We start from the raw sequence: 140,012 nt of genomic DNA on the forward strand, positions 1-140,012 counted from the left end.
GAAACCAAATGAAGAGTACAGGAGAAGATTGGACACAAAGGAAAGGTGAGAAAAAACCATGTGAGGACAAATTAGGACCATCACTTTTTAGAAGGAAAACATTTAGAATTCAGAATGTATCATGAAAAAATTCAAAAATAAAACATACTTGATATACCAGTATTTCTCTACCTCAAAGGAAGAGTTTTCTTTCTCAGAGAGTTTTCATCTCAGGAAACTAGCTGTTGAGTGGATAGTTCAGCATGGCTGCTACTTTGCTGTAGAAGATGATGGTATTGCCCAGTGGTTCTCAGTGGTTGGTTCACACTGAGTGGCAGCAGCAACATCACCTGGGAACTTCCTAGGAATGAAAACTCTTAAGTTTATGTCAGGCCTACTGAACCAGAAACCCTATGAATGGGGCCTGGAATCTATGTTTTAGCAACACTCCAAGTGATTCAGATTCTTGCTTAATTTGAGAACCACCATTATAGCTCCCAGTCCCAGGAGGTAAACTGAGGTACAGGCATTTCCTTGATCCAAAGAAAAAGAAACAGCTTTTGACTCTGCCTCAGGAGTGAGGAAATGGAGGCTGGTGGAAAGCATGAGTATGTAAGAGAAGAAGATGATCAGTCTAAGGCGCATGACTACAAAACCCACCAGCCTGTGAAACAAGTGCTGATAAAAGAGACATTGATGAGAAGCTGTTTACAGCACATACAGTGGTTGATGGTGTTGTCCCAGAAAGAGAGTCTGACCGTTGCCACTGGGTGGGGCGTGACACCACCAGTATCTATCCCAAAACAAGCCAGGCATCAGCAGAGAACATTCCTGAGGGACATAGATCCCATGGTGACCCCAGGACACAAGGAATAAGACAGTGATCACTAATGGCAAAGAAGCAGAAGAGCAGAGTCTTGCACTTCAAATTGGTGATGATGTTCCTCTCTGATACAGAGTTTATCATTTTAAGTGAAATGACAAGGGAATAGGAGAGAGAAGACAAGCTATGAGAATGTTGAGGAGAGAATTCAGCCCAGTAAAAATGATGAAGCTCTAGGAATAAGGAGAATATTGTGGGATGGAGTTCTTGTCCATTCGTGAAACAAATAAAAATAAAGTAGTCACTGTTGAGACATTTCTCACAGCCACTGTCTTCAGGGAAGTCATCTCGTCAGGTAGGAGAAAAGAACCTCTTTATGGGCCAAAATTCCATGACTCAGAAATGAGAACTTCTATTGCTGTAACAGGAGAATGACTAGTCTTAACACAGGAGAAGGCCTTCCTGTCTCTTTCTACACTTATGAATATGCCCCCCTGTTTGAGAAATGTCCCAACACAGTGAGAAGCTCAGGGAGGCCAGTGATTCAGGGTGAGCTAAACTAGAGTGTGCACTGGAAGCCCAGTCTGCCATCACAGGAAACAGCAAAGGCATAGATGCAACATCTCAGAGAGGTTCGGTAATTTCCCAGGTTGCTTAGGAACCACATCTTGAATAAGGAATGAGAACTGGGAAGAGACCTAAAGACATCATGATCTCTGCCTCCATTACTTCAGTCACTCCCCACCCCAGAACAAAATTAGGGAAAGAGGTGGTTCCAAAACACTCGGTTTTCAGGCCTTCATATGAGGAAGAAAGACAAAAATTTGAGACATGGGATGCCACCATGCAGCCACTCGCCCTTGTTCAGCTTAGGGTCAGCAGTACAGAGTCTTACAGTCTCTGCTCTCCCTAAAAGGAAAAAGGCTTGGATGGCGTAGGAAGAGAGGTGCCCTAAGCACGTATACTTCTTTTTCCTGTGATGGCAAAGTTAATGCTGCATTATCCTGGAACCAATTCTGAGCCAAAGACCATGATCTCAAATGAAGGCCATGCCCAGATACTGCCGTCCAATTGAAGAAAGGACACATCATCTGTCCATGGCATCGAGGCCATAACATATTTAAAGGGGGGTTTCTTTTACATGTATATATATCAAGATCTGGCTGGAACCCAAAGAAGCTTCCCTCAGGTGTTCTCCTAGGACGACCATCTGTAAAAGAAACAAGAAAATGTAGTTTTCACAAATAGAGCTCATTTTGACTTCTGCACAGAATTTCAATCCCCCAAGGACTGCTTATCCAAGGAGTAGAAGCAGGACCCCCTCTTCCAGAGCCATAGATAGGGTACAGGGTTGACTCTAGGTGGAAATCCCTATGCTGGCTCTCGGGAACGATGACAAATTTCAGAAACACAATCTGTGGACCTGGCAGTTGGTTAGGGTCCTAACACAGTCAACGTGGCAAAGCCCCTCATCAGATTACCTTTTTCAATAAAATTATATAGAAACTTCAAAGCTACTGAAGACTTCACGTTATCAAATAACAATGAAAGCTGCCTTAAAGTGGCTTAAGATCTGTGAGAGAAGTAAATGCTTTATTACCACTGACTCCATGGAAGCAGTAATGTGCCATGTAGAGACAGCAGGGAAGAATCACACATAGCCATGGTGACATTTTTCTAAAGATACCTCACTTTTGGAGGCCAAGAATCCCAGTATATATTCTCTATTATTTTGGCTAAGGTAGAAGTTCAATATATGAATGATTCATACTTTTATTCAACAATTATTCCATAATCCCATCATTTCTGCATTTGAAAAAGAACTGAAAAATTATACCCAGTTGCTGTAAAAAGTTTCCTCTAAAACATGGTGTTAACTGAATGATGGTGCATTTTTTTTCTAGAATTTACTTTCTTAAATAATGCTATGTATGTTCTCATAAGAATGACATGGAATATAGTGGGGGGTTTTTTATGTTATGTTTCTTGTTTCTGTGTCGCAGTTGTTTTTATTGTGGTAAGATCACTCAACATGAGATCTACCCTCTTAAATTTTTAAGTGTACGATACAGCATTGTTAACTGTAGGTACAATGTTGTACAGCAGATCTCTGGAATTTATTCATCTTGTATAACTGAAACTTCATACCTATTGAAAAATTTGAGTGGGCATAACACCTGCAAATTCAAGTCAGACAGAGCGACTCCTTCCACCTGGTGGCCTCATGCCTAAATTTCAGGACTATAGTCAAGGCACATGAGCAGGCGCTGAACCTAGGGTTTAAGAATGCCCTGAAAATCAGACATGAAGTCCTCACTGGCATGGAAAAATCAGATTTTAAAATACACTTGCATCTGAACAGGAGTGTTACATTCTGACACTGGGGTACAGAGGGAGACATGGGAAAGACTATATAACATTTTAAAAAATATCATTGAAACTGTGAATGTGGACAGAAAAGGCAGAAGGGAGAAGGAGTATCAAAGGGAATTTTTAAAGGTAAAGCAGGCTTGCATATGTTTAGCAGTAGAAGAATCTGTAGGGATGGAGATCTTAAAGATCTAAGAAAGATGAGGAAATTCTGAGAGACTAAAACCCCAAAGAAGATGAAAAGCAGTTGACAAAATTCAACATTCACTCATGTTTTAAAAATATTTTTTAATTAGACAATGATAGATACTTCTTTAAGATGATAAAATATACAAAACTCAGATCAAAAGTCAGCAACTTAATTTGAAAACCCTAGAGACATTTCTAATTAGAACTAGGAGTAAAACCAAGATGCCTACAGTCTCCACTGTTACTTAACATTGTATTAAAAGTATTAGAAATGCAATTATAAATAGGAAAGGAATAGAGGCTAAGAATCAGAAGGAAAATGAGGCAAAATTATCTCTATTTATAGAATATTTTATTAACATAATTGGAAAACCTGAGCAAATGCATGGGAAAACTTCTACAAAAAAATAACAATTGTATTACAAAGTATAAAATTAACATGTAATTCAATAGAATTCATATATACAAATACTAATCAGAATATAAAATGAAAGCTAGCACACTTTTTACAGTAACAAAATAAAATAAAATTCCCAAGGATAAATCTAATAAGAAATGTGCAAAACAGAAATGAGGAAAATTACAAAATACTCCTAAAAGTTACTGAAGTAGACCTGCAGAAAATGGAAAGACATACCACACTTCATGATGAGAAGTCTGAAGATCCAAAAATGTCAATTCTCCCTAAGTTTACTTATAAATTTAAGATGCAATAAATAAATATGCCATCAGGTTTTTTCTGGAACTAGACAGATTAATTATAAAGGTTTTGGTTAAAAATGAATAGCCAGGAAAACCCTAAAAAAATAAGAACAATATGTGGGAAGCTACCTTCAAGATATGAAAACATTATGTAGCTTCTATAATTAAAGCAGTGTGGTATTGGCTTATGAATAGACTTACAGACCAATAGAACAGAATGGAAAACACAGAAATAACTCAAGTGCCTATGAAACTTTGTATGTAATGAAGGCAACAGCTCAAGTCATCAGGGAAAAGAAGGACTTTTTTTATAAATGGTGATAGAACAACTGGATAGCCATATGGAAAAAGATAAAGTTGGATCCATTCCTCACACCATACACTGGTACAATTTCTAAAAAGATCAGACATTCAAATGTAAAAAAATAAAATCATGCAAACATTATGAAAAAATTAGTGAATTTCTTTATAACCTAAGAGGAGAGAAAATATTTCTAACTATGATAAAAATACCAGAAGCAATAACAGATTAAAATCTTTAATTTAAAATTTTAGTATCATAAGGAAAGTCAAAAGACACGTCACAAATAGGAAGGAAAAATATATGCAACTTATACCTCAGACAAAAAGCTAATATAGTTAATATACAGTCCTCCTAAAAATTGGGAAGATAATAATGCAATAGAAAAGTGGGGTAAAGTTGTGAAAAGATAGTCCATATAAGAACTAATACCAACAGCCATTAAATACCTGAAAACATCTCTAATGTTTCTAATTATTAGAGAAATGCAAATTATAACAATACTTAAAAAATATTTCTCACTTATCAGTTTGGAAAAATTGAAAAATTTTGAGCATATACTATGTTGGAGGGAGTGTAGGAAAGTAGGACCTTCCATATATTTTAGGGGAAAGTAATTGTCAGTCCTCCCCCCGGAATCTGCAGATTTCATGCAATCCCAGTCAAAATCTCAGCAGATTCTTTTGTAGGAATTTACGAGCCAATTCTGAAATTCATATGGAAACTAAAAGAACCTAAAATAGCCAAAACACATAGCCTCATCCACCAGAGGGCAGACAGCAGAAGCAAAAACTACAATCCTGCAGCCTGTGGAACAAAAACCACATTCACAGAAAGAGAGACAAGATGAAAAGGCAGAGGGCTATGTACCAGATGAAGGAACAAGATAAAACCCCAGAAAAACAACTAAATGAAACGGAGATAGGCCACCTTCCAGAAAAAGAATTCAGAATAATGATAGTGAAGATGATCCAGGACCTTGGAAAAAGGATGGAGGCAAAGATCGAGAAGATGCAAGAAATGTTTAACAAAGATTTAGAAGAATTAAAGAACAAACAAACAGAAGTGAACAATACAATAACTGAAATGAAAACTACACTAGAAGGAATCAATAGCAGAATAACTGAGGCAGAAGAATGGATAAGTGACCTGGAAGACAGAGTGGGGAATTCACTGCTGTGGAACAGAATAAAGAATGAAAAGAAAATGAAGACAGCTTAAGGGACCTCTGGGACAACATTAAAAACAACAACATTCACATTATAGGGGTCCCAGAGGAGAAGAGAGAGAGAGAAAGGACCAGAGAAAATATTTGAAGAGATTATAGTCGAAAACTTCCCTAACATGGGAAAGGAAATAGCCACCCAAGTCCAGGAAGTGCAGAGAGTCCCATACAGGATAAACCGAAGAGAAACACGCTGAGACACATTGTAATCAAATTGGCAAAAATTAAAGAAAAATTATTGAAAGCAAGGGAAAAATGACAACATACAAGGGAACTCCCATAAGGTTAACAGCTGATTTCTCAGCAGAAACTCTACAAGCCAGAAGGGAGTGGCATGATATACTTAAAGTGATGAAAGGGAAGAACCTACAACCGAGATTACTCTACTGGCAAGGATCTCATTCAGATTCGATGGAGAAATCAAAAGCTTTACAGACAAGCAAAAGCTAAGAGAATTCAGCACCACCAAACCAGCTCTACAACAAATGCTAAAGGAACTTCTCTAAGTGGGAAGCATAAGTGAAGGAAAGGACCTACAAAAACAAACCCAAAACAATTAAGAAAATGGTCATAGGAACATACATATCGATAATTACCTTAAATGTGAATGGATTAAATGCTCCAACCAAAACACACAGTCTTGGTGAATGGATACAAAAACAAAACCCATCTATATGCTGTCTACAAGAGACCCACTTCAGACCTAGGGACACATTCAGACTGGAAGTGAGGGGATGGAAAAAAATATTCCATGCAAATGGAAATCAAAAGAAAGCTGAAGGGCTTCCCTGGTGGCGCAGTGGTTGGGAGTCCGCCTGCCGATGCGGGGGATATGGGTTTGTGCCCTGGTCCGGGAGGATCCCACATGCTGCGGAGCGGCTGGGCCCATGAGCCATGGCCACTGGGCCTGCGCGTCCAGAGCCTGTGCTCCGCAACGGGAGAGGCCACAGCAGTAAGAGGCACGCGTACCACCAAAATAAAAAAAAAAAAAGAAAGCTGGAGTAGCAATACTCATATCAGATAAAATAGACTTTAAAGAATGTTACAAGAGACAAGGATGGACACTACATAATGATCAAGGGATCAATCCAAGAAGAAGATATAACAATTATAAATATATATGCACCCAACATAGGAGCACCTCAATATATAAGGCAACTGCTAACAGCTCTAAAAGAAGAAATCAACAGTAACACAATAATAGTGGGGGACTTTAACACCTCACTTACACCAATGGACAGATCATCCAAAATGAAAATAATAAGGAAACAGAAGCTTTAAATGACACAATAGACCAGATAGATTTAATTGATATTTATAGGACATTCCATCCAAAAACAGCAGATTACACTTTCTTCTCAAGTGCACAGGGAACATTCTCCAGGATAGATCACATCTTGGGTCACAAATCAAGCCTCAGTAAATTTAAGAAAAATGAAATCATATCAAGCCTCTTTTCTGACCACAACACTATGAGATTAGAAATGAAGTACAGGGAAAAAAACATAAAAAACACAAACACATGGAGGCTAAACAATACGTTACTAAATAACCAAGAGATCACTGAAGAAATCAAAGAGGAAATCAAAAAATACCTAGACACAAATGGCAATGAAAACATGATGATCCAAAACCTATGGGATGCAGCAAAAGCAGTTCTAAGAGGGAAGTTTATAGCTATACAAGCCTCCCTCAAGAAACAAGAAAAATCTCCAATAAACAATCTAACCTTACACCTAAAGGAACTAGGGAAAGAAGAACAAGAAAAACCCAAAGTTAGTAGAAGGAAAGAAATCATAAAGATCAGAGCAGAAATAAATGAAATAGAAACAAAGAAAACAATAGCAAAGATCAATAAAACTAAAAGGTGGTTCTTTGAGAAGATAAACAAAATTGATAAACCATTAGCCAGACTCATCAAGAAAAAGAGGGAGAGGACTCAAATCAATAAAATTAGAAATGAAAAAGGACAGGTTACAACAGACACCGCAGAAATACGAAGCATCCTAAGAGACTACTACAAGCAACTGTATGCCAATAAAATGGACAACCTGGAAGAAATGGACAAATTCTCAGAAAGGTATACCTTCCAAGACTGAACCAGGAAGAAATAGAAAATATGAACAGAATATCACAAGTAATGAAATTTAAACTGTGATTAAAAATCTTCCAGCAAACAAAAGTCCAGAACTAGATGGCTTCACAGATGAATTCTGTCAAACATTTAGAGAAGAGCTAACAGCCATCCTTTTCAAACTCTCCCAAAAAATTTTGGAGGAAGAAACACTCCCAAACTCATTCTGAGGCCACCATCACCCAGATACCAAAACCAGACAAAGATACTACAAAAAAAGAAAATTACAGACCAGTATCACGGATGAATATAGACGGAAAAATCCTCAACAATATACTAGCAAACAGAATCCAACAACACATTAAAAGGGTCATACACCATGGTCAAGTGGGATTTATCCCAGGGATGCAAGGATTCTTCAATATACGCAAGTCAACCAATGTGATTCACCATATTAACAAATTGAAGAATAAAAACCATATGATCATCTCAATAGATGCAGAAAAAGCTCTTGACAAAATTCAACACCCATTTATGATAAAAACTCTCCAGAAAGTGGGCATAGAGGGAACCTACCTCAACATAATAAAGGCCATATACGAGAAACCCACAGCAAACATCATTCTCAATGGTGAAAAGCTGAAAGCATTTCCTCTAAGACCAGGAACAAGACAAGGTTGCACACTCTCACTACTATTATTCAACATAGCTTTGGAAGTCCTAGCCGTGGCAATCAGAGAAGAAAAAGAAATAAAAGGAATACAAATAGGAAAAGAAGAAGTAAAAGTGTCACTGTTTGCAGATGACGTGATACTATACACAGAGAATCCTAAAGATGCCACCAGAAAACTACTAGAGCTAACCAATGAATTTGGTAAAGTAGCAGGATCCAAAATTAATGCACAGAAATCTCTTGCATTCCTATACACTAACGGTGAAAAATCTGAAAGAGAAATTGAGGAAACACTCCCATTTACCATTGCAACAAAAGGAATAAAATACCTAGGAATAAACCTACCTAGGGAGACAAAAGAAAATGTCTATGATCCTGTCTTAAGCAAAACATTTTTGGATATAAGAACAAAGCTACAGTTCATAAAAGAAAAAAGTGATAAATTGGGCTTCACTAAAATTAAGATCTTTTGTGAAGAGAATGAAAAGACAAGCCATGGACTATTTGAAAATCTCATATTTGGTAAAGGACTTGAATTTAAAATATATAAAGAACCTTGCAATCTCAATGATAAAAAATAAACAAGCTACTTTTTAAAAAATGGGCAAAAATGTTGGATTGACATTTCACCAAAGAAGATTTATGGATAACAAATGACCACGTGGAAAGATGCTCATCATCATTAGTCATTAGGGAAATGCAGATTAAACCACACTGAGATACCATTACACACCTGTTAAAATGTGTTCAATTAAAAAGTGGACCATACCAAGTATTGGTGAAGACGTGGAGGAACTGAAAATCTCAAACACTATTTGTCGGAGTGTTAAGATGGCACAGTCACTTTGGAAAACAATTCGGCATTTTTAAAAAAAATTAAACATATACCTATCGTATGATTTCACCATTCCACACCTATGTGTTACTCAAGAGAAATGAAAGAATATGTTCATACAAAGACTTGTACGTGAATGTTCATAATAGTTTTTTTTGTAATAGCCCCAAACTGGAAACAACCGAAGTGGCCATCAACAGGGTAAAGGATAAACAAATGGTATTAGTGTATCCGTATATACTAGTAGTAGTAACAGTAGTAACAGTAGTAGTAGTAGTAGTAGTAGTAGTATATCCATTCACTCAATGGATACACTACTGAGCAACAACAAATAATTATTAATAGATGTAACAACATGGAATAATCTCAAAATACTTGAACCAAGTGATAGAAACCAGACAAAAATGAATACATACTGTACAGTCTCGTTTATGTAAAATCTTGAGAATGAAAACGAAAGAAAGCAGTGGTTACCTAGGAAGAGTGGGGCGAATGTAAGAGTTCTCAAGGGAACAAGATTGTTGTGATGGTTTCATGAGTGTATACATATGTCAAAATTTATCAAAATTACAGTTTAAACATTTTTAGTTAATTGTATATTAATTATATCTCCTTAAAACCCTTTTTAAAACATAAAAAATACATAAACAAATGCATGTTTACTAAATTGAAAATGCTTGCAATCCTGGCACCTTCATGCCTCAAGTGTTCTGCCCCTGCAAAGCATCAACCAAATAGAGGTAGAGATAATATAAGTGTAGGGTGAAGCCAGAATAAGGGGACCAAAATTTTGACAGAGCCAAAGTCACCATGGATTTGCTACGTCTTCTTTCTCACTCATACCCCTTCACATTCCTCTTCCTCTAGCTTCAGGAAGAAGAGTAAAAGATCTCTTAAAACGCAGCACTAACCATAAAAGGCAAAGTTGATAAATCAAACTTAATGAAAGATAGGAATATCTGCTGTCAAAAGATACCATTAAGAATAAGTGAGACATGGTCTGGAAGAAAATAAAGAGAGATGGAGATAGAGGTAGAGGTAGAGAAAAAGATATGTGTGTATACATGTATATATTACCTGTATATACATATATGTTTTACATACATGTACATATACATACACGCATGCATGTATATGGACTTATATGTAGAATTTTTTAAGTTCCTCCAAAGGAATAAGAAAACAACTAACAATCCTGTTTTTCAAATGGGAAAAATACTTGAATAATTACAAAAGAAGATATAGAAATAGCCAATAAACATATTAAAATGTGCTCAACATCATTACCCATCAGGAAAATGAAAATTAAAACAAAAAGGCATTCTGCTACAACACCAGAATGGATAAAATAAAAATATTAAGTGTTAATGAGGATGCAGAGAAACTGAAACTCTTGGACATTGTTGATAGCAGTGTAAACTGACCTAAATATTTTTGAAAACAGTTTGAGAGTATTTACAAAATCTAAATATATGCCTACTCTATTATCCAGAAAATCCACATCTAAAAGAAATATTTACCTACTTTAATCAAAATACATGTTCAAAAATGTTTATAGAAACGTTATTAATAATAGGGAAAAACTTGAGACTATCTGTTCATTAACAGACTAAATAATTGTATATTCATATAATGGAATACTACACAGCCTTAAAAAATAACGATCTATCCAATGCAACAGTATAGATGAATATCACAGACTTCATGCTGGGGAAAAGAAGCCAGAAACAATAGAGCACATGTTTAGATGAAGTTCAAATATTAATCTATGATAATAAAGGAATAGTGGATAGCTCTTGGGGTGGGGGAAAGTTGTTGAGGGCAGGTCGTTTTTACTGGAAAAGAGAAAGAGGACACCTTCTAATGTGGATGGAAATGTTTTACATCTTTATCTAGGTTGTGGTTATATATAGATATGCAAAAGTTCAATAATCTATACACTAAGATTTGTGCACTTTACTACATGAAAGTTAGACTACAAATTTTTTTAAAGGTTTCTGTTTTCTTTCATTACCTACGTTGTACTGCCTACCCAATATACCAAACCACTCCTAAATTCTAGGTCCCCTGAATTCAAGGATCTATTCAGTCTCATCTAAAGTACAGTCCTTCTCTGTATGCTTATTCCTTTCATTTAAGCAACATTGAACAGAATCAAAGGGCAAAACTAAACATTTATCCAAACTTCCCTTATTTCCTAATAGAAGAACTTTCCTAAGGAAAAATTGATAAGTAAAGATATTTCCCTAGCACTTCACTTGTCATTGTTCTCAAAGAAATTTTACCACTAATGGTGAGTTTAGACCAAAGATTTTCTCTTTTGATTTTTGATATACAGCTATATTTTCCATTACATAATACTGTGTATTTATAAACTTATCCTGAGTTCAACATCCCTTTCCCATATGCCTCATTATTAGAATGTCCTGGAAATGGGCAGTGCCTGGAAATTCAATAGCAATTGCCCCTCCTAATAAGCAGTAGCTTGGTGCTGCCCTGATAACTAAATGTGAACCCACAACCATCTGTTTGCTCTGTTACATCCTCCAGACCAGTGTCATCCAATAGAAATAGAATGCAAGCCACCTATATGATTGGAAACTTTCCGGTAGATACGTTAAGAAACTAAACAGATAAATTCATTTTAATTATATATTTTATTTAACATAATAGATCAAAATGTGATTTCAGTATGTCGTCATTATAAAAAGTTATCAAGGAGCTTATTTACATTAGTTTTCATCTTAATTCTTCAAAGATCCAGTGTGTATTTTACACTTAACATTGCACACTTACACTATGTTTCAATTCGATGATCACATTTCAAGTGCTTGATACCATGTATGGCTAGTGACTACTGTATTGGATAGTTCAGCTCCCAAGTACCTGGGCCACAGCCAAGGTAACCCTTGAAATGAAACTCCAAATTCTGACTCATTAGTCTTGGAATAATATATACCTCCACCCCATACCTTTATAGCCCATAAAATTATATTTCTCTCACCTGGAAGTTCTAATTCACTAAACTATGTCCCTAGGGCTCCATCCACCAGGCCAAAGGTCACCATACTTGCATCTGTCTGAAACCTAACATACTTCCCACTTAACACACTACAAAATCCATCAGAACTGATCTTGTCATTTTGCCAAGACCAACTCAACAAAAATTTTCACCTACTCTCTTAAAAAATGTGATATATCAAAATTATCCTGTAAAAAGCATGAAATTACTATGAATATATTCATAAATTCAATGTGCTAGGTCAACAAACATGTGAAATAGAATCTTCCAAGAAAGACATGAGGCAAGAAAACATGGCATAAGGGAAAACAAACTGGATTGGGGTTCAAGCTGGGATTTCAGTCCCAGCTTTGGCACCAGGTAGTCTTATGTTCTTGGGCAACATACAAACATTTCTCAGTCTCCAAAGTGTGATGTATTATATAAAGGCACTGGATTAAATGATTCCTAAGTCCCATTCAATAGTACCAACTATTTTTGTAAAATAAAGAAGAAAGAGTTGGGAAATGAGGGTGAAGGAGGATAAATCTACTTGGGAAAGAGTTAAAATCTCCTCTACATATAGCATAGAAAGGAAGCACTGGAGCTTGGAGTCCACACCAAATAATAACAACAACAATAGTAATAGTAATAATAATAATAAACACTCCAGTAAAAAATTCTTGGATCCTGTTTCTCAATTTCTAATATTTCTTCAAGAGAAGGTTATTCTGCCCAAGGTTTTCTTCAGGGCAAATTTGACATCCTTATTCCTCAGGCTATAGATTAATGGGTTGAACATGGGCACAACAATGGTATAGAATAGGGAGGACACTTTCCCCTGGTCAAGAGGTGAAATAGAAGGTGATTTGAGGTACATAAAAGCTCCTGACCCAAAGAAAAGAGAAACTGCAATTATGTGGGAACTGCAAGTACTGAAGGCTTTGGACCTTCCCTCAGTGGAGCTAATGTGGAAAATGCTGAAAAGAATGAAAACCATAAGAGAGAAAAATGGCAACAAAAGGCACCCCAATGCCAATAGTCACAGCAATAAAGACAACTAGTACGTTTATGTAAGAGCTATTGCAGGAGAGCTCAAGGAAGGGAATGATGTCACACATACAGTGATTGACAAGGTTGTCAGCACAAAAGGTCAGAAATACCATATTTCCTATATGAGCCACAGCCCCAAAAAACCCCATCCCATAGACCGCCAGCAAAAGGAATAAACACACCTGAGGAGACATAGTGACCGTGTACACCAGTGGTTTATAGATGGCAACATAGCGGTCATATGCCATTGCTGACAGGATGAAGGATTCAGAAAAGACAAAAAAAGAAAAAGAAAAAGAGCTGAGTCATACACCTTGCATAGGAAGTGATGTTCTTCTTTGGGACAAAACTTGTCAGCATTTTGGGGATGATGGCAGTAGAGAAACTAAAATCTGTGAAGGACAAGTTGAAGAGGAAAAAATACATGTGAATATGAAGGTGAGAATTCAGTCCAATCAAAGTTATCAATCCCAGGTTCCCCACTAACTATGGTGACCATGTAGAAACCTAGAAACAAGAAGAAGAGCGGATCTGGAGTCTTGGCTGGTTTGTTAAGCTTGCGAGGATAAACTCTGTCACAGAGAAGATGTTATCTGCAGCCATTCTCCTCTAGGAGAATCTGTGAGGGAAAACGAAGAGTTCAGAAAAAAAGAGGGAGAAGAAAAAACCCTTCTTGAGGGCTTCCCTGGTGGCATAGTGGTTGAGAGTCCACCTGCCGATGCAGGGGACGCGGGTTCGTGACCCTGTCCGGGAAGATCCCACATGCCACGGAACGGCTGGGCCCGTGAGCCATGGCCGCTGAGCCTGCGCGTCTGGAGCCTGTGCTCCGCAACGGGAGAGGCCGCAGCAGTGAGAGGCCCGCGTACCGCAAAAAAAAAAAACCAAACAACAACAAAAAAACCAACCCTTCTTGAGAATGGCATTTGAACAGAGAGATTTTTGAACTTCAGGAAGATGGCATTTCATCATACCTGTGTCTCTTTTCAGGGTCCCCAAGTACCTTGAACCATCCTAGTAACCTGTGGGTGAAATTTACCTCCAGAGTAAGGGTCCCTTTCTGTGCACTTCCTCCATGCTACAGCCCTTGGTCAAGTATGTAAGCCCTTCTCTAGGGTGACTCTTGAGACGTGGAAGCCACTCAGCTGAGCCTGGACCTTCCACCTTGGGGCCAGAACTCAGCAGAGCAAGAAGATGAGGCTGTGTGCCCAGGGTCTTTGGCTGGAATGGCCATGGAATTATTATGTGACAGTAATAATGGAGTCATAATGTAAAGTTATTAATTAACTTTAAGAAAAAGAAAAGGAACACTTACTGAGCACTAAGTATGGGATAGGCATTGATCTAAATGCTGTGTGTCATTGTGATTATCCCCATGTGACAGATGAGGACACTGGGTTTAAGTGACTTGCACAAGTCCCAGTGCTTCTAAGTTGCAGCAGAAGGTGAACTCAGGTGGTCTGGCTCAGAGTTTGAGCTTGTAACCGCGCTGCCACAGCACAGACCAGGTCAGGCAGGCACTCACCCTCCTGTTTGGAGTCACAGTGCTGTGCTCTACTGGCTCTCATCCATCTCCTTCATGGAGACTCAAATGCCCTGGTGAAAAGAAGGTGAAAACTTGGAGCTCAGAGTCCTCTGCTTCTGCTTCTCTACTTCAAGGAACAAAACCTCTAGTTTATCTTGATTCTCTTGCTGAGCAGAAGAACAAGATCTCTGATTGTGGCTTTGCCCCAAGCCTCTGTGCAGCTTCCAGGGATGAAACAGCATCCTTTCCTAATGCACAGGAGACGATAAAGAGTTTTATTCCGGATCAGAGATCTCAGTTGACCTAGTTACAAGAGACTCCCTCAGGATCACTGCTTCAGAGACCACCTTCCCTAAGGAAGAAGAAATGTTTATTTACATCTTTGATAATGCTTGACACGGCTTTTAATGGCCTAGTCCTTTACAGAGTTTACATTTTTAAAGCACATGTAAGGGCAAAGCGATGTGGGAAAAATAATTCTTGCTACTTTGTTTTGAGCACTTACCGTGTACCAAGCACTGTATCTGACCCAGGACCCTCATACGAAGGATCCAAAGCAATACACAAATAATTTCATCTCATTAATTCCTCACAACAACCTGTTAATAGGCTAGACCTGTTAATCCTCACTTTAAAAGGAGACACGCACACAGCTTGTAGGTTCCAGAATCTTAAGTCAGACTCTGGTCTGTCCAACTCCAAACTTCATAGGGGCCAGGGACGTTGCTGGGCTGCTTTTTTTTTTTTTTTTTTTTTTTTTTTTTTTTTTTTTGCGGTACGCGGGCCTCTCCCTGCTGCGGCCTCTCCCGTTGCGGAGCACAGGCTCCGGACGCGCAGGCTCAGTGGCCATGGCTCACGGGCCCAGCCGCTCCGCGGCATGTGGGATCTTCCCGGACCGGGGCACGAACCCGCGTCCCCTGCATCGGCAGGCGGACTCCCAACCACCGCGCCACCAGGGAAGCCCTGGGCTTCTTAAAGATACTTAATGTGTGTTACTGATGGCACCCGGTTTGTCTCTAGACATCAGTCCTGGCTACTGTAAATTGCACACGTTCTCAAATAGTTCTCAGGAAGGAACTTCATTCAAATAGGGACTAAAGAGGCAACTTGTACTCTGCACCTCTTACCAGGGGCTTTTATATATTAAGGACGACAGATTTCATAGCCAAGAAATAAATTTTGATGTGGGGAAATTTGAGGTTTGGTGTGCTGGTGGATTAGAGAGGGTTTTGGTCCTGGGTTAATGGCAGAAGTCCTCCTACAGAGGTTATGAAATCAAAATATAAAGGCAGAAGTCTGTCTCCTTCAAGCAAGTCTAACTAAAATCACTGCACTCAGGCCTGTGTATGTTTATGAGTTTGTGTACATATATCAGTGATTACCTACTTACCCTCAGCTAAGACTCCGCAGTGATGGTGCCTCATCTTTTTGATATACATTTAGACTTTTCCATGTCCCAAAGTAACCCTAATGAATCTCAGTCCCACTGCACAAAAGTTAAAAATTAAGAAAGATAATTCATTAAAATTAAATTAAAATAGGCTCTCCTTGAGTTCCAAGTATAAAGAAGACTTTCGGGGGTTCTCAGAAAGCTCTTAGGGGATTTTGTTACTTCAGAGACAGTTGCTAGGGCAACCCCATTTCCAAATGCATCTTAAGCAGGGTTTCTCTAAAGCCGTGTTACCTGATGCCTTGCTCCAGTACAAGCAGAAAGCAAAAGCAAAAGCAAAAAAATTTAAAAAATAACCTGTTTTGTTTTTCTATTTGTATAGTACTGTCACCTTTCCAAAACTTGAATCTCTGAGAAATGACTTTCTTCTATTTATTTCTAACTTAAATTATATATTATACATAAAACATTACAGGGCATGTGAAGATTTACATATGATAAAATGTCTTTGCGAATACGTCTCATGCATGTGCATTAGCTGTCAGACTTCTGGTAGTCCATCGGAGTTGTACAAGTATGGTCCCAAACCAATCTCTACCTATCATAGGATTCCCAGCTTCGATAAGAAGCACAAACCTGACCAGAGAGAAAGGATGGCATCTGAGAGGGCTTCATGTGAAATAGTCTCCATTAGCTCCTGAGAAAGTAGATAGAATTAAATTCATCTTTCAGTAGTCATATGGGCCTGTATAATAGTTAATGTTAAATTGTTTTTAATAAATGTATTTGACAACGTAATATGTGAGGTTCAAGGATGCAAGAAAACATGATGCATACCAGAAAGAAGCTTACAGTCTAATAGTGCCATCGCCCTTATAAGCTCTTCTTCCTATGTCTGTCCCTTGGTATTTTATATTTCCCAGGGTTCAGTTCTTAACCTTTCATACTGTTTTGTTTTCTTAAATTCTCTGTGAGCTCATTTGTTTCATGGCTTCAACAGTCCCTCCATGTAAATGGCTCTCAAATTTGTGTCTTTAGTTTTCAATTCTCTATTAAGTTCCTTTCCTGTGTATCCAGACTTTTTCTGGATATTTCCAAACTCACTGAGAACAAGGATGAACACATTTTCCTTTCTCCAAAAGTAGCTGTCTTTTCAACCGCTCCATTATTTATCTGGGTATCACCAATGGTTAGGAAGTAGAAAGTAGAATTCATAAGGCTAGATTCTAAGTCCTGGTTTTCTAGGACAGTCCCAATTTGTGCTTATTGTCCCAGAAAAATTAGTAGTTTTCTTCCACTCTGAAATATATCCTAGTTGAATGAGAAGTAATCAGAGCATGAATTTTGGAATCTGGTAGACCTCAGCACAAACCCTGGTTCTACTACCTAGTAGCTATGTGATCTTGAGAAATTTGTTTAGCCTTTCTATGAGTTTCCAAATTTTTATCTTAAAATTAGTAAAATAACCACAACTCAAAGTGTTGTTGTTTTTGTTTTTTGTTTTTGCGGTATGCGGGCCTCTCACTGTTGTGGCCTCTCCCGTTGCGGAGCACAGGCTCCGGACGCGCAGGCTCAGTGGCCATGGCTCACGGGCCCAGCTGCTCTGTGGCATGTGGGATCTTCCCGGACCGGGGCACAAACCCGTGTCCCCTGCATCGGCAGGCGGACTCTCAACCACTGTGCCACCAGGGAAGCCCCTCTTTTAGAAGTTTTAAAGTCTTTGCTTTTACTCGTAGATCTATTATCTATTTTAAGTTAAAACTTTTAATATAAAAATTTTAAAACATATACAAAGTAAAGAGACTAGTTTCCTAAACATCCATGTACCCAACACCCAACTCAACAGTCCTCAAGATTTCTTACTTCATTTATCATCTCTATCTCCACCAATCAAGTATAAAATGTTTTAGCCGTTGTATCATCAAATGTTTTTTGTTTCCTCCCTTCCTTCTGGGACTCTAATTACACCATTGTTAGACCACTGGATATTCTGCAGTTTATTGAGTTTGTTCATTTTCCTCTGTGAGGTTTATTTTAATAGTTTCTATTTCTCTATCATTGATCTTTTAGCTTCAATGTCTAGTCTGCTATTAAGTTCATTCAGTAAATCTCTATTTCATATTTTTTATCTCTAAAAGTACTATTTCATTCTTTTTTGTATCTTCCATTTTTCTTTTCATTATATTCACATTTTCATTTAAATCCTTGCATAACTTAATAATAGCTGTTTTAAAATTTTTGTCTTAATTTCATCAGATGTGATATTTCTATTTATATGTATTTTCTCCTGCATTTCTTACACACTTTCCTGCTTATCTGAATGTCTAGTAATTTTGATAGGATGCTGTACATTGTTGGCTCTCTTAATTGTTTTTTGTTTCTTTAAAATATTTTAAAGTTTGTTTTGGCAGCCAGTTAAACTACTCATAGATTGTCTTGGTGTTTTTGAGGTTTATTTAAGTTTTATTAGTACATATGAAGTATAGCTTTTATTCTAGAACTAATTTAGCCCTAATGTTAAGACATAAACCTTGGCTCTCTAGGGAATGCTACAGGTGTTCAAGGAGATCTCCTCACTGGCTGGATGGAACACAAACATCACACAGTCCTGTATAAGGTCTGATAATTATTTAACTTAACTTTCCAAAGATTTAGACTTTGCCCAGCTTCATCGAGTTTTATGTTAGAAATGCATAGCTTATGCATTTGTCAAAGCTTAGACAAAGACACAAGGACCCATATACAAATTCCTGGAGTTCTTTCTCTGTGGCTTCAATATACTTTACTACCCATTCCACCTACTTCAGTCTCCCAAAACTCTAGTCTGCTTCTTCTCAACTCACAAAACAATGCTGTGCTCTGTTGGCATATATCTTCTTTGGGCTATGATATGGAAAGTCTCTCCTGACAAAGAGTCAGGGTGAATATAGGACTCACCTCATATGTTCCTCTTCTGTCTTAGATCATAATTCAGCATCACCTCTTGTCCAATGTCTAAAAACAATTATTTTATATACTTTGTCCAGTTTTTAAATATTTACAGTGGATGGCTTATGGAAAGAACACAATTCAGTCCATAGCACATGCCCACAATGAATGAATCCTATTACATTCTATCAAAATGAGCTAAAACACATTTTTAAATGATACAAGGTATGAAAGAGTAACAAAACTCAGAATTAGAAAAAGTCAATAATTACACAATAACTCAGGAAATTACTAGAAATAAAAGAAAAAATGATGTAGGAAATTAAACTGAATTAGAAATAATAGAAGAGCAACTAAACACAACACATAATACTTCAAGAAATTAGAAGGTGAGAAAAATAGATGAAAAGAAGAAGAAAAAATAAACTAAGAGAATGAATGGGAAGTAACAGATGCAGACACAAGGCAAAGAAGATCTTATCTATGGTGATTAGGAGCCACAATGGAGAAACCCAAAGCAAGGGAACAGAACAAATAATAAAAAATATAATTCAAGAAAATTTTCCCAGTTAAATATACATATTTATATATATATTTGATATATTGAAAAGGAACAGCACACCTAAGAAAATTGTTGAAGAATGAATATGGAAACATATCCTAGTAAAATTATTAAGAACCACGTAATACAAATTTTTGAGTACTTTTTCAAAAGACCTGGAAACAATAACCCAGAAGCAATGAACCCTTATAGCACCTAATCTTTGGCCTTCAAATGCCATTTCAGCACTAAAAGTAACCAAGTTTCTTGGAGAAATTGTTAATTCCTGGTCTGAAGAGAGAAATTTATGAGAGGAGCTTAGAACATCTTGTCCTATCAGATAGTAATTAATATTAGAGGCTAATAGCACTGTGTCCAAAAGACTAACGAGACAAACTGAAGAGAATACCACAGGCCAAAGGTAAAAAAATTTGAGCAACAAAAGGATAATAATTGCAATGGACTGGAAAACATAAAACATGATTAAATTAGTGAGAGTATAAAGATACTAAAGAAAAATAACAAATCATCTTTGGAGGATAATAAGAAACCAAATTATTATTTTGAAAATTAGAAAATGAAGGTGATGTGTTTTTATCTGAACTGTGCTGGTGGACACACAAATCGATGCATGTGATAAAATTGTATTGAAGTAAATGGACACACACACAAATGAGTATAAATAACACTGGAGAAATGTGAGTAAGATCAGTGGATTATCTATGGCAACATGCAATATCCCGCATGTGATTGTACTATAATTTTGCAAAATGTTACCATTGGGGAAACTGCATAAAGGGTACACAGGATCTCTCTGTATTATTTCTTGTACCTCCATGTGAATCTACAATTAACTCAAAAGAAAAAGTTTAATTTAAAATCTGCATTAGCAACGTTTTCACAGATGATATATTACTGAATGCATTCTTGAGAAGTACATATTCTTATAAACATATTTCCCTTATGAATGAGAATATATGGGTGAAGGGTTCTCATAAGTCTACCATCTTGTGCCCCTCAACCTCCTGCCATTCTTTACTGTCAGTCTACAGGTAGAGGAGCAGGGTGACAAATTTAGCTACTGTTATTACTATTATAGGAATCAAATGAGACAGTGTATTTGAAAGTACTTACATTAAAAGCAGGTAACAAAATGTTTTTTTAAAAAGTACATATATGCTCATACACATGTAAATACATATATGCATTGAAAAAATCTAAAATGACACTCATGATGACTGTCTCCAAGGAGCAAGAAAATGGTATTTTAGTTTTGCTTATTTGTATTTCTGATTTTCTACAGTGCACTTATACTGCCTTGGTAAATTTTTTGCATGCAACTGAAATTGGCAATAAAATCTATCCTCTATGTCCAAAAATTCAATAAATTAAGTTTACTGAACAATAATAAAGTGCTACACATAAAAACCTACAGCAGAGCAGCATAGTTTTGTGAAAACAAAACAGACTGGTGGTCAGAAGTCCTAGGTTTTAGACCCAATTCTGTGTCTTGCTAGTTTTATGACTTTGGGTAATTTAACTTTTAGAGCTTCAGTTTTCTAGAAAAGAGGAAAATAATATAGCATTCCTCATTTTTTTTTTTCTTTGCGGTACGCGGACCTCACACTGTTGTGGCCTCTCCCGTTGCGGAGCACAGGCTCCGGACGCGCAGGCTCAGCAGCCATGGCTCACGGGCCCAGCCGCTCCGTGGCATATGGGATCTTCCCGGACCGGAGCACGAACCCGTGTCCCCTGCATCGGCAGGCGGACTCCCAACCACTGCGCCAGCAGGGAAGCCCGCTTACAGTTTTTTGAATGACTAGAGAAGGTGTGAGGATGCCCCTGAAGTGACTTCACAATAGATATGACCTACTGCTCAAGACGCTCCAGTTGCCACTGTGACCATTGCCACCACAAGGAATGCCCCTCATACTCACAAAGTTGGTAAACAATAACTGAACCCTGGGATTGAGCCTCACCTGGAAACTTGTTAGAGATGCAAACTTGGGGTTCCTGCTCCACACCTACAGAATTACTAGGTGGGCCCAGCAATGTCTGTTGTAACCGGCCTCCTGGGGATTCTGATGCGCACTAAGGAATGAGAGCCACCTCTCTCCCACCCTTCAAACCTCACACAGGAGCATTTAATTAGTGGGAACTAATTCACATCCATGGCTACAAGGGAAACTGGGATATGTAATTTTTAGCTTTTTAACCTGACCAGAAGGAGGGTAGAATAGATATTGAGAGAACCATTCTCAACTGTCTACCTATTATTTCCTGACCTTTTTCCAGCAAGAGATAAGATCTCTACCACTACAGATCCCCTCTAATTAGAAGAAAATGCAGGAAAATATGTTTGTTTTCCAAAGGTGAGAATCTATAAAGCCAAATAAACTGGTGAGTTTGATTCTATCAAAAATTAGCAGTTTTGTTCAGCAGAGGACTCCACGGAAAGAGTAAATAGCAATATAACAAATTGGAAGACGATATCTAACTAGCATATATTAGAAACTTCAACATCAACAGAAAGAATGGGCAAAGTATACAGAACAATTGACAGAAGAGAAAGCCTGAAGTGCCTCTGAGCAGATGAAGAGATGCTCAACCCAGTGACTAATCAGAGAAGTGCAAATAAAACAACAAGGTATCTCTTGACATCCACCACTGGGTAAGGAATAGGTAAATTGAAGTGGAGACTTTGCAACAGTTCGAAGCAAAAGATTAACTATAGGCCATATAGCCTAGAGCTATAGTGCTATATGAGCAAAGTAAGAAAGATAATGAGACATAAAACTTAATGTTACTTATGTATGTTTAACTTACATGCACACAAACCAGAAGAAAAACACAGAGAGAAAACATAATTCATAAAATACACATTAAGCAGGTTAGAATGGTTACCCAGAGAGATAAGATGCATGGAAAGAGGGAATGGGAAAAAGGAAAACAGAAATCAAAATTCCTTCTCCTGGGCCCACCCCCAGCTGCGTAGCAGTCAACTCTCCCAGGAGGCCCTGGATCAGAGCTCCCACTGAACTGCTGGGTAGAGGGACAGGCCAGCCCACCCTTAATATCGTGTGGCCTGAGGAAAGACTTTCTAAATATTTAGAAGTTAAAAATAGCATTCACGGGCTTCCCTGGTGGCGCAGTGGTTGAGAGTCCTCCTGCTGATGGAGGGGACACGGGTTCGTGCCCCGGTCCGGGAAGATCCCACGTACTGCGGAGCAGCTGGGCCCGTGAGCCATGGCCGCTGAGCCTGCGCGTCCGGAGCCTGTGCTCCGCAACGGGAGAGGCCACAGCAGCGAGAGGCCCGCGTACCGGGGCCTTTTTTTAAAGGCATCTTCACACTCAATATCTATCAATGCTCACAATCTTGTGAGATCATCTATAGACCATTTACAGATAAAAGAAATGGGGCTAAGTCACTTGTCCAAAGTGTGGGATAAACAAAGAACACCAAATGAGAACAAGCAAAGTCTATCTATCCAGAGCTTGCTCTAGCGAGGCATCCAGCCACCATCACTGCCTTTGGCAGACGTAAGCAGAAAGGGAGTGGGAAAGCTTACTAGTGAAGAAAGGGGAAGGCTTCGTGTGTGCTCTGATTGGAGGTTATTGGCACGGGGAAGATGGAGGGGGAGCTAACTATAAGCAGGGCATCCTTTGTGATTGGTTTGGGAGCATATTTGGCTTTTCCTGATTGGCCCCAAGTTGGAAGCAGGGGTTAAAAAAAAAAAATAGGGAAGCTGGCAGGCAGTGAGCAAGTCCTGTTCATTCTGGGCTGATTAGTGCAGACACTGTGGTTTGGCTTCCTGGGCTGGTTGCTGCTGGGGTTTTGAGTAGGAGTTCTATTTTTACGCATGGTCTAGCCTTCGTGTGTTTGTATATTCAGTTTCTCAAAAGTCACACAGTGAAAAACTGGTACTATCATCACTGGTCTTTTGACTGCAGCTTTGAAAGTTCATGCCCTTTCCACTTCTGTTCCCTGCCCTGCATTCCAGAGCTTTTCAGAAATCCAGTGTAGTTTAAACCACTTGGAAAAAGTCCAGGGTGTGGGTGGGGAAGGATAGCCTTAGGCATCAGTAAATGCAGAGCAGTTTTGGCATGGGAACCACAGCCCTTCATTGGGAAAAAGAATAAATGAAGGTGTAACAATCCCAGAGAGAGCCTTGGGGCTCCATTCTCATTCCAAACCACAAAATGAGGGCCTCCATCTGATACAGTTAAGCAATTTCCACACCAATTACTTAGGGTCCCTAGCCCCATAGGACCCCTTTCCCCATCACCATACTGAAAACTTCTCATTTGCAAGACTTTGGCACAAAGAAAGGGGGCTCCACCAGCTCAGGGACGGCTCAGAGTAGGCAGCCTGGCACCAGTCCCAGCTAAAGCTGGATCCTCCTCCAGCTAAGATGGGCTCAAAGCCAACAAGGCCAAGCCTCCCTCTAATTACCAGGGGCCTGGTCAGGTATTTAGAGAAGCATCTCCTGCTTCTAGTATAGATAACTGCTCAGAGCCATCTGCCTAAAGTGATTGGGTCCCCACCCTGCCTATCCTGGGGTCTCCCCGTGCTCAGGAGTATCTTGTACACACAGCTGCAGAGCACATGCTCTTGGAAGCCCTGGTGCCTGACACAGAGTCACATTCATAGCTGTGGGTTTCCCCCTGCCGTTAGTGCCCCTCGCCCAGGGTTCCCCTCCACTGTGTTACTTTCACTACAAGGTGCAGCAGAGGGTCTCCACCACCTTATTCTTCTGTTTGCATGGGATCTAAAATAAGGCAGCTCCAAGTGTGAATCATATGCTGACCAAGTTTCATTATTGGAACTGGCCTGAAAGAAATGAAACAAGCACATGAAGGATGTGTGTTCTCAGTTTGGACTTTGAGAAGTAGACAAGTCCAAATATGGTAAGGATAATGAGAGGCCTGTGCCACAGGAGCTGGGGTACAGAAATGTCTGTGGGACCCCCAAAGCTGACAATGATTAAACGATATCTCATAAGACGTTTGCTGTAGATGTGTTCCACGCTTATTTCACTTTTGTCGTCCCCTGGCCTTTAGGACAGTCATGCTGGAACCCTCTGGCCTTGTCTCCAGATGCATCACAGAGCAGCAAGGTCACAGTCATTTGTTCAGTGTTGAGGGGAAGCAGAAGCCTTGTGAGGGCTGCAGGCTGGTGGGTGGACATCAAATTGGGACCCAAGGAAAGGAACAGGGAAGTCTCCAGGACAGAGTCTGGGCCACTGCGTCCAATCACCTCTCCCCACCCTGAGAATCAAGCTCACTCCCAAATTTGTACCTTCTGGGTTTATTTTTGGAAAAATGGCTTTTCTCCCTTTCTTCCTTCTCCTACAGAAGATTCACCAAGTCCACAGCAGTGACCAAGAAGCACACGAAAGAGCAAATATTTCTGTTTATCAAGATAATTCTTGGGACTTCCCTGGTGGCGCAGTGGTTAAGAATCCACCTGCCAATGCGGGGGACAAGGGTCCGATCCCTGGCCCGGGAAGATCCCACATGCCGCGGAGCAACTAAGCCCATGCGCCACAACTACTGAAGCCCGCGCGCCTAGAGCCCGTGCTCCACAACAGGAGAAGCCACCGCAATGAGAAGCCTGCACACCACAACGAAGAGTAGCCCCTGCTCACCGCAACTAAAGAAAGCCCGCGCGCAGCAACGAAGACCCAACGCAGCCAAAATAAATGAATAAATGTTCCTTAAAAAAAAAAAAAAAGATAATTCTTAAAGTATCCATTCATTAAATTGAAAAATATTTATTGAAACAGTCCTTTCTGGTTATATAATCAGAAGAAGAAAACCTTCTGTTACTAGAGACATAAAAATAGTGGATAAACAATATTAAAACAACCTTTTACTACATGGTATGGTTTGTGGGAAAGTATCAGAAGTTGCTGTGAAGGCAAAAGAAGAATTAAGAAAACGTAAATGAAGCTGGAGCCAGTGTTGACCTGAGGGTGTGTGCCGGTCCTCAGAGGCTGAGAGCCTAGATTTTCACACGTGAGGGGCAGGAGATGAGGCCTGGGCCCAAGCAGAGGGAAAGTGGGGTTTGAGGCATGTCACCTCCCCACCACCCTTATAAATGCATGCTTAAAGAAAGTGAGGCCCGAGTGAATGAATAGAAAAACAAATGCCCCACCCAGAGAGATGGTGAGAATGCAGGCTGGTCTCAGCCTTGGCTCTGGACGGAGCAGGGGCAAAAAGGAAAACCGTCTCCCCTGAGAATCCTTAACCACACCTGCAATCACATGTGTATGGAACTGGATTTATTATAAAGAGGTCCTAGGTGTTATTATAATGAATTAGAAGTGTGATAAGTGCTCCAAGGGGAAGTACGGAGTTGGAGGAAAACACAAAACGGGGGAAATGAACTGAGTTCCCAAGGTCAGGGATAACCTCTCTGAGGAAGTGAAATCCAGAGACCTGAAGCATAGGAGGTGGAGGTGCTGTTTGGCTTCCAGGATCCCCCTTCTCCGTCTGGAAATCCGCCCTTGTTTGAGTCTTAGTTGAAATGTCCCTACATGGTGGCTAGTAAGGCTAGACCCTTGTTCCCCAGGCCTCTAAAATGTACAGAGGGGTGCTCAGCCTCAGACAGTCAGATGCCCCCACTCAGGACTTGACTTCTTTACTACAAAGAAGCAAGGAGGATTTTGAGTCCATTATGGACAGACGAAGCCGACTCGCTCTTGCAACCAGCTGTGTTACATCGTGTATCAGGTGGCGCCCGTGGTAACGGCCAGTGGCCAGTGCTCCTTAGAGCAGTACGCTCCTTACCTGTGGCCTTAGCTGTGATTCTAGTCACGTGGCTTCCCCTGGATCCTAATTATTTCCCAAACCTGCTTCCCTAGGCTTCTCTGTGATTCTGCAGATTACCCCATATCTTTCCAACAAATTTATTTCCTGTTGAAGTTAATGAGGAAGATTGTTCTTCTCAGCCAGGAACCGTCACTGGCTATAACAGAAGCCAGCAAGGTGGGGCACCGGTGGGGAGGGAGTGGGAGGAAGGCACCGCAGGCTGGGGAGCAGTGTTCTCATTCCCCACATGGGTCGTGGGCCCCTGCACCATCTTCCCAGCAAAGTGAGAACAGCCCTTCCCTCTTCCTTCCATACAACACTCATGTATTTAAACTTGTTTTCCCCTTCCAGGCTCTTTTTGTTGGTGTTATTAAGGGGTGGAAATGTACAAATGGACCAGATTCCAGACTATTATTCTTCCAAAGAGTAACATCCTTGGAGAATAGGGAAGGGGAAATCTGTAAGCCATTTGTCTCACAAGAGCTACACTTTAAAAAGATAAACCAAACATTAATGCTCTAAAGTCAGCAAAGCAACTATAAACATGTTTGCTTGCATATATATATATATACTATATATATAGTGTATATATATATATATGTATAGATATAGTATATATATAGTATATATATATAGTGTGTGTGTATATATATATATATATATATATATATGTGTGTATGTCAGCTCAAATTTTACTGGGAAGCATCTTAAAATAATTTAATACATCGCCAAAATTCTTTCCAAAATCACATAAAGCTAATGACATCATTATTGTTTAAATGTTTAACATGTGGCATAGTTAGCATTTATATTTTAAACACTCACTGTTGTCGTAGAGGCCTGTGTTTCATGTGACACACACATGCATACACAGATACTCACACTCACACACCCCCTTTGTTGTCTGTTGAGGTGCCTTATGTAATCAATACAAGGAGAAGCTCATGGCCCATTTTTATAAAATTTATTTTATGGTTTTGTTTTTAAATGATTATAGCTTATAATATATGGTATGACAGAGAATTGGCCATACCTTTATTTTATACTCAGTCTTCACTCAGAAACCATGTCCTAGTCATTCACATCATTGCTATGGAAATACACAATCAGGTTTATGGTGTGCTGAGAACTCATCGCTCTGAGTCCTGAATGATAAGTAGGTGACCAGCAGAGGATGGGGGAGGGATCCAGGCAGAGAAAACAAAATGAAAAAAGACATGGAGATACAGAAAGCTCTAGCGTATTTAATGAAGGGTAGGTGACATGGTGGCTACATCACCGAGTCTACTGAAGAGTGAAATAGCAGAGCTTTGGGGAAGAGTGGTGTGGTCGCTGATTGTATGTGTCAGCTTGGCCGTACGTTCTGGGTGCAGGTATGGATTCGTTACTGTCTTTACACGGGTATCAGTATGGTTAAAGGAGGTGTGTATGGATGCCTGGTTGACAAAGGGTAGACTGTGAAGGTTAATTTTCTGTGTCAGCTTGGCTAGGCTAGGGGTCCAGTTGTTTGTTCAACCACTAGCCTAGATGTTGCTGTGAATGGATTGTGGAGGTGGGATTAACATCATGACCAGCTGACTTTAAGTAGAGCAGCTTATTCTCCATAACGTGAGTAGGCCTGATTGAAACAACTGAAGGCCTTAAAAGCAAAGAAGTTTCCCAGAAACTTATTTTGCCCCAAGACTGTAACATAGAATCCTGCCTGAGTTTTCAGCCTGCCTGCCTGCCTGATGCGTTTGAAATTCAAAACAAGCATCAACTCTTACCTGAGTTTCCAAGATGCCAGCTTGCCTGACACATTTCAGACGCGCCAGTCCCCCCACAACTACATGAGCCACTTGCTCAAAACAAACCTCTCTACAGATACATAGTGTGGGGGGAGGGGAGCAGAGCGGCGGCTCCCTGCCAATCTTAATCTTAGCTTCCCTGTGTCCTATCCTTCCCTGCCCTGTGCCGCTGGGACAGGCAAGTACGCCTGACCTGACCAGATGAGGGTTTAGTGCACAGGCTCCTTGGAGAAGAGAAAATCTGTGTGTCTGGTGAGGCAGGGAGAATAAGGAGTCCTAGTCATGGGTGAATGAGGCAGAGGAGCTAGAAGAGTAAAGGCAAGAAGAAATACTGGAACTTAGGAAGGAATCATTCTCCTGCTTCCTGGTGCTCCTTCCATACAAAATAGGACCACAATCGGATTTAGTTCCCACGGAGGGGGCTAGTAGGAGGTAAGGTTGGAGTCCAGGTAAGGGAAATTGAGCGCTTGCCCAGATAATCAAGACAATATCCCTCAGAGTCCTGTAGAAAACGGCAGCACTCAAACTGGATGGTTTACCTTAGACTACAGTGCCAAGAGATCTCTGAAGTACATGAATTCTGAAGGGCGGGGGGTGGCAGATGTATAGGAGACAAGAAGGAAGATGAGAAAGTGACCAGGATTGAGTAGAGTCTGCAGGTACTGAAACTTTGGACAAAGATAATGCCAAAAAAAAAAAAAAAAGAATGATGACTAAGGTGATGAAGTGAATGAAAACATGAGATAATGATGCTGAGACTGGGAACCACGAAGTTAATGCCCATGACAGGAAATCCACCAGCTGTGACATAGGTGCCAACTCAGGAAAGCTGGAGGAGGGAGCTGCATGGCACACCTCTGAAAGCTGTTGCTCTTGTGATCACAGACATGTTCAGTCCACATCTCCTGGTCAAGCCATGGCTCTAGAAAACACGGCAACATCGGAACCAAGCATGAGCAGGAAGGAATCCTTCGAGAACATAGCCTCAATAGTGACCCCAGGCCACTAGTATCAAAGCCCAGGGACCACCAATGACAAAGAAATGAATAAAACACCTAAGCCCTGTTATCATTTTGGGTGAACTGAAAGATGAATAGAAGAGATCTATGAAGGAGAAGCTAAAGGATAAGAAAAAAGAAGAACGTGGGGAGTTGAGTGACTTGACAGAGTGGTGAAGCCCTGGCATCCCTAAGATCAGGAAGAAGTGAATGGCGGCAGCTCTGGTCTGTGTGTGAACTCAGCAGGGATCTGTAATCACGGCTGAGCCACCCTCTTCTGGGTAGTGATCTCTAGGTTTAGAAAAGAAGAACCTTATTAGAGGTAGTACCAGTTCCTTACCTCCAGAATGAGAATTCCTTTCTCCATATCAAGAGAATGGCTAATCTTCATGCAAAGGAAGAGGAGCGAGGTAGCAATGGCTGTCTCTTCTTGCCCCCTTCCACACTTAAGTGTGCCCTTCCCCTATAAATTCATCTGCAGGTGTGAAGTGTCTATAGGTCCTCATCCCCTGCCACCCCACCCAGGGCATATCACCAGTCCAGGCTGGGCTGCCCTAGACTGTGCACCAGAATCCAGTCCACACAGCATCTCAGAGAGATTCAGTAGTTGTCTAGGCTACTCAGATCTTGGTCTTGAACCAGGTCCAAAGACTGAGACCCAGGATGAGACCTAGAGACATCACAATCTCTCCTCTCACCCAGATCAAACAAGGGGAGGGGACAAAGCCAAACCAAAATCCAAATCCAAAACATTCCAGTGCACACCTGTAGGTTAAGACAGACTTGAAGAGACAAGGAATGAGGCCACTCTCCCACTGGTGTCATCATAGAGGGTCCTGTAGTCCCTTCTTTCAGGCTCCTGGAAGGGAAAAGACTCAGATAAGGGAGAGGGGGAAAGTCCTGAACCTAGATCCTTCTTTTCTGTGTTGTGCTAGGAAAAGAAAAGCCTAGTCCCTTTGTTTCTACATTATCCTGGCAGGAATTCTGAACTAAAGACCATGATTTCTGATTAAGTCTGTGCCTGAGGCTCCTTGCCAAATAAAGGAGGGAAGCATCATACGTCCATGTCACTGTGGCCATAGGATGATATTTTTTAAAGAGTTTTATTTCACATGTAAATGTATCAGAGGTCTAAGTAGTAATCAAGAGGTAGCTCCCTTTTTCCCAGAGAAAACAAGAAATTGTGGCCTTCGAGTTTACACATGAAGGACGCTTTAACCACTACCATGCACAACTTCACTTCAACCCTGGCACTGTTTACCGCAGAACAATGGAGGGGGGGGCCTACTCTGTCCGCCTCCCCCATTTGGCCCTGGGGCCCAGGGTTGCTGCTAGTGGGAATCTGTACACTAGATCTCTACAAAGATGACCAAAATTCAGTAACACAATCTGTGAAACTGGAAATTAGGGCTTTTGTAGTGTCTACATGACAAATTCTAGTGCTTGCTTTTAATTTACTTTTGAAAATAAAGCTGCATATATATTATATATAAATATTTGAATGCTATGTATGAATGTATATATATTCCATTAAATAATATGTGTATATACGTGTGTATATAAAATATAAATATATATATATACATTATATATGTGTATATATACATATATTAATATATATGCATATATGAGTGTATATATACGTATGTACATTTCCATTTTGAAAAGTAGAAGGCAGTGTTTAAAAGTCAGCAAAGGCCTAAACATCTTCAATGTCAGTTCAGAGGATGACTCCTACTGCCACCTGGTGGCAACATACCTAAAATTAAGAATCCAGAAAGGTGCTCAGGATCATCTTCTAGCTCAGGAAACACTTGGTCATTACACAGCAAGTTCTAAAAGACAGAGAGTGCCCAGATTTTGATTTATACGTACATCTGTATAGGAGTTGCGGTGGGTATGAGGAGAGAGATGGGCAAGGAATGGTACAACATTTAGAAATGAACACCAGCCCTTCAAGGTAGACAGGAAGGCATGCATCACTATTTTTAAATTTTTTACAATTAAAGCAAAAGAGAGAGAAAGGGCATTGGTAGGAATATTTTTAAGGTAGTAAAGGTATGCTTATGTCTGTACACTGAAGAAAAGAATTAGTAGAGAAAAGAATATTGAAGGTACAAGGAAGAAAATGGAACTTTGAGGATTTGCAATACCTGAGGGGATGGGGGAAGGAGTGGGACCAGGAGCATTTGACCAAATTCAATACTCACTCATTATTATAAATACTAAATGAAATAGAAATTGATAGTTTGTAAGATGAATTGAGAACATTTTTTTAAACTTATTTATTTAATTTATTTATTTTTGGCTGCATTGGGTCTTCGTTGCTGCGTGCGGGCTTTCTCTAGTTGTGGTGAGCGGGGGCTACTCTTCGTTGCAGTGCGCAGGCTTATTGCGGTGGCTTCTCTTGTTGCGGAGCACAGGCTCTAGGCGCACAGGTTTCAGTAGTTGTGGCACGCAGGCTCAGTAGCTATGGCTTGTGGGCTCTAGAGCGCAGGCTCAGTAGTTGTGGCGCACGGGCTTAGTTGCTCCGTGGCATGTGGGATCTTCCCAGACCAGGGCTCGAACCCACGTCCCCTGCACTGGCAGGAAGATTCTTAACCACTGCACCACCAGGGAAGTCCCAAGAACATTCTTAATGTAAAAATGTTCATTGTCCTTATGAGCTGAATTTTGTCCCCTTTCAAAATTTATATATTGAAGGCGTAACCCTCAGTATCTCAGGATGTGACAGTATTTGGAGATAAGGCCCTTAAAGAGGTAATTAAGTTACAATGAGGCCACTAGGGTGGCCTAATCCAAGCTGACTGTTGTTGTTATAAAAGGAGGACATTTGGACACAATGAGAGACACCAGGGGTGTGTGCACAAGAAGGGAAATCCATGTGAGGACACAGGGAGAAGGTGGCCATCTGCAAACCAGGCAGGGGGTCCTCAGGAGAAACCATCATATGGACACCTTGATCTCGGACTTCTAGCCTCCAACACTGTAATAAAATAAATCTCTGTTGTTTAAGCCACCCAGTCTGTAGCATTTTGTTATGGCAGCCCTAGCAAACTAATACAGATGCATTCCTATTAAAACCTGAACCAAGAACAGAATGCCCATCATCTCTTCTATTACTTAATATTGTATAGAAGGGAAAAGAAAATGCCATTAGACAAGAGAAAGGATTTAGAGGCAGAAGAATCAGAAAGGAAATGGTAAAACTACCTCTATGTGCAGATGATATTATTATATATCTGGAAACGCCAAAAGAATCAATGAAAATACACTAAAAATAATACCAGTAAAATTGCAGGAATAAAATTAGAAATCAATATACTTCATACAAACAGTAACCTGTTAGAACGTATAAAAATAGATCTCATTTCAGTAGAAAAGTAAAATAAATTCCTAAGCAAAAATCTAACAAGAATTTTACAAAACCTATATGACTAAAGGTATAAACACACCTAAAAAGCACAAAGAAAAATAGAAAGACATTTCATGTCCTTGGACTGAAATATTCAACGAAAATATATCAATTCTAAGTTTGTTTATAATACAATTTCAATAAAAATAGCATCAGGTTTTTGTTTCAGGAGGAACGCACACTGATTATAGAGTTTATATGAAAGAATAAACAAGCAAAAGTAGCACGAAAAATCCTGAACACACACATTGTTTAGAAGCTAATAACCCTAACAGGTATGCAAACAATATAAAGCTTCTATAATTAAAACAGGTTGGTGTTAGTTAGCACATGAATAGAATGGTATTGATAGAATGTTGAAATAGAACATAAGGTTCACATGTAGACCTGAGAATAGAAATGTAATATATGATGATGGTAGCATCTCAAATCATCAGGGAAAAAATGGGTTCCCAATTTTTATAATGATAAATGATACAACTGGATAGCCATATGAAAAGTAATAAAATTAGATTCATTTTTCAACCATAAGCAGTATAAATTTCAAATGTATCCAAACATATATACTTGTATCTCAGACAAAAAGCTAATGTCTTTAATATAAAGAGCTTCTAAAAACTGAGAATCTAAACACCTACAACCCAAGAGAAATTGGGCAAAAGATATGAAGAGATTTCAGAGAAAATATTAATGGTTTTTAAACATATGAAAAGATGCTCAAACAAGAAATGCACATTAAAACTACAGAAAAGATACTTCAAGAAAAACTGGGGTTGAGACTACCTTTTCCAACCATGATGGAGCAACAAGGTTCAGACTCTCCTTAGGATTAAACAGCTAGACAAATAGAATACATGAAACAACTGTTTCCAGACATTGACAAAAGGTAGCAGAAGAATTTAATTCAGGGGAAAAAAGAAAAACAAACGTGATCACTCTGATTTTCTTCCTAGAGGCAATTTTCAAACAGGGGTGTCAGGAAAGGGAAGCAAACCAAGCTCGGTAGTCTCACTGAACTGAGGAGACAGATGCTGGAGTTCAGCCAGCCCAAGCAGCTAGAATCCGTAGAGCTGAATAGTGAAGCCGAGGGAGCTACGCAAACAAGAACTCCACAAACCTAGATGAGACTTTGGCTCAATACCAAATCTGAGTAGAGTTAAAGTCCATGTGGACGGGTTTTAAAAAAGAAAAAGAGCTTCTTGGACAAAACCAATTACCAGAGAGCAATAAGCAGCTCACACAGCCTGTCACCATTCGAATTACTACCAGCCAGAGAGAAGAGATTTCTGTAAACGCATGGGGCATACCCTAGGCTATACTAGATGTACCCTAGAAAAGCTCAACAACAAACTTCAACGGGTTGAACTGATTCTAAAGATAAGTAAAACCTGCCAGAAGAAAGCCCAGCACACTTTAAAGGAATACAATAAAATCCAGCATTCAACAGCATAAAATCTATAATGTCCACATCCAGTCAAAACTTACTGGATATGGAAGAAGTAGAAACATGTGGCCTGTAAACAGCAGGAAAATAAGTCAACAGAAAAAGCCCAGAAATGACAGAGATGATGGAATTGGCAGATAAGAACTTTACAATTAGCTATGATAAATATACTCAATATGCTCAATAATTTAAAGGAATAAATAGGCATGCTAAAAGAAATGGAAGAGCTTTTAAATTTTTATTTTATTTTTTATTGAGGTATAGTTGTTTCACAACATTATATGTTACAGGTGTACAACATAGCAACTCACAATTTATAAACATTATATTCTGTTTATAGTTATTATAAAATATAGGCTATATTCCCAGTGCTGTACAATATATCCTTATAGCTTATTTTATTTATTTTTTTAATGTTTTTAAAATCTAATTTAATTTAATTTTTTATACAGCAGGTTCTTATTAGTTATCTATTTTATACATATTAGTGTATATATGTCAATCCCAATCTCCCAATTCATCCCACCATCACCACCACCCCGCCACTTTCCCCCCTTGGTGTCCATACGTTTGTTCTCTACATCTGTGTCTCTATTTCTGCCTTGCAAACTGGTTCATCTGCACCATTTTTCTAGATTCCACATATATGTGTTAATATACGATGTTTGTTTTTCTCTTTCTGACTTACTTCACTCTGTATGACAGTCTCTAGGTCCATCCACGTCTCTACAAATGACCCAATTTTGTTCCTTTTTATGGCTGAGTAATATTCCATTGTATATATGTACCACATCTTCTTTATCCATTCATCTGTCAGTGGGCATTTAGGTTGCTTCCATGACCTGGCAATTGTAAATAGTGCTGCAATGAACATTGGGGTGCATGTGTCTTTTTGAATTATGGTTTTCTCCGGGTATATGCTCAATAGTGGCATTGCTGGGTCATATGGTAATTCTATTTTTAGTTTTTTAAGGAACTTCCATACTGTTCTCCATAGTGGCTGTATCAATTTACATTCCCACCAACAGTGCAAGAGGGTTCCCTTTTCTCCACACCCTCTCCAGCATTTGTTGTTTGTAGATTTTCTGATAATGGCCATTCTGACTGGTGTGAAGTGATACCTCATTGTAGTTTTGATTTGCATTTCTCTAATAATTAGTGATGTTGAGCATCTTTTCATGTGCCTCTTGGCCATCTGTATGTCTTCTTTGGAGAAATGTCTATTTAGGTCTTCTGCCCAATAAATGGAAGATATTTTTAAATGGAACATCTAGATGCTTAAAAATATATAATATCTGAAGTGAAAAAAATCACTTGATTGTGTTAACATCAGATTCAACACTGCAGGAGAAAATATCAATGCACTTGAAGACATTCAAGGCAGTAGAATCTATCTAAACTGAAACACAGGAAAAAGACTAGTATAAAAATGAATAGAGCCTCAGTAACCTATGGAACAATATCAAGCTGTCTAACGTAGGTGTAATTTGAGTCCTAGCAAGAGAAAGGAGGGAAAGAGAAAAATATTTAAACGTATAATGGCTAAAATTTTCCAAATTAGATGAAAACTATATACCCACACATCCGAGGAGCCCAATGCATCTACAAGCAGAATAAACAAAAATAAAACCACACAAAGCTACATCATAGTCACATTGATGAATATGAGTCATAAAGAGAACATTTTAAAAGCAACCAGAGGAAAAATAGCACACTATATACAGAGGAACAAAATAAGAATGACTACAGACTTCTCATCAGAAATGCAAACGATGCAAGCAAAAAGATAATGGAATGGCATCTTGAAAGTACAGAAAGAAAAAAAATTTGTCAATCTTGAATTCTGTGTTCAGTGGAAACATCTTTCAGAATTGAAGGTGAATATGGGGATATATGTATACATATAGCCGATTTACTTTGTTGTACAGCAGAAACTTACACAATATTGTAAAGCAGTTATACTCCAATAAAGATAAAAAAGAAAAAAAGAACTGCAGGTGAAATAAAGTTTTCATATAAACAAAACCTTAGAGAATCTGCTGCCAACTGGCTGTACTACAGAAAACATTAAGAGAAGTTCTCTAGGCAGAAGGACAAAAGATACCAGATGGAAAACTGGGGAGCCCCTAAGAGTGTAAAAATTAACCTTGGAGATACAATGTAGATATAAACTTGAAGAGCACCTAAAATTGTAAAATGTGTGGACAATTTTATAAATATAAAAGACATTTTTCTCAATTTTTAATATGCTCAGAAATAAAGCAAGGAAAGGTGGTAGAAAGGGAGGGGCATGATATCATGGATTCTCAATATATTGCTGTCCACTAGAGAATGTAAGCTCCTTGAGGGCAAGGATTTTGTTTGTTTTGCTTAGCACTGTATCGCTAGTACCTAAAATAACCCGTGGCATAGGGCAGGTGTTCAACAAAAACTTCCAGAATGAATAATTCAAGAAAAAAAGGGGGGAGGGGCATGGGCTGCCAATTTAGGTAGTGGTGAGGTTAGGCCTCATTGTGAAGGTAGTATTTGTACAAATACTTGGAAAAGATGCAGCCAGAGTTGTGCTTGGTAGTGTCAGCTATTCCAATGTCTGTTTGGGTAAACGTGGCTCAATGAAACATCCCTCCTAGGCAATACACTTCTATTGTGCACTTCAGTAACCATACCTTAACCCAAAGCAAAGAAAAATTGAGATATATTGAGAGTTTAGAGGAGCAAAAATTCTTTCTGAACATTTTAAGAAATCATATGTCATTTCATGAAGGTATCTGTGTACACCTAATTCTGTTCTCCAAACACCCAGCCCTGGCATCTCTAAATTCCATACATTATATAACTGACTTCAGGAAGGGATATGATAAATTTATTTCTTCAAGGACTAATAAAGCTGGTATTTGACCACCTGTGATCCACTTTCCTTATTAAGGACACTTTTATTTTAATGAAGACAGACCTTTCAGCCAAAGCAATAAATCTCAATTTGGGGAAATTAAAGCCTCAGCTACTGGGTGGGTTAGATATATTTCTGGTCAGAGTTAAGTGCTGGAGTCCCCTTGGAGAAGTTATGGAATCATAATATAAGGGCCCAAACCCATCTTCTTCAAGGCCTGTTTGTGTTTATGAGTACTTATCAATGATTGATTATATTTCTCTGTGGCCAATATTCGACAAAAACTCAGAAGTAATGGTGCCTTATTTATAGATTTTCACTTAGAATTTTGCTACATCCTTCAATATCATTAATAAATCCCAATCCCTGTCCTCAATCCCACTGCACAAAATTTACATTAGAGAAACACAGTGCTTGCTTCAGCAACACATATGCTACAAAGAGAGGAAAAACAATTTATTATCACAAACTTCAAATAAGCCCCAGAAGACAGCCTCTCCCTGGGACTCAGGAGCAAATAAGACTTCAGGGGCTCATTAAAAGTTGACTTTTCTCTACAAACCTTTGAGGGCTCTTGTCTGGATGCCGCAACATCAGGGAAAGTTCCTCTGAGCTGATGTCACTTCAGAAACTGTTGCCATAGAAGCATCGTTTCAAATGCATTTCAAAGCTATTAGAGCAACCACTTTTTATGTGTTTGTGCTTTGGGGTTTTTTTTTTATTTTTACTTTTTTTGAGGTAAAATTCATGTAACATAAAATACACCATTTTAAGGTATACATACCGTGGTTTTTAGTGTATTCACAATAACGTGCAACCGTCAGCACTATCTAATCCCAGAACATCCTATTGGCTCAAAAAGAAACCTGGTCACTTCCTACTCCCTCTGCCCCCAGTCCCTGGCAGTCACTAGTCTGCTTTCTGTCTCTGTTGATTTGCCTCTTCTGGTCATTTCACATAAATAGAATCATATAATATGCAGCCTTTCATGTCTGGCTTCTTTCACTCAGCTTAATGTTTTCAAGGTTTGTCCATGTTGTAAACATCATTTTTTAGGGCTGAATAATATTCCATTAAATGGATATACTACATTTTATTTATCCATACATCAGTTGGTGGACATTTGGGTTGTTTCCACTTGGGGGCTATTATAAATAATGCTGCACGAAGGTCGGCCAGAGGTGAGAGCTTAGGGTCTTCTCAGGTCTTTTCTGAGCATGTGCCCAGCCCTAGCCATGTGTGTGGCCTTCCAGGTTCCCAGGAATACATGGGCTCTTTTCAAAGCCCTTATTTTAAAAACATCTCATTCCCTAGTCTTTCCTCCCAAGATCTTTGGTTAATCTGTTGTTTGCCCCAACTGTTATCCATTGCCCCAGGTCGCACTGACTAGTACATTTGCCTTTAAATGTTTTCCACACGTGGCCTCCTCCCCCTGTAGCCCCATCAGCCGGTGGGAGGAGTCCAGGTTAGGCAAACTAGAGGCAAGCCCTTTCATGATGCCTCAGAGAGCCACCAGATAGGTCAAAACAAACAACCACGGTTCTTGGAGAATAAGGTCTGTTATGCTCCTTCCAGTACTGGCACTTATACCAGGGATGCAAGCTGCTGTCTTCAAGGCCAACGCTGAGCTGCAGCAAGGATGAGTTAAAATGCCACAAAACTGTCTTACCAAGATTAAGCTTTTTTTCTTGATTGTGTTCTCCTGGTTGCTACAAGCTTCTGGTTAGTATCCAGAGTTCCAAGAAAGTTTATTTTGAAAGTTTTTGCCAGTTTATTTATTGCTTTTGTCCATGAAAGGACTTCGGAAGTTCCCTGCTGTGCCATTTTGGCTGACAGCACTTTAGACTCAACCCCTTTCAAATCTGATGCGTCCCACTTGAATTACAAATTATATGGCCCTGCTCAGTATTCAGAAAATAAACTTTGGAATTAGTCTGATCTCAGTACAAATCCTGGCTCTGCCACTTCCTAGCTGTATTAAATTTGTTTAACCTCTCACTGAACTTCAGATCCCTTGTCTTAAAATGTGGATAAGAAACACAACTCAGAACTGTAGTTTTGAATAAATGGTGCCTTTGGGGCACCACAATTTAAGGTATAAAGCTTATGGTGCAGTGTGGATTTCCCTGTCTTTACCACTGTAATCTGAAGCCTACAGGAGCATGGTTGGGACAGGTATTGCTAGCGGAGTGTGTGTGTGTGTGTGTGTGTGTGTGTGTGTGTGTGTGTGTGTGTGTGTGTGTGTGTGTGTGTGTGTGTGTGTGTGTGTGTGTGATGGGAGGGGAATCATATAAGACCATGTATTTTAAAAGGCAGCCCAATAAAGCAAGCTATGAACAGTATATGTAATATGATCTCATTTCAGAAAAAGAAAGGTATATGTATCCATACAGAAATATCGGGAAGGATAGACATTAAGTAATTAAGAATGTAGAGGAAATACGGTGTTTTTAATTTCTCATTTTTTCTAATTTACTTATATTTCCTTATTTCTTCATGCACATATATTGCTTTTGAAATCTTAAAAAATGCTTATGAAATACAGCAGTAAGAGCCCATTTATCCCCAGAAATTCAGTAAACCTATTTTACTTTGAAAAAATAAAGTCCTACACAAAAGTATGTTATAGCAAAACAGCATGTGACCGAGAGGACAGGATGGGCTGGTGTCAGAAGTCCTGGGTTCTAGGTCATGCCCAGGTCTGCCTCTTGCTAGCTATGTGACCTTGGGTAACTTCTTGAGTTTCTGTTTAATAACGCAGCATTCCTCTTTTTCCCTATGCCATACTGATAATAAGACATCAAGAGTAAAACAACATGCCTGAGAGACACAGGTGTACAGATTTAAAAGGCTACAAACTAGAGCAGTGGTTCTCAAATATTAATGTACATCAGAGTCACCTAGAAAAGCTGTTAAGACTCAGATTGTCAGGCCTCATCTCCAGAGTTTCCAGTAGGTCTGGGGTGGGGCCCAAGGCTTTGTAAGTTCCTGGGCAGTGCTGATGATGCTGGTCTGGGGACCACACATTGAGAATCATTAACTAGAGGCAGAGAAAAAAAAGCACAGAATCTTCAGGTTCAAGTTCCAAGTCACCTCTTTTAGTTCTGTGACTTTGAACAAATCTCTTCATCTATCTACACATGAGTTTCTTCACCAATTAAAAAATATATATATTATAGTTCTTGCTAATAAATACAATCTGCCTCCAAGATTTTTATGAGGATTAAAAGATTTAAACTTGTGAAAAGAATGCATAAACTCTACTGAATTATGCAAATAGCATTAATTATGTAAGTTAGGCAACTAAAGTAGCTAGAATTTAAATTATTTTTATTTTAGGAAGTACATCTCAGACACAGAGATGTCTGTCAGTTTAGATTCCCAGTGGTAGAGATCCATGCTTCTAGCAAGCATGTCTGAAATTTGAGTCCGTTGCCACTGCAGATGGAGATAATAGTGCCTTGCTTAAGTACCATTATAGAAACATGAAATAATAATAATAACACAACAGTCTAAATTTACTGAAACTTGGTATTTCTTCAGGTACTGTAGTAATTTAAAATTCACAATCCTATGAAGTAGCTGTGTAATAATTCCCAACTTGTAGCTGAAAAAGTTTGGGCTTCAAATAGTCAAAAAATTTGCTCAGGGTTACACAGCAAAGATTAGAATCAGGGTTTCTAAATAATATGCTTATAATGCTATTTGTTGATTCATTTAATTTAAACATAATTCATTGATTTATGGCCTAGAATAATAGCTAACTCATAATAGTTATTTTACCATTATTTGCTTAGGGAATTACTGCCAATTCAATTTGATTGGGATTTGGGTCTCTTATATTCCCCATCCTCACATCTCCTCTCCTTTCCTCCCAATATGGGTACATCACAATTTTCATTTCTCAACATTTAATGTTTACTGTACTATGATTATGTTTCCTTACTTGCTCCATTTTACTTTTTCCCAGAGTAGATATTGTCCCCATGGTTTTCTATGTGCCTCTTCTTAATATTTCCACATACTCCAGTTTCAGGGATAGAATGTGACATGAGAAAAGGAATTCAAGGACAAACAGACTTCTTGGGACCCCAATGTAAAGGGCACAGAGCATAGGGGAGTCTGGTTCCCCACTTAAATCATTCTCTTTTGATCTGTGAATGTCATATTCTATTTCTAGTTCCACCTACTTCTAACCTGACCTAACCTGAATTTTCCTGAGCTCCTCTGAGCACAAAAGGGGCAATAGATCTCATCTTTTTTTCTTAATTCCCTTATTTTATTCAGAATAAACTACATTCCAAGCCTAATTTGCCCAATTTGTTAAACTACAAAATTTTTCTGATTCCCCAATTTTTCAAGCTACAAAACTCTCAGTTGCTATAATTTAATCTGTCTTTAGTAGAACAGTGCCTTCAGTCTAGAGTCAGAGATGCTGGCTTTTCAGCAATCATAGGACTTAAGCCCAATTACCAATTTGTTGGATTCAATTTCATATGCAAAGCAAACCTAGTTGTTGGCATAAATACATAAAGTGCTATATCCTACTTCATCTTTTATTTTCAATACATATGCCCACAAGCATATATACAATTTTTCACAAATACATAACTGTGATAACATGCATGTGTTTCGTGGGTGTGTATAATCCCTTGTTATTTATTCTTTTCCTTCTTCTTTGGCTACCTTGGGCCATGCCACACACAGGCCACGTACAGGCACCTAAAACACAGTTTCTTCATGGTCTTCTTTTACATCTGGTGCATTAAAATTCAATTTGTCAAGCTCCATTAACACTGATATGCATGGCCTATCGGGGTGCAGATTATACTCCTTTTTGGAATGGTTTCTCAGGAACCACCACGTGATGCTCTCACCCCAACTACTGCCCTCCTATTTAGCTGGTAATTAACCTCCCCAAAGTAGGATACCTGTTGAGTTAAATCACAGAGCTTCAAGTCCAGGGGAAAACTAAGGTCAATTTCCAGATGCCTAATGACAATTCACATTTCTATAGCAACTGAGCATTTGAAAAAATATTTGCATATGCATTATCCCATTTTGTGCTTACAACGAACCTTCGGAGTTGATATTTTTATTTCTTATTTTATAGGTAAGGACATGACTTGTCATTCAGTAAGTAGTATAAGCATACCACACTATACTCCCTGGATTTGGGATAATGTCAGCTTTACATTATCATGTTCTGGTGACTATTTTGGAATTGACTATACGAAAAGATTAAAATTCTGAAGCGAAATGCATGTCCAAGAAACGGAGATTTTTAACTCTAAATGTATGAAGTTGTAGGCAGTAAAAACTCCAGGCCTTGCCCATTTCCTCTAACCCTGCTGGTGTCTGAAACACTGCCCACCTGGTCTGACTCCTAACAAACATTAGCAGTAGTGAGATGAATAAAACACAAGAAACAGTTAGGTGCGGGGAGATGCTCATACCTGGCCTAACCACAGGACTCCCACTTGGAAGAGAATGGCTGCAGCAAAGCATTCTACAGGGACAGAGTTCATTCTTAGGGAATCAACAGGGCAGCCAGGGCTCCAGCTCCCTCTCTTTCAGGGAGTGCCATAGTGGGGTTCCCAGTCTTGATTGCTCTAACTTTTCTTAATTTTCAACTTCACACTCCCGTATACTACTTTCATCAGAAATTCATCATTTGTGGATCTCTGCAACTGCTCTGTTATTACCCCTAAAATACTGATGAACTTTGTATCAAAGAAGAAGGTCATCTCCTTTGAGGTCGGCTTGTCACAGCTCCACTTCTTGCTTGTATTTGTCATGGCTGAGGGTTACATGCTGACCCATGACCTCTGTGTCATCATATCTCATCAGCTCCTGCTGGTAGTTGCAGTATTTGTAATGGGGTTAGTTGGTTCAACCATAGACATTGTGCCTTGTATTAAAATTGTCCTTTGTGAGTTATTCATCAGTCATTACCTCTCTCATCCATTACCTTGTATAATATTGATATGACAATTTTCTCTTTGACTTGATTCAACGTTGGAGTCACTAGATTAACAGTCCTTGTTTCCTATGCATTTTCTCTTCAGCATCCTCCACATCAGCTTCATAGAGGGCAAGTCCAAAGCCTTTAGCAGAAGCTATGGGATTTCTCTCTGGGTTTGATGCATTCATGCTTCTTCCTGGTTCTCTCTCAGATTGCTTGCTCTGAGAGAAGCCAGCTGCCATGTAGTGAGAACATGGAGTTCTTCTTGTAGTTGACCTATGGAAAGGGTCACGTGATGAGGAAATGAGGCTGTCTGCCACACGGAGGGCTTCTGCCAGGAGCCGTGTGAGTGAGCCTCTGGGACATGAGTCCTCCAGCACCAACCAAGCCTTCAGATGACTGTAGCCCCAGCCAATCTCTTAACTTTAACCTGATGAGAGACCCTGAGCCAGAGCAACCCAGCTAAGCTGCTACCAAACTCCTGACCTACAGAAACTGGAGAATGATAATGTTTATTGTTTTAAGCTGATAAGCTTTGAAGTAATATGTTACACAGAAATAATTAATGCACATATGAAGAGATATTCAACTCATGAATTATCAACAGCAATGCAAATTAAAATAACACGATATCACTTTATACCAACAGCTCTCAAACATTTAATCTCAGGACCCCTTTGCACTCTTAAAAAATATCAGGGCTTCCCTGGTGGTGCAGTGGTTGAGAATCTGCCTGCTAATGCAGGGGACACGGGTTCGAGCCCTGGTCTGGGAGGATCCCACATGCCGCGGAGCAACTAGGCCCGTGAGCCACAACTACTGAGCCTGCGCGTCTGGAGCCTGTGCTCCACAACAAGAGAGGCTGCGACAGTGAGAGGCCCGCACACCGCGATGAAGAGTGGCCCCCGCTTGCCACAACTAGAGAAAACCCTCGCACAGAAACGAAGACCCAACAAAACAAAAATAAATTAATTAATTAATAAACTCCTACCCCCAACATCTTCTTTAAAAAAAAAAAAATCAAGGACCAAAGAGCTTTTATATATGTGAGATATATCAACTTATATTTACCATATTAGAAATTAAAACTGAAAATCTTTAAAGATTCATTTTAAAATAAGAATAACAAACCTATTACATAACTATTTTTGTGAAAAGTAACTATATTTTCCAAAATAAAACAAAAATTTAGTGAGAAGAGTGACACTGCTTTATAGTTTTGCAAATCTCTTTAATACCTGGCTTAATAAAAAACAGATGGAATCTCATGTCTGCCTCTACATTCAACCCATTGAAAAATCACATATCATGTAGCCTCCAGAAAAGTTTACATTCATGCAAGAATGAAAGTTAAAGACCAAATACTGCCAATATTCGTGTGAAAAGAGTTTTGACCTTGCAGGCCTCCTAAAAGGGCTTCAGGGACTCTCAGGGGTTCCTGGACCGCACCGTGAGAAGCCCTGCTTAACATCCAACAGAGTGACAAAAATTTTTAAGTTAGATGGTTCTAACTGTTGGTGAAGATGTGGAAATATAAGAAACTATGCATTACAGCTGTTCTAGGAGCAATATGATATCACCTAAGACAAGTTAAGTATATGTTGCCCTACGATCTAGAAATTCCAGTCTTTGATGTATATCCCAATTGAATTCTGTCATAGAACCACAGGGGGAAATGTGCATTACTGTGGTATAAGGAGTACAGGCAAAATGAATACTCGTCAACAGGCAAGCAAGTAGATAAAATGCAATGTTTTGCAGCAGTGGAAACAATATATTATCTGTGTACATAGCCACATTGATGGACTTTTAGGGGTACAGAGACAAGTTTTTTTTTAAAGTAAGAAACCATAAAATATAAAACATAAAATCACTTACGTGTATTAAAATTATAACGCACAGACTTTCAGGCAAAGTTCAGTATGTTATAACAGGCAACTGTTCCTGTAGCCATAGCAGAAAAGGCTGTATTAATTACAAAAACTATGTTTTGTGGATATCAGGAAGTTGTGGAAGAAATGAAGACAAGATGAATTAAAATTCCACAGGAGATAGAACCATTTTGAGGTAACAAGACAATCTTCAGGAAGTTTTCCCCTGGAGGAAGTTCCTGCCTCTGGGTGCCAACCCCCCTTTGTTCTCCGTCCAGGCAGAGGGCTTTTGCCAGGGAAAAATGAACCATCAAAGCTCTTAGTGGTAGTTACAAAGTGAAGTGACAAAAGGAAATTTGAGAGACTTCAAATGCATGCCCAGTCTTCCCCACAGGACATTTCCTGAGCACTGGGGCTGTGTGGACTAAACTAAAAGCCTCTAAAATGCAAAGTGAAATCTACACTCTGTGCTAATTATGAAACAAATACACTACAAAGGGAAGGGTCCTGCATTAAAGTCACTGATCAGACTCACTGAGGCAGTCTCTCCTTCAAAGCATTTGACAGGTTGAGAAGCTAAATGCAGCAGGAGGCTAACGAGCTACACTGAAATCCTCTGAAGAGGAAAATAGACCCTCTCACAGTCTTTCAGAGCTTAAGAGACAAAGACCCAACAGGCTCAATCAAAATCCTGGAAAGATCAGGCTCTAGCAATAGGAAAAACTAAATGTACACTGACTCTTACTAAAACTCCAGCGCAGACCTACGTCAGCTCAGACCCTGATTGGATTCAGTGGTCAGTTCCTCACCCTACATGACTAATAGAAGAAAGGCGAACCGTCTTTGGTAAAAGACAGGATCATCCAGAGCATCTCTGGTTCCTGTGGTCCTTTATCCACGGTGTTCAGCATACAATGCAAGTTCCAAACAGTAATTTTTGCAAAAAGTAGACAATAGGAGCAGATCTACAGATTGCCCCAATCCTGGAGTTAGCAATAAGGATTTAAAAATAACCGTGATTAATATGATGAAAAAAATAGAAGACGGATATTTTAGATGAAAGTATGGAGATTTCATCAGAAAACTAGGATCTCTAAAAAAGAATAAAATGGAATTTTCTGGAGTGAAGACGTCCTAGTCCTGATGAGGTGTGTATTACACAGGTGTATGCATTTGTCAAAATCTGTGTATGCATACTTAAGGTTTGTGCATTTCATTGTACATAAATTTTACCTTAAAAAAAACAAACTGTAAACAAATATTGAAGTATAGTTAGTGATGCGCATGCTGAAGTATTTAGGAAGTAGTATATCAATATTTACAATGTACTATGAAGTATATCCAAAAAAAAATTGGATGGTTTATGTGTGGATAGAGGAGTGGATAGAAAAATAGATACATAACAAAGCAAGCCAAGTAAAATGTCATAGAATTAACTGTTATAGATGTTCACTGTAAAATTCTTTCAACTTTGCTGTAGTTTAAAGTTTTTTTTCATAATAAGATAGTAATACAATATGATGAGAGAATATTATGAATAATGGTATGCAAATACATTTGACAATTTGGATGAAAATGGACAATTTCCTCAAAAATTGTGGTTTAAAATATTCCACAAATTCTTTGACACTCCCTTTAAAATGTGGAGCCCAATTCCCATCCCCTTGAATATAGGCTGGATTTCGTGACTTCCTTCTATTGAATAGGAAAAAAATAGAAGTAGCAGTTGAAACTTCAGAGGTTAGGTCATTAAAGCACAGCGGCTCCCGCTTTGCTCGGATCACCCGGTGAGAGGTGGGGAGGTAGGGAGAGACCCACCTGCTGAGGAACTGAGGCCTCCTGCCAACACCCAACAAGGAACTGAGACTCCTAGAAGATATAAATAAAACATATATCTGGTGATGGTCTCATATGCAGAATATAAAAATAAATTCTGCAAATCATTATTCAAAAGATATACAACCCAAGAGGAAAGCAGGCAAAAGACTTAAACATACACTTCACAAAAGAAGATTTCCAAATGGTCAAAGTGGCCAACTTCATTCATGATCAGAGAAAACCCCAATCCAATGTCGTTATACACCTTCCAAAATGGCCAGATTGGTTTTAATTGCAAAAACATAAGGAAGTGGAGAAAATAGGACTCTCACAAACTGTTGATAAAAATGCAAATAAATATAACCACTTGGAAAACGAATAAAGATGAACATATGCAAAGCATTATGACCCAGAAATTCCAGTACACCAGTTTTCATGGGTATATAACCAACAGAAATGCATACATATTTTCACCATAAGACACAAGTTAGAATGTTCACAGTAGAATTATTTTATAATAGCCAGAAACTAGAACTCAAATGTCCATCAGTTGGTGAATGGACAAACAAGTTGTTGTATTTCTGTGCAATAAAAAGGAATGGAAATCTGACACACACAGCAACATGGATGAATCTCAGAAATATGTTGAGCAGAGAATCCAGTCACAAAAAAATATGTACATATGATTCCACTTATATAGAGCACAAAAACAGGAAATAAAACGGATTCTCAGAGCTATAATGTAGAGCAATAGAAGGCAAACACAAAAGGGTATATACATACGATTCCATTTCTATAAAGCATAAGGAAGGCAAAATTAATCTATGCTGTTAGAAGTTAGGATAATGATTATCCTTTGGGAAATGATGGTTATTAGAAAGGAGCACGAAGGTGGCTTCTGGGGTGTAAACTAAACTTCTGTTTCTTGATCAGATGAAAATTTATGGAACACGTGTATATAAATGTATGTATATTATACATCATTAAAATGTAAATTATTTTTAAAAGGCAAAAGAAAATACATGCATATGAACCAATAATATTTGACAAAATACATTTGGCAAAAACACATATAATAAAAAGATACAGAAAGGCGAGTGTGGAGAGGCTGACGGGGAATAGAAATAAAGGATCCCTTCTCCTGCTGCCAGGCCTGGATCACTGCAATTAGTGCACACAGGACAACTCTGATTCAGAGTTGGCCTCTAGCCCGGGGATGGGGAGAGAGGCAGTGCCAGACCACATACCATATATCTAAAAAATTAGAAGTTATAAATCAAGGAAGCAAACTGGTAAATAAAATATGCTCTATATCTGCCTATCTTGACACATAGACACACACACACACACACACACACACACACACACACACACACACACACACACACACACACACACACACACACACACACACACACACACACACACACACACACACACACACACACACACACACACCCCTTCATAATGATCAGGAATGCCAGGTTCCAATTTAGAATATTCGAACTGCCCAGATGCCTTCTTCCCAACCCAGCTAAGTCCCACATTGCAAGAAGTCTCACAGTTTCATGTGTGGACACCCAGGACTTCTAAATTCCATCCAAACCCCAACAATGAGCCATTCCTAAGGCCCAAGGGTGTACACCAGCAGCGTGATCTGCCGATGGGAGAATGTACCTGAGGAAAAGGCCTGCACAGGCCCTGGAAGCAGGCTGGGGCCATCTGGGCAGGGAATTACAGCATCCCTGGTGCTGGAAGAGTGGTCTAGGCGCATGGGCTCTGAATGAGCACATCCCCTTGGCCCCATGCACTCCTTGCCTTGTGGGAAGGCCACAGGCAGAGGGGCCCAGTGTGAAAGCGAAGGTCAGGGCCTCTCTTGCCAAGTCTAAGGGCAGTCCTAGAGAGAAGATTACCATATGCCCCAGTGTTTGCTTTTCACCGACCAAGCCCACCAAATTAAAGTAAGAGCTGACATTTCCCCTACACTTTCCAGTTTACAGTGCATCTTCCCATACAATGCTCTTCATCAATCTTCACAGTTTTGTACAATCAATATAATACCATTTGACAGATGAGAGCCCAAAGTGACTCCCTGCAGTCACGCGATAAAACACAAGTACTGCCAGGTCTCCAGTGGGAGACTTTTCCCTCCAGATTTCAAAAGTCATGTTCTTTCTACTACTCAACACTGCCACCCATTCCTCAGCTTTCTAGAGAACTGACGGGAGCTTAAAAAAAAAAAGAAATTTAGTAAATATATGGAAATTGTAAATACACGGTTGAAACATTTTAGAAAAAGACCAGAGGCGGGGAAGGGAATGTAACCCCAAACACAGATCAGTTTCTGGGAGAGAGCCTGGGCCCAAAGCAAAAATCATCACTGGGACAAAGAAGACTCTGTAGGAGCAGCAACCCTATCTGAGTCTTGGGGACTCCATTCCCACCCCAAACCACAAAATGAGGGCCTTCAACACATTTAAGCAATCTCCACCCAAATTCCACACCAATTACATGGGGGACCTGCTCCACAGCCCTCCTCCTCTCCACCACCCCACCAAAAATACTTTATTAATGAGAGGGCAGCATAAAGCCACGGGACTGCATCTGCTCGGGGAGAATCCAGAGGACAGCCTGGCACCAGCCCCAGCTGACACCCGACCCTCCTCCAGCGAGGACCCACTAGGCTATGCCTCCCTCTAATTACCAGGTGCCTGGCTCAGGGCCTGGCCAGTTATTTAGAGAACCAGCGCCCACGCCTCGCACAGATATCTGTGAGGCCAGGGCTGCAAGCACCGTCTGCTGAAAGCCTGCTGCCTGAAGCTGCTACCTCCTGACTCCACTCTCCTGGGACCCCTCCTGCCACCCCCGTGCCCAAGCTCGGGGCATCATGTCGCTTGCACACACAGCTGCAGAGTACATGCTCTCAGATGCCCTGCTGCCCGACCGCAGGGGCCCCCACCTCAAAGGACTGCGCCTGGAACTGCCCCTGGACCGCATGGTCAAGTTCATAGCCGTGGGCTTCCCCTTGTTGCTGATGTCACTGGCATTTGCCCAGGAGTTCTCCTCTGGTAAGTGGCTTCCAAGACCCAGTGGGCCCTGAAATGAGTCAGCCCCCACTGTCTAGATCACATGACTCGGGCCGGGCATCACCCAAAAGGCAGACTATGCATCCGTTTGGGGCACCAGCAAAGCAGAGGTGTTAAAAAACTTTGAAAGTCATTTCTAAAATTTTCCAGTAAAAAATATTTGTCTTAATTTCAGTATTCGCATGTTCTGTGTCATTGCAGTGACTAAACTTTTATTTTGATTTTCATGTGGATGATAGAGATTAGGATCCTATAATCTCTCCAGGATTTATGACCTCTAAAGGTCTTAATTAGCCAAGCTTCAGATAAATCTCCTATCTTCTTGGAGTCTTCTTGCTACTCCCCACCTCCAGGATTATTGACTTGAGAACCTATTAAGTGCCTGACAGAGTCTGGCGCATCACAGGTGCTGAATAAATCCACTCCTTCCTCTCCAAGAGCTCCAGCCCCATGCACGAGCACTAACAAACACGTATACCCAGTGTTCTAGGTGCTAGATTAACACAGCGAATCTGCCACCTCTATTAAAGACAACATGGACTTTCCCGAGAACTGGGATTGCTGGCTTTCTTTTCTGGCTGTGTGCTGAGCTCACCACCTTGCCCAGGGACGTGTGTCAGCCTCCCACTGCCTCTTCATTCACCCACAGTGCAGACCCAGACACCTAGGGCCTGGGAAGAAGACAGTGCCTGCCAGATTCAGAAATGGCCAGAAAGCTCTTAGCTGATTGTCCCCTGGATCCCCGTTCCTCCACCCCAACTCAGGGCTGCCTCAAAGCTGTGTTTCTGTTCCAGGGTCTCCCATCAGCTGCTTCTGTCCCAGTAACTTCAGCATCCGGCAGGCTGCCTACGTGGACAGTTCCTGTTGGGACTCACTGGTTCACCACAAACAGGATGAGTCTGGCCAGCACAGGACGAAATCCCTCTGGCCTCACAAGGTAAAGTGGCAGGGGCTCTGTCAAGCCTGCCTCACGGCTGGGTGGCGGGGGGGCAGAACTGCATCGATAGGTTCTCTCCTGCCCGCCTCTGCTTTTGTATTTTGCTCATTGACTTTCGCGTCTCAGGCATTCTTCAAATATCTGGTCATATTTGCTCACCCACTTTTATCTGATTGGAAGTTTTGTGCCTAGGGCTGAGGCTGTCAGTTCAAAGTAATCCCTTTGGGCCATTTCATTGGGGAAAACCCCAGATATCAGTATCTGCAATCTGATACTCTGGGCTGGTCAGTTTTCCCAAGAAGAATCATTCAATCCCTAATTTGGGTGGAGGGGGCAGCATGCAGTTGGTATCAAGCTCATCTGCCAACCCTCTGGGAACTCAGCCGTGGGTGTCAGCATTCACTACTCATTCAGCTCACCCCCGTTCTCAGTATGTTCCCCTGCCCTCAATGGACCCAAGTGCAGAATCCGTCTGGTTTAACGTTTCCAAAGAATAAACCACAAGGGCGGTCAGCTGAGTGCACCATGTTTCAGAAAGGATCTGCGGATCTGTTTTCTCAATATTCCTGTTTCCAGCCCCACCTGTGCCCCCATTTTCAGACACACCCGGTATCTCCCATCCCTGAGTCTTCCTGGTTCTGTGGTGAAAACAGCCTGGCTGTACCCACCTCAACTTCTCATCCTCTCCGTGGGCTGGTACCTTCTTTCACGCAGCTGCTTCCCAGGTTTCAACACTTTGTTACTCTTGTCTCCTCTTCTATTTTCTTTCTCCTTATAGGATTATGTCTTTTGGGTCCCTTTATTGTCATTCTAGTGGGGTTTCATGAGGGAGCAGAAGTAATATGTATGTCCAAGGCACAGTTTTAATCAGAAGTCACTCATAATGTTTTCTAGTTCTGACAGTTTACAGGGCCTCAAAATGCCACAGTTCTAGGACCCAGACAAAACCAGAGACTTAATGGAAAGAGTTCATGAGGTGTCTGTCCCTGGACGTGTTCAAGCAGGATCTAGATGGTAACAAGTTCAAAGTACTGCAGAGGGGATTCATATGTCAGAAAAGAGTCAAATTGTCGATCATCAGATGGCCTGAGTGCTCGTTAAGCCCAGATTCTCTGGCTGCACCTTAAGCCTCCTGAAACAGAAGCTCTAGGGTGAAAAGTTCATTTTCAAGAAACGTCATTTCTTAGACAGGAGTGAAAAGGTTCTCATTTGCTCTCGTGGTCTAATATACCTTTCCTAGCCTGTCTCTTTTGTTTAGTTCAGAAACACACACATGCGCACACATACACACACACACACACACACACACACACACACAAATCAAATAGCCTCCCTCTCTCTTTTTCTTCAAACTCTCCTCTAAAATAAAAAGCATCTATGGTTCAGGAGAAGCTATAGGCCAGTATTTCTTAAGGGAATAAGCTCCAAAGTCGGACTGCCTGGTTCCAAATCTGCTCATTCACCTGCTAGACATGTAACCCTGTATCGGGCACTTAACATTTTCATGCTTCAGTTTCTTGGTCTATAAAATAGAGCTACTGATAGTACAGGTACTATAGTACAGGTACGAAGAATGAATAATGCATGTTCAGTACCCAGCAAAAATGTCGCTTAACTGAGCCTCTACGAGTAGGGTTTTTACTGTGGGCAAAGCAGTGGGTCCAACCTGTTGGGTGTGGTGAGTATGATAAGAAACATAAGGAAAAGTCCTTTATCTAAGGTAGCAAATAGTGTAGTGGAGGACACCAGCTTTATGAATACCCAATGTCAGTTTACAAATACAGACCAGAAACAGCCCCCAAGGATTCCAAGACAGTGCCTGATGGCGTAGTTTGGTCTTACCAAGAATCCAAAGATGAGAAAAGGCCATTGCCCATGAGAGAAGGCAGGGCAGGCTACGTGGAGGAAATGGGACCTGACCTCCTCTCTGGAGGGTCGCAGTAAAGGTCAGCCATGCCGGGGCCCCTGGCAGGACTTGGAAAGCTATGGACTCTGGATGTCTGGAGCAGTCAGAGAAAGAAAAGTGGAAGATTGAGAATGAAGATGCTCTCCCCTAGGATGCCATGACCACCATTGGCCATGATCTCTGGTTAGCTACCCAGGCTAACATGCATGGAGAATGGGGACAGGAAGCTAGCGTTCCCTCTTGCTCTCTTTCTTTCCCTTCCTTCCTTCCTTCCTTCCTTCCTTCCTTCCTGTCTCTGTCTGTCTCTCTGTCTGTCTGTTTGTCTCTCTCTCTCTCTGCCCTACCCTTCTGAGGCAGGAACTGGGGAAGGAGAGCCCCTCACTCAGCACCCTGTCTGCAAGGTTGCAAGGTCTGGGCGCCCTGGGCCTCCCTCCTCAGCTCGCTCTCACCCTGCAGGCCCTCCCCTACTCCCTGCTGGCCCTGGCCGTGGCCATGTACCTGCCGGTTCTGCTGTGGCAGTATGCAGCCGTGCCGGCCCTCAGCTCAGATCTGCTGTTCATCATCAGCGAGCTGGACAAATCCTACAATCGCGCCATCCGCCTGGTGCAGCACATGCTGAAGATCCGGCAGGAGGGCTCGGACCCGCACGCGTTCTGGGATGAGCTGGAGAAGTGAGTTGTCTCCTCCACTGCCTTCTGAAAGACGCGGTCGAGCCCTAAAATGGGATCTTGCAGAGTAATCTTCAAACTATCCTCTGCACCATCCTTCTCGAGAGTTCAACGTTCTTAACACGTCACCGCATTGACTTTCTATCATCTCTGTACAGGGAGAGGGAAAGGACTCTGCCTCCAGTTTATAGGTGACTCCACGGAGTCACAAAGGGGTTAGCCTCTGAAAGACCACTTTTTCAGAACCCTGAATAGCTCCTCCCAGGCCTACAGGAAAAACAGCCCAATTCTCCCAGATACTTTTCCTAGGCCCTCCACACACTGTCATCAACCACTTCCTCAGACTTCTGTCAAACAACTAAATGACAGAAGCCTTCCACTCCACCTAGGCAGTCTCCTGCTTTCCTCCTGAACAAGCCGTTCATTCATTTAAGCATTCACCTGTCATTTAGGAGCACCAGACACAGCTCTGGGTGCTGTGGATACGGGTGTGTGTGTGTGCTGGGGGCGGGAGCTTATATTGTATTGAGGGAAAACAAACAGTGAATTAGCATAACACATAAGAAAGCTATATGGTAGAGGATAAGTGATATAAAGAAAACTAAGACAGGGGAAGGGGCTCAGGAAAGCTGGGAGGTGGAGGGAGGTGCAGTGTTAAATAGGGTGGCCAGGGCAGGCCCCCTCAGAGCACAGCTGAGCTAAGGTTAGAAACCATATTCTGCCTCGGGTTTGTGTACACCTCTATCCTCTGAAAAAAGCTCTTCTCCTGTCTATCTCTCTGAACCCTATCTACCTTTGGAAGGCCAATCTAAGACAATATTCTCCATAGGGGTTTCTGAACACTCCAGCTCACACTGTTTGTCTCTCTCCTAACTTTTACAACTACCATGGTTTGTATCCATCGTTTTAGCAACAGAACGAGCATTATTTTTATTTCCTATTTGCATGTTTCATCTGCCCCTTCCCTACAAGCCAGACTGCAAGCTTCTTCAGAGCAGAGACTGGATTACATCTACCTGAACACCACAGCTCTCAACAAATACTTGTTAGCAGATTTATTTCTATAAAATGAATGAACTGGCCTAAAAAAAATCATACACAAAGGCAACAGACCAAGAACCAGAACGTGGTTATTTAGAATCCCAGTCCAGTGCTAAGTTAATAAGTCTTAATGCTTCTTAAGGATCCTACTTCAGCTTAGAGATTTAGTCTGCCTTGCCAGGCAGAAATCCAGAGTGATCATTCATTATTCACTGATCATTCACTGGGTTTACTGCATTGCACTCATGTCTTGGAGAATTAAGATACACTCACACACCTCTCTTTGGGGAAAAGAGGGGTTATGCTCAAAGAAGGCAGATATTCCTGTGAGCCAGTAATGCTGTGTTGCATACACAGATGCTGTTACTTCCCCACATGGCTCTCTCAGGATACAGTTCTAAATGGTCCCTCCTAATCTTGCCTCCTTTCTTCCCCTGCCCAGGGCTCGGAAAGAACGATACTTTGAATTCCCCTTGCTAGAGCGGTACCTGGCCTGTAAGCAGCGCTCACACTCACTAGTGGCCGCCTACCTCCTGAGGAACTCCCTCTTGCTCTTCTTCACCTCAGCCACCTACCTATACCTTGGCCACTTCCACCTGGATGTCTTCTTCCAAGAGGAATTCAGCTGTTCCATGAAGACAGGGCTGCTACATGATGAGACCCACATCCCCGATCTGATCACGTGCAGGCTGACCTCTCTGTCTGTTTTCCAGATTGTTAGTCTCTCCAGTGTAGCAATATACACCCTGTTGGTTCCAGTGGTAATATACAACCTCATGCGGCTGTGTCGGTGGGACAAACGGCTCCTATCCATCTATGAGATGCTCCCAGCTTTTGACCTCCTCAGCAGAAAGATGCTGGGATGTCCCATCAATGATCTCAATGTGATCCTTCTTTTCCTCCGAGCCAACGTCTCTGAGCTCATCTCTTTTAGCTGGTTGAGTGTCCTTTGTGTGCTGAAGGACACAACCACCCAGAAGCACAACATTGACACAGTGGTTGATTTCATGACGTTATTGGCTGGCTTAGAACCCTCAAAACCTAAACATCTCACCCACGGGATGTGTGATGAAAATCCGTAGTTAAGAAACCATGAAGCAAGAAATTTTATGGAAAGTAAAAATCTCTCCCCTTCTTCACAAGTCTCACGCACTAATATACAAAAACACCCACTTTAGGATTGCTAAACTTGCATTTAGCTGAATCGAACATCCTGTATTATGCTATCCCAAAGGTGAGAAGATATAATCAATACATGGAAACAAATCTGAAAGTTGGAGCTGATGAGTCCAAAAGCTAAAAAAAAATAGATCTAGAGCTTAATATGAAGACAGAAGAAAAACTAAGACTTAAATTAAAATCTAGGGACTTCCCTGGTGGTCCAGTGGTTAAGACTCTGCACTCCCAATGCAGGCGGCATGGGTTTGATCCCTGGTCGGGGAACTAAGATCCCTCATGCTGCACAGCATGACCAAAAAATAAAAAATTTAAAAATAAAAGTTACCATTATTTTAAAAAATTCAAAAAAATATTAAAGTCTAGACATTGTACAAAGGGAGAGGTTTCTACAGGCTATTAAATGGAGGTAGTTTCTTCTCACTCTATTTACGCCTTTGTAGGATACACACTCAGTTTAGAGCAAGTGGGGTAATCTGGTAAGAGAATAAAGATATGAAATCCCTGGGAACCCTGTGGTGTGGCCTCAAACCCCAGCTTGTCTTGTGGAAGTCACCAACCTTGCCCAGGTATCCTGTGGCCTGCAAGATGGGCCAAGAGATGCTGATGGCAGGAATTTGCCGCCTGCTCTTGGGGCTTAAGGACAGCATAGAACAAGGCCAGAGCCATGCATCAGCTGTGGGTGGAGTCTTGAGGTGTACAGATACGCTTTTTCATTGTGTAAACCAGGGACTCACTTCACCAAGGGCTGGGATTATGGGCTGCAGACTCTGTAATTCTTGATAGGCCCAGATATGCTTCTAATACCCCAGGGGATGCTCTACCTCCACTTACAGCCAATCACTGATAGCAACCATTTAGAACTAAAGAGCATAAATAGTAAAGTGCTGTTGGGCCCCAACTCTCTCTTACTCATCTTAGCTTCTAACTCCCATTGCTATGTTTGGAACCTTGATCTGACTCCAAAGGCCATGCTCGGACCACAATACCTTGCTGTCTCTCATTTGCTATTTGTAGAGCTGCACATTATGTATTTCTTCAGAGAATTTTTGCATAAGTCATTTCGACCCCTTTTCATATAGATAAGTAGAAAAGTTAGACAAATTCAGATAAGTTTACCTAAAACAAGCAAAGGGGTCGATATACCGACATTCATCAATGGCTTCCTGTTGTCGCTCGGTAAAAGCCTCGCTCTTCAGTTGGTACACAAGACCTTCACAATCCAAATCCTGCCTGCTCCTTCAGTCTCTCCTCTTGCCTCTGTCCACATACATCTTCCACTCTAATCAACAACTTGCAGTTCCCACGCTTCTCACGATGCTGAGCCTGTGAATATGCTGTCCCCACTGCCCAGGATGCCCTCCTCTGTTCTGCACTGGGCCGACTGCTAGCTCCCCTTCAAAATCTGCCCAGGCACATTTCCTTCAAGAAGCCTTCCCAATCTCCTCTTTCCTTCCCTAACTAAGTGCTGCTATGTCATCCAATACCTACCTCTGAGATAAAACTTATTACACTTAATAATATTAATATAGCCCATGTATTTGTCTTTTCCTCTTAAATAAGTTTCCTAAAGGCTGTGTCATCATAGGCACTAATAAATAAATATTCTTCGGAATACGTAGTGAATAGTTGCTCAGGAACATTACATTGTCTGGAGAACACAGAACCAGCCACTAAAATACCCTGTATTGAAAAAGCTTTGTACACAAACATGCCCTTCACAGCAATTGATGAGCAAAAAGTCAAACATGGATGTAAATAATTATGTAAAATTATTAAGCCATAACTGGAACATTAAGCAGTCATTTAAATAACATTTCTAAAGAACTTATAATAGCACTACAAAATGACTATGATAATGGTAAGTGAACAAAAGAGGAAACATTATGTTCGGTATGATCTAACCTATATAAAATGCATTAAAATATTAAACATACAAACTACTACATATAAAATAAGCAACAAGGATATATTGTCTAGCACAGGGAATCACAGCCATTATCTTGTAATAACTTTCAATGGAGTATAATCTGCAAAAATACTGAATCACTATGCTGTACACCTGAAACTAATATTGTGAATCAACCATACTTCAATAAATAATTAAACATACATGTTAAAAGTGATTCACTTGGGCTTCCCTGGTGGCGCAGTGGTTGGGAGTCCACCTGCCGATGCAGGAGACATGGGTTCGTGCCCCGGTCCGGGAAGATCCCACATGTCGCGGAGCGGCTGGGCCCGTGAGCCATGGCCACTGAGCCTGCGCGTCCAGAGCCTGTGCTCCACAGCGGGAGAGGCCACAGCAGTGAGAGGCCCACGTACCGCAAAAAAAAAAAAAGTGATTCACTTCGTATGGCAGCATTATGAATTAAAAAAAAATCTTCCTGGCACTGTATTTTCTAAATTTTGCATGAAATGTTTTAGAAATTGTAAGGAAATGTTTCTAATGAAATAAAGCCTGCAAGGACAAAATACAGCTGAACAGCAAATAAATCAGGCAGTTAGCAAATAAGGGTTAAAAAAAGAAGAAGAAAAGCAAATCTGTCAATCAGAGCTACCTATATTCAGGTTCCAAGGAAAAGTGCCAGTCTATAGTATGAAAGGCAGGATTATGGATATTTTGTAAACTGAAAGTATTCCTGGCAATTTCCAAAAATGAATCTATATGGTTGCCTTGAGTATGTTTGTAAAAGCATACTGGAACCGTGAGTTCCAAAAGGACAGCTTTCAATACGAATGAACAAAAAGGACTCTCGTAATCTTTCTCTCTGTGTTAAAACCATTTTGTCAAGACTCTTGTCACTGTTCTTACAATTCCAGAAATGAAGTACCTGGGTTATCGATTCTAAACCTTTTTTGAACTAATTGTAAGTTACTTATTTTAGCGTTAGTTTTTTCTCCAGTAACTTACTGAACTTAGTGTTTTAACTCTGTACATATTTTCCTTAATTTCCATATACAATTCTAGAAGTCTAAATTTTGAGTATATACAACGGTAATTATATATCAGTAGAGTATCTTTCAGTTTAACTATCCACCTCATTATTCTAAAGACTATATTCAGTTTTGAGAGGAAAAACCTGTGACCCAGAGGCTCACTCAACTAGTTAGTGGCATTGCTGGGAGAAAAATGAATACTACAAGCCTTCTGCCTTCCAGCCCAGCTCATTTACCAATACTGCATTCTAAAGAACTGTCTATTTATTTGATGATTAGACAGAACTTGGTTATAAAGTTAGAGCTATATACATATAAGTTTAGGTACAGAAATATATTTTTGATTTCATTAGGCAAATATTTACTCAGTGCCTACTTAGTGCAAGCATGTTATTAAAAGTGCCGGTTAAATCTTCCCTACTAAATCCTAATCTGAGAGCAGAGGATTTTTTTCTATTCACCACTGTAATCCCAGCTCCCAGTAAAAGAACAGCGTAACAGGTCCTCAAGAAACATCTATGCGAGCTGTATAAAGAAAGGAAGTAGGGAAAGCAAAATGCGTTGGAGTGCATCCTACAGTCCAGAAGGCCAGTCTGTATCAAGTGTGGAAAAGTGGTGCTGAAACGCAGTGGGTGGGGTTCGGAAGCGTGTATGAGATTGGCTTCGGGAAGATTTTTGTGCGACTTTAGCTCAACAATAACACGCCTCAGCTAAACACACACACGCCAGTCTCAGAGTCCTTTCCAGCCGCCCTCCTCCTCCCCAGGTTCTCCCCTTCCCCTCCCCTTCCTTTCCCCCTCCCCATTCCCTCCCCTTCTCTTTCCCCTCCCCTTCCCTCCCCTTCTCTTTCCCCTCCCCTCCCATTCCCTTTCCCTCCCCTTCCCCTCCCCTTCTCTTTCCCCCCTTTCCCCTCTCCTCCCCCTCCCTTTCCTCCCCTTCCCTTTCCTCCCCTTCCCTTTCCCCTCCCCTCCCCTTCCTCCTCCCCTTCCCCTCCCCTCCCATTCCCCTTCCCCTCCCCTCCCCTTCCCCTTCCCCTCCCCTCCCCTTCCCCTTCCCCTCCCCTCCCCTTCCCCTTCCCCTCCCCTCCCCTTCCCCTTCCCCTCCCCTCCCATTTCCCCTTCCCCTCCCCTCCCATTCCCTTTCCCTCCCCTTCCCTCCCCTTTCCCCTCCCCCTTTCCCCTCCTCTTCTCTTTCTCCTCCCCTTCCCGCCCCTCCCCTTCCCGCCCCTCCCCTTCCCGCCCCTTCCCCTTCCCCTTCCCCTCCCCTTCCCCTTCCCCTCCCCTCCCCTTCCCCCTTCCCCTCCCCTCCCCTTCCCCTTCCCCTCCCCTTCCCCTTCCCCTCCCCTCCCCTTCCCTTTCCCCTTCTCCTCCCCTCTTCCGGAGCCGAGGATCGGCCGAACCGAGACGACCCAACTCCCAGCCCCGGAAGTTACGCGCGGCCGGCGCCGTGATGTAAGTTCCGGTCACGGCTAACTTCCGAGGCAGACGCGGAAGTGCAGGGAGGCACCGGGAGCCGGGCTTGGTTGCAGGATTTGCGGCCGAGCCCTGCGCCTCGTGAATGTTCTAGAGAGGTCGATTCCTAGCGGCCGGCTTCCACCAGCCCAGACCAGACGTAGCCGGCGCTAGGGGCCACTCCTTGGCCTAGGAGCTGATGCCGGCCGCTTCTTGGAGCCCCCGTAGCGGGGCCGGACCATGAGCCTGCTGGGCGGCCTGGCCTCCTCGCCGCGGGCCCCGCTGCAGTCCAGCAAGGCCAGGATGAAAAAGCTCCCGAAGAAGAGCCAGAACGAGAAGTACCGGCTCAAGTACCTGCGGCTGCGCAAAGCGGCCAAAGCCACGGTGTTTGTGAGTGTGACCGGCGCTCAGCCCTTCTCAGCCTCGAGCCTCTCCTAACTTGCGAAATCTTTCCCCGAGCTGTTCCCCTTCCCAGAGTGACAGTATTAATATAGTGTTAGGTTTTACATTGTACATTACTTCTTGTTAGCCTCATGCCTTGGACAAATTACGTAATTCCTGTAATCGTGTTTCCTCATCTGCAAATGAGAGCTAATAACTGCCTTGCAGACTTAATGAAGATTAAATGAGGAAAGTAAAGCGCTCGGTACCTAGAAGCTGTGCTAATAAGTTTTAGTCATTATCGTTATTACCGCCGAACTCCTGGAAATGCCTTTGAGCCTCCAGAGAAACCTGAGAATGAGGCGCTATTTTTAAAGTAGCAGCACTTAAGCCCCGAGAGATGATTTGCTCGAGGGCACTATGTCAGCGCCCTGGCTCCAACTCAAACACCTGATTCTAGTTTCTTTAGTACTTCCATTACGCAGCCTGTTTCCCAAGCACCCCGCTTACCCATAACTGACCCCTTCCACGAACAGGCACATGAAGCTTTCAGTAATCCCCCCGTCTAACCTCTTTTGAGTCTTCCCGATCCTTTATTGTAGAGACACTGGATTTACTGAATGAATGAAATGGTTTTCCAGCCACAACCAAGTGTTATAATATTCTGGCTTGCTCAAGCTCACCTCAATGCTTGGAAATAGCAGGTGTCTCAAATATCTCCCCACATCTGAATCATCACTACCTTACCTCTTCTTCTACCAAAAGCTAGAACATCCCTCAGCTTTTTTGGAAGCATAAGGAAAGATTTGGAAATCAGAGCATTCATTCCGAAAACATTTATTTGGCACTTGCCATGTACACTGGAGAGAAGTAAGAAAAGCAGAACTAAGAGGATTTAGTATCTAATTATGTTACCTTTCTTTTATTCCCTAAATGTCAAAGGTACCTAAAGCTTGGCACCTATGTTGTTAGGATACTGGTTCCACCAAGTCTATGCAGAAGGTTTTGTGAAGAAAAAGGATATTGTTTTGATCATTCAAAGTTTGAGGTCCCAACTATGGAGCATCCAGATTGGAGCAGTCCCCTCAGGACTCATGCTTGGGAACTAGATTGAATCGTCAGTAAAGAAAGCTGATGCTTGAATACACATAAATAGGTTATGAAATTTAAGAATTTTATAGACTAGACTAGATTTTGTTCCATCTATATTTTCTCTTTAAGGTTCATACTACATGGGATGCTTTGGGTTAGGTTCGCTTTGTAAGCTCCCCAAGAGTCAAGGCACTTGGGAATGGACCTTCCGCATATTTACAAGGGTTGAGTTTAAGCATCTATGATTTGAGCAGTATACCCTTTACTTTGCTGAAGGCTACCCTAATTAAGGTGACCATATGTCTTGGTTTGCCTAGGACAGCCCTACTACTTTGCCGTATTGTTCTGGCAAAATCATTAATAGCTCCCCCTTTTCACGCAAAGGTGCACCAGTTTCTATAAATTATCTAATTACTCTGCCCACATTAGAACTTGACCCTACCTTTACTTATAGGTTTGTCTACAGTTTCTCTGCAAGGTAGACTAGCACTTCCTTCTCACCCAGCAACACAGACTTCTTTGGTTTGGAATATAGCTCCTCTTCTTAGCATAATACTTTGATCTTTTATTCATTTTGTGTGACTATATTCAAAATTTTCTTCAAGGAAAATGCTGCTATTTGTGATGAAATTGCTCGTCTTGAGGAAAAATTTCTTAAAGCTAAAGAAGAAAGACGGTGAGCTGGTTCATTTTGTGTTCAGAATTACATTTTTTGGTGATTGATATGGTGTTTCTGCTCCTATGAATTTTCCTCCATCGGGATTTTTGTGCTTTGCACAGCCCACTGGCCACTAATCTGGTACAAAGTCACAACCTATGGTATTGGTTCCTGTTTACCCAGGTCGTGTTGGACCATGATGATGAAACAGCTCTATTCATCTCTCTTGCCACATCTTATAAGTAATTTTATTATAACTGTAGTTATAAAAGCCAAGGAATAAAAGAAACTGCATTTCATTCTACATATATTTATTCCATATGTAGTACTCCGTGAGTACATGTACATGTACAGTTCATGGTATGTGCCCTTCAGAAGCCTAACACCTTCCAACATCCAGTTAGAAGAGCTCTCCAGATGCAAAAGAGATACGCTATAATCCTTTATCCTTAGCTTGTTGAAGTAGTATTCTCTGGAGCTTCATTTTTCCCGGGGTCCAATAAGAACCTTATTTTTGTGAATGCAATAATCTTTGTATATAGTTCTGGCTTTTCCCAGTACTTGAATAAAATATGGAATTGTGATAAAACAGAAGCTCATACTTCTGCTCCCTTTCCTTCCCGACCTCAGGTACTTGCTAAAGAAGCTCCTTCAGCTCCAGGCTCTAACTGAAGGGGAAGCACAGGTTGCAGCTCCTTCCCACAGCTCCAGTTTGCCCCTGACTTACGGTGTGGCCAGCTCTGTGGGAACTATCCAGGGAGCTGGGCCGCTTTCTGGGCCTAGCACTGGAGCTGAGGAACCATTTGGAAAGAAATCCAAGAAGGAGAAAAAAGAAAAAGGCAAAGAGAACAACAAACTGGAAGGTACCTTGGGGAGAGGATATCAGTTGCCCCAGTGGCTCAACGACTAATGACGAAGACCTGGTACTAACTGGTAGACACTCGGCCACAGAGATGACTTAAACTCTCACCTGGTCCTTAAGCAGCCCTGGTAGCCCTTGAAAACCAAGTGTCTTAAAGCCACTTCAGGTGGAGGAATTGCAGTTAGACCTGGTTAAACGTGATGGGAGCAGGCCAAGGCCTCCCCCTTCTCCTACACACCCGACTCTCTGGGTGCCTTCAGTTCATTCTTTCCTAGAGGCAGGGAAATGGGCTTGGTGGCCTTTTGAGCACACAGATGACTTGGGAAATTGCTGACCTTATAAATGAAGTCAGAGGCCTTAAAAAGTATAAGGCTTTTAGATACTAAGCACTGATACCAAAATTGGTTACTGCCAGGTGGGTGGGTTAGAAGAATACTCAGGGCTTTGGGGAAAAGTCCCATGTGCCCATTCAGGGAGTGTGTAGAACCAGGATTGGCTTATTGCTCTTAGCATCGTGCAGAGTTTTCCCTTCCCCTCAACACTGGGAAGGGCCTAAAGTGGGTGACCCTAGATTTGCGTTTCAGTTCTGAAGAAAACATCCAAGAAAAAGAAAATGGAGACAGGTGCTCGCAAGCTGGTTCAGCCCATTGCCCTGGATCCCTCAGGACGGCCTGTGTTCCCCATCGGACTGGGGGGTCTAACAGTATATAGCCTGGGGGAGGTGAGTGAGACCAGCGATAAAGAGAGAGGAGAATCAGAAATACGGGAGTGGGGTTGAGCCTTCCCTCCCTGTTCCCGTTAGCAGCAGCCCCTTGCTGATCCAGACCAACCCCAGAAAATCTCCAGTCCCTAGGAAACCAGGTCAGTTTTGTCTGCTACACATCCTATGCTCTTTCTCTCTCTGATTTGAGTCACTCTTTGCAGCCCCAAGGTGGTTCTAAAGGCTACCACAGTACCCTGGACTTCTACATTCTCTGGTGACCTCAGTGGCGGGTTGGGGGAATCTTTTTTTATAGATCATCACCGACCGACCTGGCTTCCATGACGAGGGCGCCATCTACCCTGTGGGCTACTGCAGCACTCGGGTGTACGCCAGCATGAAGAGCCCAGACCAGCAGTGTCTGTACACCTGTCAGATCAAGGACGGTGGCACACAGCCTCAGGTACCCACTCTAAGAATAACTGCTGGTTTTCTTCTTTTTTTTTTTTTTGAGAACCTTCTCTGTGACACGCACTTAATATATATTATCTATTCAGACACTTTACAAGGTAGATAGTGTGTAAGATGCAGAAAGTGATTGGCCCTGAGTCACACCTCTGCTAATAAGTGATTTGAGCTGGGATGTGAATCTGCATTTGTGTGATTGTCCTACTGACACCCATTCCCTTGAACCGTGCTGGTGCTAATGTCAATATGGTGACCACATGAGGCCTGATCAAGCTGCTTGTTTGTAAAGTGCAGGCCTACATTCAGGGAAGATTAGTTTGACACCCTGCCAACTCAGGTGGGACCAAGATGGAGGTAGCAGAGAAACTGCATATTAGTTTCTGACTGCACGTACTCTTGAGGACCTGGGAGACCTGAATCCTAGTCGTATTAAGTATCTTTGTTCATCCTTCTCAGTGCTGTGGTTCAAGACAATTCACTTTCCCAGTCTCCTCTGATCATTGGGGGAAAATAGACCATTTTCAGAGTTTCAGGCTTCACTGTCTGATGATGTTACAGATCACTAGAAAATGGGGTGGAAGGAGATAGAAGCAAGGGAAGGAACCTTTGAGCAGAAGCTGAGGGCCTGCCTGACACATGTGGACAGTATTGCGTCACTCCTATCCTGGTTAGAACGCTGTCGGATGCAGCTGAGAGTTCGGATGACCTTGGCCATGCAGCATTTCTCTTTAGAAAGTGCTCTAACAGACAGTCTCGATATTGTAGCAATAATTATAACAAATCTATATGTTCAAGGAAGATCTAATCAAAATCCTAATAGAATGTAAATGGTAATTGACAAGCTGGTCCTTAATTTCCTCTGAAAGACAAATTGCTAAAATATTAAAAAAAAAAAGTCTTTGGGGTTTTTTTTGTTTCCTTTATTAAGCCACTAACCCATCCAGACATTATTTTCAGGTACATTGTGAGCTTTAATTTTTTTCCCCTAACATCAAGTGACACATTTAGTATATACTGAATACATATAATACTTGAGTATGTTTCCAGACGATTCTGTTTCATCTATTTGTCTATAAATGCCAGTATGACTTTTAATTGCTTTAGCTTTATAAAATGTTTTATACTATAAATATGTTTAAAAAATATTGAACAATATATTTATAATCCTAGGGTGAGGTGAAAAGGTTTTCCTTAGCAAGATGTGAAAAGTAGAAGCCATAATGGAAAGCAGTAACAGATTTGACTATTAAAAATTTAAACACTTCTGAATGACCAAAACCACCATAATCAAAGTTAAAAGTGACAAACAAGAAGAAAATATGTCACAGTGGATTAATATCCAGATAAAGTGCTCTTGTGATCTAAGATAAAAAAGCAGTCAGATAAAACAGGCATTTCACAGAAACAGTGCAGATGGTCGATGAGAGCAGACCTTACTAGTAGTTAGGGAGACGCAAATAAAACAGAAAAATCTTATTTTTTCTCATAGGCAAATATAAGATAGATAATAGCAGATGTTGGCCAGCATGTAGGAAAATAAGTACAAATGGCATTAGTAGGAGGGAAAATTTGTAAAGTTCCTTTTTTTGGAAGGCAGCTGGGCAGTATCAACAATTTTAATGTGTGACTCCTTTGATCCAGAATACTTCTAGATATTCTAGTATGTCTTAGAGAAATGTGCAAATGTGAACAAAAGAATTACGTACAACAATGTAATTGTGGCATTGTTTGCAATAGCAAGAAGTTAAAAGTAGCCTAAATACCCACCAATAGGAAAATGGTTAAAAATTAAGATATATCCACCTTGTGTAATATTATACGGCAGTTAAAAGAATGAAGTAGGGAAAGACCCCAAACCAAAAGACTACATTTTGGCCTTTTAATTGCTCTTTGCTCAAATAGAATATATAGTTTACACACAATATAAAAAATTGGAATTGGCATGATCAATACCAAGTAGAAGAGCAATCCTGAAATATTTAAAGATAATTGTTTACGGTTTTTTCATGAATTAGCTGAGAAATCAGTATAAACCATCACAATGTTAAACTTGCAACATGTCACTGAAGTAACAAAACCATTGACTAAAACTACTCTCAAGATAATTTACTACTGACAAAATTGAAAGAGCTCTAAAATTGACACAGGAAAATTGAATCAAATGAAATAACCACAGAAGAAAACTAACAGCAGTAGAAACTGTACTCAGTAAGGTTCACTTTTGGAGTCTAAAAAAATGATCAATAATGCACATCACTGGGGGGAAAAAGAAAAAATATATATATATATATATATATATATACAGAAAATAAATTAATTCTGTGTGGAATAATTTTATTAAACACTGAAAAACTGGAAACTGCTTAACTGAACTTTATAGAAAACTGGTTAAGGAATTTAAATGACTAAAGAGAAGCTGTTACAGAAATTTTTTTTTTTTTTTGCAAAAAGTCGTGAACTTTATAGAAAACTGGTCAAGGAATTAAGTTGGGTAGATAGCACTTGTTACAATAATGCTTTCTTGGCAGAAATTCCTCAGTATCAGTATAATTTTGATTTAACAGTTTCTTTTTATAAAAAGGATATTTTACAACTCAAAAAGTAAAGTGAAATGGCGATTTGCAGTCAAAACGGCCTATACTCTTCCTAGGCGTTATAAAGTAAATCTAAGATTATGTGGAGAATGATTTCATTTGTTTTTAAAATACCATTTGTATTTATACTTACAAATGTAAGTAAGTGGATAAGAAAGCATCTGGAAAGGTATATAAGAAATAAGTGTTGGCCTCTGGAGAGGAGTCAAGCAAAGAGTATAAAATTAAACAGAAGACTTGCTCTGTTTTCTTGGCTTGGAATTTCTAACAGCCCTCTAGGAAGGGTACCCACCTCCTACCTGGTATACTCAGCTTCAGGTTCCAGAGTGAAGAAAGAGTAATAGCAGTAGTGTGACTCTCTCTACCCCCTTCTCCTTGAAGACTGACCTCATTGCTCCCTTGTATTTCTCAGTTTGAAATTGTTCCTGAAGATGACCCCCAGAATGCCATTGCCAGCTCTTCTGCAGACGCCTGTCATGCAGAACTGCTCGAGACCATAAGTGCTGCTATGTAAGTTGACCAACAGCTTGGAGACAGGCTAAAAAGATCACTTTGGGTACACTGAGGCCTTCTCTCTTGCTTTTAATGAGTAGAGATCCCTTATTTTATAGAAAGCTATCCTGTGTCCTTTGAATGTCTTAGCAGCTACCGTCTCCAGAGTATCCAAGTGAGGAAAGCTTATTCCATGTGTTCATACCCACATTCTCACCTCCCTCTCAGCTCTCAAGCTAAAATTCTCCCTCTCCTGTTTAGGGGGAAACTAATGCCCAACGTGCATCCATCTGGAGCTGACTTTTTTGGGTTTTCTCATCCAGCCATCCACAACCTGATCCAGAGTTGTCCAGGAGCTCGAAAATGCGTCAAGTAAGTGGGGTCAAATCCATTCCCTTGAAAGAAGCCCCAGGGACCAGGTGGGCCAGGGACCTAAACTGGCGGTCACTGCTCTGCTCATTCATCTATTTAATGAGCTGCTTCTGTGCACAAGGCACAGTATTGGTCCTCTGCGGCCCCTGGACGGCGAGCAGGAGCCAGTACCCCACTGTACTGAAGTTCTTATCGTCTGTGTGCACCATGACAGCAAACGGATTGGGAAGTCCTGCAGAGTAAGTGTCACTAAAGAAGCCTGTCTGTGTCCTTTTCATTTTTGGTTAGTTAATATGTTTTTCAGATATATATGGCAGAGACCTAAAGAAAAAAAATACCTGGTCCCTTTGAAGGGAAGAATGGGTTGTATGGCCAACAGACAACTCAGTAATGATCCCTTTGGTCCTGCAGTTACCAGTGGGTGAAGTTCGACGTGTGTAAACCTGGAGACAGTCTGCCGCCCCAAGGACAGCTAGAGAATGATGCAGCTACAAGCTTTGAAGCCTTTCAGAGACAGACCTTCCATAAAGATCACAATGATCCCATTCTACAAGGTATCTTTTATTTTTTCCCTTCTGCTTCGAAAATTGACCATTTTTAGGCAACCCTCCCCTCTTCATCCATCGCTGAGTATCCCATATCTGGGCAGTGAGTGATAGAAGCTTTCCCTGCTCTGGCCATGGGCAGCCCTCGCAGAAGTCACAAGGCGTGGCTGAGATCATGGTGAGGCAGGGCTCACCGAGAAACTAGGGCATCTCATTTTCTAACCTAAATAAGACCTAAGCAGAATACAAGGGAAAGTTTACTGTGGGACTGAAATTTCAGATGTAGTGAAGGGGATCAGGTCATGGCCTTGGTCCTGCCTATGTTCCGTGGATTCCCTTCCACAAATGAGTGGAGTGATCAGGGGATCCGGCATAGGAGTCATATAGGGAGAGCTCTGGACTAGAAATAAGAAGATAGTATTAACTTCTCTGTCTCTGCCTACTATGCTGTGTAACCCTAGGCAAGTCACTTGATCTATTTCAGCCAGTTTTGTTCTTCTTTTTTAATATTTTATTGAAGTATAGCTGATTAACAATGTTGTGTTAATTTCTGCTGTACAGCAGCGATTCAGTTATACACATATATATTTTTTCATATTCTTTTCCATTATGTTTTATCACAGGATATTGAATATAGTTCCGTGCTATACAGTAGGACCTTGTTGTTCATCCATCTTGTATATACTAGTTTGCATCTGCTAGTCCCAAACTCCCAATCCTTCCCTCCCCCTTGGCAACCACAGGTCTTTTCTCTATGTCCGTGAGTCTTTGTTTCATAGATATGTTCATTTGTGTCATATTTTATATTCCACATATAAGTGATATCACATGGTATTTGTCTCTTTCTTACTTCACTTAGTGTGATAATCTCTGTCCATCCATGTTGCTGCAAATGGCATTATTTCATTCTTTTTTATGGCTAATATTCCTCTGTGTGTGTATATGTGTATATGCCACATCTTCTTTATTAATTCGTCTGTCCATGGCTTGGCTTTTGCAAATAGTGCTGCTGTGAACATAGGGGTGCATGTATCTTTTCGGGTTATAGTTCTGTCTGGGTAAATGCCCAGGAGTGGGATTGCTGGGTCACATGATAATTCTATTTTTAGTTTTTTAAGGAATCTCCATACTGTTCTCTATAGTGGCTATATCAATTTACATTCCCCCAACAGTGCAAGAGGGTTCCCTTTTTTCCATATCCTCTCCATTATTTATTGTTTGTATATTTTTTGATGATCCATTCTGACTGGTGTGAAGTGATACCTCATTGTAGTTTCGATTTGAATTTCTCTAATGATTAGTGATGTTGAGAATCTTTTCATGTGCCTCTTGGCCATCTGTATGTCTTCTTTGGAGAAATGTCTATTTAGGTCTTTGGCCCATTTTTTGATTGGGTTGTTTTTTTTGTTTTTGAGTTGTATGAGCTGTTTGTATATTTTGGAACCTAAGCCCTTGTCAGTCGCATCGTCTGCAAATATTTTCTCCCAGTCCGTAGGTTGTCTTTTCATTTTGTTCATGGTTTCCTTTGCTGTGCAAAAACTTATGTTTGATTAGGTCCCATTGTTTATTTTTGCTTTCATTTCTATTGCCTGACCTAAGAAAACATTGGTATGATTTATGTCCGAGAATGTTTTGCCTATGTTCTCTTCTAGGAGTTTTATGGTGTCATGTCTTATAATAAGTCTTAAAGCCATTTTGAGTTTATTTTTGTATGTGGTGTGAGGGTGTGTTGTAACTTCACTGATTTACATATGGCTGTCCAATTTTTCCAGTACCACTTGTTGTATTTCAGCCACAGTTTTCTTCATTGTAAAAGTAAGTATCTGTCCTGTCTTACCAAACAAGGGCAGAACTGGGCTGACAGATGCAAAAGAGTTGAAAGAATTAAAAGGACACGTATGTGTCTGGTCAAGCCAGTCTCCTGAGATTCCCAGGCAGCAGTGGAACTTGAGGAATTTTTTTTTCTCCAGGATCCTTGGACCTCCCAGAGCTTCAGCCTACAGCCTTTGTGTCTTCTTATCAACGCATGTTCCTGACACATGAACCCTTGGTAGATACTCACCTACAGCACTTGAAGTCTCCGTCGCAGTGTAGCCCAACTCAGTCTTCAGATTGAACAGGAAGGGATCAATGACCACATCATTTTCATCAGGATGGATTTTTTATCTTAAACTAAAACTTAAGACTATATGGAAGAAGGCAGCGACTCAAGTGAAGAAGATAGTAAATTAACACATTTTGTCGCGGAGGTTCCCATGGTGACAGCTTTCCTGGGAAAAACTTCAGCTGCTTTATTTTTAGTAATAAATTTTTCTTGACAGTTCTGCTTATTTTCATCTTGTTGTAATCAGGATATAATCTTTTGGCTTAGCTCTGCCTGAGGTAAACTTAAGTCCTTTGTAAACCAGAGGGAGAGATGGCTGCTGACTCATGAGGAAGGTAGTAAGATTTTGACAACCTTGCACCCTTGATTCTGATCTAGGTCAGTGAATATTAAGTCGCAGCCCCTACAACCAGCTGCTGCTTTGTTTTCATGTCAGCGTCACCACAGTGAAATCCTGCTTATCCCCAAGCTGCAAGGTCCAGTCCCAGGCCCACTGTTCATCTTTTTCACATTTCACAAGGGGATCAAAAAATCCTCTCTAACCCTTCCTACATTCCCTTTGTGGCTCCTTATTGGAGAATGTGCTTTTAGCTAAACCACATGATAACACACATTTAGACAGAACGTGACTGGTTCCCATCCTCCGTAACAGACTCACCCCAACAGTTCGTTAGTCGTGTACTGATGTAATTCCGCATTCTGTATAACTGAATTTTTTGGACTCTGCTTACAGCATTAAGGTAGAGGTATACCACAACACCTTATCCCAGCCAGGACAACTCCACGGTGCCTTGTGGGATGCTTCGCTGCCCACCCAGCCCAGCCTGGAATGGGAAGGAACAAAAGGACCCCGGAAGTAGAAGAATGGGGAAGGCGGAGAGAACTGGATTGTCACTGTGCTACCGTCCATAGCTGCTAACGGGGGAGGAAACAAATGGGCCTAGCATCTTACAGGACTATATCTGGATGGCAGAGGGAGGGATCTGATGCAGCATTTAGAGCACATCACACTGGCCACTGCAAAGTATCAGAAACTAAAGTAACTAACACTAATTTTATGATTCTTATTTATAGTCTTACAAGTTTGTATAGCTTTTACAGTGCAAAAACAATAGTAAAATTTGGATAATAGCAAATCAGGGATAGAAAGGAGATTACTCAAAACTGTTAATGTTTTTCTTTTTTCTTTTTTCTCTGCATAAGGTGCCTGAAGCCATTTGCATTTACACAGAAATGGTATATGCTGCTTTTATCACATAACCAATATCTTTCCGTTCTGTTACAGCCTGAGTTAATCACAGATTCAAAGTGAGCATCATTCTAAGAAGGACATTAAAAAAAATTTATGTAAGTTAGTGCACGGTTTTCCTTTAATTAAAGTATTCATTTTGTAGCTTTCCTAGAACAGTGTTTTTCAAACTACAAATTTCAACACACTAGTTGTTCTTAAACTTAGGCAATCAAGACCCACATCTTTTAAAATTAAATTAGAAGACAATTAGAACATATTGGAATGCATCGCATGTCAAAGTTGAAACTGGTTTCAACTATAGTGTGTATATAGGCGTTTATACACCATTCACACAATACACATGGGGACACATGGAATGATGTAAAGTGTTTTTACTATGGATCATCATTTTAAGTAACTTGAAAAACACTGCCCTAGCTGGCATACTTAAAAAATCTTTTCATCTACTGGATTGTTGAAGATAGTTTGACAACATCCAATGTCAGTGAAAATGAGGGAGAAAATGGGACTGTGCCTTGGTGGAAATGTAAACTGTTGAACCCTTTGGGAGGGTTAAGCTATAGGTGTCAAAATGTTAAACATATTTATCCTTAAACCCATTATTCCATATTCAGGACCCTAAGGAATTAAGTGCGGGATGGTGTTTGCACGTAACAGTTATCACAGTATTTGTTTAAAACCCTCTATGTCCACTGATGGCAAATTGGTTAAAGAAAATATAGAGCTCCCACAAACTGAAACAAACTAAATCTGTTTTCACTTTACATAGGAAAATTATTTCTCTAGAATAAGTCAGAAACGCAGATTACAAAATAGTATACCGTGTAGTAGTATGTAAAATGTGACCTAAACAAATCAGGTGATGTTCACCAAGATATTAAGTGTCTCCAAATGATGAATTTTGTGGTGATTTTTACTTACGTATACTTTTCTTTAGCATCCAAGTCTTCTTAGTGATTATGAATTCGATTTTTTCAAATAGTAAAAAGTTATTTTCATTTGGGAAAGAAACTGAATTCCCACAGAATGTTTTAAATTATTCAACCATTAAAAATAAACTTTCATATGACTTTTCATTAAGATATCCACCACCTAAACCTAACGTTTTACACTGTGTGCCCTAGCTTACTGGGGGTGAAGGGAACCTGGGCCTGGAGCGCTTAACTGTTTCTAGCTTCTTCCAAGTTAGAACGGCTGCCACGCGACGCGCGTGAGTGCTGCAGTGAGGAGGAGTGGACAGTACATTTGCTTTTCCGCAGGAGTCTGTTACTGGGTCCGTGGTTCCTGTTAGGCCAGATGAATAAGAGGCCAAGGTTTGGGTGTTAGGAGCCAGCTGTGCACTGGGAAGTCCTTGAAGGAGCAGAGTTCCTTGCAAGCTGCATAGCTGTTTCGCTTTTTACTAAGATCCTGGCACTGACGATGCATTCCTGCTCTTCAGTTACACCAGGACCCCTTGGGGGACAGGTATGGAGAGAGTGATGCTTATGCTTTCGTTCTCATTTTTCACATTAAGGGAATGGAAACTACCCACAGATTAGTCTCACTCCTTTCTCAGGTTCAGGGGACAATTTGCAAGCCCGTTCATAACCCAGTTTTGACTAGAGAGGAATGTGTACACGTGACTAATGATTATACTTTTATTTCCAGCTTCTTAGAGATTACAGACAATTGTCAAGTGCCTTTAACTGTTCTTAATCAACCAATAAACAGCATTATGATTCTTAATAGTATACACAAAAGCCCTCTTTCACATTTGCCCCATCTAGATTATTTTTCTAAATGCTTATCCTGTAGCTTTACTTGCAGCCTCACGTTGTTCCTCCATCTGGATTGTCCTTTTCATAGTTAAACCTCTTACCTTTAAAGAGCCTGATATCTCTGTGTGCTTCTCAATGACCTCTGCGGTCACATGGCCTCCCCATGGGCTGCTCCAGCTCGCCTTTCTCTTCCCTCCTTGAGGCCGTCCCTTAGCGCCTCCCAAAATGCCTGCACGTGATTCTGGTTTCTTTCTGTTAAATATTCACATTATCATTATTTAGACTAAAGGAATAGAATTGTTTTCAGCTTGGAACAAAATAGGGCTGAAATCAGTTCTCTGAAAGATTGTTGTGTAGTGGAAGAAACATTTCAGTTCCACATGAGGAAAAACTGTTGGGAAGTTTAGAAGGGAAACTTTATACAGAAATTTGATAACCACCTCTCGTATTTTATAGAAAAAAACATAAATGCTAGCCGGCCTGCATGGCCTTAAAATATCTTCCGACCCCGAGTTTCCAGTCTGGAGGTAAGGGGACAAAAGTGTTAAAGACATTTCACTCCCAGTAATAAGGGAAGCGAATGACATTGAGATTCAAGTTGTTTGTAGTTTGGAATTATTCTAATACAGATACCTGGCCCAACTGGAGGACAAAAGACAAGCGTTACATTCGCCTACCAGCTCTGGCATCTCAGAATATGGAAACAGCCATGTGCTAGCTGGGCACTGTCAATGAGGCAGTTCTATTCATTTCCATTAAAAAGCAACAGCTGTCATTTAAACTCCTAAATGCCCAAATCTAAAGGATCCACACTTACGTCTAAGATGTGATCATACTGCAACGGAATCATTTAGCAGCCTTGCTGCGATACCCAGGAATCTGGTTTGTAATGAAAGCAGTGAAGGGAGGAGCTGGCAGGGCACTGGTGGGGTGGTACAGGGGACACTGCTTATATTCACAAGGCCATGTGGTCCACGCATAGCGAACAGCAACCAGGCTGTTGTGACAAGACTTGACATTCAGGGCCAGCGTCTGGGCGGAGAAAGTGTCCATGGGAGCTGGAAGCCACTTGCACTGATGGTCACTGCAACAGGAGATCTAACAGGAGAGTCATAAACAGGAACAGTTAGGTCAGGAGGATATGCCAAGAGGCGGGACTGCTCTTCAGACAGACTGAAAGAGGAGAAGCGGCCACTGGCAGCCACAGACACATTTCCTACAGTGACCAGAACAAACCTGAGTGCAGGCTGGGTCTGGTCAGCACAGCCACAGATCCATAGTAAAAGTTCACGTGCTAAAATAAATAGCTTAAATCAATGAGTAAAACATTAAACGACTGAGGGAGACAAGGCAGCGTAGTCATGAAACATTCAGGGAAGGCTCCCCTGAACAACCTTCCTGTGATCCTCCGGCCAAACAGCAAAGCAGGCAGGAATTTGGGTGAAGCGAGCCACCGCTGTGCTGCTCTCTGGCTCCCAAAGGAGCTGGGGAAGGAAGAAGGGGCACAAAGGAACTTTGGATGGTAAGCTGTTCTCAAGTCAGAAAACAATCTATCTGGTGAAGGGAGCATAAAATACCCAGTTCCCAAGGTTCAATTCTGTCCTGGTCCCAGCTAAGATTCCAGGTCCAGACGATGGGCAGGCTGCCAGCTGTTGACTAGAGAGGAGAACTCAGAACACAGAGGCTCCTTGGAGCTAGGATTCACCTAAAACCAACCCAGCACGCAAAGAAGCTAGGTGGAGTAGGTGCTGAGGAAGCACCTGAGGCAGGTGGATGCTCTGGTTAGGATTCCAGAGGAGGAACAGTCCTAGATAAACGCCTGTGTACAGTTTGTCTTCTACATTCTTTCATCCCCCCTCCAATGCCCTCTTTTCACTCACCGCCCGCCACAGCCTAACGACTTCGGGGCTCCCAAAGACACTCATATAAATGCTCCACCTGGGAATGCCTCCACCGCCAACCCCGACCTTAGAAGACTCCTAAAGAAGCTGTTTGATCAATAGCCCCAGTTCCACAGAGGAATGATCCTCACCAGGTATTAGAAGCGAGTACAGAGTTCCGTTACAGTAATTCATACTAAGTTGCAAATCACCAAGCTTCAACCTCTTAAAGGAGAGACTCAAAAGAAAATCAGAATTTAAGATAGTGTGACAAAGAAAAGATGTCTACGGGTGAGGGAAACATTCTGGAGCGAGGGTCCTTTCAATAGGTGTCCACACATAAAGCCACGGGCCCTTTTCCACGCAAAGATGGCTGCTCTGGGAGGGAAAACGCAAAAGGAGTATCATTTCAATGTGGGCACGTCTTCCCTTCCTTGGTGGTCCCATCAAAACTGCCTCTAAGTGAATGAATCAGTAGCTGCTTTTTTGTTGCTCTGAGATAAACTCAGCCCCTGACCAACCAAAACCTGCCTTGCAGTCATGTGATAATTAGAGGTGGGCCTCGGCGCGGAGGATATCCCGCCCCCCCCCCCGCCCCCCACAGGATGAACCCCTACTGTTTCTGCAGTTCTCACCTCAAATATCTTGTTGTTGTGCCTCTGCACCTGGATTGGCTGGGAATATGTGAGGTTCAGCAGCCCCATGTCGCCCAGGAGTTCTATCTTCTGAGGCAGTGGTCCTTGAAAGGTCAACTTTGCCCCATAAGCCACGGCACGGGCCCCCAAGTGCAGCCTGTAGGCCACCGTCTGCTTATCTCGAGGGTGTGTGCTACAGGATAAAGAAGAGGTAGACAACTTTGGGTTTGGGCTCAACAATAATCACATTTTTTAAAAAAGGAAATCTTATACAAAGCACCCCTTAAGAAGGTGAGAGTAAAGTTGACTGAATCTAATAGCCAGTGATCTGTGGCGAGTCAGCCTAAGAGAAATGGTGAGTTGTAACCACAGATGGGGCTCTGGGCCTTCTATGGGTCGGAAACCTTGAAATAACCGAGGACTCGGAAGGAAAGAATAAAGGGAGAGAAGGAGGGAGGGAGGGAGGGCAGGTATTGGAACTAACCTAGGAGAGCTCTCGTAAGACTGCTGCAACCACTGAAAGTCCTGTGTTTCATCTGAATCAGCTGTTCATTACTTGGTCCCTTCTAGGTTTATTTGTTCATTCAATAAACATTCATTCATTCAAAACTAAATAAATATCCCTAGTGGTCCAGTGGTTAAGACTGCACTCCCAATGTAGGGGGCCCGGGTTTCATCCCTGGTCAGGGAACTAAGATCCCACATACTGCAGCTAAGCCCGCATGCTGCAACTACCGAGCCCACGTGTGCTCTAGAGCCCATGCACCACAACTGGAGAAGCCCGCGCGCCGCAACAAAGACCCAGTGCAGCTGAAATAAATAAATAAATAAAATTAAGAAAGAAAGAAATGTTCATTCAGGCTCCTACTATAATCCAGACACTCTGTGTTGGGCTCCATTTCACACTGAAATCCCCTGGTATCCTACAGCTAGCGGGTGGTAATCATAGGGGCTGTTAACATCGGGGTAGTCATCCAGATAGTCCCCCTCTGAGTCCACGGTAGAATTCCATTTCCTGCTCTCGCTGAAGACAGGCATGGCCATGGGATTTGCTTTGGCCAGTGCAATGTGAGCAGAAGTGACTTACGTTGCTTTGGGTGGAAGCATTTAATTGCCAACATGAAACCGTAGGTGCATGTGGAAGCACAGATCACCCTGGAGCCTCTGTCGCTCTGGATCTGTGAATGACGATGAGAGCAAAGCCTCTCTGTTGACCTTATTTGGACATGGAGCGTGAACACGAAATAAGGTTCCGTGGCATCAAGGCACTGGGATGGTGAGGGTTTTTGGTTACTGCAGCACATCCCATGTGAATGATTGATAAATCATGCTTCTAATGTCCAATCCTCAGGCCCCCTCACAAGTGAACATCAGAGTGAAGGCCACAGACAAAGAACATATATTATTGTTCAAACAAAGCCCAAGAAGCACCCACCTGCCAAAAGGCGAATTCCTATCACAGAGATCCACAGCTACAGCCATGAAAGTGTTGGGCATCCTTAGGTTAGGGACATAGCCAAAGTCTGCCGTTTGATGCCAACGGATCTCGGGAAGCCCATCATTTGGGGTTGCACCAGACAAATATGAAGATAACTAGAAAGTAGACATTGTGCATCAGCATTTTATTTCACCAGAAACCTGTACTGCAATAAAGCTGGAAAAACATTAAACATTTTTAAAAAGAAAGCTACACTAGAGTCTTTCACAAGAAGACCCTGCTTCTGCTTCACTGACCCCCGTGCTCATCCAACACGTACTTACGGAGCCTCTCACCCTTGTGGCTGAACCTCTCATCCCCCTCGCCGCAATGAAACTCTGCCACCCCTCTCAGCAAGAGGTGGAGTCTGTCTCTCCTCTCGCTGAACCTGTCTAAGCCTGTGATTTGCTCTGACAAACAGTGCAGCAGAGGTGATGGTGTGCAGCTTCTGAGGCTTTGCCTCAAGAGCCCTTGCCTTCAGATTTCATTTTCTTGGAACCCTGAGATGGCCATGTAACAAAAGTCCAGCTACCCTGCTGGAGAAATGTGGAGAGGCAGCCTTGGAAACTGGAAGGTCATGAGGAGAGAGGTGTTAATATCCCAGCCGTCCCAGCTGAGGGGCCAATCATGTGAATTCTAGATCCTTCAGTTCAAACTGCAGCCACATGAGCAAGCCTGGCTGAAGTTACAGAGCAGAGATGAGCCACCCCAGCTGAGCCCTGCCTGCCTGGCCAACCCACGGAATCAGGAGCAAACACAGTGGCTGATGTGGTAAGCCCCGAACTTCTGAGGTAGCTTGTTACAAAGCAGTAGGTCCATCACTGACAACTCTGTGTACAACACAGGGCAAAGCACTGTAGGGAAGCAGGGAGGAATCTGCCCTTGAGTGCGTGGCAGATTGCATCAAGGACCCCAGTTCTTCACACCTTCCAAGAGCCACACCCTCCTGCCATATGGTTCTGTGGTTTCTCCCACTAAGAAAAGGAGTACATTTCCCCACCACTTGATTCTTATTAAAATCTCTTATGCAAATTGGCTTTAACATATGAAATGATAAAAGGCACTGAAGCTGCACAATGAAACGTCATGCAAACTAGAAAATGGCAAAAAAAAGATCCAGTAAGTGACCCTACTTCTTCCCACACAACAGCCAGAAGAAGAGTGAAAGTGGAGCCATGTTCACCAACCAGCGCCATGATGAGGATCATGGCAACAAAGTCTAGGGTGAGTTACTAACCTGAAGCGCTGCGGAAGAAATGCTACCAACAGCCACTCAAGCCTAGGAAGTTGTCTCAAAATGGCAGTTTGCTGAGAATTGCTGCAGTAATTCTCCACTATTTCATCGGCTGCACTACTACACACTGGCCTCATGGGGGCACCAGCAGACTCCACACGCGCATGAAATTCCTGTTTTTCCTGAGATAAAGCAGGGCACTTGCTCAGTCTCCTGCAGTGATTAGTAGAAATACTAATCACTGCTAAAGAAGGCATATAATAGCCAAAGAATATAAAACTGGGCACATTTGGAGGACTTTACAATAGCATCTGCAGTCTGCAGTGTGTTCCACTGTTCCTCCAAAACTCTTTTTAAAAAGCACACTCCTAAAAAAAAAAAAAAAAAAAAAAAAAGCACACTCCTAGGGACTCCAGTGCCTCAACTCCGGCTCCTTTTTCTCTCTCCCCGGGCCTCCGCTCACCTCTCTACTCAGACACAGGTGTCTAGCCCTGCTCTCTCCACGGAGTTCGTGTCCCGCCTCTAACTGTGCTCTAGTTACTGCCACCACCGTTTCACACTCGGCCCTTCCATTAAGTCAATTCATCTTCCTTTACACAACAACTGTCCCTCCAGATTTTCTGACTTCTCTCATTAATAATAATAAACACTGACATTTTCTAGCTTGTGCCAGGCTTTACATGGACTAACTCATTTAATACTTAAAATAACAAAAAGGTTCAATATCTTGTTCGAAATCACATAGCTAAAGAAGCCAGAGCTGGGATTCAAATCCCCAGACCATGCTCTGAGCCATTATGTTGCCGAATTTACCATTTCCCTTTGAAGTTAAACATTTATATTTATATTTACATTCCCAGTTTTCCACAACCAACCAACCAACATACTGTTGTTGATGATGATAAAGTTGACACCCAAGGCTAAGGGACTTCCACTAAACCAAATGCACAAGTGCAAGGACCAGGTCTCTCTGCTTCATGGTATATTTCTAGTACCTCACACAGTTCGTGGCATGTAATAAGCATTTAAACATATTTTTGGCTTGAATCGGTTGAAGTCACATTCAAATCACCATGTGCACAGGCTGAGAGACAAAAAAATAGTTTCCACCAACAGTAATACAGAACTGGTGACAGGAGTTGCTATTTTGAAAATAATGAGCAGAATATTCTCATTCAAAGTCAAAACAAATGTTAGAAAGAAGAAAGAAAATGATCGTAAAGTAATTTTAAGTGGAAAGAAGGTCTATAAAAATCTTTATCCAAAAAAAGGTACATGAAATGGGATGAGGTAGAGGAACAGGAGGATGGTGAGAGGAGAGCATCTGGGGGACACTCAGAGGCAGACGCCTGGAAGTAGGTGCGTCCAACTCAAACATTAAAGCCTATTTTGTGTTTATGCTGTGAGGTGGGCCTCGTTTTTTTGTTTGTTTGTTTTTGTTTTTGTTGTTTGGTTTTTGTTTTGCAGCACACGGGCCTCTCACTGTTGTGGCCTCTCCCGTTGTGGAGCACAGGCTCTGGACGCACAGGCTCAGCGGCCATGGCTCACGGGCCCAGCCGCTCCGTGGCATGTGGGATCTTCCCGGACTGGGGCATGAACCTGGGCCTCGTTTTTATAACACCTTACTTGTTTAATTCCTATGTCCTAGACAAGTCAGAACTACTACCCTGCTAAGACGTCTAGGTCTCGGAGGGGTCACGTGAACAGGTGAGGCAAGGCAATTATGAACTTGGTTAAATATGTTTATTCCTTTTAGACAAGGCTGAGAGCAGAATCTTTCTGACGAGGTACCACTAACTGAAAGTATGGTTTCTCTTGATATACTTTTTCATTTGTGTGTCGGGACATATTTAATGAATGCCGACCAATTAGGTCGTACTGGGGCTATAAATGTGATCCAGGAAAATGTGGTCATGTGCACAAAGTACATACAAGTAAAAAGGGGAAGTGAAGGGTACTAAGCAGTCACCCATATGGGGACAGACCCTGGGTAGTCGCAGAAGGCTTCCTAACTGATATCCAGGCTAACGGATGATAAAAGTTAGGAATGTGTGGGAAAAAAAGATTATTCCAGGCAGAGAGCATGCGCAGTGGGCTGGGAGTGAGTGAAAGAGTGCGGTTCATTCTCAGAGGTGGGAGGGATAACAGCAAGTTCGGGAAGGTGTGGGGAGGTGGGCACTGTCACACATGGTTGCTAAGAGTATAAATATACAAATTGATACATTTCCACAGAAAAATTTAAGGACATGTTCAAAGCCTTAAAAAGTGTGCAATTTAACCTAGTAATTTCATTTCTGGGAATTTATCTTATGGAAATAATTAAGCATGTGTGCAAGGATTTAGCTACAAGGAAAATAAACATGCCACTGCTTATAAAGGCAAAACGTTTAAAGCAACCTAAGAGCCTATCTATGGAAGACTAGTTAAATTACAATACAACCACACTTCTGAACACCCTCCAATCGTTATAAATTGTGCTGAAGATTAAAATTTATTGGCATGGGGCTTCCCTGGTGGCGCAGTGGTTGGGAGTCCGCCTGCCGATGCAGGGGACGCGGGTTCATGCCCCGGTCTGGGAAGATCCCACATGCCGCGGAGCGGCTGGGCCCGTGAGCCATGGCCGCTGAGCCTACGCGTCCAGAGCCTGTGCTCCACAACGGGAGAGGCCACAACAGGGAGAGGCCCGCGTACCGCAAAAAAAAAAAAAAAAAAAAAAAAAAAATTTATTGGCATGAAAAATGTTCACAATATGACCTTAAGAGAAAAAGCGAGATATGATACAGTATTACGGTATGGATCCTATTTCAAAAATATATGAGCAGAAAAGGTCTGCTTATTTCTGGATTGTGGAATTATAAGTGTTTTTAGCTTCTTTTTTTTTTTTTGCCTTTCTCTTTAATATTTCTTTAATGAACATGTAATGCTTTTTAATAAGAAGAAATATTGGTTACTTATTAACTTTTTTAAAGATGTAATTGTCCCATCAGTAAACTGAGATGAATTAAGTTACATTCAGTTCTTGACCAGCAGGCAAGCTAGGAGGGCAAAAAAAGGAAGATGGATTCCAGGGAAGAGATCTCAACAGCACCTCCCCACACCAAAGCCCATGAACCCTCTTCCTCTCAGCACGTACCTGGACAAATCCAAATGGGAAGAAGCGCTCTGTCTGCCCCTGGGAGCCATCGTGGAAGGTTTGGCGCCAGTCTTCAATGAGTGCAGGGAACGTACAATTGTACAGGTCCCTGTTAAAGTTTACATTGGACTCCCCTAGAAACAGTCCAAATTGTGAGAAGAGTTTAGGGTAGATGCAAAGGCAGCCACACACTGCTCCCCAACCTCCATGCATGCCCTTAGGTAGCGGGCCTTCCTGCGGTCTCCCTGGACTGGCCTTGTGCTTGCTCTGGCCAATGGGGCATCAGCAAACACGATGCAAGCAGAGGCTTGAAAAGCAATTCAGCTCTGTGGTTTGTTCTCTCCTGATACACTTGGAACCCTGACACTGCCATGTAAATGATAAATTAAGTCTGAACTAGCTTTGCTGAAGGATGAGAGGCCACGTGAGAACCAGGAGGCCCCAGCAGACAGACAGCCCCAGTCAACAGGCATGAGGGAGAGGCCAGGCTAGGTCATCCAGCCACCAGACAACCTGCCAGGTGGCCAAAGGCACGTAAGAGCTCCCGGCAGAAATCAGCCAAAGCAGCCCAGACAGAAAAACTACCCTGCTAACCCAGAGAATAGTGAGCTCGCTAACATTATTACTGTCGGAAGCCACTACGTTCTGGGGTGGTTTCTTGTGCAGCAACAGCTAACTGATACAATGGAAAACAAGCAAACTGAACACTCACCCTGGTACCATATCACCCCTTTCAGAGTCATATTACAGAGCGGATGGATCATGGCATTCCAGAGAACAGAGTATTCACTGGGACCAGTTTCAAGATCAGACGGCATGAACCTGAAATCAGTAAGACACACAAGTGTCAAGAGAGAGCCAATGACTGATCACATGACGATCCCTGAGCTGGGCATCTATCCAGCTTCACTCGGGGCAAGCTCCTGATGAAAGCAACACAGAGTTCAATTCAACCACTCTGTTTCCATGAAAACATGAGGACAGTCTCCAAATTTCACTCCAGGTTCTTCCCAGAATCACTGTCATCAGTCAGCTTTCTGTGAGTTCAGACGGGGCCACCCCGGTTTCCATCTAGTGATTAAGACCAGGGAGGAGGAGCGTTTTAATGAGTCTATTGCACAGGCAATAAGTTTATTTAACTAGTACTCAGTGGGTGGACACTGAGATTGCGTTAAGCTCTTTGCTTTTATAAGCAATGCCATGATTATCTTCCTTAGAGCTAAATCACTGCATATAGTCTTAATTATTTCCTTAAGATAAATTCCCAGAAATGAGATTGCCAGGTCAAAAGCGCACATTTTCTTAAGACTTTGAACATGTCCCTAAATTGTCTCTGTGCAATACTTGTATGAATTTACACTTGCAACAGCTGCATATGAGAATGGCCACTTCCCCTTGCTATTGTCCCTGCCATGTCCCCAGAGACCTGGGAAGCCTGGCTTCAGATTCCTCCAACTCTACCGAAGGCAAGTCTTTCTGTTCCAAAACTGGATAACTTCACTCCACAACAGGCAGACCTTTACCCAAGATATACCAAGAGCTCAAGTCCATGCTCTTCCCAGAACTGATGGGACAAGGTCTGTGAAAGCAGTTCACATATTGTTCATCTCTGTTTTAACATTAGTGTCAAGATGTTATTAACCAGCCTTTTCTCTCCCTTCCCCCACCCCCAAATATTCTTCCTGATCCAGCCCTTCCTGAGCGTGCTTTCACCATCAGTCTTCTAATACACTTCTCTGATTACATGGGTACTTGTTCTTCCAAACTGTTAGACTGTGTTTATTCTCACAGGCAACACAGCACAGTGGTTAAGAGCACAGACATTGACACCAGACTTTATCATTTACTAGTCGTGTCCACAAGCAAGTCACTAAACCTCTCTCAGACTTAGTACCTTTTTCCATCATATGTTAATAGTATCCACTTCAAGACAGTGTTGTATTAAGTGAATTAATATATATAAAGTGCTTACAACAGTATCCAGCATTTAGAAAGCTTCTATTAAGTATTAGCTATCACTATTATTAAGGAAAAGGGTCATAATTACTTCCTGACGTATTCTCAGATGATTGTGGTGCTGATGACAGTGAAAATAATACCTGAATAAGTTACATACATTTAATACATATTCGTACATTAAACACATTCTTGACTCCCCAAAGGAGACCATGATCTTTCTCTCTTACAAAATTTCCTGGCTGGCTTTCTCCCAGACCAGAGGACGCTTTCTTACCCTTGCCTTGGGACCCCACAGGCTTTCAGCGACCTTTCAGATGACCAGGCTTCAATGGGCGTCCCGGCCCACGAGGAGGAGATCAGCCCCACGGGATACCGCAGAGTGTCATGCAGGTAACGTCCAAAGAGCCAGCACACTGCTGACATGTACGTGAAATTGCCATGGCCCAAGTTTTCTGTTCGGAGAAACAGTTAAACAGTCACGGAAAAAGTAGATGGATAGGGACTGCAGCTCCTAGGTGAGTCTAGGTGAGAAGAATGGGTGTGGGTCAGGCCTTGCATTTCTTTCTGAGACTTTCCAAGAGTAGGATAAGATTGAGAGGCAGCTGTCTCACTAGCAGAAAGCCAAAGGCTCTCTGGCCAGGCAAGCAGGCATCCCCCTGCTTCCCCACCATGTGGGGGGGGAATCTAGGAAGATTAATACTCCTCTGCAATAGGTGAGGGGCAGAAAGGCTGCTGGCCCCCATTCCACCCTCACCTACGTGTTCCTCTTTCCCAGCATCCATCCCCACTTAGCTCTGTGGAAGGGAACAAGCAAGCATGGGGCAATGTCGAGAAGAAAGGTATATTTTTTCTGGGTAGTTTTATACCCAATTTTATAGCTATGGTAATGAAAACAAGAACAAACAAGTGATGGGGAGTTTGGCCAAAAGGGAAAGTAACAGAAACCAAAACCAGTGTATGTTCAGCATCGGGACTTCCCCGGTGGTCCAGTGGTAAAGAATCCGCCTTCCAATGCAGGGGACGGAGGTTTGATCCCTGGTCAGGGAAGTAAGATCCCACATGCAGTGGGGCAACTAAGCCCACGTGCCACAACTACTGAGCTCGTGTACCTCAACTAGAGAGGCTGTGTGCCGCAAACTATGGAGCCCACGTGCCCTGGAGCCCGCGCGCCACAACTAGAGAGAGAAAACCCACACGCCACAACTAGAGAGAAGCCCGCATGCCACAATGAAAGATCCCGCATGCCACAACTAAGACCCAACAAATAAATAAATCTTTTAAAAATAAATAAATGTTCAGCATCATCTAGCTCATTCGTCCATACAGCCCTGTAACCAACACAGACCAGAAGAGGCAATTTCCATGTTAGAAGAAGGCTGGTGAAGAGGGCAACGTGAACACACGCAGCTGATGGGATCAATCCAATCCAACAGCTGTTAAAGAACTACTATGTGTAAACCACTGGCCTGGCACGTGAAAGATCGAAACTCAATACAGTTCGGCTCTCAAAATGCGGATAGCGTAATAGTAGGAATTGAAATCAGTTTCAAATCAGTTAAAATGGATTGAGCGCCCGCCAGGTGCCAGGCGCTTCTAGATGATAGGGGTACTGTAATTAAAGGGACATGGAGAGACATGGAACCTCTCCTCAGAGGTCTTATATTCTACAGAATAAGACAAATATTCAGCTGAGTAAAACAGACGGCAAAATATGGTTTAGTGCTTTAAGAGGTATAAACAAGTGTTAAGGGGTTTTAACAGCAAGAGAAAGAATAAGAAATGAAAGGCAGATCATTAAATGCCAGGTGAGGGCGGACCTCCTTCCCTGTGCTCCGGGCATACTCTGTGCCCGGTGTTTCCCTCACCCCACTAAACCATTAGGACTTCTATATTCTCCATGTCTGGCACCCAGTGCAGAGTCAGTGAATGTTTGTTGGCTGGTGCTGGGTAGCTGTGGGCAGCTGGAATAAAGGTGACTCACTGATGGGCAGGTAGAGGGAAGAGGTAATTAAGTGGGAAGGGGAGGGAGGTTGGGCGGCCTTGAAAGACAGGAGTCCAGGAAGTAGAGCTAGCATTCTAGGCAGAAGAAACAGTATGTACAAAGGCACGTAAAACTGGACAGTTTTTAAAGTATTTGCCTAGAGCATAGATTACAAAAGGAGAATGGTATAAGATAAAACTGGAGGGGAGGCTAGAGGCACATCTTGGAGTAAAGGAAATGGAAAGCCACTTGAAAATGCATGAGAATGAGAATGTGTGGTGGGCAGCACAGCCCCCAGAGGTCTCCGGAGTCCAATGCCTGGAACCTGTGAATGAACCTTATGTGGCTAAAGGGACATCGCAGGTGTTTTCAAGAGTAAGGACTAGAGAGGGGGCGATTGTCCTGAATTATCCAGATAGGGCCAAGCTAATTACAGGAGTCTTTAAAATCAGAGACCCTTCCCAGCTGCAGTCAGAGATATGAAGGCAGTAGAAGAGGCTGCAGAGACTGGAAATGTGAGAGGGGCTTGACCTGCTAGGCTCTTCCCCACACACCTGTGTGGCCTCACCTCTGTCAGGTTATTACGGAAATGCTGCCTTTCTCAGCTGGGACCTCCGTGGCCACTCTAAGTGGGAAACCACTACCCCATCCCAGCCCCAGCAGTACTGCCCCCCTTCCCTGATGTATTTTATGTACTTATTTCTGTCTCAGCAAGCACTACCATCTAACCTATCCCTTGATGCTCAAAAATTTGAGTCTCTGAGTTCAGAGAGTGAAATGGAGCCGACAGCAAGGTATAATACCTTATCCAAATCTAATTGATTCCTGAGTTTTGGATGACATGCATTAAGAGTTCACGGACCAAAGGATTCACTAAAAAATTTACCCAAATCTATTCAGTTTCTGAGTTCTTAAAGGGAAAGTTCTGACAGTGTGATACGGAATAGTATCAATACTTTATATATAATTTGCAAATTGTATTATTCATTTTCTGTATTCCCTCACTAGACTGTGAGCTCCATCCAGGAGACCAGGCGTGCCTGCCTGCTTTATTCTCTGCTATACCCCCAGCACTTAGAATAGCGCCTAGCTCATAGTGGGCATCCAAATATGGGCTGAATGAATTAATACTTGAAAATGTAGGAGCAATTGAGGTTACCAAGGTAAAGCACGTACAGGTGAAAGAGAAAACGGACCAGAAAGAGCACAAGGGACCACGTCTGGAGGAAGGGACTGAAGAAAGCAAAGAAACAGGCGGGGAGACGACAGAGAGGGAGAACGAAGGAAAGGAAGTACCAAGCAAGCTCAGAGGAAGGCGCAGCTTCTAAAAACAGCAGTCAGCAGTGCCGATGCTACGGGGTGTCCAGAGTGCATTGTAGAAGAACAGCAGTAACCTTGGGGGAACCGGTTGTTGACCTGGACGCAGAAGCCAGATTATAAAGGGTTAAAGAGTGAACACGTTGGAAGGCAATGAAAAGAATGAAAAGGTGTTCTAAAAAGGTTTAACAGAGCAAAGGAGAGCGGTGAGGTACCAGGAGAAGGGTGTGCGTTATGCTTTGTTTCGCTTGGTTTTGTTAGAATAAAAGAAAAGCAGAGCTCTGAGGGCGGGGACTGTGTCTGCCCCAATCACAGCTGCACCCTTGGGGTCTAGATCAGAGCCTGACGCAGAGCAGCCTGAACTAAAGATTTCGTGCAGACTGGACAGTGGGGTAAAAGGACAGAGCCTGAGGGATAAGAGAAGGCCCTGGAGAAGGTCAGAGCCCGCATCAGAGGCAGGCCTGAAAGGAAAGAGTCAGCTGTGTTCAGACACAGAAACAAAGGAAGAAAGAGAAGAGAGCGTCAGGCGCTGAAGAGATGCTGGCGGAGCTCGTGCTGAGTGGCCTCAATGGGACCGACGAAGTTGGAGGAAGAGCCATCTCCTCAGAGCAAGGGGGCAAGATTCACTGTGGAGTCTTGGGAAGAAATGTATGAAACAGGTACCGTCAGGAATGGGGGAGGGGTCAGTAAGAATGAATAAAAGGATGAAATAGATCAGAACCAAATTCAGGATCACAGATTGCAAGCAGGGCACCAGCCCCTCACAGAAGAGATGGCACACGTTCCAGCAATCACTTACCCAAGGTGGGCTTGGACCATTGCAAATCAACCTTGGCAAGGTCCTCCAGCTCCTGCTGAGCCTGGGTGAGAGACACGGAGAGGATGTGGACAGACTGATAGGCAGCTGTGTTCGACAGCTCGCTTGTGGCATTAAATATCTGGAAAAGAAGCAGGAACGTCATTTCTTACACCAACCTAGTGGATGGTCAATGATGCTACTGCCTCCTGGTAAACACTGCCAACCCTCCGAGCTCCTTCTGAGCCTTTAGGATACCAAAACCAAGTGAATAATCAAAACCAATGATGGGCTGGTCCGGATCGCCTTGATCCACAGAGACCACGATAAATCATGTCCCCAAAGAAGGTGGGAACACAATGAAATCTGAGATCTCAAGGACAAGTCTGTGTTAGATGAGAGGAGCTGTGGATGGGTTTAGGCTAAAGAAGACCCATATCTTGAAACGAAAATACTTCTATTCAGAAAAAGTATCTGTTAACATAAAGCCATGGCATTAACTTTTTTTTTTAATGGAGCCAGAAAGGCCGTGGGGAGGTAAGTTTATGTAATCCATAGCCCACGAGAGAGGTATATTCAAAAGAAACACACCTGAGAAACGATTTTTGAACTCCTAAAACATCCTGAAATCAGCCTCAAGATGCTTATCTTCTCATCTCAGTCCTGGAAAATCACCCAAGAATAGCACGGGAGGCCTGGCAGTGTGAAAGGTGGTGTACAGAGTGATTGCTGACAACAGTCCCGAGAAACCAGACAAAGAAAAGGGTCCGTCCAAAGACACAGCACTTTTTCCCAAAGCACTTTATGAAACCTCACCAGTTGCCAAGAGTGTGACAGGACTGGCTTAGGGTTCCTCTGGACACAAATGTGTGCTACACCAACTGGTTTCATTGTTGGTCCTATGAAGCATCATTCCTCTCTGGGCTTACATGTAAGTGCTATCTCCTTCAATCCTGATTTTTCAGTAGTTATATTTCTCTTTATTTTAAAAAGAATGTGTCATAAATATATTGTTTTGCTTTTTAATTAGTGTTTGTTTTTCCTGGTCTTCTCTCCATCCCCCTGGACAGTCTGGTCTTCCCAAAACAAAGGCCTAACAGGAGCCTCCAGAAGGCCAGTTATCACTGGCCTCGGGGAACAAGAGCTCCAGCTGAGCCAGGACTGCCACAGCCAGAGGCACAGGAGGCTGGGCCGCTTTCCATTGGCTGCTGGCCACAGAGTGTGCAGCTGGCTGGCTTTCCCTCCCACCCGCCACAGAGAATACAGCTGGCCTGGCCGCTGCAGTGTAGGAGCAGCCAGAGTGCCTCCGCAGAGCACTTCATTGACATGCGCGGCCCCTTGAATCGCCTTTTGACTTGCCGCTGAGCCTGCTGTGGCCAATAAGATGGCCAGATGCAAAAGAAATGGCTCTTTTGGTCCCAGTGGGAGCCGCAGCCTGAAATGCTCCCTGGGTAATGGCAGCTCTAGGCTGTCAGGGTTACTGGTCTTCCACACATGGTCTCAGGAAAATTCCATAGGAGATCCAGACCTGCTTGTTCAGGATCTTCCCTGGCAAGTTTCATGTAAAATAAACATTAAAGACTAAGAAGAGACTAATGCACTCACAGTATATTTTGGCAGGGAAGTTATTTTTCAGCAGCAAGTACCTGTAAAAAGTCGCCTCCCTTGAAATTCAGTTCTGCACCAAGCAGTAAGGATCGTATGTTGCTTCCATGGAAACAGGGGATGAAACTGCTTCTCTCCACCCACACCAGCTTCTGCACCGACTGGGAACTCCAGTGCCTCCTCGCAATGAGACGCTAGTTTCGGGGGGCAGCGCAGGGAACATGCCTCTTTTCGACCCGCTGCTAACACTGTAGAGTACTGCAAGGCCAACAGAATTGGGGGGAGCAGGGCAGGGGGGTCGGCATCCTCCTCTATTGTTACCAGCACACAGAACTGGATCCAAAGCATTGGCTGGAAAACTTCCATTTTCAAACTCACATTTGTGTATTATTTCAAGCCAAAGCTCGAAAGCCACAGAAAGTGTTAGCAAAAATGGGGGTGGGGGGAAATTCTTGCTGCATCTGATGACAATTACTTCTGAAATTGGTACCCTGTCCCAATATCACCGAGCCTTTTTGATGGAAGGATTTCCTTGGGGATATTGGCAGCAAACTTAGGAATAAAGAGATTTCAGGAAGATTTTCATTTAAATGACACTTGGTTTCCCTGCTGATGAGAGGGGAAGCCTTACTCCATCTGCTGAGATCAAATTTCATCTCATCAAACACCTCAGTGTAATTATTTTTCTACCAAGTATTGAAATGAGGATGTAAATGAATACCAAGGTATTTGAAGTCATTAAGGCTGCAGCGACTGGGAGAGCCCTACCACCTCTCTGGGGACCCGCAGTTCACCATCAAAGCAGCTGCTCACTGGTGTTCATTTTGTAACCTTTAGACTACATTCTTGAATTAATGAAGAAACGTCAAGAATCTATTTCCTCAGAGAATCTTGGCATGAGGTCTGCGCAGGGGAGCAAGGCATGTGTGTGAATGTGTGTGTGTATGTGCACACAAGTGCATGCACTGAAGGACACAGGGAAACTTTACTTAAAAGAATTTGGATGCTGTATGTTACTTTACCTTCTACCACAGTACAATATAGCAGATTTAGTTGAGAAAATAACTACAAATAAGCCAGTCATCACAGCTCCTATGAATCTGGTATTGTAACGTGGCACCAGCCCTTCTCTTCTGGATTTTAATTCCCCTATTTGTAAAGCAGGAATGTGGGGATTGCTGAGATATTGAAAAATGGGCTTTCTATCTAATGTTGGCCATCTTCTTCTGAGCTAACTAGAAATATCCAAGTCTTAAGACATACCCTGACTTAGGAGGTGACAGATGAACATTTAGACTTTCCTCCATTTATAAACATCTCACTCAGTGTTATAAATAACACTTGATTTTAAAATTCCACTTTACCCTAACAACAAGATGGGCATACAATCTGCCATTTCCCTCATTTGACTGTGAAGAGTGGTTGGTTATAGTGGAAATCTTATCTCCTCAGAAAAGTCACACGGAGGGAGAGAAGGAGAAAGACAGAGACTCTATGTGTGTATACGCGCGTGTGTGTTGGGAGTCTTCGGGGGGAAAGGAGCAAGTGGAATCAAGGAGGAGTCATGTGAAGCATCCTTTTGATCAAAAAACAAAGTTCTACCGAGTGTTTAGAGACTAGAAAACTTGGCTTTTGGTACTGTCAGCACCTAAAATTCAGTCTTGCAGACTAAGTGTGTGATTTAAAACAAACAAATAAAAAAAATTAACACTTGTCTTTTTCAGATGGAATCTTTTTTCTATTTCCCTGTATCTCAGAGCTTGTAGCCCTAGTTTAATACAGAATATGCTTAAGAGTAAATTCCAGGCAGAAAGAATGTGTTCTGTCTTAACAATCAAAATCTGATTAAGCTTGACAGAAAATGGGATGAGATCCCCTGGCACAGACTGCGGCTGAAAACCTGACTGTACAGATACAAATAGATCTGGTCCGTGCCTTTCTGTGCAAACAGAGAACTGTAATTAAAGCATTAAGGAAAATACTGTTTTCCTTAATGAGTTAACAGCAATCCCACTTCTATATAAAACCATGCTTTCTATCAAGAGATAAAACTTCAATTTTGCTTCTATTCACTTATGTTAAAAGGGAGCCCAGTTAAAGTCCAGTTTAATAAACATTTAAATTCAAAAGGTTTCCGTATACTTAAGTAGGGCTTGAAGCAAGATTAAGTAAAATATTGGTTAGGAAGACATAAATGCAAGAATTTAGATTTTTAAATTAGAAAGCTAATAATGAAAGGAAGTAGCTATGTCCAGAGTAGAATCTTTTTAGGAGCATTATTTATTAATTGGTTAAAAAAAGGAAGAAACCATAAGGGGTAGAAGCTATAGAAGCAAAATAAGAAATCATAAGTATGTGCAAGGACTCAATTTTATAAATTTTTTAAAAAAGATTAATTGAGATCATGGTCCAGCTGTAGAGATTTTTAAATCTCAAATTTAAATATTTCTAAAGATGGAGAAGTAGATAATGGAAAAAGGGCAAGGAAATAAAAATCAACTTGAGGAGGAACTGAGTTTTAGAGAAAGAGCTAGGGAAGATGATAATCTTTTCAAGATCTTAACCTATTAAAGGAAACAAATGAAAGTACACATCAAAGTATATAAATGTATTAGTTCTGATGAATAATGCAAATTAAATCATTTATTCCTAAGATTCTTATTTATATAATGTACCTCTTTACTGTAAACTGAGCCTTTGATAGATATTTAAGATATCAGTTAGGTGAATATCAATTTCTTGATTTTTTAACTTGCTCTTAAAAATTATAGTTATTTCATGCTCATTATAGAAAAATCAAAAAATACAGACAAGCAAAGAAAACTAATCCCAATTTCAAATGTGCCAAAGAATTTAACTCACACTAACTTCTCTGGATGTCTGATACTGAGTAAAAAATATTTACTCATCTTTCAGCAATATTTTAAGCTGATAATCTTTAAATATGTCTATGAACTTGCTACTGTCCAGCCCTGATCCTAATATAAATGAAACAGCAATGGTCTCACTTACTTTTATTTTTAAATCAGATAGCTTCCACTAAACAAACAAAGCAATGACAATTCTGAGGCCCAAAAGCAATAACCCCATCACACGGTACCTAGAAATCCACTCTCTTTATTCTAGACTGTGTTTGTGTTCAATTAGAAAGTGGAGTTGTTTTTAAAAAGAAATCTCAGTGCTAAAGACATTTAGCACCAAGGCTTTTGTTCTACCACCGTTGTCTTGCTAGGATACCAATTAACAACTAAGAAACTTTCTCCCTTGATAACTCTTTCAATGTCCTTTTTATCCAGCTTTACTTAAGAGACCTCACTCATCGTGTGTCAGAGGGGCCCTATCCTCTAATAGTAATGGGGACAGGAACACCTCAAGATGAGTTTCATCACTGACAATGTACTGGCAGGTTGGCATTCCCTTGTTCTGTCCCATTTGATTCTCTGGGTACTGTATATGCCCCATCCCCTATCTGGGAACTCATGTAGTGCTCTTCCTCCCGACATTCTATCAGGGTAAACAAGAGCCCAGTGAAGTCTCTCTATAGCTACAATAAGGGAGAAAATATGCTAGTTCTCAAAATTTAAGAAAAATTAATCTTCAAAGGCCATGACTGAAACAGAGAAAAAAACTGACACTAACAAAAGAAATCCTAGGCTATGAAAAAGTTAAGCAAAAAGAGTCATCAGGGCTTCCCTGGTGGCGCAGTGGTTGAGAGTCCACCTGCCGATGCAGGGGACGCGGGTTCGTGCCCCGGTCTGGGAAGATCCCACATGCCGCGGAGCGGCTGGGCCCGTGAGCCATGGCCGCTGAGCCTGCGTGTCCGGAGCCTGTGCTCCGCAAGGGGAGAGGCCACAGCAGTGAGAGGCCCGCGTACCACAAAAAAAAAAAAAAAAAAAAAAAAAGAGTCATCAACAGCTCTTATTTCTGTGTAAAATATATATATATATATATATATAAATTTGATATATGAATATATATATCAATTTGACACATGACCCCTAACTGAAGTATCAAGGTGTCTGCGCGCGGCTTACCTTGGGATGGTTCAACAATTGCAACAACAAACAGATAAATCAAATATGGCAAAATACTCACAACTGTCAATCTAGGTGATGGATATATAGGTCTTTATAAGTCTCTTAACTTTTGTGTGTGTTTGATGTTTTTACAATAAAAAGCTTTTTTAAATAATGACATCTTATATTTAGACATCACTTTTCAATTTATAAGGGCCTTTTAGAGACAAACAAAATAGTTTTATCTTCATAATGGCCCTGTTAGTTAGGTCAGATATAGTTGCAGTATAGTCATTAAAACTAAGCCTCAGACATTTAACAAAATACAACAAACTTTCATGAAAAAAGCTCTAAGACAAGTAGGAATAGAGGGAAATTTTCTCAATATGATAAAAGGCATTTATGAAAAACCCACAGGTCACATCACAGAAAGACTAAAAGCTTTCTCCCTAAGACCAAGAACAAGACAAGGATGTCTGTTTTCACCATTACTATTCAACATTGTACTGGAAGTTCTAGCCAGAGCTGTTAGATAAGATAAAAAAATAAAAGGCATCCAAATTGCAAAAAAAAAAAGGTAAAACTATTTCTAACTGCAGATAATATGCTCCTATACATAGAAAATCCCAAAGAACCTAGAAGAAAGCTACTAGAGCTAATAAACAAATTCAGCAAAGTTTCAGGGTACAACATCAAAATGCAAAAATCATTCATTTCTATAAATGAGCAATGAACAATCCTCAAAGGAAATTAAGAAAGAAGTTCTATTTATAATAGTATGTAAAAGAAAAATACTTCAGAATAAATCTACCCAAGTAGGTAAAAGACTTGTACACTGAAAAACTATAAAATATTACTGAAAAAAAATAAGGAAGATATAAATTAATGGAAAAACGTTCTATGTTCATGGATAGGAAGACTTAACATTGTTAAAATGTCAGTACTACCCAAAGCAATCTACAAATTCAACACAATACCTATCAAAATTCCAACAACCTTTTTTGCAGAACTGGAAAATCATATCCTCACATTTATATGGAATTACAAGGGATCTTGAATAGCCAAAACAATCTTGAAAAAGAAGAATAAAGTTGGAACACTCACATGTCTCAACTTTGAAACTTACTACAAAGCTACAGTAATTAAAACAGTACGGTACTGCCATAAGAAGAGACATATAGACCAATGGAATAGACTAGAAACCCAAGAAATAAACCCTCATATATATGGCCAATGGATTTTTGAAAAAAGTGCCAAGACCATTCAATAGACGAAGGACAGTGTTTTCAACAATTGATGCTGGGAGAACTGGATATGCACTTGCAAAAGAATGAAGTTAGACCCTCACCTTACACTATACACAAAAAAGTGATTAAAACAGATCAAAGACCTAAACTTAAGAGATAAAACCAAAAAAATCTTAGAAGAAACATTGGGAAAATCTTCATGTCATTGGACTTGGCAACAATTTCAAGAAGATGATATTAAAAGCATAGACAACAAAAGAAAAAATAGATAAACTGAACTTCATAAAAATTAAAAACTTTTATGTATCAAAGGACACTCTCAAAAAAGTGAAATGACAAACTAAGAATGAGACAAAATATTTACAGATCGTGTATCTGACAAGTGATTAATACCTAGAAGATACAAATAAGTCCTACAATTTAACAACAAGCAACCCAATTCAAAAATGGGCAAATGGCCTAAGTAAACAATTTTCCAAATAAGACATACAAATGGCCAATAAATACATGAGATAATACTCAACATCACTAGTCATTAGAGAATGCAAATCAAAACCACATTAAGATACCACTGCACACCTACTAGTGTGGCTATAATCAAGAAAATGGAAAGTAAAGTGTTAGAATGCAGTGAAATTAGAACCTTTGTATATTGCTGGTAGGAATGTAAAATGGTACAGCCACTGTGGAAATGGTTTGGTGGTTCCTCAAAAGTTAAATATAGAACTAACCCAGCAATTCCACTCATAGGCATATATCCAAAAGAATTGAAAGCAGGAACTGGAACAGATATCTGTACATCAATGTTCATAGCGGCATTACTCACAATAGCCAAAAGGTGGAAACAACCCAGGTGTTCATCAATAAATGAATGGATAAGCGAAATGTGGCATATACAATGGAATACAATTCAACCATAAAAAGGGATAAAAGTTTGATATCTGCTACATGGATGGACCTTGAAAGCATGATCCTTAGCAAGATAAGTCAGACACAGAAGAACAAGTATTGTATGGTTCCACTTATATGAAGTACCTAGGAGAGGCAAATTCATAGAGAGAAAGCAGAACAGAGGTTACCAGGAGGCAGGAGGAAGGGGAAGGAGGGATTTATTGCTTAATGGGTACAGAGTATACATTGGGGATGATGAAAAAGTTTTGAGGATAGATAGTGGTGATGGGTACACACAGCACTGTGAATATATTTAATGCCACTGAATTGTACACTTACCAAAAACGATACACATTATGTTATATTCATTTAAACCACAATTTTTTAAAAGCATGTTTTACAAAGTTTCATAAACACCAAGTGATTTGCTCCAAGCCATACAACTAGTAAGAGGCAAAGCCAACATTCACTCTCAATTTTTAAATCTCCATAACAACAAAAGACAGAGTATGTTAGCTGCCCAGCATTCAAACAAAATCTAATTGTTTTGATTCCCTAGGCTCTCTCCAGAAGCTCATCTTCTAAACCAATCAAAAAGAAGAGTAATCTACTTTGCCTTCAATTTGATATGAAATCTCCATTACCACCAGATACTCTCTCGCTTCTGCCTTTAGCCCAGAAAGGTGAGAAAATAGTGCCCCACACACTGACACACTAGCCGTGACTAAGAAAGCAGGCTCTGGGGTCGCATTCATATCCTGGCTCCACAATTACACTCTGACCTTAGGCAGGGAACTTAACCTCAGATGGGCCAGTTTCCTCATCTGTGAGATGGGAATATCATATAAGTACTTATCGCATAAAGTTGTTAATCAAATTAATTAACACATGCAAAGAAAGAACTTAGAACACTTGGCACACAGTAGAAAAAGAAGGCTTCTACCTCCTTCTCCTCCTTGCCCCTTTCCTCTTCCTCCTTTCTCTTCTTGTATCAACATTATTAACACTGAGACTCTGCAAATTACCTGTGAAACAGTCATTTGCATGTTACTTTGCCCACTGCAAAGCCAGACATCTCCAAATAAGACATCGTGAATTCTCAGGGTGAAGTTCTTCCTCCCAAGAGTCTGCTGTGCCATCACTTCATAAGGTCCACCAGGCTTCACAGGATCCAGTACCACCATCCAGCTATTAGAGTGTGCTGAAACAATAACAAGGCTCCAAGAATTAATCAATCAATCAACTAAAGTGAAATTAAAACCCAATCCTATCATGCATCAGATCATTTGTGGCGATTCCCAGCTTCTGTGATGAACTGGATTCAAAGCTATGAAGATTGGCCAAATTTCAGACAGGTCAACAGAAATAACAAAAGCAGCAGCGTAGCTATCTTTAATCTGTACCAATCCCTCCTTACTTTTAATCAAAGCATTTACAAGAAAAATAAATCACCCAGTTATAATCCTAAATGAGGACAGACAAAAATACAGAGATTAAAATTCAAGGGAGTTTAATACAAAAATATAAAATAGAAATTCTTCCTATACCATCCAACTATCAATATTAACCTAATCCTAATCTAACAGATTTACCCAGTGCCCCAAACTAACTTGTAAGTATCCAATCAAATGTGAGCACAGGTTAGAGAAAATCACTTATCATCTGAAACTGACTTGATGGTATCATCGTTGTCATCAACCCCCCAACTCGTCCCCCTGTTGCTCTCAGGGATTAATACCACCAGTGGTTCTGGGCTCTCCTATCAACAGTTAAACAGGTGACACATAAAGAAGTAGTAGGAGGCACATAAATTAATCTCTCTTTGAAGAAGATATTGAGACTTGCCCAATTAATTATTTTCACAGAGTTATCCACCAGACTTAAGGTTTTTGAATGCAGTTTGGGAGATGAAAAGCTATCCAAGACCCTATTTCAGAAATTCATAGCATATTCCTTAGGAACCACCCCCCTACCACCTTCCCACCTCTCACCCACGCACACCACCACCGCTGCCAACATCATACTCGGAAACTTAAGAAAAATATCTTCCAAGTGGCAAAATTATGCCTAGGAGAACCAAACAACAGGAACAAAGTTGAAGAAACGAGAGGGAGAAAATAGACAAAATAGAGAGATGATTGTTTTAAAATAAATATTCTTGGACTTCCCTGGTGGCACAGTGGTTAAGAATCTGCCTGCCAATGCAGGAAACACGGGTTCGAGCCATGGTCTGGGAAGATACCACATGCCACGGAGCAACTAAGCCTGTGCGCCACAACTACTGAGCCTGCGCTCTAGAGCCTGTGAGCCACAACTGCTGAGCCCATGAGCCACAACTACTGAAGCCCACGTGCCTAGAGGCCGTGCTCCACAACAAGAAGCCACCACAATGAGAAGCCCGCACACCACAACGAAGAGTAGCCTCCGCTTGCCACAACTAGAGAAAGCCCACGTGCAGCAACGAAGACCCAACGCAGCCAAAAATAAATAAATAAAATAAATTTTTAAGAAAAGAAATTTATTAAAAAAATAAATATTCTTGGCATAATGCTGAAGAATATGGACTGATTTATAATTTGTGTCCATCGGATCAATGTAAATTCAAAGGGAAAGAATCGCAAGAGCTGGAAATGAGGCATCCTAAGGTTATTACACCAACCAGAAAAAATTAATTATAAAAAAACTAGCCAAGTGCCTACTTGTGCCAGACACTGTGCTAAGTTCCTCTTAATCAGTAAGAGCTAAGAAGAGAAGTCCAGCCTCACGGCAGGAGATTGGTAAAGGCTCAAACCATAAAGGATTGCTCAGAGTCCTGTGGGAAACATCCAAAACCCTCAGGCATCAGTGAAAGGGCACAGGTCGCTCCTCTCAGAAGCACAGCTGACTGAGCCTGCTACTCCCACCCCTGCGAGGTCAATTAAGCCCAGGACTAAATGTTCGCTATTGCTTTTAACACCACCCATAGTCACAGACATCAACATATTAAATGCAGAATTCACCTAAAGCAGAAAAATCACTGTTTTGGAAACAGTGGGCAGCTAGTACAGATTGTGTCGCACAGGTGTGATGTGCTCCGTATGGCTCTCTCGTCTGAGCAGGCAGACTCTCCAATCTGTCCCAACCACAGCCTTGCCAATGTCTTTCCAGACTTCTTGCACTGACGTTGTTTACTGGAGCTCTGTCCTCCTGCCACCAACATTACTCATTTGTGATGATGAGGTCAATCCCTAGAAAACCCAGGACAGGACTATTTTTGAGCCTTCTACTACTGTGCAAGCTATTCCTAGTCACTGCTGTTAATTAGGTATTTACATTTAGTCTCCATCCAGGCAATATGGCTGGTGTGGAAAAGCGCCTTCACCAGAGCTTCCGAAAAGCTTTGCTGCCCAGCAAGAAAAAGACAAAGAAGGAAAGGGGGGGATGTTGGGGCAAAACAGGGCAACACCATCCTACACCCGGAGGATGAGCTCCCTCTAGAGCCTAAAGCGTCTGAAGAGAGCTAGGCATGGAGATCTGAGCCTTGTTCCCCAGGACTGCTCCCCCGCAGGAAACTGCTCCACTTCCACCAAGACTTCCTTCTGTTCTAGTCCTCGAGTTCCTTTAGTTTCTAGCTCTTTTCCTTTTCCACTTCATAAGAGAAAAACTCTGACACGAGAATGAGTGTTAAGTAAAGTTAACTGCCACGCAAGGCAGGGGAAACCAGCTCCACTACAGAGGGGTTATTAATGGTCAAAGTAACTCAGAAATAATTTGTTTAAAACAATGTGGATTTACTGCCATGTAAGTATCAATATATACAAAGGAGAGCGGCCCTTGTGAAGACTGTTTCTTAGACTCAAGGCAAGGGTGGGACGTTTCACAAGGAGAATTATTTAGGCCTTGGTCTGTCCGTTAAGGACCGGCTGGTGAAAGTGGAGCTGACCACAGGCCAGTGACGTCCAGTTATAGATTTCAGAAACTGTGTTGACCCACCAAGTCCATTAGGTTGAGTCCAAGCAATAAAATTGAGTGACGGGACTTCCCTGGTGGCACAGTGGTTAAGCATCTGCCTGCCCATGCAGGGGACACGGGTTTGAGCCCTGGTCCAGGAAGATCCCACATGCCGCGGAGCAACTAAGCCCGTGTGCCACAACTTCTGAGCCTGCGCTCTAGAGCCCGCAGGCCACAACTACTGAGCCTGCGTGCTACAACTACTGAAGCACGTGCGCCTACAGCCCATGCTCCACAACAAGAGAAGCCACCGTAATGAGAAGCCTGTGTACCGCAACAAAGAGTAGCCCCCGCTCACCACAATTAGAGAAAGCCTGCGAGCAGCAACAAAGACCCGATGCAGCCAAACATAGATAAATAAATAGATAAATATTTTTTAAAAACTGAGTGACAAACCACAGAGTTAAAGGTCACCATCCAGCTGGCTTCTGCTGAGCTGGATGGGCTTTTTGAGCAATACCTGCTCTGGTTCCTTCCTCTGGGCCCCAATCACTTGCTATCTTGTGACATCTCTTACCGATCCGGGCTCAGGTTTCTGTAAATGCTCATTTTTGTTGCATTCAAACCTCTGCTTCCTCCTGTTCTTTCTTCTTCTATCTAGGAAGATTCATGCCCTTCCTTCATTGTACAGCCACTGAGAGCGTTTACCAGGTGCCGGGCACTCCATCAAGTAAATGGCAGAGAGTAAACCCCAGTCCTCCTGGGTTATACTGACAAGAAAGCCACGCAGACTGACTGGGGCTTTGTGTTTTCCTGCCCAATGGTTAGTGTATCTGGTGGCCTATTTCTCACTGTCCTTCTTCTCTTCCTCTTCCAGCCAAGAGCATAAGTTAAGAACTCTCTCCATGTTCTCTCCATCTCCCTGACCAACCCCACCTCAAAATGGAATAAACAATCAAAGACAAAAAATTAAAAGAATTTGTCTAGAGACATGATTAGTCATGAAGTACATCTTGCTATATTTTCTCTGCTATTCACATCAGATGTTAATTGTTTTTCAGGTTATTGTGCCAAATCTCAGAAACCAAGAAGAGAAAAAGGAAAATTATCCCACAACCTTTCCCTTCCCAAGAGAGAAAACCTAGAGCTGGAAGCGGCCCTGATCACCTCTTCCCCCACAGAAGCCTGGTACTTCACCAGCTGCAAATGGGTCCACTCGTTTGTGGAAGTGACCTGGAGATAAAGAAGGCCTTACTGCCCAAACCGCCCCTGCCTGACCTGTATTATTCTGTATAAAGTTCATCTCCACCACCACCAAATATCAATGTAAAAAAAAAAAAGCTTAACTATTTTTCTATCAATAAAACTGTTGATGCAAGTTACTTAAACTATAGCTTGCTATGGCAGACACACCCTAAGGGGACCCACAGTGAGTCACACTCTTGTATAGTCCCTCCGCTCAAGTGCAGGCAGAATATATGATTTGCTTCCAATCAACAGAAAATGGCAAACGGGATAAGATGCCATTCTCATGATTAAGTTACATTACATGGAAAAGATGAAGGGGTCTTGCAGATATAATTAAAATCCCTAATCAGTTGACTTTAAATTAATCCAAAGGGAGATTATCCTGGGCGGGCCTGACCTAAATAAGGTGAGCCTTTAAATAGGGTCTAGCGGTCAGAGATTTGAAGAAGCAGAAATGCTGCCATGAATTCTACAGGCACAAGGAAATGAATCTGCCAGCAACCTAAGGGTGCTTGGAAGCGAATCATTCCTTAGTCGAGCCTCTGGATGAGAATGTAGCCCAGCCAACACCTTGATTTCAGCCTTCTGAAACTCTGAGTAGAGAACCCAGATAAATGATGGTCAGGCTTCAGATCTACAGAAATTGTGAGATAGTAAAAGTGTGTTTGTTTTAAGCGCCTATGTTTGTGATAACTTATTATATGGCGCAGAAAACTAGCACGCACGCTAACACTGCAACCAGGAGATTTTAAATTTTCTAAGAGGTTTAGGCCTTTTGTATTTTCTATTTACCTCAATCATGACAAATTCAGGCAGATACGCCTTCAGTTTATCACCTACATATGCATCCCCATGTGTGTCAAAGTGAGAGGATATAGACTATTTGCCCCAATTTTACTCCTTGTGTCTGAGAGAATCATCATGCATCACTTGACAACATGGCTTGAACAGGCCCAGAACCTGACCATATTCCAAGTCATCCCTCAGGTTTTAATTTTCCCAATGCTTAAGTGTCAGTCTGCTGGACAAAAACCTTTATGTTGTTAAATTCCACTTTGCTGTGGGCACCTAGGGGATTATAGGTAATAAGTTAAATATTAACAGAGATAGAGAGTCTGGCTCTATCATCAAAATTTAAATAGAAGTCAACCCTTCAATATGCCCTATAGTATCTCCTTTGAGAAACATTTTCTTCACTGCCCTGTGAAATTTCTTACATGTCTATCTCTTTTATTCCAAATAACATTTTATCCATTTTTCTTCATAGGCAAGACAGAGCACGCTGTCCACTGAAGTAGGTTTGTGGATCTGTATAAACCACAGTACCTTTCTTCTCTCCCAAGCCAGTGTGGAGAGCCTAACAAATAGATCTACCCGCCACCCCACCAATAACAATCTCTTTTCCTGTAAAATTACTCAAGAGTCCACGAATCACTTGGCTCCCTTAAGTTGCTGCTGGATATTTTAACTCCAAACGAAGCATCACTTTGCAGTGAAGCAACTGAAGCATTACTTGAACCTAAATTGCTAAATGTGAAAGGACAGCATGAGACAGTGAGTTCTTGGAGGGTGGGCACATTCTTCTTTGTATTTTCTAGGGTTGCTAGCTCAGTGTTTTATACATAATAAGCCTTCAGTTGATGTTTATAGAATTGAACTCAAAATAAGTGAGCAGGTTCACTATCACCGTAAAGGAGAAGAGGGGCTCATCCCCTAATTATTACCTTTTATTCCTTCTCGTCACCACCTACCCTCTTGTCTCGTCTCTGGACACTCCAAATATTGGCCCTGCAACAGCCATGAAGGGGAAAAAACTAAAAATAATGCATAAGAATATTTTTAAAAACTGAAATGCTATGTATTATGTGTTTTCTCTATTTCTACGACACTGTACAGTCTCTGTCTCCTAAATATTTACTGGTAATGCTATTTTTTAGCACTAAGGAAAAGAAATCCTATTTATTGTTTTTAAACAATTACATCAATTCTTTAGATCTCTAAATCAATGTCTTTTTACTGAGAGCACCACTATCTGTACTCCGTACTGCTCATTTCTGAGATGGACACAACACAAAAGGAAAGCACTGCTAGTCTCCTGAATTCTTCATTTTCGGTGTATCCTACAAGTCACCAATAGCATTTAAATCTAACAGAGAACAACTTCTCAATCAGCTTAAGCTTCCCCTTCAGGTCTCTGAATTTCACCCAATAAGCTTCTTACCTTAAAAAGACTTAAAACCCAAGAACTAGAAGCACTTACCTTGCATCTATGCCTGGCACTTAGTATTTCTTAATGTTTGCTGAATGGAAATGAATTATTAAAAGTCTGCACCAGCATCTGGATCGCTCTGGATTGGATATCAGTCCCGTATATTGACAAAACGAATCAGGTAATCCTTGTTTTCAGGGGCCAATAAAATTTCCACAAGCTTCGCTGTCACATATATATTCAAGTCCCTATCAAACCACCAGCCTCCACCTTAACTCCACCCCCCCAGAGAAGCCTCCTCACCTGACTCTCACCTCAACATCCCATAGCTCCCTAGTTACCTCTAACTAAGATACAACCAGGTCTCCACTTGACCCAGCCCTGAACACACCTTCCTGCATCCAGTAACTCTGAGCTCCTCCCCACGTTATCTTATACATCTTTCTCTCTCTCTCTCTCTCTCTTTTTTTTTTTTTTACATCTTTATCTCTTCTAGACACAGACTCCTTTTAGGACGTCTCTGCTCCTGAAGCCTGCTAACTGCTAATTCTCACCTATTTGAGAATTAGCCACTATTTGGGGTCAAGCCTTCAATGTCTATTGCCTAAATATCATAACAGCCTGCTAACAGGTCCCACCACCTCTAGTCTCATGCATCTCCAGTCCTTCTTCCACAGTGGTGCCGGAGTAATCTTTCTAAAACACAGATTGGACTGTGTTATTTTGCTGCTTAAAATCCATCTATCCAAAGTACGGTGCACGCTCCATAGCAACGACAAACTAGCCTCCCTACATTTCCAACCTTATCTCCTGCCATCCACCACCGGTCACACACCCCAGTGGTCCAGAAAAACCAACCTGCCTGTCATTCCTCCAGTGACCCAGGCTCACTCACGCCTCCATGCCTTTGCCCAGGCTATTCCCTCTACCTGGCTCGCCCTGCTCACCTTTCAAAATAAGCCTTAGGCTAAGTTAATTTTCCCTCTTAAGCACTCCCATAGGACTCTATACTTCCCAATTGTGGCACTTACTACACTTAACTGTAATTGCTTCTTATTTTTCTGTCTCTCCTCAAATCCATAAGCTTCATTAGGGGAGAGACCACAGCTGTTTTGCTCATCATTGCATAACCAGTGCCTGGCATGGTATCTGGCACTTAGTAGGCACTCAGTAAATATTTGAGTGACTGACTAAATATAATAATAATAATAGTAACAAAAATAACAACAGCTAACACTTCTTCAGTACTTATTGTGTGCCAGGCACTGTTCTAAGTACGTTAGATATGTTAATTCATTTAATCCTCACAATAATCCTAAATATTATTATTATCACTGCTATACAAATAAAGAAATTATGACACAGAGATGTTAAATTACATGTTCAAGGTTATATAGCCATTAAGCGACAGAGTCAGGGTCTGAATGGGGATGGTGAATTCCAGAGCCTAGGTTCTTAACCCCTCCTCAATACTACCTCTCTTTTATATATGATTCAGTTCAAATGTCACCTTCAGTGGAAACCTTCCCTTACCATCCAATCTGAGTTAGATGTTTCTCTTCTGTATCCCGTGATACCCCATATCCACCTCCACCAGAGCACCTATCACACTGCACTACATGGCTTGGTGTCTATTCCCATTATTCCATGAGCTCCTTGAGGACAGGGACTTTGACTTGGTCTTATTTTTCTTTGTATCCTCAGTGCACATGGTAAATACTCAAAGAACTTTTATGGATGGATCAATGGATGGATCGACAGATGGATGGATAATCTGAGCTGGACTATTAGGATTCATTTTCAGATCATCCAGCAGGTGGCAGAAGAAGACAAAAGCTGAGCGGAGGATGGCCTGTCTTACCTTTCACACTGGTCACTTTCTTCATGATGGTTTCCTGATCTTGGCACAGAGTCACTGTCACTGTGGCTCCGGATACTCCATAGCCCCAAATCACTGCCCCTGCAGGCTCCTTCTGCAGCACCATGTGATTATCGATGTAGGAAGCAAAGCGAAAACCAACATCTAAAAAATTTAGCAAACACTTAGGAGAGCATAGTTGGAGAGATTCATCACCAGATTGAATCTGGTTAAATGGCAAGGAATATACAGTCTTAATACATGAGAATTTGAAGATAACCAGTCCTTTTAATTTTCTAAAGTGAGAGCTTATTCCTCCTAATTAGCTAAGCAACATAACAAGAACAGTTTCCAGCAATATGCATCACAGTACAAGATGACCAATAAGGAAAACTCAAAAAGCCTAGGGCAACCCATTTACCACAAGCCTCCTCCCCTTCAAAGCTCTTCATCTTCCTTTGCTCTCAGGCTTGGCCCAAACACTTGACTCTCTCCCCCCAAAATCACCAAAATGCTCTTTTTATGCACCTCACAGACGGTATTTATGAGAAAAATAAACCATTTCCTTTCCCTACTTCCCATTACCACTCCCACTCCTCATAGCTGGGAATAAAGAAGGCTGCCTCTCTTCAACACAGCCTTTTCTAAACTTTTCCTCCCTCTTTATCTCCCCCTTTCCATCCTCTCAGTGTCAATTTCCCTCAATAATTCTCCTTATCGTGTTTTTTGACAACCCACTGAAAATTCTAAATAAACATTTATGAATATCTGCAACAAGTCTGCTTCCTTCTAAGGTAAATTCAGATAAATTAAGATGCAAAAAATAAGGTCAGTGAGAGACAGAAGGTCAAAGTGTCTGAACAAAAGGTCTTTTGTTGCAATTCACCCATTTCACAAGCTAAATTATACAAAAAGACAATGAGCACTTTAAACTGTGGATTCTATTCTAGACAGTCACTAACAAGACTGAATAAGAATTCACTTTAACGATATCATTCCTATTTTTAACATCCAGCTTATATCGAAGTATTTTATTAATAACAAGCATCTATCCAAATTATCTCAGTGGGTTCCTCATCAAAACTTCATAAGGGGGAAAAAATCTTTTTTAAGTTACATCCCAATTTGTCTGAACAAAACAGACAAAACTCCCTAGAAGAAAATAATTAACAAAATTAAGGTTTTTTTAAAGGGTTTTAAACAAAAATGATTGGCAGGAAAGAGAATCAGAACTAACAAAGTTGACATTTTCCCCCCTGGAAGCTACAATGATGACAGCCCCTCAGGCTATACTTAACAGGGCAGCACAGCTAATGGGGTCTCCTACACAGACTTGGTGGCCTATTTTTCCTGCACTTCGAATAACAACCCAGTCCCTAGACATCCTCAGCTCTCTCTTAGGAGTTTGTTCCATCATAAAACCTACATGACAATCAAAGATCATCTGGAAGACCCACTGGGCTGGAGATGCACAGCTACCAGGAGCAAAACGCTCTAAGAAGAGACTACAACAGCCCAGAATTGCATAAGCACGTTGGAGGGAAGGGAAGAGGCGCATGTGTGGGAAGGCCTTGTCTTGGGTAAGTGTTTTATATGGAACAAAACCTGAAAACCAAAGGCCTAAGAGCTGAGCAGAAAGAGGATGGGGTGGGGAAGGGATTGAAGAAAACTGGCTGCCGCAGGCATGAACCCAGGCGAATAAGGGGCTCTGGAGGTGTGCAGCCACCTTCTCAAATGTTGGGGAAAATACTTTTCCCAGTCAGTCTGTTTTCGACAACACACATTCACCGAACCTCTTTGTGCATGGCTCTACTCTGAGTTAAAGAATTTTAGAGGTGGAAAGAATTTTTTACACCCTGGGGTATAATCACGTTATTTACTGATCAACAGACTGAGACCCAAGTAGATTAGGTAATTTTTTAAATAGCTTGCGCATTAATTCATTCAACAAACACTTAAAGATGCCTACTGTGTGCCAGGCACGATTGTAAGCATTGAGGATGTAACAGTGAAAGAAAGAAAAAAAAAAGCAGGCAAAAATCCTTGCCAGCAAGGAGCTTACATTCTACTGGGAAGAGTAACTGTGTAACAAAGAGTAACTTCTTTGGCCTCAAATCACATAGGTAGTTTAAGACAGGACAAGAAATCAAGCCACCTGATTCCAAAGTCACTGCAATTTCCACTCTGCCACAGTTAGATACTGGTGGTAAATCACAGACAAGTCATATTCCCTGTTCTTATAAAGCTCACATTCCAAGCTGATAAGAATAGACAGTGGAATATTACCAAGGAATTGAGCAATGGACAAAACAGGAGAACAAGAAAGGAGGTGGGACTGGTAATTGTTTTTGTCAAATAAAAGACACAACATTTGATTTTTTTTTTTTAGGTCTTCAATGTTTCCTTTGGGTGTTGGAGTAGAAAAACAGGAATTAGTGTTCTGGGAAGTTAAAAGTAGACTGACAAAATGAGGACAGTGGTTACCTCTGGTGAGGAACTGGTGGATGCACTAGGGAGGAATATCCATGGAGTCTCAATAAAACTGGGAACATTCTAGTTCTTAAGCTGGGTGAAGCGCCTCGGGGTGTTCATTTTATCATTGCTACATACATGTTTGCACATTTCAACTATTACGTGATAAACATGAGCACAGGGGGAATGATTTGAAGGAAAGAAGTCAGGATATGCAACCAAATAAGGGAAGAAAATTTAGAGCATTAATAAATCAAAAAATAAAGTCATTGTTAATGAAGGTGATGTAACAATATGACCCAAAGGCAAAGATAAAATAGTGATGTTAAAGTTAACAGCCTTTAACAGAAAAATTAATAGAATAAGGGCCCTATTCTCCTCTTTCCCTTCTCCCCCCCTCATATACTGGACTCAAAGGTCACTGAGTGGGGATGAGTCAGGAAATGATATAAACTGCTGCTAGTTTTCACTTTTGTTAAACCCTGAAAAACCACTTAAGGGCTGCGGTTTGTCTGCATCTGGGTACTTTGCAGGTTCTTAGGTAGTGCAGTCATTTTTCTGCACTCTGTTCTCCCACCTCAACTTTCATTTCTTTTCTGTGACCCAGCATCCAGTCTGGGGTATTCAAATGACACGATATGACCTGGACAATGGTCAAAGTGAGTCATCCTCCTCCCCAATGCCATGCATATTATCCCACCACCAGTGTCTGCGAGCTGCAGCAGGAATCAAAGCTGAGTCTTACATACTCTGAGCTAGTGAGGGGGTTGTATGCCTTAGCCCTAATCACCACTTAAACTAGGAAAATTTAATTCCCCCAAGCAACCCAGCCTGAAGCAAACCCTCCCCAGGGGCACCACTGAGGGGGCTGCACTGAAATGTTTTGGATGACTCAGTCACCAGTTTCCAAATATTATCTAACTAGCTTCGCCCCCTCCCCTTCGAGTTCCCCTGCAATTATTCAGACACTGAGGGCCTCGGTCTGGGCACATTTGGGCCTCCCCTCCTTAGATAACCCAACTCTCCCGCTGCCCCACATGCTGCAACATAGGGGCGGTGGAAGGGAGTGGAGGAAGCGGACAGGCCGGGGCTCCTGCCCAGCGGACACCCGCAACCGAGGCCCGGGTGGTGGAACCCGGCTCCTACCCGGAGTTCCTTCCCGGAGCTAGAGAGAAGGGCGCGGGGGGCGGTCCTGCGGAGGACGCGGTTATCTCGGAGCCCGCGCAGGCTGACGGACGGGCAGGGGTCGGGCCGAGCCCGGCCGCCTCACCTGCACTTGCGTCGGCGCGCAGGAGTAACGGCAGCACGAGCCCAAACACAAATCCCGGCGCGACCATGTTTGTGAGAAGCCCTCACCACAGCTAAGGTCTCAGGGCGGGGACGCCATCGGGGGCGGGGCCGTGGGGCGGGGCCTGATCAGGGCGGAAAAGGCCTGACTCCGCCCTTCCCAGGCTGTTCAGTCCGCGAAGCTGTCCGCGGCTTCCGGGAGGGCCCGTGCCTCTCCTCGGCCGCCGTAGTTGAATGGAAAAAACAAAACAAAACACGGTTTCCCGGCAACGAGAAAACACAACCTGAACCATCAGCTCCAGCTCTGAGAGACCTGAGAGGTGAGGCGGTTTACCCCGTTTCCTTTCCGAAATCGAGACCTCGCCTTTTCCCTTCTTCTCTCGTATTCTCTCAGGATCCCCGCCGCATTCTGGGAAGCCTAGGGCAGACTGGGAGCCAAGCAGCGAGTCCGAAATCCCAGATCCTCGCCGTGCCGCCCCCGACTAGACCAGTGTTCCCCCTCCGACCGCCCTCCACTCCCCACGTTAGTTCAGAGTCTTTTCCTTTTCACAACCCTAGAATGACTCAATGCCTCATTTCCTGTTCCCTCAAAATAAGAAGGAAAAACTCTATAGATTCGGCCTCATTAAACCGACTAGTCCCCCACCTAGACCCCTACCACGGCTTCCGGCCTTATTCGGCATTGATACTCTCACAAACAGGCCAGGTCCCTGAGTGTTGTTTGCAGACTCAGTAGCCCTTCCCACTGCTTAGCAGCTATCCTTATCTGACCCTTGTATTCCAAGACAGGAAGAGAAGACCGGGTCGAGACAAAACCAGAAAATGTAAGCATCCCCAAACTTTGCAGGCTGGAACTGCAAAATCATGACTTTGCCCCCAGCCGCTCTGTCCCCACTGCCCCTTCCAGAGTATATAGATGCTTCAACGAGGCATTGTAGGTCATGCTTCAGAAGTGGAAGCTAAGGGAACGACTAAGTGTGAAACTTAATTCACTCGACAAATTCATTTCTATAACAAGGACTAGGTTTTTTTTCCTCTGTTTTTTTAATTTTAGACCTTAAACAGGGTCTTTTCGGCAATTTAAGATGAATTTTTAACAATCATTCTCTCTAAATTCCTGTGGGATAGGAAAAATTACCATTTTAAAGACAAAGAGGGAGGAAATTATTTTTAAAAAATAATTTCACCTATTAAATATTTTTAATATTCTAATAATGGAAAAATTCAAAACTCTTTGGAAGAAATGGATGGACTTGGGCTGTGTTGGGGAAAAAAAGGACTGAAGTCCAGAAATTTGGAGTCTCAGAAGTAATTTGTTGTCATAGTTGTGATTATATAAGTAAAATCAGACAAATTTAAAGACAGTACTCTTTAATGAATCTCTAGGTACAATAGGCAGTTCCTCCCAAGGAGATGTCGATTCCATTCTCCAACACCCACTACCGAATTCCACAAGGATTTGGGAATCTTCTTGAAGGGCTCACACGCGAGATTCTGAGGGAGCAACCGGACAATATACCAGCTTTTGCAGCAGCATATTTTGAGAATCTTCTAGAGAAAAGAGAGAGTAAGCTTTTTTAAAATCGGCATTTTTTAAAAAATAAGAGACTAAGCATTTGATTATGGTGAGACCTGCTTAAGACCATTCCTATTCCACAGAAAGCCTTTATGGGGCAGGTATCTTCAACTAACAGTTCTTGCTATTTGAAACAGCATGTGCCTTTTTGACAGGCTCTCTTAAATCACATTATTTCACATTATTGAAGATTACTGTTTATCACTCAGACCCTCTTCTTTGTATTTCTCATGGACACGTGGGGTGGAAGAGGAGCTCAGGAGAGCACCCACTCTAGCTGTCTGTTTTCCAACATGCTGTTCCTATGCCTCCCAGGCAGTTGACTGTCTATTCTTCTTGGGAGGAGAGTTTATGGTTTTCTTTACATTTTGACTCTTTTTACTTGAAAGTATTATTAAGTGTTGTAAAAAAATAATTCTGTACTCCTTAGATTCAATAAGTTGGTATTCACAGGGGTATATGAAACTGTTCCTCAATAAAGGCACAGAGAAAAACTGCTTTGAAAAGTGAACTTCCAGCTTGGGAAGGTAATTTATATTCTTTTTCTATATTTCCAAGGTTCCATCCTGTCCAGAGACTAAGATTCCTGCCAACTGTGACTCTTTGGTTGAGAGCTAAAGCAGAGTTTCTTCACTTCCATAAATAAAATTTCCAAATTCCCAGCTTTGACGGTTCATGACAATCAAGACCTGACCCACTGGTCAAAATGAGAATTATTACAGCTATAAGTTTCTATTAAAAACCCTGACTAGAACAACCATTTTGTTTAAGCTGTCATCATTACTTTTGATTACAGTATTCCAACAGAGTAGTAAAGATGACTAGAAATAGTCACAAGCAAATAAACATTCCATTTTTAATCATTTTACAATTTATTGTTACTTGAGGAAAGAACCCGAATATTCATCATAGAGGATTTTTTGAATAAACTTGAGTACATCTACACTACTGATTAATGTATAGCTGTAAACAAACAAAAATGGAACGAGGAAGAGCTCTATGATGTTATGCAGTGACCCTCAGGATATATTAAGTGATAAAAGTAAGGTGGAAAAAAATGTATTTAGTATGCTACCAATTATCTAACAAAGAGGTGTTGATATGAATACATAACCATTCATTTATATTTTTTAAATGGAAGAATAAATCTTTAAAAAATTAACATTTATCTCTAAAAAAAAAAAAAGCAAAAAAACATTTACCTCTAGCAGGAGAAGGAACAGAGAGCAGAGGGAACAGGACAGAAGCTAGACTTGTCTGAATACATCTTAAATTCAAAATCATATATGTTTCACATAGTTATAATATAGAATTAAATTTTTTAATTGTTAAGCAATTTCTAAATTTAGAAGCAAAGTGAAACAAATGAACCTAACTAGTATTAAATGGGTAACATAACCACACAAAAAAGAATTATTTCAAGAGACTTTATAACACAGTACTTTGTGCATTCCTGGTGGATACAGCCTAAAAATAAAATGAAGTTTTTAAAAAAAATCTTAAATTGTTTTCAGTTATCACTGAAAATAATAATATTTAATAATATTATAGTGCAGTTATTCTGTAATTTTTATATATTGTAGAACATAGCAAATAAGTAACTGTCCTACTGTTATTAGGAATAGGATTTTTAGTGTAAGAAAAATGACATACAAATATAAAAATGAAAGAAGTTGATAAAATCCCATAATTCTAAATTTGAATTGAAAAATATCATCAGACTTCATGATATATTTTCTCTTTGAAAAGTGAAAGTATTATTTTCTAGCTCTCTATATTTTTTAAAGGCCTCAAAACAATGACCAACCCAGTCCCAGTGAGCACCTAGTCCCTAGACTTTGGCCTCCAACTACCATCTTCCAGGAACCAGAGCTTCTTGGAGAACTAACCAATCCCATAAACTGGGCAGGAAATATGCAAGATGAGCCTCAACACCTTGCCATTCCAGAAAATAAGAAAATTATCAAAGATTATGAGTTGTTTCCAAAGGACTCAGGAACATCTGAGCACCTGAATAAGCCCCTACTGGCCAATTTTGGACAATTAGAGCATCAATAAGATTAATAAATGCAGTGGATTGAAATTCGTTCAATTTGTTAAATATTCATTAATTCATAATTATTGACTAAAAAAGAAAATCAAGAAAACTCGTTGAGAGGATCCTAAGGAACCAACTGATTAATCTGAAAACTGGTAAATAAAGGAAAAGAATCAAACCTTTAACCTACCTTTTATGTAAGAACTGTATTTCAGGGTAACCAAACAGGGAAAGTATTTTTTATTAAGTACTCCAGAAATAAAGAAGTAATGATCAAATTAGAATATTGCCATTTTGCAACCCTAAAGAAATGATCTAAGCAGTCATCATCAATGGGCCCATAAAAATTGTATAAAGAGAAACAACCAGATATTATATATCTCCTGGCAGAATTATACCGCGCTACTTATGAAGTATTCTTGAAAAAAAAAACTCAAACCTGAATCAGATAAGACCTATAGATCTAACTAGCAATCTACAGGAAATTCAAAGGCAGAGGAACTTGGTAAAAAATCATAACGGGAATGAAATCAGATATCTAAACTGTGGAAAACTCCAAAGGAAAAATGACTCAATTTCCTCAACAAATAAATTGCAAGGAAAAAAATGTGGGGTGGGAGGTAGGGAGGTTTCAATTATAAGAGATTTAAAAGACATAACAAAAGGCTCTGTGTGCCCATTGTTTGGGTCCTGATTTGAACAAATCAGCAGTAAAAAAATAAATAAACAAAAATATATTAGACAATGGGAGAAATTTGGATAGTTGATGATATTAAGGAATTATTGTTAGTAGTTTTAGGTGTGATAATGGTATTGTGGCTTTACATCTTAGAGATGCATACTGAAGCAAATATTTGTAGATAAGATAGTAGGATGCCTGGGATTGGCTTGAAAATAATCAGAAGAAAGGGCAGGAAAGTGAGTGAAGTTACAAATAAAATAAGATCAATCATGAGATTATAATTGTTGAATCTGAGTAATGTGCTCATGGAAATTTGTTATTATCCTCTCTACTTTCTAAATCTGAAATTCTTCATAATGAAAAGTTAAAGAAAAATTCTGTTTAAATACTTCTATGTCAACTGACTACATAATATGCCTAATTTTTAAAAAACTTCTCCCATCCTTCACTTTTCCAAACTTCCTTACTATTTAACATTTATTTTTGTTACATTTTCCCCCATGTTTGCTAATACATAATGTTTCCATAATTATATAACGATAAATTTCTATACTTATATTTAAGTATTAGCATTTGTTCTCTGTCTCTCCCATTTTACTGTAAACTCTGAAAGCAGCAATTAGGTTTTTTAACTGCCTTTCTAAGTATCCTCAAGCGTTCATCTAATGTTTAATTCATCATCATATATTTAATAATCACTGGTTATATCTACAGCAGTAGGCTGTGTACAGCGTCAATAAAATTTTCAACTGGCAGTAAAGGACCTATAATTTGAAAAAGAAAACATTTTATGTTACTAGTCTACATTTACTTTAATGAACTCAAAGTAAGTCTGAAATTATTATATTTTTGTTATTTAGAAACCAACTTTGATCCAGCAGAATGGGCGACTAAGGTAGATGACCGCTTCTATAACAACCATGCATTCAAGGTATGGTCCCGTGAAGCTATTGGATTTGGTTAATTCTTCTTCCTGTCTCCGATACAGAGATTATTGGGATCTCCCAAAATCATGAATATTGTGAGAGGCATCACAAATATCTTATGAAACCTTTTTGATTGTGCTGTTCTTTCTGGCAAGAAATTCTTTTCTAAGGTTTCTGCATCGTGTACAGTACTTAGGTTAAATTTAAAGATGATCAACAGGAAGCACGTACTTGAAAGTGAAAGAATAATTACTTTCATTTGTTGTTCCAATGTTATTGAGTATCACAGTGCTTATCAATAGCAGATACCCAATAAATATTGGTTGAATTAATGAATGATATTTCATAAAATAAAACGCTGTTTGTCCAGTTATTTCATTATCATTGACGTCTTACAAAAGACTGATTAGAATTAAAGATGGTAATGGTATAGAGTCTTCTCTATTAAGCCAATCTGTTCAGAGAGTCTATCTTCTCTTTAGCAGCATTCTCAGAACCAGTCTTTCTCAACCAAGACGCCTCAAAATAATTAAGCCCTAAGCCAAAGGCATCCATTGCACGTAAGGAATCAATGTCTCTTCTTTGTATCTAGAATGATTCTATTTATGTACCATCCTTTGGGAAATTGAGAAAAATAATCACTTCAAGATTCTGTGTTCTATGATCCCAATGAGGAACACTGGTTGAGAAAGGCTGTGTATGATCCAGCGTCATTGCCTCCAACTGGCAACTTGGTGGAAATTCAATCTCTGGCTCTACCCCAGCTAGAGGTTAAATTTTAACAAGATCCACACAGTAACTTGTAGGTACATTAAAATCTGAGAAGCAGTACTCTAGGCAAGTATGATAATAATTAGCCGTGAAGCAGCAGCAGATATTAGAATTAAAAGGAGTTAACAAAGGTCAAATTTTGATGGTGTTGCACAGTAGATTTGGGGGATTTCCTGAGGAAATCCCCGTCACTTATTCCATGAATTCAAAAGTGAAGTTCCATCCATCTGTGCCTGCCAGATATGAGGGTGTTCTGTTTATTTCCATTTAAGTAGGTTCTCTGTGTTCATGTTTTATTGAAATCAAAGGAATAATGTTGAAAAATGTTAAATCTTATTCACATAGCAATTTTAGAGTGGTTTTTCTTCTTTTGAATTCTAAAGGCTTTATTTGATTAGCTTATATGTGCTTAAATTTATGTTTTATGAATTAAAGAAGCTCTTCCCATAAGGTTTTGAATTAACCATGCTTCTATTCTGGAGTAATATTTCAGTAACCATGTCAAAATAAATGGAGCTGGTTTCCATTTTTTTCTATTTAAATCCTTCGCTACAGCAAAACTTACTTCTTTGACTCAGTTTTTAATCTACAAACATCATTAAAAAGTCAACTTGACCTCATACTGTGGAATACAATAGCATTTATTTCATTCCTGTTTGAGAAACTATTGGCACCTCTTTTTTATTCCTTGTTCAGGATTCATTACAGCATCATATCAACTTTTAGTTTAAGACAATGGTTTGTTTTTAATATAAAACAATATTATACACATTCCAAAAACAAAAGATCAAACTTTTTTTAACCAATTCCTTGGTCTTTAATATTTGTTTATGCATATTCCCTTGAGAGTTTTCTTTTATCCCTTTTCCCAACCTACTTTCCTTGTTAAAAAATATGTGTTTAATTCCCACCACTTATCAATAACTTAAAGTAATATTTAATTACCTTTAAGCAGTTTGATCCAAGACTTTACTGTTTTGGAAATATTGTCTATTTGGCCCTCTCCCCTCTAGGAGCAAGAACCACTGGAGAAATGTGAGCCTGAAAAGGAAAAGTCTCAGACATCTATGGAAGAGGTGACAGCCTTAGTAAGTCATATTTTCCATGTACTATTGGATTCCTACAAAGAATGACATCCCTCAATTTAAAATTATCCTCCAAATAGGAATCCAGTCTGTTATCCATATTGCTAAAATCATGATTTTGCTTTTTAGATAACTAGCACCAGTGATATACTAACTGGTGGATCAATTTTAGCCGTGCCTCTTATAAAGGAAAACTCATTGTTCCCCTTAAAAATAAAATCGTATTTTCCAAGATTATGGAAGAAGATTATGGATGGGAAAATCTCCCCAAGGGGAAGAACAGACAAAAATCACAGCCTCAGTCTTTTCTTTTAAATTTTTTATTGAGGCATAGTTGCTTTACAATGTTGTGTTAGTTTCTGCTGTACAGCGAAGTGAATCAGCTATGCGTATACATATATCCCCTCTTTTTTGGATTTCCATCCCATTTAGGTCACCACAGAGCACTGAGTAGAGTTCCCTGTGCTATACAGCAGGTTCTCATTAGTTATCTATTTTATACACAGTGGTATATATATGTCAATCCCAATCTCCGAATTCATCCCACCCCTTCCCCCCACTGGTGTCCATACATTTGTTCTCCACGTCTGTGTCTCTATTTCTGCTTTGCAAATAGGTTCATCTGTACCATTTTTCTTGATTCCACACATATGTGTTAATATACAATATTGGTTTTTCTCTTTCTGTCTTACTTCACTCTGTATGACAGTCTCTAGGTACGTCCACGTCTCTACAAATGACCCAATTTTGTTCCTTTTTATGACTGAGCAATATTCCATTGTATATATGTACCACATCTTCTTTATCCATTCATCTGTTGATGGACATTTAGGTTGCTTCCATGACCTGGCTATTGTAAATAGTGCTGCAGTGAACATTGGGGGTGCATGTGTCTTTTTGAATTATGGTTTTCTCAGGGTATACAGCCTCAGTCTTCATCCTTCAGATTCACCTTCCACTTCAGGAACTTTTCACTAACTTTTCACTAACTAACTTTTCATCACCACACAGTGGTAAAGGTTCAGACATAACAAAAGGAAGCTCATGGGGAATTGCATACAGCCAAATAAAATGGCTTTACACAATGAGTCCTACTCATCTTCCATGCATTTCGCTCTACAAAAATGACTTCCTGCCTGACAGCCTACATTCAAGCAACAATGGGTTAGGCTCGGTCCACTCTCAAAGATGCCTGTATTCAGTGGTGTGCTAAAGCCAGCTCTTAAGAGACAGTCATGCACATATGTACACAACCCCGTGTTCAATAATATCACTTTGATAGCTTGAAATCAGCCACAGTGGGAGTATTAAGATCATGATAAATACTACAAATCAGGACCAATTTTTTTTTCTGGAGAGCTAGTTGTTAAACGTTTACCAGCATGTCACTGCCTATATGCTTCATAGTCCAGATTCAAGAGGACCAAGCCTAGTGAGAAAGAAGAACTCACAGTCTACAGTGTTGAAGGCCAAACTTCTGAGTTTCTTTTCATGTATTAATGTCCCAGTTAGTTACCCAATAATTGACACCCAAAATGGGCAATCCCCCTCCAGGAATACCTTACTTCCTACCCAGTGGGTCATAAGTTTACCTTATAACCTTTGTAAGTCATCTCAGAATTATATCAGTGCAACTCAGTCAGCCTGACATTAGCATAAGATGCAGTGGGAGGTCAGGAAAGAAGGAAGGTAGTGTCATTTCCTTACATCTTTAATAGGTGCCCTTACACAGGTTTTTATGACTTTGAATTGAGAGCCCATTGATTTCCAACTTCAGCATAATTCATTTGCCCACATTAGGGCATCATCTCAGAGGATTTTATACCAATCTGTTTGCATATTAAAGTTTAAGAGCTAGGGGCTTCCCTGGTGGCACAGTGGTTGAGAGTCCACCTGCCGATGCAGGGGACACGGGTTCGTGCCCCGGTCCGGGCAGATCCCACATGCCGCGGAGTGGCTGGGCCCGTGAGCCATGGCCGCTGAGCCTGCGCGTCCGGAGCCTATGCTCTGCAACGGGAGAGGCCACAACAGTGAGAGGCCCGCGTACCGCAAAAAATAAGTAAGTAAATAAAAATAAAGTTTAAGAGATAGATTTGCCTCTTTGCCATGGGGGGAGGGGGTGATTGAACAACCCAAAGGTCCATTAGTAGGAGAATGAGTAAATAAATCAAAGTATATCAGTACAATGGACTACAATGGTATCATAAAAAAAATAGGAATGGGCAGAATTATATACTGAATAACATAAAAAAAGGGAAAAAGGGAACCAAGATACATTGTTACATGGGAAAAGTAGCTGCAGAACATTGTGATTAGCATGATCTCATTTTTTTAATAAAAAGGCAAATATATACCCATATGAATACATTTGTATATAGAGAAATTTTAGAAGGATATATATACTCAATCCATAATGATGGGTTACCTTTTAGGTATAGGATTTGGGAAGATGGAGAAAATTTCACTACCAGTGGTATTTAAGTTTTTAAATGTATATGTATCACTTTTTTAATTTAAAAAATATATTAAAAGCTATATATCTATTGACCTGTACACTTAAGATCTGTGCATTTCACTCTCTGTAAATTATACCTAATTTTTTTTTAAAAAGGAAGCTGTGTACAAAAATTCAACCAACCATGTTAAAACTGATTTTATTGGACTAAATGGATTCCTCTTTGGCATTTCACTTTAAATGTATGATTTTATTTGGCTAATCATTGAGAAATTAAAAATAATCCATTTTGTGTAATCATGATTATTTTGAAACAGCACATTTACTATTCTTCTTGGCTTTTTTTTTTTTTTGCGGTACGCGGGCCTCTCACTGTTGTGGCCTCTCCCGTTGCGGAGCACAGGCTCCGGACGCTCAGGCTCAGCGGCCATGGCTCATGGGCCCAGCCGCTCCGCGGTATGTGGGATCTGCCCGGACCGGGGCACGAACCCGTGTACCCTGCATCGGCAGGCGGACTCTCAACCACTGCGCCACCAGGGAAGCCCCTTCTTGGCATTTTTACCCTGCTTCAAGGATTCTCACTTATTTTCCCCCAAAAAATGTTGAATAGGAGCTGTTTTGCAGGGAAGAAGTTGGCAATGATCTTTTATTGCAGAGACATATCAAAGAGTGACAAAACAAGATGTCTGATATTTTGGCATTCACCATTTGGTACATATACAACGTGATGATATATAAAATTCCTTCAGGAAGCAACCCATCTCAATTGTTACATCCCTAAGTTGATTAAGTTTATACACTTATTTTTATAGCATCAAAATATGAGATGCTTAAGAAGTCTCTTACTTTTTCTCCTCTCTGAGAATGAATCTTCTGAAAAAGACAAGGACATGGAGGAAAATGCTGCTATCAAAATCCAAGCAGCCTTCCGGGGACACTTAGCCAGAGAGAAGGTAAAGAAAATGAAATCGAGTGATCTTCAAGAAAAAACAGAGGAAAACGAGTGAGGAGGCTGGCTTTACACCCCAGAAAACACGAAAAAATCCAAATCCATCAACCTTGTTGTGACTGTCTTATTTTTCTTAATAAGTGAGATTTGAGGTAGTGAAATAACATTTGTTGCTGTTGTGAAAATCTGTCGCGAGCATGTGTTTAATAAACATGCCATTGAACCCATGCCTCTTGAAGACTTCTCTGAGATCATGAGTCTTATTTATACTTCTCCCAGGTCTATGTCTAGAGACCCTTGGATTTAGAGTTACAAAGCTGGAGTATCTGAGTTTTCAGAGATCTCAGAGGCTGTGTGATTCAACCATTATCTAATGAATAACTCCTCTCTATCACATCCCTGAAAAATAGTCCTTTGGCTCCTCTTTCACTCCCAGTAGTAGAGAATTCCACTGCTTTTCAAAGATAGTCCATTTAATTTTTGAATAACTCAAATTATTAGAAGATAAGTTGAGTCAAAAATCTGTCTCCCTGTAAGTTTCACCCATTGGTTTTCATTTGTCATGTATGCAATCTTTTATTGAAAAAAAATGTATTGCGCACAATTCATGTGCTGGGATTTAGTAGTAAATATCTGCTCTTACACTCATGCAGCTGTTGACAGTTTTCTTTTTTTTTTTATTGTCTTGCTCTCCAGAACCACACAGAATAAGACTAATGCATAACATTTGCAAAAAACAAAAGTTATCATAACATCATAAATGCTCTCTTCTTTAGCTAAAACTTCCCAAGTTTCTTTAATGTGTAAATGATAATACCTATTTCACAAACTCAGGAGCCTATGCCTTTTTTTTTTTTTTCAATGAACCATTCAAGCTACTGGTGCCTTATTTTTAGAAAGTTCAGTTTTCCCTTTTTGAGGCTTCCCCACCCTAGAATATCCAAGAAACTGCAGGGTTCATGTCTTAGACCAAAAGATGCAGTTCCCTTCCCAAAACAAAATGGAGAGAAAGTGGAGTCTTAACATTTAATTAATGTTGTTGCCGTCTACGAGCAGCAGACTGAGGTAATGTCCTGGCTGGTTAATATTCCTGTCTGCACCACAATGGATGTCCCAGGCTTTGATTCTAGGGTGAGACCTCTCTTAGTTCATAGTCACACAGCCATTATTCCCCAAAGCTCAATAACATGCTTGGGCGGCTCAGACTTGAAGAGCTTCTAAAACCAGCCGTATGTTATGCACATCAACTGCATACACTGAGATCCTTGTCTTAAGCTCAGACATTATCTTTTTGCAAAGCAGAAAGGTACCCCATTTGAGTTACCCGATTGCCCTTTCCTATCAGAGCCTTTATTAGGCTCTACAACAGAAGTTCACCCAAGTGATCTTCTCCACCCAAATACAGACGACTTATGCCAATGATTTCCAGGTTGTGACATTCATCCTCTGATCTCCACTCACCTCCAGGCAGCCATCCCTCTTCCAAGGTCTTACTGCCAGTAGAGAGCTATGTGCTAGCTAAACACAAGTCTCTAACACCCAATGGACCCCTTCCACCCATCCTTAACCCCCTTCTCCCAGGCTTAGAGAGAAAAAATTTAACTGTCTTCCAGGATTCCAGCTCTTCATTCCCTCATTCCATTCAAAGCACCTATTCCAATCCAACCACTTTCCACCCCAAACAAATTCATCCTGCTTGGGAGATTATCAAGGGGACTCCAAATTAGGCAAAGACTTGACTTCCCTGTCCTGGAGAGAAGACCAGAAGAGAAAAAGTTTTTTCCCAGTTAATATATAGCGGGGCAAAAAAAGGTACCAGTTAACTTTTTCAATAATTCTAATATAAATGTGAAGTGATTAAAACTGTGCCTTCCATATAGTCAGTATACACACACACACACACACAAATCTAGGGATGGTGATATTTTTGGTGGAGGAGGAAAAGAAAGAGGAGAAGGTAGAAGAGGAATGGGTGTGGTGTGTTAGGACCATACATATGAATTAATACTTTATTTACATGTGTCTGATTTTCCTCTTATCTCTCTGGCTGCTCCTTCTCAATCTCCTTTGCTGCTAATCCTTCAACTCCTCAACCACCAAATACTAAAATGCCCCGAGGCTCAGTCCTTGGACCTCTTTTCAAGTGATCATACATACCTGTGAATCTCATCTAGTCTCGGCTTTAAAAGCCACCTGCATACCGATCACTCCCAGATGTGCACCTGCATATATTGGACCTTTCTCCACTCCAGCTCCAAACTTGTATAATCAACTGCCTACCGCACATCCCTATTTGGATGTTTATATGCAACTCAAACAACATGTCCAGTAGCATGTTTGTGCTCCTGATAATACCCCTCAAATCTTCAGTTCTCTCAGTTTTTCCCATCTCTGAAAAATGGCCATTCCAGTCTTGTGCTTGCTCAAGCCAAAAACCTAGAATTCATCCCCAACTCATCTCCTTCTCTCACACCCCATTTACAATCTATCAGCAAAACCTGTGGACTCAGTCGCTAAAATATACCCAGAATCTGACCACTTCTGTTGTTACCACCCTGGTCCTCGTTCTCATCAGCTCTCTCATGAATTACTGCAATTACCTCTATATTGGTCATTGCCACACTAATGCTGCACAACCCATTCCAAATTCAATGATCTAAAACAATTATTTTTTCTCATGGGCCTGTAGATCCATGTAGACTTTAGCTGAGCTGCGCTGGACTTCAAGCTTGAGAGTAGATTCAGGTCTGCTCTAACCTAAGGGTTTGTGGGTTCGCTGGGGAAGGTCTGCTTCAAGCTGTGAGCCCAAGAGTCAATTGCAGTCCCTTTGCTTCATGTGTCCTATTCAGAGCCCACGCTGAAAATGCTACCTGGGGCACGCTCTTTTCATGGTGGTCACAGAAGCACGAGCGGGAAAAGCCAACATAGGAGAATATTTCAAGCTTTTGCTCCTAACACTTCCACTAACATCCCATTGACCAAACAAAGTCATGTGACCGAGCCCAAAGTCAAGAGGTGAGGAAATACACTGCTTACCATGCAACCGTGGCAAAGGCCTCGTGTATGCATAGTACTACTATGAAGAGGTAGTGAAGAGTTGTGAGGAACCAATAACTCAATCTACCACAGTCTGCACTCTTGGTTATAAATATTCACGTCCTTTTGACATGCACAATACATTCATTCCTATCCCACGGCCCCTAAAAGACCCATCAAATCCTTGAAGTCCAGGATCCACATCAGGTCCTGATATGGCTCTTCTTGATGTAGAGACCTGTGAATTAAAAGAGCAAGTGTGTTGGGAATTCTCTGGCAGTCCAGTGGTTTCACTGCCGAGGGCGTGGGTTCGATCCCTGGTCAGGAAACGAAGATCCTACAAGCTGTGTGGCGTGGCCAGAAAAAGAAAAAAAAGCAAGTGTCTTCTCGTACGCCCAACATACCACAACCAATGGACAGGGATAACATAACCACTAAAAAGTACTCTCATTTATAAAGGAGAATAATGGAAGCAAATAGCAGTCACTGGTCCAAACCAATTATAAAATCCCACTGAGCAAAGGTCCTCAGGTTCCTCTATTTGGGGAGGGGAGATAATGTTTCATGATTAAGCGCTGGTTCTGCTCCCTAAGAATGACTGTCCAGTCTAGTCTCCATAGCTCTTATTTCTACAATCTAGGCAATCATTCTTTTTCCGTCATCTTCCATACATCTTTCCTTGGAAAGGGCATTGGAAAATTACCCTTTTGGGTGGATGTGTCTCAACCTGATTCCTGTCTGTAGAAAACCGAGAGTACAAAGATGTTTACATCTTGCACACCCTCAGCCTCTTTTAGTTGTTGGCAATGCTTTGCCAATAAACTTTTCCAAGAAACTTTGTGGGTTTTCTGTGTGTTTGACTCTAGTCAGCTCCATGTGTCAAAAGCTGCACTCACAATTTCTTTATAGATATGCTTCCCTCTCTCTCTAGATTTAATTCTATTGAGGAGTGAAGAATTGGAACCAATATTTCAATAAACTACAGCCTCGTAGCTGTCATAACTGATCTCCCCGCCTCCATTCTTTTCCCCTTTCAACACAGAGGCCAGAATGTCCTGTTATAATTTATGTCATATCATGTGACTGCTCTTCCTAAAACCCCCAGTGGTTTCTCATCTCACTCCGAGTCAAAGCTAAAGTCTTGATAACGGTCTACAGAGTTCTATGCAGATCTTGCCTCCCATTACCTCTCTAACCACTTTTCCTTACCTTTTTAATCTTTCTCCTTGTTTCTGAACACCATTCCATCCAACCTGTTTACTGCCTGTTTCCTGCTGCTGGAACGTGTGCTCTTGGAGGATAGGGATTTGCTACTTTGTTCACAGCCTTTTTAACATGCAGCCAGAAAGGGTGAGTTATTTCTGGTGGCTTAAACAGAAGTGGGAGAAGTCCTAACAAATATCCCTTCTGTCAAACTATCTCTGATTGGGTTATACATCCATCCCTGAATGGATCATTGAGGTCTGGGGAAAAGAATATGCTAATTGGAGTACACCGATCACCGTCAGATCCCGCCCCTGGGGTAAGGGGTCACCTGGGTGAAAGTCAAGGCAATTTGAAGTTCCTTGAGGGAAACAGAGTAATGTCAGGAGGAAGGGGTAATGGATGCCAGGCAGCAAACAACAAATATCCATCACAGTACTTTAATCCACATGGCTTCTCACTACACTGCGCCATTTATTAAATTTTTTGTCAAAACCAAAGGCTAGGGAAGCACCGAGAAAAAAGGAAATAGTTAAAGCAGTGAAGGAGGGGTTAACAAACACAGGCATGTAGAGATTTAAGTCGCCTGCCATAGAAATTGCAATGTGAACGGTGTTCCTTGGAGCTGTGCAATGCAAACAGGGGAATCTCCCAAAAGAAAGAGCTTTGGAGTCTAGGAGAATCTGAAAATTGTGTGAGAGAGAAAACACGGAAACCGTTTTCAAAATACATGCAAAATGTTGCTCTGTGAGCAGCCACGTGTGAGAGTTCGTGAACGTGAATTTTTCATAAAACGTTCGTATGAACACTGTACCTAGAGGATAGCAACCTTCTATCAAGATCATCAATCAGTCCTCTTTAATAAGTATAAGTCCAGTATAATCTGGAGGGACGTGCTCTCTGTTGCACTGTGTACGGAGCTCGATCCGTGTCTCCGTGAGTGAGAGATGAGGCCCAGGTAAGAATCTGATTGTTGCTGTCATTCCGCCTCTAAACATATATCATTCACTTCTTTTTTAAATCAGAGTAGATTTACTTTAACAAAATATGTTTACCTTTTCATACATTTATTCTAGTCCAGAACACTTTATTTTAATTTAAAAAAAAATTATTATTATTATTTTTTTGGCCCTGCCATGCGGCAGGTCGGATCTTAGTTCCCTGACCAGGGATCGAACCCATGACCCCTGCGGTGGAAGCACGGAATCTTAACCACTGGACCATCAAGGAAGTCCCCATAACACTTTATTTTAAAATAATCTTCATCTTAAAGTACTGCATTTAAAAAAATATTTTAGAACATGGGTCAATGTCAAAATTTTCTAATTAAGCAAACATTTATTTCAATGTTTAATAATTTTCCATACTTAATAATATCATTCACTTTTGTTGTTGTTCTAAAGCAAACGAAACACTGACTTCCCTAATTTCTCAATAAAATTAACCCAGTAGTTCCTCTCTGTACCTCAAAACAACTTGAGTTTGAGTTTCCTAACATTTGAAAACATTTCAGCAGGTACCATATTTTCTTCAACTGCGGGTTTTCTCCTATGAAATTCTTCCCATGATCTTATTTCATGGGAAGGAGGGGAGATTATACAGGAGCCAGGTACTAATTTCCCACATGCAGCTCTCTCGACCTGAGGATATTTCTAAAGTGCAGTTTACAAACATAGGACTAGCACTTCGGCTCTTCATTTTTAGTCCTCTTTTCCCTCTCCCATCTATCTCTAAGGAGCGTATAATGACGACCCATTTTGTATCAATTTATGATGTTAATAAACTCATTTCCAATCTGAAGTGCTTTAGACACATAGAGCTACTGGGATCGACAGTTATTTATGCCTGTGAGGCTCTCAGAAGAGACTGAACATGCAAAATACAATATTTCACAATGTGAAACTATTTTCGTGAATGGAATGTGCTTGGGAGTAACCAGTCTCTGTTGTGTAGAGCAAAAAAGCAAACCCCTGCCAGGTGATGATGTCACTGTGACTAAAATCTCAAGAGCCACCACACTCGTTACAAAACACCATGGCAGAGGATGGTCAACACTCCAAGACCAAGAAATCACCAGAGGAACTATATAAACACACTACCCCAAGGGGGTCAGATATAATGGAGAAGGTGTGAACATTGGCCATCATTCTCTCCCTGAAGACACCTGTCTCAGAGGCTTCTGACCAAGAACCAAGGCATTTTATTCCAGTGAAATTATATTACTACGAAGGAGGGCTCAGTTTGATAAACCAGGCATTAAACCGATTTTGGAAGCTATCAGAAAAACCTGTTTTTGAAACAGTAGAAAGCATGCTTGGCTGGAGACCTAACATGCGATTGGTAGAGAAACATGATCACTACAGTGCAATCCTGACGATGAGTTTAGAGTCACTTGCTTTCAGATTGCTTGGCTAACGTGAGCCTATGGTGTGCTGGCCAGACCTGCCTCTACCCCACCCCACTTTTTCAGGACTGAAGACCACTTCCTTTCTAAGAATTGCCTTCAGCGTTTGGGAGCCGCCTCAGCCTGGATTGCACCCTCACTGGAGACAGCTTGCATCTAATGACTAGCCACTGCAGTGGTACAAGGACTGGGCCCTTTGCCTCAAACTGAAGCAACCCTGAAGGGCCAGCCCAGCCCATAGGACTGGCTGAGGCTGTGTTGAACTTTATCACATTTCAACTTGGTTCCCTATCCAGTCCTGCTTCCCTACCATCCCTACAGGCGTTGGTCCTGAATATACTCTCCTATCAATCACTTCTACTCAAACTCGCTAAACTGTTGGTCCAAAAAACCATTCCCAGGGGACCCAACCTATGAGAGGTAAGGTGAAAATCTCTGACATATCTGCACATTTAAAAAGTCTTTTTTTTTCTATTAAAAAAATTTTTTTAACACTAATTGTTTTTAAAGGTTTTTTTTCTTTTTGATGTGGACCATTTATAAAGTCTTTGCTGAATTTGCTACAATATTGCTTCTGTTTTATGTTTTGGTTTTTTGGCCGCGAGGCTTGTGGGATCTTAGGTCTCCCACCAGGGATCGAACCTGTGCCCCCTGCATTGGAAGGCAAAGTCTTAACCACTGGACTGCCAGGGAAGTCCCTAAAAAGTCTTTTCTTCATCTAATGTCATCTGCATAAAAATTCAATGATGGGCATACCTGCCGATCAGGGGCTAATCTATAACAGAAGAATATACATTTCTATTTATTCTCTAAATGAATTCTAATTACCAAAATTCCAAATAGTAATACTATGTACTGAATTGCATCCCCTCCAAAATTCATATGTTGAGGCCCTAACCCCCACTGTGATTTATTTGGGGCCTTTGGGAGATAATTATGTTTAGATGAGGTAATGGTGGGGGGTTCCTTATGATGAAATTAAGTGCTCTTGTGGAAAAAAACACCAGATCTCTCTCTCTCTGTCTCTCTCTCTCTGTCTCTCTCCCTCCCTCCCTCCCTCCTTCCCTTTCTTTCTATAATAATGGAAGAGCTAATGGTGAGAGATTAGCTTTGATTGACTATCGAATATTAAAATGGGAAAGAGTAGCAAGGGTCACTTAGCTATCACTTTGGACTTCATATCAGATTTTTCTGGGGTGGCCATTTCTTGACTATCCAGTATCACTTCCACAGTCCCCCTTTCTACTAGTACCTAGATTTTCCCTTTAATTTCTGCCCTTCATCAACACAGACCAAAAGTTGAGCCAGCTCTAGAAATAAATCCAGATCGGCTTAAGCCAATTAGCGCCTTCATCCCTCAGCTGGCTCTCATTATTCCAAGACCAGACATGCGATTTAAGCTTATCTAATTAGGATAGAAGCTCTCAACCAGGGGTGATTTCACCCCCAGGAGACATCTGACAATGCCTGGAGCCATTTGCCTGTCACACTCAGGGTGAGGAGCAGGAATGCTATTCGTATCTAATGGGTAGAGCCCAGGGATGCATCTTACCATCCTCAATGCTCAGGACAGACCCCACCTCCAAAATTAGACATAAAAATGTCATGTGGCTGCAAGGGAGAACAAGCTTTAGAATAAAGCTGACCCGGTAGGAAGTAGGGCAAAAAGAAAGACATCGTACCTGTTCTTTTAGTGATCATGTCAAGGACCTGCTGAATCAAAGCTGAAGTCCGAGGACTTTCCACTTGTATGAGCCAATTAATCCCCTTTATTTTTAATAGTTTTCAGCTGCAACTGATATTCTTCTAAACTTGTGAGTCCTGTGTAAAAGAATGAGAAGGAGAAATGTAGATATGAAACAAAAAAGGAAAAGAAAGGAAAGGACCCAAGATAGTGACTAAAGAGGGCAGCAGCTACAGCCTGATCTGCAGAGAAAGACAACAAGCTACTGTCCACCAATCAGGTGTTTCTGACCTACCAGTTGGGAGTTACTGGAATTAACAACGTAGAGGATGAAAGAAGTACACAAATCATGAGTCTTTCTTTCCTCAAGGGACCATAGATATTCATCAAGGAGATAAAACATACATCCACAAAAAGAATACAGGAAAGATGGAGAAAGAATTTTTAAAACATAACACAAAAAGCACAAACCATAAAGGAAACATCTGATAAACATGATCACATTAAAATTTAAAACTTTCAAATATCAAAAAACACATAAGCAAAGTGAAGAACATAGCACAGAACGAGAGGAGATATTTGTAGTTCAAAATGCATAAAATTAACAAAGATTAGTATCCTGAATATAACTCCTACTCGGTATAAAAACTATGCATGAGAATATGGTAAACACTGAATTCATGATAGTGATTACTGTGGGGGAAATGGAGGGGAGTAGGATTGGAGAAGGGAACCAAAAGGATCTCAGGTGTATACAGTTGTCCCTTGGGATCCTTGGGGCTTGGTTACAGGACTCCCCCATGGATACAGAGTGCCCATTGTGGATGTTTCTCTGTTTTTTTTTAATCTGAAGCAAATAAGGCAATGAATAAAAACAAATAAGACAATTTAATGAAGCTGGGTGATGGAAACATGAATTTTTTAATATTATCCTTTATTCTTATTTGTATGTTTCAAATATGTTTTACCAAAAAAGTTTTATGAATTCCTGCAAATCATTAAGAGGAAAAAATTAGACAAATAGACAAAAAATAAGAGCAGAAGAGGAAACCCAAGTCGAATAAGCAAACAGCAAAAACATGTTCAGCCTCCCCAGTAAGGAAAATGTAAATTAAACAATAATGAGATACAATTTCTCCTTCATAAATTGGCAAAATTTAAGTCTGACAATACTAAGTGGATGATGTGGAACAGCCGGAACTCACTTATACTGCTCTTGGGAATGAATGTAAATTGCCACAGTACCTGATAGACTTGTTGACAATAAGCATACCCGTTAGTGTTTAAGAAGGTCAGTATATAATACCTCTCTCTCCCCACCCCAAATTCTGAACCAACTGAGGGAAAGTAAGGAGGAAAACCGGGATCAAAAGAGAGTGTTTATTATTTTTTTTGCGGTACACGGGCCTCTCACTGCTGTGGCCTCTCCCTTTGCGGAGCACAGGTTCCAGACACACAGGCTCAGCAGCCATGGCTCACGGGCCCAGCCGCTCTGCGGCATGTGGGATCTTCCCGGACCGGGGCACGAACCCGTGTCCCCTGCATCGGCAGGCGGACTCTCAACCACTGGCGCCACCAGGGAAGCCCAGATAGTGTTTATTTTTTGATGATGGTTATTCTGACTGGTGTGAGGTGATACCTCATTGTAGTTTTGATTTGCATTTCTCTAATAATTAGTGATGTTGAGCATCTTTTCATGTGTTTGTTGGCCATCTGTATGTCTTCTTTGGAGAAATGTCTATTTAGATCTTCCGCCCAGTTTTTGATTGGGTTGTTTGTTTTTTTGGTATTGAGCTGCGTGAGCTGTTTGTATATTTTGGAGATTAATCCTTTTTCCGTTGCTTCATCTGCAAATATATTCTCCCATTCTGTGGGTTGTCTTTTCGTCTTGTTTATACAGAGTGAGGTAAGTCAGAAAGAGAAAAACAAATATCGTACATTAATGCACATATGTGGAATCTGAAAAAAAATGGTATAGACGATCTTATTTACAAAGCAGAAATAGAGACACGACATAGAGAACAAATGTATGGATATCAAGGGGGAAAGAGGTGGTGGTGGGTTGTATTGGGAGATTGGGATTGACATACATACACTATTGATACTATGTATAAAATAGATAACTAATGAGAACCTACTGTATAGCACAGGGAACTCTACTCAATGCTCTGTGGTGACCTAACTGGGAAGGCAATCCGAAAGAAGAGGGGATATATGTATACATATAGCTGATTCACTTTGCAGTACAGTTGAAACTAACACAACATTGTAAAGCAATTATATGCCAATAAAAATTTTAAAAAAAAGATAGTGTTTAGAAACAGAATATTTGGATGGGACTATGACTGAATTTGATCAGTAATTAATTCAGCTCAGGAATAGATAGACCATCTCCCACATATGGATACAGTTGCTATTTGGACTTCGTGTCTCCTCATTTAGTGAGAGAGCGAGAATGCTTTTGTGAGAAGGTGGAAGCACAGAGTGGATTTCGTTGTTTTAGGCATGCTCAGGTAGGCTTAGTGGGATACATACATACCCAAGTACCTGAAAGAATAGATCATACTCGTTACCAAGCTAAGGTCCCTCAGCTTCAAGCCAGCCTTCCGGTTGGCTTCGTGATGCTGGGATTGGGCGCTGCACACCACACCTCTCCTTTGCGAGCTGGACCTCCTTTAGGCATTGACAATAGGCCATTAGGGAGACACTCCCAGGCTGGAGGAGGAGGATGGCACGTGCGCATTTCTCTCCACTTCCTGTTGGCTTCCTCTGCCTGTCGGTGTCACATTGCGTCTTCCTCACCCCAGAGCAGTGTCCAGTCCAGAAGCAGCTGAGTCCAGCTTTCCAGCAGCCACACCCGGCCTCAGCCACCGTTGGAGACCCCAGCCCCAGCCAAGCGATGCTGCTCCTCCGAGGTCTGAGTTACAGCTGTGTGAGGCCCTTTCACTATGTTTCCAAGTTCTAATAACTCCAATTTCTTCTCTTTGTTCCTCCAGGCCTAGGGGGGGTAGCTGCTTCCTGCAATTTCTATCTCCATAACAGCTGAGATTCCCCTGTTAGCTTTTTCAGTCACTGTGTTAACAATTTTTACACCTGATTAACAATTCTTTATGTTATACTCTATCTATTAAGATAACTATAGAGGGTTTTGTTGTCTGATTACATGGTGTCTAATTCAGATGGGAATCAAAATATCAGATTTTTTTCCACTTAGAAGGGTGGAGTGCAGACTGCTGGATGAAGAGGGAAGACTGAACACATGCATCTAATTCTGTATCCTCCAGAAACCCCATGAAAACAACAGCAAATGGATTTTTTTTAACATGCAAACATGAAATGAGGCAAAATCAACAAGTTTTGGAAGCTGGAAACTAGATTCAGCTGAACCGAGAAAGCCAAATCCCAAGCCCATGCGAGGAAGGCTGAGAATCAACAGAATTTGCACCGCAGCATTGGCAGGAATAGGCAGTACCAGTTAGTGAAAAGGGGGAGGCGACATAAAAGAAAATGGGGTAAAAGCTGCTTGAACAGCAGTTAGATCCTTAGATTCCTTTTCCCAGTCCATGCCACTGGGAACCTGTGCCCCACACCCTAGCAGAAATCTGGAGGTTTACATTCCGGAGAGAATAGAATAGCCCCTAGACTGAGAGATACAGGCCCACTTGAGGACAGAACCACCATGCCCAAAGAAGAATGTGGCGTGAGCACGTGCCACGGAATCGTGAGTCCAGAGACATCCAGCCCTCTTTCCCATTCATCCCCCAGGGCACAGGTAGAAGGATCCTAACCTTCCAGATGACAGACTGGAAGGCCCTTCTCTGAAGAATCTGACCTAAATAACTGACATTAGGGGTGCTCAACAAACAGCCCATCAACTCACTTTGAAACTCAAAGTCAACAAGACTACCCGCATGAGAGTGAGCATGATCCAATCAGTTCTCTGGTTCTTTATTCGTGAATGAAATCGCTCTTGATAGGCCAAGGATTTTGAGACATGAACATTTGGGCAAAGCCTCTAACATAGAAAACAGAGATTTTTTTTTTTTTTTAGTTTAAAACAACAGAAATTTCTTCTCTCACAGCTCTGGAGGCTAGAAGTCCAAAATCAAGGTGTTGGCAGGGTTGGTTCCTTCTGGAGGCTCTGAGGGAGAATCTGTTCCATACGGCTCTCCTTCTGGTGGTTGCTGGCAATCCCTGGCATCCTTTGGCTTGTAGACACATTACTCCATCATCACATGGCCTTTTCCCTGTGTCTGTGTCCAAACCTCCCTCTTCTTATAAGGACACCAGTCATTAGATAAGGGTCCACCCTCATCCAGTATGACCTCATCTTTACTTGATTACATCTGCTAAGACCCTATTTCCAAATAAGGTCACATTCACAGAGAGGTTGCTGGGAGAATAAACACCCAGACTTTGTTCTATCTCTCATCTCTAGCCAAATGGTAGAACCCAAGTGGAAGGCAGAAGGCAAGGAAGCCTATGATGGAGACCATACACATCATCCTCTGGGAGCACTGAGCCAGGTGAGGAATGAAGTTGTAAGGGCAAAAGGAAGCTATCTAAAACACTGGATGTTTATTTAGTGTCATGAATGTTTGCATGAAAATGAGATTTTTATCAGCTTTTTTAAAAAATAAATTTATTTTATTTATTTACTTTTGGCTGCTTTGTTTCTTTGTTGCTGTGTGCGGCTTTCTCTAGTTGCGGTGATCGGGGGCCACTCTTCGTTGTGGTGCACGGGCTTCTCATTGCAGTGGCTTCTCTTGTCGCAGAGCAGGGACTCTAAGCACACAGGCTTCAGTAGTTGTGGCATGCAGGCTCAGTAGCTGTGGCTCGCGGGCTCTAGAGCGCAGGTTCAGCAGCTGTGGCTCACGAGCTTAGTTGCTCGAAGCATGAGGGATCTTCCTGGACCAGGGCTCAAACCCATGTCCCCTGCATTAGCAGGTGGATTCTTAACCACTGCGCCACCAGGGAAGCCCAACAGAGATTTTTAAAGAGTGAATTAAATTAGCTTCATGAGACAGACTATACAGAGAGAAGAAATCTTTTTTAAAAATTTCATTGATATCCTCAGAGAGGAGAGATATTACATTCAATTTTTTAAAAGGATAAACACTCAGGAAATGAAAAGAAGAGCTCTGAGAAATGTCAAAATTGGTAACAGAATTTTAAAACTCAATGGAGTTTGGCAGTTCCTCAAAAAGTTAAACATAGAATTGCCATATGACCCAGCGATTCCACTTCTAGGTGTACACCCAAGAGAATCGAAAACATATGTTCATACAAAATTGGTACATGAATGTTCATAGCAGCATTATTCATGATAGCCAAAATGTGGAAATAACCCAAATGTTCATCAACTGATGAATGGGTAAAAAAGATGTGGTATATCTATACAGTTGACCTTTGAACAACAGAGGACTGAATTGCAGGGGTTCACTTACACCTGGATTCTTTTTCAATAAATACACAGTCAGCCCTTCGTATTTGTGGGGTTTGCATCTTCAGATATGGAGGGTCGACTGTATTCGACACCATTTTATATAAGGGACTTGAACATTTGTGGATTTTGGTGTACACGGGGACTTCTGGAACCAATCCCCCACAGACGGCAAGGGACAAGTGTACAACAATATTATTCTGCCGTAAAAAGGAATGAAATATTGTTAAATGCTAGAACATGGTGAACCTTTAAAACACTATGCCAGGACTTCCCTGCTGGTGCAGTGGTTAAGACTCCGCCTGCCAATGCAGGGGACACGGGTTCGATCCCTGGTCCGGGAAGATCCCACATGCCGCGGAGCAACTAAGCCTGTGAGCCACAACTGCTGAGCCCGTGTGCCACAACTACTGAAGCCCATGCTCCTAGAGCCCGTGCTCTGCAACAAGAGAAGCCATGGCAATGAGAAGCCCGCACACCGCAACAAAGAGTAGCCCCCGCTCGCCACAACTAGAGAAAGACCACATGCAACAACGAAGACCCAATGCAGCCAAAAATAAATAAATTAATTAATTAAAAAAACACAACACTATGCCAAGTGAAAGAAGCCAGACACAAAAGTCCACATATTGTATGATTCCATTTTTATGAAATGTCCAGAATACGTGAATCCATAGAGACAGAAAATAGATTAGTGTTTTCTAGGGATGGGAGTGGAGGGAATTGGGATTAAATGCTAATAGGTACAGAGCTTCTTATGGGGATGTTAGAAATGTTTTGGAATTTAATAGTGATGATGGTTGCACAACATAGTGAATAGACAAAACCACCGAAGTGTACACTTTAAAGTTGTATGTTATATGAGGCATATCTCAATTTTAAAATGTTATTAAAATAAACCTCAATAGAATTGAAGGGAAAAGTTGAGGATATCTCTCAGAAAGGAGAGTAAAAAGAAAAAGATGGAAAATAGGAGAGAGAAAATTAGAAATGTAGAGAGAGCAAGAAAACAGAATAGGGCAAATTATCAATGAAATAATTCTAGAAACACTTCCAGAACTGACAGACATAGGTTTCCAGATTGAAAGGACCCTATGGGTGTCTAGAACAATGACTGAAGGTAAATCCACTGCAAGGCACATGGAGATAATTTGCAAGTATTTGGGACAACAAGAAGATTCTGCTCATTTCAAGAGAGAGAGAAGCAACAGGTCACCTTTATAGGATAAGAGATCAGAAGAATTTCAAACCTCTCAATAGCTACACTACATTGGAAATTTCTTCAAACTTCTAGAGGAAATCATTTCAAACCTAGAATCCTATACTCCACCCACCAAACTATCATACGAGTATGAGGGTAAACAAAGGCATTTTCAGGCATACAAAGTATGTTGGATATTTTCCATTGTCCCTTGCAGGCCTTCATCCTGCTTTATGCACTAAGAAAAAATTTTTAATGGCCTGCACCAGTGGGCTCCCTTACCTTCTAGTTTTGGTAATAAGAGATACCAGCAGGAGGTCAGAAGACAGGAGGAAAGTGAAGGGATAAAATTTACTCCCCTTGCTTGGCTTCTATGGGTTGTCTACATCCCTCTATCAAGGGCCACAGCTCTTGTCAAACATTTTCTCCTTCAGCTACTCTCGTTAGGTTCTAGTAACTTCTTCCTCCCTTTGATCCTTTAAGCCTACCATCAGCATCTCTGGGCTTCTGCCCCATCTCTTACTGTTTTTATTTATTCTCATGTATCCGCTAGCTATCGCTACACCAGTGCTGCATTTCCACCACTCCAAAGTCCAATGTCTGAAAGCAACCATTTGTTCTGATATATCTGCAGGTCAGCTAGAACTTGGGTGACATAGGCTGGGCTCAGTTGGGCATCTTTACTTCATGCTTTGGTAGCTAGAGCAGCTATGCTTCTCACTGGAGGTCTGTGGGGTAGAAGGAGAAACTCTGTTTCACATGCCTCTCACCCTCTTTGGACCAGTAGGTATGTTTCTCTCATGGTCGTGGCAGAGCCTCAAAAGAGCAAACAAACACATGTGATTACTCTTAAGGCCTAAGCTTGGAACTGGTGTGGTCTCACTTCTACCCACATGCCATTGGCCAAAAAGTCATATGACTAAGCCCAAAGAAGTGAGACAAGGAAGTACACTCCACCCATAACAAGAACATGTAAGGATATGGATAAAGGCAGGGTTGAAGAACTGAAGTCAGTTATTCAATCTACCAGCACTATCTTCAGTTTTATAAATAGCCCTTTTATTAAATCCACCTCAATTACATTATTTGAAGTGTGCTATGTGTTGGCTTCCAGACTCTAGACTAAAGTAAGGATAGCTATCAGAAAGGTCCCAAGAAAACAGTCCCCTAAAATGGGATTCTAATATTCTATTGCTTTCATATTTAAGAAGCACACAGCTAACCTCCTGCCCAAGAGAAAATGGGATACTAGTAATGCATGGCATTCAGTGGCACCGCAGTGACAATTTATCATTAGTGGTTGCAAGGAATGAAGTTCAGGTGGTGGGCAATAGAAACAAAGTGACTGTGGTACTTAGTCACCATGGTGACAATAGTTATAAAGACCGTAGAGTCAGCTGGCTGCTTCTGATGGCTCCAAAGAGAGTTAACAGGGAAAAGGACCTATTGAGAGCCTTGAATATCCAACTCAGAGCCAGGTGGAAAATTGGGAATTGTCCTAAAGACTCCTCCTCCTGTAGTCTCTGGACCATATGGATGAGGATATAAGCCTAGAAAATGATTTTAATGTTGCAGAGTTGCAAACCCAATTAAATATTCAAACCCTTCAGTTTAAGTCTCTTACAGTAAGCTGAGGGTACTGATGGGAAAGAAGTGAGACCCTAAGATATGGGATGGAGACATTTGTGCAGACACAGATGAGACTGAGACCTTGAATGCTCATATCCTCCTAAACCTCCGGGAGCATCCTGCTACCCCATTTCCCAAAGGTTGAATTAAAACATTTCAGGGACCACGCCAAGAGAATTTGATTTTCTCCAGGATCCACATCCGTTATGCTCACTGCTTCCAGATCCTCAAGGAGGGTTAAACGGCAGCATAGTTCTGATTGTAAAGTACAAGACCTGGGCCTGGAGGAAATAGACTGTTTGCCAAAACAATTGCAGGACTTCATTAACTTACACCACCAGGAGTCTGGGGAACATGTACTTAACTAGATTCTAAGGTTGTTAGATAAAGGAGAACATAACCTAAGGCTTGATTAGCTAAAATCTTCTGAAATGGGTGCGCAACTGGGAACTGGGATTTAATGTCATGGTTTGAGCACTTGGGAAGAGGCGTTAAGGGTCAACTAGGCTGGCCAATCTCGACAGTAGGCTATAGCCAGTGAGATTGAAATGTCAGGACTTCCCTGGCATTCTATAGATATAGAGGAATCTGTCTAAATGCTAAAGAACATGAAGATGCTAAAAAGGATCTATTATATGCAACCTGCTCAACCTCCCAGCAGCCATATTCCCTCAAGAGTTCCCAGAGGATATGCTCCATTCTTCAGGGCATTAAGAAATGAATTGAACTGACCCTAATCCTAAAACCTGAAATCCCACCTTGGTTCACTAGTCAGAGTGTGCTTATGAAAGTCAGGTAACAGATGAAGCTTCCATCCAAACTCAGTGGGACCATGGATCTATTTCATGGTTCCCAGTCTCAGAAAAATATATTTGGAACAGATACAGTTAGTAACAGGAAAAATCTTTGTATTGATTCCCTGACCCACAGAGTGAGGTCTATTATGGACAGAAAGGAGGGCCAAGTAGAAGGCCCTAGAACTGCCCTACCCCAGCCCAGTACCCCCTGCTGAGCTAGTAACCCAAAAGCAAGCTAGAAACCATCCCAGAAGAATCACAGTTAGTGTCACCATTAAAGACTTGAAAGAGGCAGAGGTGTGATTCCAAACACATCCCCATTTAACTTCCTTTTCTGGCTCTTTCAAAAAACAGATGGTCTTGGAGAATGGCTGTAGATTATCACACACTTAATCAGTGATGCCATTTGCAGCTGATTCTGGATGTGATCGCTTTGCTGGAGCAAAACAACAGAGCCCTTGGAAGCTGGTATGTGGATATTAGCCTAACAAATTCTCCCCCCACTCCCCATTCCTATCACCAAAGATAATCAGAAGCAATTTGACTTCAGGTGGCAGGGACAACAGTATCCTTCACTGTTAAATCTCCTGCTCTTTGTCATAACATGGTCTGGAGAGACCTTGATTGTCTTGATACCCTAAGAACATCATACTAGTCCATTACATTGGTATCATGGTAGAAAGCTCAAGGACTTGCCACATCAGTGACATTCCTAAGGATCTAGTGGTCTAGTTCAGGTCAGGATATACTCTCTAAAGTAAAAGACTGTTGGTTCCATCTATCAACAAAAAAGAGGCACAAGGCTTGGCAAGACTCTTTGGATGTTAGAGGCAACATATACCACGTATGAGTGTGTTGCTCCTACCCGTGCATCAGGAAACTCATAATAAGGTGGTCAGGTCAACGGTGAGTGGGTCAGGTAGTGCATTCTCCATAAGAATTATTTCACACAGGAAAATAACAGGGCAAGGAAACCTTCTTGGAAGAAGAGGTATGGGATCATATGTTGGAAAGGAAAGATGAGTCCCTTCCAGTCAGGGAAAGCCGCTAAAAGACTCATGCGTTTCCATTCAGCTTTGTTTCAAAAACCCCAGGCTCAGGAAGAAGTATCAGTCTTATTAGAGAGATCACATGAAGCTCAGAGCTTCAGGTCCTATGGTGACACAACCGGGATTAGGGACCATGGGCTTGCTTCTACCCAGGTCCTTCAACTCCAAACCCCAATGTAATAGTCTTTGCCACCGATGCCATAGCTGGCTAAAATGATATTGGGAGGTGATCCAAGATGGGGTAAAAGAATGTGGTACCCCTGGGCAAATCTGCACGGTGTTGTGCTATGGCCACTCTTATCTGCTATATCCAAGGATGATTTTTTTTTAATTGTTTTCATTCTATAACAAACACAGTCCCTTGAAGGACAGGCTCCTTCTTAGGGGCATGGCTGTCCTTGAGGTGGTGTCCCTCTGGGACTCTTGCCTAAGGGTCCCCAAATCCACACTCAGAGGCCAGAGGGAGGGGGAGAGTGGGAAAGGGTACCCTGCCTAGTTTTGCCTTCCCTTTGACTTAGGCGAGGTTGGAAATTAGTGGCACCCTGCACCCATCTCCCCGACAGCTGGGCAAAGGCAGGAGCCAGAGGAGACCAGCGAACGGTCAGTGTGTCATGGGTCTCATTTGTGAGACCAGCAGAAAGGAATCCTGAGCTACAGGCTGGAGTACCTCCCACGCCACCGCGCCTGCCCTGGCCCCCATCTCTCCAGGAGAGAAATTGTATCAGAAGCCAACGTCTGCCAGTCAGGGTCCAGCGGGGACTGAGGAGGCGGGGCCGAGAGCGTAGTGAGGATTTGGCAAAGTTAGCAACCTTGGGAAGGGGGGATGGAGGGAGTGTCATGAAGGCCCAGGCGAGCTGAGCACGATTCTTGCTCTTCCTCCCGAGGAAAAGAAACAGGCTTTCAGCTACTTGCCTGCAGAGAGTCATCTCTCCCCGTTCCCTGACGGCGCTCCCAGCATCTCGCAGTGGGGCCGCCGCCCTGCAGGAGCAAAAGAGCCGGGCGTGGGGACGACCGGGGCGCAAGTGGTTGCAGCGTGTCAGCAGTCGGGCCGCGGGGGGCGGGTAGCGGCGCCCTCGGTGCGGGGAGCTGTTCTGGGGCTGAGAGGCTGCAGGGGGAATTTCAGGCGGCAAAATGATTTGTCTCTCCTCCACCACACTGTTTTAGCGGCGGTGTTTTTATTGTCGTGGTTTAGCCCTCGGCAGCGCCTCGCCTCCCTCCACCGTGCCCAGGGCTCTCCCGCCATCCCCTTCCACAGCCCACCCAGGACCCGGGCCTGCTGCTCGGTCTCCCCTCCGCATCCCCAGCCCGGGAAGTGTGCGGCTAGGGAGGGGACAGGCGCGATGCTAAGGTACTAGCTGTATAAATGAGAATGGCAAACACACGTCCTTTCCATCTGGCAGCACAAAAGAAGAGACTGTTGGGATGCAATTACCCACTAAGGAGAGAGTAAAATATTTGTCAAGTTTAGCAATGAAATTAATATCCCCAGTTACCAGAACCTCGCTAATGAGATGAATGCAGATTGCCTTTCCTGGTTGCAAGAGGAAGAAGCGGTCGCATAAAATCCAAAAGGTCCTTTTATCTCAGGAATCTCTGCCACCGACACAGGCATTTTCCTTGTTTGAGGATTCAGGGTAGCAGAGCTGATGTTCCGATCTTTGGTGACGCACACCCTGACATTACAAACTGAGGTTGTGTGTGTAGGACTGTCCATCTGGAGCTGGGCTCCCGGGACTCCAGGGGGCTCTGGACAATCCCCAACCCGCATGACAAGATGGCCAAGGACCCCACAAACCCCCAGCTGCCCAGTCACTGTTCCCAGGTCACCTCTGCAGCCTTCCAGGTCTCCTGCAGCAAGTGGTTGTAGCCCACTCTGGGCCAGACATTTCTGCAATTTCCAACTTTTTTTTTTTTCCTCCATGAAATTTGTATATAGCAGAAGCTGGGTTTGCTTTCGGCACAGCATATGCTTCGTATTTATTGGAATAAGTTTTCTAGTTCCTTAGCATTCTGTTCACTGATATTCCGTATGTTAAAAATATCTCTGCTTTTTCCCCTGATACTCAGTAGTAGGCAGCCACAGTTTTCGTCTATAGCTTTTCTGGGTAGAAACCAGAACCTGCTCTTAACAGCCTGGGGGAGTATTCTGTACCTTTGGAGAGGATGACCTGATTTCCTACTCATGAAGAGAAAGACGATTTTCTTACTTTCTACCAGTTTCATGGATAATGATATCAGGCGGCCTGGTTCTAGGGAGCAAAGACCCTTATTTTAGAAAGAAAAAAGCTGAGGCTAAAGACTTGTCTCTCACTTAGGGATTCTGTCCTCTTGCAGGTCTATAATGTGTTCAGTAGAAGAAGCAAAAAAAGAAGAGAATCTGAACACTCCTATGAGTCTGCGATTCAAGGCGATTGCAGATAAGCTCAGCGGGTGCACACTTCCCAGGAGGAGTGGGTGATAATCCCCTCAGGGCCTCACATGCTGAGCCCACAGCTATAACAGCCTCTGTGATTTCCCAGAGGTCCAATGGGAGGGTCTTTGTTCCTGCTGATCCTCTAAGAGACACAGGGAGCTACTATCTCAGCAATGGGAAATTGATTTTTATGACAATTCCAGCAACAAGAGAATAATGAATAAGCTGGCACTATCCACATTTGAAAAACAGAAATTGGAGTTAAAATGGTAGAATCAATATCCAAACTTTGTGTGTGTGTGTGTGTGTGAGAGAGAGACAGAGAAAGAGAGAGAGAGAGAGAGAGAGAGAGAGAGAGAGAGAGAGAGAGAGACAGTCAGAGAGAGAAAAGAGAGAGGAAAAAAACAAAG

At 41.5% G+C, this 140,012-nt stretch overlaps 4 protein-coding genes, 1 long non-coding RNA gene and 1 pseudogene across 12 annotated transcripts; 4 read left to right on the forward strand and 2 right to left on the reverse strand.

Moving 5' to 3' along the window:
- Positions 1–12,887: 12,887 nt before the first annotated feature.
- On the reverse strand, positions 12,888–13,828 carry LOC132525442 (olfactory receptor 8B8-like; annotated as a pseudogene).
- A 35,666-nt stretch (positions 13,829–49,494) lies between these two features.
- PANX3 (pannexin 3) lies at positions 49,495–55,327 on the forward strand. The gene is made up of 4 exons (XM_060157993.1): positions 49,495–49,675; positions 50,488–50,630; positions 52,993–53,207; positions 54,688–55,327. The coding sequence occupies exons 1-4, from the start codon at positions 49,495–49,497 to the stop codon at positions 55,325–55,327; spliced, it is 1,179 nt and encodes a 392-aa protein (XP_060013976.1).
- Positions 55,328–59,824: 4,497 nt separating this feature from the next.
- Positions 59,825–72,403, forward strand: TBRG1 (transforming growth factor beta regulator 1). 4 transcript variants are annotated; one of them, XR_009542560.1, is made up of 9 exons: positions 59,825–60,199; positions 61,888–61,958; positions 62,571–62,803; positions 63,387–63,523; positions 63,819–63,965; positions 66,977–67,074; positions 67,380–67,428; positions 67,840–67,982; positions 70,811–72,403. XR_009542560.1 is itself a non-coding variant. In XM_060160648.1 (9 exons), exons 1-9 carry the CDS (start codon positions 60,050–60,052, stop codon positions 70,819–70,821), a joined length of 1,101 nt encoding a protein of 366 aa, XP_060016631.1. In that variant the 5' UTR covers positions 59,825–60,049; the 3' UTR covers positions 70,822–72,403. The 4 variants fall into 4 exon arrangements, 2 of the variants coding, with proteins under 2 accessions (XP_060016631.1, XP_060016630.1); XR_009542559.1 differs by lacking the exon at positions 70,811–72,403 and adding an exon at positions 69,944–70,082; XM_060160648.1 differs by having other exon boundaries at positions 67,318–67,428.
- A 549-nt stretch (positions 72,404–72,952) lies between these two features.
- Positions 72,953–108,376, reverse strand: SIAE (sialic acid acetylesterase). Of its 3 annotated transcripts, none has more exons than XM_060160645.1 (10): positions 108,245–108,376; positions 104,506–104,667; positions 96,283–96,458; positions 87,502–87,562; positions 83,679–83,856; positions 82,158–82,267; positions 81,446–81,579; positions 77,037–77,194; positions 75,602–75,794; positions 72,953–74,184 (listed from the first exon to the last, which is right to left on the reverse strand). In XM_060160645.1, the coding sequence occupies exons 1-10, from the start codon at positions 108,309–108,311 to the stop codon at positions 73,933–73,935; spliced, it is 1,491 nt and encodes a 496-aa protein (XP_060016628.1). In that variant the 5' UTR covers positions 108,312–108,376; the 3' UTR covers positions 72,953–73,932. The 3 variants fall into 3 exon arrangements, with proteins under 3 accessions (XP_060016628.1, XP_060016626.1, XP_060016629.1); XM_060160643.1 differs by having other exon boundaries at positions 87,502–87,640; XM_060160646.1 differs by lacking the exon at positions 108,245–108,376 and adding an exon at positions 102,160–102,223 and having other exon boundaries at positions 87,502–87,640; positions 104,506–104,639.
- A 72-nt stretch (positions 108,377–108,448) lies between these two features.
- On the forward strand, positions 108,449–118,970 carry SPA17 (sperm autoantigenic protein 17). 3 transcript variants are annotated; one of them, XM_060157997.1, is made up of 6 exons: positions 108,464–108,581; positions 109,047–109,085; positions 109,648–109,828; positions 113,418–113,488; positions 115,268–115,342; positions 118,658–118,970. In XM_060157997.1, the coding sequence occupies exons 3-6, from the start codon at positions 109,675–109,677 to the stop codon at positions 118,799–118,801; spliced, it is 444 nt and encodes a 147-aa protein (XP_060013980.1). In that variant the 5' UTR covers positions 108,464–108,581; positions 109,047–109,085; positions 109,648–109,674; the 3' UTR covers positions 118,802–118,970. The 3 variants fall into 3 exon arrangements, with proteins under 3 accessions (XP_060013977.1, XP_060013980.1, XP_060013978.1); XM_060157995.1 differs by having other exon boundaries at positions 109,051–109,085; XM_060157994.1 differs by lacking the exon at positions 109,047–109,085 and having other exon boundaries at positions 108,449–108,581.
- LOC132525446 (uncharacterized) lies at positions 109,854–110,594 on the forward strand. The gene is made up of 2 exons (XR_009542237.1): positions 109,854–109,886; positions 110,396–110,594. It is a non-coding gene; the product is annotated as an uncharacterized LOC132525446 (long non-coding RNA).
- Positions 118,971–140,012: the final 21,042 nt, after the last annotated feature.

Source organism: Lagenorhynchus albirostris, chromosome 9, assembly GCF_949774975.1.
Source record: "Lagenorhynchus albirostris chromosome 9, mLagAlb1.1, whole genome shotgun sequence".
Taxonomy (NCBI): domain Eukaryota; kingdom Metazoa; phylum Chordata; class Mammalia; order Artiodactyla; family Delphinidae; genus Lagenorhynchus; species Lagenorhynchus albirostris.

What these genes read in the sequence shown, in the direction of transcription:
- SPA17 (XM_060157994.1), top strand. Translation starts at nt 109,675, where the DNA reads ATGTCGATTCCATTCTCCAACACCCACTACCGAATTCCACAAGGATTT. An exon ending in TCTTCTAGAGAAAAGAGAGA is followed by an intron (nt 109,829 to 113,417) that starts GTAAGCTTTTTT and finishes TTTGTTATTTAG; the next exon opens with AAACCAACTTTGATCCAGCA. An exon ending in TGGAAGAGGTGACAGCCTTA is followed by an intron (nt 115,343 to 118,657) that starts GTAAGTCATATT and finishes CTCCTCTCTGAG; the next exon opens with AATGAATCTTCTGAAAAAGA.
- PANX3 (XM_060157993.1), top strand. Translation starts at nt 49,495, where the DNA reads ATGTCGCTTGCACACACAGCTGCAGAGTACATGCTCTCAGATGCCCTG. An exon ending in TGCCCAGGAGTTCTCCTCTG is followed by an intron (nt 49,676 to 50,487) that starts GTAAGTGGCTTC and finishes TTTCTGTTCCAG; the next exon opens with GGTCTCCCATCAGCTGCTTC. An exon ending in TTCTGGGATGAGCTGGAGAA is followed by an intron (nt 53,208 to 54,687) that starts GTGAGTTGTCTC and finishes TCCCCTGCCCAG; the next exon opens with GGCTCGGAAAGAACGATACT.
- TBRG1 (XM_060160647.1), top strand. Translation starts at nt 60,050, where the DNA reads ATGAGCCTGCTGGGCGGCCTGGCCTCCTCGCCGCGGGCCCCGCTGCAG. An exon ending in CGGCCAAAGCCACGGTGTTT is followed by an intron (nt 60,200 to 61,887) that starts GTGAGTGTGACC and finishes ATTTTCTTCAAG; the next exon opens with GAAAATGCTGCTATTTGTGA. An exon ending in CAATGATCCCATTCTACAAG is followed by an intron (nt 67,983 to 69,943) that starts GTATCTTTTATT and finishes TTTTTTCTCCAG; the next exon opens with GATCCTTGGACCTCCCAGAG.
- SIAE (XM_060160643.1), bottom strand. Translation starts at nt 108,311, where the DNA reads ATGGTCGCGCCGGGATTTGTGTTTGGGCTCGTGCTGCCGTTACTCCTG. An exon ending in AGGGGTGATATGGTACCAGG is followed by an intron (nt 81,580 to 82,157) that starts GTGAGTGTTCAG and finishes GACTGTTTCTAG; the next exon opens with GGGAGTCCAATGTAAACTTT. An exon ending in ACAACAACAAGATATTTGAG is followed by an intron (nt 74,185 to 75,601) that starts GTGAGAACTGCA and finishes CTCTCCTGTTAG; the next exon opens with ATCTCCTGTTGCAGTGACCA.